The sequence below is a fragment of the Diadema antillarum genome, unplaced genomic scaffold (assembly GCF_040938485.1).
Source record: "Diadema antillarum isolate AM-2024a unplaced genomic scaffold, OU_Dant_1.0 seq00000731_RagTag, whole genome shotgun sequence".
Lineage (NCBI taxonomy): Eukaryota > Metazoa > Echinodermata > Echinoidea > Diadematoida > Diadematidae > Diadema > Diadema antillarum.
The window spans coordinates 572,960-694,855 of record NW_027271632.1 but is presented as its reverse complement, the minus strand read 5'-3'; the positions used below and the strand labels follow the sequence as shown (position 1 = coordinate 694,855).

General features: G+C 38.4%; 4 protein-coding genes across 4 annotated transcripts; 3 read left to right on the top strand and 1 right to left on the bottom strand.

Moving 5' to 3' along the window:
- Positions 1–2,650: 2,650 nt before the first annotated feature.
- On the top strand, positions 2,651–29,563 carry LOC139738245 (tyrosine-protein phosphatase non-receptor type 21-like). Its single transcript, XM_071648899.1, has 16 exons — positions 2,651–2,999; positions 10,814–11,302; positions 14,057–14,226; positions 15,580–15,677; positions 17,796–17,869; positions 19,112–19,270; positions 20,108–20,196; positions 21,517–21,687; positions 22,265–22,425; positions 23,066–25,224; positions 25,821–25,970; positions 26,478–26,675; positions 27,310–27,387; positions 27,949–28,108; positions 28,762–28,919; positions 29,371–29,563. Exons 2-16 carry the CDS (start codon positions 11,129–11,131, stop codon positions 29,497–29,499), a joined length of 4,128 nt encoding a protein of 1,375 aa, XP_071505000.1. The 5' UTR covers positions 2,651–2,999; positions 10,814–11,128; the 3' UTR covers positions 29,500–29,563.
- Positions 29,564–37,478: 7,915 nt separating this feature from the next.
- On the top strand, positions 37,479–40,069 carry LOC139738244 (B9 domain-containing protein 2-like). Its single transcript, XM_071648898.1, has 3 exons — positions 37,479–37,566; positions 38,985–39,110; positions 39,759–40,069. Exons 1-3 carry the CDS (start codon positions 37,479–37,481, stop codon positions 40,067–40,069), a joined length of 525 nt encoding a protein of 174 aa, XP_071504999.1.
- Positions 40,070–48,153: 8,084 nt separating this feature from the next.
- LOC139738222 (uncharacterized) lies at positions 48,154–63,130 on the bottom strand. Its single transcript, XM_071648878.1, has 11 exons — positions 63,004–63,130; positions 60,370–60,552; positions 59,780–59,957; positions 58,632–58,889; positions 56,698–56,757; positions 55,950–55,993; positions 53,503–53,586; positions 51,989–52,049; positions 50,495–50,656; positions 49,151–49,258; positions 48,154–48,378 (listed from the first exon to the last, which is right to left on the bottom strand). Exons 2-11 carry the CDS (start codon positions 60,429–60,431, stop codon positions 48,154–48,156), a joined length of 1,242 nt encoding a protein of 413 aa, XP_071504979.1. The 5' UTR covers positions 60,432–60,552; positions 63,004–63,130.
- Positions 63,131–63,581: 451 nt separating this feature from the next.
- On the top strand, positions 63,582–100,012 carry LOC139738232 (uncharacterized). The gene is made up of 19 exons (XM_071648888.1): positions 63,582–63,748; positions 65,386–65,496; positions 67,845–67,907; positions 72,989–73,082; positions 79,653–79,732; positions 80,346–80,446; positions 81,067–81,223; positions 81,712–81,794; positions 82,218–82,300; positions 83,385–83,579; positions 84,636–84,828; positions 85,161–85,362; positions 86,213–86,781; positions 92,859–92,937; positions 93,899–94,847; positions 95,410–95,469; positions 96,286–97,719; positions 98,320–98,466; positions 99,041–100,012. Exons 1-19 carry the CDS (start codon positions 63,746–63,748, stop codon positions 99,118–99,120), a joined length of 4,683 nt encoding a protein of 1,560 aa, XP_071504989.1. The 5' UTR covers positions 63,582–63,745; the 3' UTR covers positions 99,121–100,012.
- The last annotated feature ends 21,884 nt before the right edge of the window (positions 100,013–121,896 follow it).

The following is a 121,896-nucleotide window of genomic DNA, read 5'->3' as shown; positions in this document are numbered from 1 at the left end:
GTGATATATTATTTGACATCATTAGAAAGCACATCTTCCGCTGAAGACAATGGCACCAAAATCATTAAATTTGGTTCAGAACCGTTTATTCTACGCCAAATTCTGTAAATGCAGTCATTTTCAAATTTCGCTGGATTTTTGCGACGTATGAGCGAAGAATTTGTGTTCGACACGCGTTCCATATACGGTGTATTGTGTAAGCCCGTTGATCCATGTCAACAAAAGATAGAGCTTTCACATTGGGCACGGGCCAGGAAAAAACGGTGTGTGTGTGTGTGTGTGTGTGCGCGCGCCCAACGCACCCAAATCCTTCGCTCATTTGAATTCGAAATTTGAAAATGACTGCATTCACAGAATTGGGTGTAGAATAAAAAGTTCTGCACCAAATCTAATGATATTGGTATCATTGTCTTCTGCGGAAGATGCTCTTTCTAAAAATGTCAAAACATACATCACTTTTAGAACGCATGGTACTGAAAATCCACCGTTCCGCTTTCTTTGGGACACCCGGTATACGTGTGTGTAGACAGAAAATCACATTTGCATTTAATTCTGCTACTGCACTGAACACAAATCACCTCCAAAACTAAATCTTTATGAATCAAGTTAATGTCAATAATTTGACTTTCTCCATCGTTTAATTTTGGTTTCCTCTGTATTTTTCCTCATGGAGCAAAACGTACTATCATGCAGCGCCATCATCGTCAAGTGGCTAGAACAGCTATTGAGTTCATCAACTCAGAGGATATAGTGTGAAATTTCACTCCAACATTAAAATGGCCACAACCTTCTCTTAGCTATTTGTTTCTAAATTCATTGCTCATTTGCTTAGTTTTCTTAGCTTTATATGAAATGATTTTCCTCACAAGTGACTTTTTTCTTTACTGTGGGGTGGAGGGAGATGCTGAGATGTGGGATTTTTCCTAATTAATTTCTTTGTCAATACAAGGCTTTCTGTTTATTTTTCTCCTATTTAGATAGGGGTTGTTGATACCCCCAAAAAAGGGGCCTTTGTTGTATTGCCCCGTATATGTTTTCTGTCAGTTAAGATGAGTACATCCTACCCAAATCAGCAAAGAAAGAAGAAGAAGAAGAAGAAGAAAAAAAAATATATATATATATGTGTGGTTGTGTGTGTGTGTGTGTGTGTGTGTGTGTGTGTGTGTGTGTAATATAAATCAATACATTATGACTATCTTTTTTCTACCAGAGACATATCTTATTGAAATGGATATGTATAAGGTGCCCAAACATCCCAAAATATGACTTCACGGACTCAGCAACAGGACAGTAGAATTAAAACATATTAATTATGATTTATATAATGCTTTTAAGATATCAATAATTCTCTATGTGCTTTATATGCAAGTGATAGAAGTCATATACATGGAGTTAAGGACATAATGAAATGATATTAATTTCTTTAATGATTTTAGATTAAAACAAGAAAAATTTACCAGCATTCTACATTTGTGAAACAGGTAGGTCAATGCAAATGATTATTTTCCTTTAGATGTATAATACATATAATATTATTACCTATATGAGGTAGTTTTGCGGGGCAATTGTAGTTGGTATTTTGATCGGTCGTCAAGGTCAGCAGGCAATATTAGTGGGTATCACCCTTCTTCCGGGTTTCGCCATTCACTTTAAATGTAAACATTCCGGTCATTCACAAAGAGGAGACATTCACAAATCCGGGACACACACGCACCGCGGAAGAATGCCAATAAATCAACTCATACAAGGTCGACCTCTTCCAGCAGCACTACACGTCAAACATTGATGAGTCCATTTGTGCTCAATAACTGCACAGTGACCATCAGTTATTACAACTCTCCAAATTGAAACAGAAGCAAAAACAAAGTGTAAATAGTTTGAGGTTTGAAGTTCGCCTGTTATAACTACATAATATATATCTTGGAAGTTGGAGTTGAATGATGTACATTGATGAACAATTTTGCAACTATTCGACATGTTGGTGATGATCTACAGGTAAATGTGGCTTGATCTATATCATAGTGTATAGCCGTATTCACATATTTTCCTAATTTACCTCGGGGATAGGTAATAATTGTGATATTGACTGGCCTTGAGGGAGAAACCAGAAAATATTGCCCGCACTGGAAGAGTATTGCCTCGTCTTCGACTCGGGCAATATTCTTTCAGTTTGGGCAATATTTTCTGGTAGGCCCTATCTCCCTCAAGGCCAGTCAATACATATAAATAGCGGCCACCTACTGTACACAGCCACTAAAAACAATTCCCTGGAGAGAAAATCCATGTTAACAACCCTGTCTACAGCAGCCACCTCTCTATAACGGCCACCTTTCCATTCCCCTTGAGTGGCCGCTATTGACTGGTTTGACTGTATAGGGTATGGTGAGGTCTTTTCAGCTGCGCAAATATCAAAGTACGATCCTCATTCGATGGCGTTTATTGAGTCTGCGTGAGTAGACTACGTTTTTTTTTATGTGTCACCCATTGGTATGTGAAGCCACACGCCTGAGTGATGCGTAATGATCATCCACCTGGTAGTGTGGTAGTCGTGCGTGGAAAGGGGGCGAGCGATCAGAACCTGTGCGTCGTACATGTACTTCACATTCCACTGACGCTACCACTGTGTCGCCTATTTCCCGTAAACGCACAAACTCACTCGGATATCTGCCGTATTGTTATTTTACGGTGTGTGATACCTCGATACATACATAACGTGCATAAAAATGCAGTACACTACGCCGCGATCGGTCGTCACTCGAACTGCTGTGTGAACCGATGGTTCTGGTCGCGTTGGTTCTGCGATGAGGTGATCAGAAGACAGATAGACGTTGAGGAAATTTACGGAAATACTCGATAGCAGTGATTCCTGAGGATCACCTGCCGCCATTCTGTAAAATAACAACTTAGCAGATCATTCTGTAAAGGAAATCTCCAACCGTTTTGTTTTTCTCAGAGGTGGGTCTACTATCATTGATCAACCAGTGGCAGTGCAGTGGCAGGTGAGTGGAAGAAGAGTGGTGATGGTGGTGAGTGGATACAAACGATCGGATCTGAGAAACAAGTGTGAGTTGATACCAAGCAAGGAAGAAGTTTCTTACTCACCTGTCGGTGCAGTGTGTGGCTGTAACGTGGCTGTACGTATAAACATGAGATTCAATACATGAAAGATATTTCAAAATGTCGTGTTTTTTTTCTACGTAGGGTTACTCGAAACTGTAGTAGGGCAGGGGTTCTACTTGGTCCTAGGAGTAGTACGTCTAACTGTTGTATAAGTGTTACAAGTAGATTGTCCAGAACCATTTTGGCATGTGTTTAATATTCCACTATTTCCAGATCTAATTTTCAGTCGTGTACCTTACTCGGGGTCCTAAAGTAGGTATTTCTGTTCGTACTGACCACTACACTGCTGTAATGCTAGTGCTGAATCAAACTGAAGTGATGAATTTTTAGACACTTTTGTGCCAGCAATTACAATGTAAGTCTGATCACCTACAGTAAATGTTACCCAAATTTTACACTAACATGGAAACGTCAACTGTTGACCGAAAGAACGGTTTGTATCTGGTCATTGGGAATATGTTCTGCGCAGACTGTATCTAGGTCTGGCTTCATGGAATCCCCTCCTATAAGTTACTGTATGGAGGAGAGCTGATAATGACTGATAAATAATCAAAGACTCCTCTGGGCAGACAGATTTCAGAGACTCCAACCCCAAGCACCTTCTGATCTGGAGATTCTCCCGCCCGAAACCCCTTGCAAACGGGAGACTCCAAGTTGATGTGTGCGAAGTTCGTAGGGTCTTAGATGCTCTCTGGTGCTATAAAAACTGCTATCTAAGGCTGATTTTTTCAACATACGATTGCAATAAGTAAGAAATCCTTTCCAACGGGAGACGCAGAGCCAGGGCGGGAGAACGGGAGATTTTGCAAAAATGGGTTTTCGGCGGGAGATCTCCCGTCGAAAACGGGAGAGTTGGAGTCTCTGAGATTTTCTGTCTATGTCAACTGGTACACCGGATAAACTAATAGGGTCTAGAGCTAGGCACTGCTGAAGCTGAAGTTGGTGAAGAAACGCAGATCAGCCCATATAAAATAAAAAAAGAAAAAGAAAAAATTATATCTAGATTTGTTTTGATAAAACTCAAGTTTTGATAAAAACAAATAGATTAGGCCTATAGAATTTTATTTTATTTTATTTTTTTTTTTTAGTAGACATGTGTGTATTTAAAAAAAAATCACAGTGCAAACTTGTGACCATTTATAGAATGTACAATGTATCAGATGTGAAATGGATGAGAAGTGAAGAGGAGGCCTCATGAGCACTACGGCGGGGAGGAAGCCCCGTGAATACCTCAGAGCAGAGATGCTCATCTCATGAGGGGGAGAGTGCCTTGTGAGACAGAGCCCCCCTCATGAGTGGATTTCCTGGACTAACGTGTACTGTTGTAGCCTACAAATGTGTATATCATCCCTTGAAAAAAAAAAAAAAAAACATTGTTGCCCTTCCTTCTCGTATCATATAAACTACTCCTGACAACAGAGCAGGAGTGAACTTTTGACCTCTGTTGACCTTGGGTGACTGGGTCTCTGTCTTTGGTTGTGATCTCCATGACTGACTTTAATCCAAGTCACATGCTTTGATGTGGCATTTTACAGGAGACCGATTTGCATTGTTTTACATTTTTGTATTTATTTCCACCAAGAAATGTAAACGCTACCAGCGTAAAAAAAAAAAAAAAATGACATGTTTGTACTGTAATGTGTGCAGACATGCTTTACCATACCATACGTTGAAAATGTCTTTCTGATTTCATTTTTGCTTTAGATTTTTCTCTTTCTTGTTTCTTTGTTCATGGTTTTAGGACAGTAAACCTTTTATGACATAATCATTGTATGTGCCATTCGTGATCTCAAGAAATTTGTTGTAATTCCATTGATTGACCATTACAAGTATGCATTTTGAATTGTACAAGGTACATAATATATGTACTTTAGGTACTACTCTTACCTAGCAGATTTTGATCAACTTGGGAAAGAAATACGATCATACTGGCTTGCTGAAAAGAAAAGAAAAATCTTTTAAAGAGGAAATCCAGTTAAAAAATAAATAAACTTCAAAAGATAGGGAAAATATTCCCAACAGAATGATACAAAAATGATAACAATGGGATGAGAAATAAGGAAGATATGACATTTTGAAATTTCACATAAAAAGAAACATTTCTTGACCAGTCCTTATGAATGTTCATATGAGTGAGTTGATGATGTCATCACCTTACAATTTTTCATGTCTACATGTTATATAGATTATGAAATTTGAAAAAAAAAAAATTTTTAGCCAAAGAATATAAGTAAAAGCATATTCCCATTACCAAGATGTATCGGAGTTAACATACACTTTTTTATTTTGAGTGGTTTTAAGACCAAGTTTTACAACTGAAATATGAGATTTTTGTCATTTCTGTATAAGAAATGAATAAGAAATTGTGAGAGCATGTCATTGTCAACTTGCTGATTTGAATATTCATAAGGACCGGTCAAGAAATGTTTTTAACAAAATGTGAAATTTAAAAATGTCATATCTTCCTTTCATTTTTTTTTTTGCATTTTTGTATCATTCTGTAGGGAATATTTTTCTCTTTATTTTGAAGTTTATTAATTTTTTTGGTGGATTTTCTCTTTATTGATAAAGTACTTGGTTCTTTGCAATATCGATCCATATGTGAAGCCATGGTTTGGACAGTCCTGAAACCAAAGTGAGCCCCAGAGAAGTGTCCATAATATCATCAGAAGAGATTGTTTCCACATATTCCAGAAGTTTCAATCTCTATTGTTACATTGAAAATGATATCGAAATGTAAATAAAAATGTCAGTTTGCACTTCTGATAAAGTTTGAATAGAATCTATTGAGTGTTTTGTCCATAATACATTTATATGTATGTGTCTTTCAGTGTCTCAGGACAATTACTGTAAAATGAGGAATTTTCGCGTGCATTTTAATTTCGCGAATTTCGCGAGCGCCAAAATTCGCGAAATTAAAATGCACGCGAAAGCTTTTGTCTACACTACATGCATTGAATACCAGTAGCAATTCTCGAAAATTTCATGCCACGAAAAAGGCTGTTGGCTCCAATTCGCGAAAATTTCATGCCGCGAATATATCATGTTTTACAGTACCCCCCCCCCCCCCCCCCAATACTGGTCAGTGATAAGGTTAGAGTAAAGATTAGGGTGAGGGTTAGGTTTAGGGTTAGGATTACGGTTAGGGTCAGGGAAAGGGTCTTGGGTTATCGTTCAGGGCGTAATTGCTCTAGACCCCTCTTTTATGGATGGTTTTGTATGTAGTTCTTTAGCAATGTTATTTCCTAAGTAGATAACCATGTGATATATAGGCCTACTAGTACTTCAGATATTTACAGAATGTATAGATATAAATACCTTATTTCCTTTGAGTAGACTACGCTTTACTGGCAGAACTTTCTTAGGCTCTATAACCCTGCTTCTCAATCAGTGGGCAGCAAAGCTCTTGCAGGTGGACCACGATGTTGCCCAAAAATGAGATTAAAAAAATTGCATTCAATCTTACTGGTCTTTGAAAAAAAAAAATGTAGGAGCCAAAAAGGGTCTGGGGTTGAAAAAGGTTGAAAAGCGCCGCTCTACGAAATCCAGACCCAGAAGTGCAACAATGCCTTCAGAATGAGAAAGGTTTCCTGGTAGCAGATATTATGCATGCCAGTAGAATGTCGTGGGTTGGAGAATTTACTGGAGTCAGCTCTATAGAGGAGTGTTGAAAGAGTGGTATGCTATGTATGTGCATACATGTGGCTAAACCACCATTGGCACACTCTCAGTACAATACCGGTACACAGTCAACACCTGTACATAGCACTTGTAGTATGTTCACGACATTGTGGGACATACCTGCGGTATGACATACTAGTAATGCACTGAGCAAACATAAGTAATCAATGAGGGAACACCCCCTCCAAACAGTAACAGAGCAGTACAAAATACTGCAATACCGGTAGGCCTACGTATTATTTTGTCCATGAACAAGTTGATAGGTGTGTCTGGTGATTCGATGAATCTTCTCTCTTTACTGGGTGGTGTGGTCTAGTGTGAGTCACTGACCTTCTCCCCTGCCCAGTGTAGAATACCAGTGCACCCAGGATTGCCAAGCATTCTGTCCATGCCCCATATAAGCATGTGACATATTCCGCAGAGCAATAAACGCACACACCAAGCTATTGTTATGCAAAGCTTGCCACCACAATGGGTTCCACATTATTTACATTATATTTACGGGGTATAAATATTGAAATACCCATCTTTGCTCTATAGTCATCGGGTGTGAAACAAGTGGTGATGTGGTCTAATTATCCATGGTCATCTCATTATTATGTACAGACTATCAAAGGACACAAATTGATAAGACAGTTTGTTGTTGTTTGCGTATGCCAGGAATAGCCCAAGCAGACACTGTTTGTAAGGGGACTTTTAAGGGTTTTAGTCGGTGCACTGCTGTTTTTGAGGAAACTATAAATAATCTTTTGTGTCCCTTGTGGAAAATCATCTTGACTTGCATTTGTGTTCTAAGCATGATGATAGACATTTCTCACTGAGAAGACAGTGGATTTCAGATATGGACTTATAAACTGTATGTGTACAATTGTACATGTACAACGATAGCATTATGCTGGTATGGTTGTGTTTATGGTACAAATCATATTTTGTTTTTATAATATTTATATATACTCGGTAGGATAGGTGTTTTCCTAACTCCCCGTGATCAAGCTTTTGTGTGCTAGCAACTCCCATCGTTCTGCCGGCAAGTACAAGTGTATTGCAAATCAGAATGTACAAACGTAGTTTGCATGGCTGACATGTGAATATGTGCGATGGTATCCAGCGTTGTATACAAATGTGTGATTCAGGATTTCAGTGGTGTTGTAGTATTGCCAGCTGGGTTGGGATCAATAACACAGCTATTGATTTGTACTTAAGTTGAGGTTTGGAATGCTTTTGTTGGACAAGTGTGAGATGATGCTTCCCACAGTACTCCAGTATATAACTACAATGCTATACTTTTGGCTCGCAGCATACAAATGGGTGTGTACATTGTACATGTATGTGAATGTTGCATAATATGAAATATTTGTGGAGTATATTAGTCTGTTATGTAGTATTCATATCTAAGTAACTCCTCCACTGGCATTTGACAATCTTTTTGTGTATAATATTAGCGGCGTTATCGATGACTCTGAAAGGGTTATTTGTCATACTAAATTTATGTGAGAAATGACCTTTAGCCCTCACTTGTATTGTCCTTTTTTAAGTAAACAATGCAACATTTGTCATGGCTAAGGGCTGAAACAAAAACATATTTGCGCGAAGGCCATTTAAAAAGCTGGATGCCAAAAGGTTCACAGCTGAGCAGTTGACGCATCTTCTCTTGCGGTCGAAGATTCTTACATTGTTCTTACAGCTGTAGTTGTGCCTACTGGCAAACGTAAAAGATCACAGCACTCTTTTGGGCTTGTCCTGACAAACACAAGTGTTCCCAAGGCTTACTCGACATACAATGTAGCAGCAACTAAATGCGTCCTTGCTCAGTTAGATTCTGAATATTGTAGTGCATTGAATGTAACATAGGGATATTTCTGATGGAAAAAAAAACTTGTTTTTTAAAAGCAGCAGAGTATCAGTGAATCATATATAACCCTTAGAAACTTTTGCAAATTACAAAGTTCTGCTCGGGTGATAACAGATACACCAAACTGCCTTTGGTGTATACATATAATAACAATTTTGAGTGCAAGGCTTGGATGGAAGAGAAAGTCCAAATTCTCATTTAAAAAAAAAAAGAAATTTGTTATAAACTACAAAAATGATTGAACAGAAATTTTAAGCAAAGCTGCTGTTGCCTAGAACATGAGAAATGTTGCTGTTCCATCTCAATTTCACTAAATTACATTCGTATAAAAATGCTGTCGATGTCACTAACAGGTTGCTGGTCGTGATCACAGGATCATGGGTCGCGGTTTCACATGTGTCACATTATTCAGTGTAATTGTGTGCATTAAAATCAATGAAGTTTGGGGATTTTTACTGAGAAAATCATCCTCTTCTCATCATTGAATTGGCACCTGAATTTCTCTGCATAATAAAAGCCAGAAAAATTTGCTGCAAATTGGAGCCTATGGCCTTATTTGAAGCATGAAACTTTTCCAAATTGCCACTGGCATTTGATACATTACATGGATTGTATGTTTTAAAAAAATTCTCATGCATGCCAAAGTTTGTGGTTTTACAGTACATGGTACATTTACAATGTATCTTATCATGAAGAAAGATTACATGTAGATGGACCTTGTTGAGTTTCCAAAAAAAGAAAAGAAAAAAAGATCACTAAACTTAGCCAATTTGAGAGGGAAAGGGGTCTTGTGAATGTTCAGTTTTGTGTGTGTTGCCATTTTAGAGGCAGATTTCAATTCAGCATTTTAAAATTGTTGATGCCTAGTGTCATGACATATTTTACTTACTGATGAAATATTGTTTTTGATATTGGAAATGTGTTGGCTGTTGCCCAATAAAATGTGTGACAAAAATTCTGTGAATTTTATCTGAAACAATCACCCATGAATGATGAAGTACGTACTAAAATTGGGAGATAATTTTGTTTTGTTCCTCACACAATACTGGTACAATCAGTGAATAGTAAACGTTGTAATGAAAAGATACAGCAGCAAAACACAAAATTTTAGGGTTTTTGAGACCGGATGGATTTGAAGAACAGTCGCTTCCTTCTTAGTTTAACACAAAAGCGCCATTTCAGGATGGTGTGGATACGTAACTGTGTTCCTTGTGACCTACCAGTGCATGACAATAATTCCTGAGCTGGAAGCCAAAGTTCCTGTCAGGTAGAAACCATGACATGGTGACTGTGGTATTTACAGCTTATAGTGTATAGTCTTAAGCCCAAAGCTCTGTGTTGACATGTACAGTGTACTCTGCCAGTTTTCCTCTCTCCATGCAATGAGAAAAACTGGCGTAGAGTAGACTGACATTTGCACAGACCTTGGTCACGTGCGTCAGCATCATTGTGAATCAAATGTGGTAAATATTAAAAATTTAATTTGTCCAGTGGTATCAGAGTTGTACAGAAATGATTGGAGAAACAGATATTTGTTATAGGTGTCATGAATGAATGAATGAATAAAAGAATGAAAGAATTACGTTATCCAATGTGATAATAATCATTGTATATGTTTACAAATATTCATCATAGAAAAAAGTAAGGATAATAGGAACCAGAAAATAGCATGAACTCTAATCAAGTCTGGCCCCTTGCAATCCAGGCAGGTACAAAATATGTTTCATGGTCAACCGTTTGACTCATTTGTAATAAAAGCATTATACTTTTATTGTTATACCTTTGCAGATACTGTCTGTATGTAGTGTTTTCAGTATGTTTGCACATATGAACTGATTTGCTGTGTCCCACACTCTTTGTGAGTGATAATATACCTTTGCATGCAATTGCATCTTGAAATATGGCACCCAGTGTGAGACAGCCATCCATGCTTGTGATGGAGTCAGAATACAGGTCAAAGTTCACTGGTTGTCTAGCAAAATGGGCAAGGCTGAAAGAGAACATGTACACATTGTATTATGGTTGGCTTGCAACATAGTCACATAGTTTGCTCTTTTTTCTCTCTCTTCCTTTTTTTTTGTTTTTATTTTTGGTCGTTCGTGCTTGTTTTCTATAATACAATGAATATCTTCATATTTTTGTTATTTTCATCCTACACAGATTGCAGCTTTGCAAGCAGTCATCCGAGAAGTTCAATCGGCACTCTGCATACCACAGCAGCACAAAGCTGATATCTAGTGGAACGGAATTCCTTCTCCTCGGATGCCAGGCAGTTTGGGTAAAATGAGAAGAAAGTCTGGCAAAACAAAGATGGCAGGTCACTAACATGGCATGCTGTGTCGCAAAGATCGTCTCACTGTGTAACGAAGGCGGACCAATCTGCACGACGCCGCAGCTCTAGCTCCCGCCAGCGTCGCGCCCGTAGAAGTTTCATCTCGTACACGGATCCGTCGTGTCGCGTTAGATTGAAGCAAGATGCCATTTGGTTTGCGTCTGAAGAAGACGAGGCGGTACAATGTGTCGGGGAAGAACTCTTTTGTGGCCAAAATCCAGCTGTTGGACTGCAATGTCTTGGAGATCACCCTGACACCAGAGAGCCTGGGGCAGGACTGCCTAGACACCATCGCACAGAAACTTCAGCTTGAAGAGGTACAGTAGGGTGTTCCTTTACCAGAAGGAGTGGTGTCTGTGCGTGTGCATAGTTGGTATGGTCAACCACCTGTTCAGTTTTGTAACGCTGTCTTTGTCTTCTGCAGCATATTGCATGATACACTGTACATATGTACATTCCAGCTCCCTTTTCTGCCCCTTGGTCAAAACCCACTGTTCTGACAGCTGTATGAAATATTTTCGTTATGTTTTGTTTTATAGTAAGCTTTTCATATCCCTCTGCCTTCTTTTCTCTCTCTTTGTCTCTCTATCTACAGGGCTGCCAACTCTCACGCATTGAGCATGAGACTCGCGCATTTTGGTCCTTTCTCACTCTAAAACTTTATTTCATTTGCATGTATTTTTATTGATCTCACTCATTTTGACTCCTAAATTATAGCATTGGCCTATGGGAGTCTCACTCTCAACTAGTTTCCAGTGTTGGCAACCCTGTATCTATCTTGCTTTGGCGTCATCTATAAATTTTTGGGGTGTAATGGTTTCTATTCCATGTCATTCATACTTGTTGGTGTGTTTGCATATTTTTTTTACGTGGTATTTGTATTTAGAGACTGCGTAAGTGTTATACAAGTGTTTTCTGTGTAGCTAGAAAGAAAAGATCAAACAAAAAGAGCATCCAAACATCAGAAACCTTTTTTTTTTTTGATTGACAGTTTTTAGTGACTTCAGTAACTTTACTACTTGAGAAAGTTAGGAAGATTGAGAGAAATGCCCCAATAAAACACATGAAACATTGTCATAAACACTTAAATCTGACATCGTGATGTTTATCAGGATCTTGTGTTTTATCCCAGACGATAACAATCAGCCCCAGCAATTGTAAACATTGTTCAGTATCCAGATACATTCATGTTCCCTTTTTCTTCATTCCCGCTGGTTCAATTGTGATTATGAATTGGATATAACACTTTGTCCGTGCACCTTCAAAGAGTGTTATTTCAGCGGCTCACTTTTGCTTTGACATTTTCCACGATTGATTTGATATACTGGAAAATTGCTTATAATACACTGTAAATCTCTTTTATTTTGGGTGTATTCTATCTACTGCTGTTACATGGGTTGCAAATGCTACTTGCCCTGTGGTTCTCTTTTTCCCCCCTCTCATGAATATGCTTTCAATTTCAATAGCTCATTCCAATCCTGACCTTACCGATAACCCTCCACATTCCATCAGGTAAACCTGATGGCTGGGTGATATACATTACACTTATAGCTATATTTTCCCCCCATGTGTGTATGTGTATGTGTGTGTGTGTGTGTGTGTGTGTGTGTGTGTGTGTGTGTGTGTGTGTTCGCAGTTTATGTTAGTCATATTCGTATATTTGTATATAAGTGTATTATATGGAAGTATGCATCAGTGCACTTTATACACTGTCTGCTTCAATCTCAACCTCCAAATGAAAGGAGAGTCATAGTAATTCTCTAAGAAAGGTAATGTGTGTCTTTCAGCGGGTCATGACCCCATTTAGTTGGCAATCACTGTGACAATCTATCTCCCCTGAGTTGCTTGATTTTTTTTTTTTGAACTGCCTGAAGGCTGCCAAGGACGCTAGTGTTGACATGTTTAATACTTGACCTCCTTTCAGTAGTAGTGCCTCTTCCGATTTCAATCAATTTGTAAACAGTAAAGGCTCACAACTCAGAATAAATGACACTACATTTCTGGGAACTCCTGTTTTGGTCCAAATATAACAATTTTTGTAGACTGGATATTCTCATTCTCACAGTTAAAGTGAACAATTTTAGGTGGTTTTTTTTTTCCTATTCCAAGCCCAGTCCCACATCTCAAAGTATGTTAGCAAAAATTGTTAGCAGTTTAAGATTTTTCCATGCGTATATCAGTATGTTTATGATGTATAATGCTTTTTGGTGGTGCAGTAATCATACTTGTGCTTTTTGGTGGTGCAGTAATCATACTTTTCCCCAAAGAATGTAACATCTATATTCAATGATGATTTCTCACAGTGTGTGTTCCTGTTTGGTAAATTTACAATATAATTCTAGACATAGGCCTACTTGTCTGTGAGAACTTAGTGTATGTACAATTGTACATCAAAGAAGTAGATGTTGTGTTAAAGGCATAGGATATAAATTAGTACAGATTGGTAAAGACATAAGAGAAATATGACAAAAGAAGGGGAAGTTGTGATCACTATAGATGTCTGTAAATTGTGGAGCGTGGTACCATTTCATTTTGTTTTGCAATTTCCTTTTATGTCGTATGTACAGTGTATGTCATGATTCTGTTTCTGATAAAATTGTAGCAATAAGCTTTAAAGCATACGCTATCTATTGTGATGTCATCATATTCTTTGTATGTATGAAATAATGTTGGGGCTACTGAACAGTATAGCCTACAGCTGTACTTGGTAAATTATTTATCATTTGGGTGAGATCTGCGTATACACTGTACATAGTCAGTGCTGATTTTACAAGGTAAGAAAGTCTGTGATATTGAATGGTGTATTGTGTCTTGCTAGCAGTGATAATTATATCAGTCTTGGCAATGCTGTAGTTTAAGAATAGTGTTATTAGCCATAAATTTCTCATACGCAAGAAGAAGAAGAAGAAGAAGAAGCCATAAATTCATGGACTTCAAATGTACTGAATGCTAAATTTTGAAGAAAAAGCACTATTGATGGTGAGTCACTACAGATGAAATTTGTGCATCATCAAAACAGTGTGCTTAAATACATTCATCTCATTTGGTCCACGTGTGAATTTCTTTTCCAGAGTATCTACTTTGGCCTGCAGTACAGCAACAAGAACTACAAGCTGCGATGGGTGGACCTCGAGAAGCCGTTGAAGAAGCAACTTGACAAGAATGCTCACGACTCTATGCTTCGCCTTGGTGTCATGCTGTACACAACCAATGTACAGACGCTGCAACATGAAATAACCAGGTACTTCCATGAAATTTGTTCTCATGTCATGAAACTTTTTGTTTTTATAGCAAAACAAAGAAATAGTGAACCACTTTTGTTTGTGGCCTTTGATGGGGTAGTTTTATGATGTTGGTCTTTCTTGGACACCAAGAACACTTTAAATTCAAAACTGTCATTGAAGGCAATTGAAGTTTTGTAGTCAACTCCAAAGTTGAAAATTCATTTAGATCTGTATTGTTGGTTTATCATCAACTTAGATTTTGACTTATCACACTTTATTCTGTGACCAAGATGATGTTTCTGTTTCCGGGGAACGTGTTGAAAAGGAAGGAATGTGGCAGAAATTGACAAAAGATGGAAATGTTATTCTTTTCTGATGAAAAGAATGGTCATACCAATTAGATTAGACTAGCAATTTCTTGAGAATTGACCACAGCAAGAAATTTTTGCTTCATTATTGCTATGAAACAAAAGTTGTTGATTGATGAAGATATGAGCAAAATTGGACAGACTTTTACAAAGTGATGGTTACTTGTATGTCAGTAAAGTCATTAAACATTGAATTCAAGGGGCTGTTAGTACAAGAATGTTGCAAATCATCATGTATTGAAATAAAACTTTTGAAGAGTTTGAACATTTTTTGAAAGTGTCTTTTAAGGGGCAAAGTGACAAAAATGCAGAATGCACTACCAGGTAGTAACCCAGCAATGGCCACCATATTCAACTGATGAGCAGAAGAGCCAGTGTAGTGAACATTCTTCTGTTTTTCAGGTGGTGATTTTATACTGCCGTGTGTGTGTTGCACAGACGTTCTCTGGCACGCTTTCGCCCACAGATATTCAGTTTGACTGATCCATACTCGTTATTGCCCGAGGCAATCACAGAACAATGTGGGATCAATATGCAGACGGTAAATGCTGTGGCCTTTTTACTGTGTCATGCCTATATGCACTGCAGGCATTTCAAGTACAGCCACAATCTGGAATGCTCCTTTAATGTGGAGGAGTTTTATACACACACTGATACCCTTGGGGTGATGTCTTGTGAGTTTATCCGACTTGTTTGATAATCTGAGATTGATGAAATGGTCAGGATGCATTGTGTCAATTAAAAAGAACATGCTGTTTAACGATGATGAGAGGTAGAAATGTGGCCACTAATCTTTCATGGTACCTTAAATACTCTGAAACAGAAGAAAAAAGAAAGCAAGCCCTGCCAAGGTAGATATTCAGTCTTGGTGAACTTTTCAAAATTGAACTGATAAAACCTCACAAGTTACTTTGTAGTCTTATGTCAGTGATGGTTGCTGGTGCAAGTGACTAGGTATCACCCCAACAAAAGCTGAATGCCTTTGCTTTGTTTCCTTTGTAGGTACATGTATTATTTGCAGTTGAAAAGTGACATAATTGAGGGAATTCTGCCCTGCAGCGTTGACCAAGCAGTCAGTCTTGCCAGTTTGGCAGCACAAGGTAAAACATATTGACATCCTTTATAATCTCTTCCTGTTCATCAGATGATTGATCACAGTGCATCATGTTTCCACTTAAATCTACACTTGAGATGGAATGAAATGCATATTACATAGTTCTGTTTTATTCATTCATATTTACTTACGGTATTCACTTTGTGCTGTTACAATGCATCAGCTGCAGTTGAAACAAGCACAACTGTCCTTGTATCTCCTCACTACACATTCTGTACATTTTGCTCTACTTCTGTTGAAATGATTGTTTGCGCTATTTTTCTTTATCACAAAAGCACTTTACAGTAGCCTATAGTTCAACTGTTTCATAGTTTCCAACATGATATGTGGAATCCCACTATTATGACATTATACACCAGTTGCATTAATATAAAAAACCTGTAGATATGTGCTGAAACAGTCCTTTGTCTCAAGATCTCTTTTTACTCATATATTTTAAGTTTGGCAGTGCATATGTATTAGTAATGGTAGTTGTTTGCATTTGTTTTAATATTTTTGTGAATGTTAGGTAATTTCAAAGGTTTAATCCAAGTTAAATCATTCCAGTAGCGATCTACTTATGGGGGTGGGGTGACTGGCGGCAATCTTCAATTTAACTGTCAGGAGCTGGAGTAACTTCGTCTATGATGTGTAGTGCATAGCCTATAGTTTATGTCCCTTTGAAGTTTCACCCCCATAAAAAAAATATGCCATCTATGCATAAGTGAGTTCAAGGATGTCCTTTCATCAATAAATTTGCTTTTTTTTTTTCCTGCTGCTGTTCAAATCATGGCTGGGGGAAGAACCATATGTCAAATGACCTTGCCCTGGAGCTGTAAATTTTCCTGTATTTGAGGCCGCCTGTCTTTTATTGGAGGGGAGAGTGTTTTCACAATTTCCACAGGTTTTTCTTGTTCTCTACCTGAGTAACACACATTTCTCTGGTTCATAGTTATAATCAATAAAGCAACTGTGGATACGTAATATACGTCATGGTACTATTATGTGGAATAGATTTTTTTCCTCCCTCTTTTAGTGTTACTGTGGTAGGCAAAATTCATGAAATGCCCAGGTGCAGGAACACGATTTCAAGTTCATCTCTTCTCCTTTTAATTTCAGATTCATGACATGAGGTTTTTTGAAGTATTGAGAACATAGTTAAAAGGGGGGGGGGGGCAGTGAAACAAGAGGCATATTAGGACATGGACAGAGTGTGAAAGATATCACAAAATGCTGAGTTAGAATGTGAAATGAGCTAACCCTTATACTGTAAAACGAGGAATGTTCGCGTGCATTTTGATTTCACAAATTTTGCGAGCGCCAAGATCCGCGAAATTAAAATGCACGAGAAAGTCCTTGTCTACACTATATGCATTGAATGCCAGTGGCAGGTCGCGAAAATTTCATGCCGCAAAAAAGGCCGTCTGCTCCAAATCGCGAAAAATTGATGCCGCGAATATATCATGTTTTACAGTAATTATTATTCCACAAGCACTGTCATGCTATTATTTCAATAGATTTTCTACCAAAACTGATAATATCAAATATATTGAAATGTGTGGTTCAGTGGTATTGTTGCCATTCCTAAATATGTAAGGAGTATTTTTCCTTTACACTTGCTTTATGATATCACACTAAAAATATGTGAAAAACTTTCATAATAATTATTTTCTTTTTTTGGGGGGGGGGGGGGGCTTGTGGTTGTCATTTCTTGGTTAGCATATCATGGTTATAAATACATTCTGCTCGTGGCATTTATACTGCGCCTGTGGTGTACTTTGAACATTATAAATAGACTGCTTGTGGCATATTTTCATCCATTATAAATACATTCTGCTCATGGCATTTACACTGTGTGTGTTTGTGGTATATTTCATCCACACAGCTTGTGGGCTGTGTTTCAGTACTGATATAAAGCACTATTTGTGGAATTCAGCTTCTTTCTCTCTCTTTCTTTGTAAAATCAAACCACCGAACTGAGGGCATTTCTATTTGATTGGTGACTAATGTTTCACCCATTTGACCTCAAGGTACAATGTAGATATCCCTTTGTGTCAACACTGTTGTGAGTAACCAATGTTCAATTGTCTTACCTTTGCCCATATCCTATGTTTGCTATGTGCAGCTGAATTTGGAGACTATGACCCCACCAAGCATTCTGTGGAATTTCTGCAAAACAACTATGTGCTCTTGCCAAAGGTTTGTGGGGCCAAAGTTCATTTTTGAGCCTTTTTCTATACAATTTTCAAACAGTGTGTGGAGTGCAAAGTTGAGTGTGCTTGTTTTTGTGTTTGTAACTAAAGATTATTACCTGTGTCTCTATGTGATTATAATTTCCATTGTTTTGGAACTTCTGCATTGTTACCTACCCTGAAGGAAAATTTTTGTTAGTGATTAATCAAGTAATCCTTGCATTCTACAAAATCGCTGAAGTGCAAACCAACTGCATTCTTGAAATTCTCCCTTTTTAGCATTCAATGCAGTAAATATACGTCAGATGTTTAGGTGAATAGACACTGAATGTGGAATGCTTGTTTAGCTGTTTGTTTGGCTGTTTGTTGACATTGTACAAATCCACAATTATATGTGACTGTCATATGCGTGTCTTAAAGAGGGTCTGGACAGCTTTTGTCAGTTTGGAAATTTCTTTGAGTCAGGGTGTACTAAGACTCTATTCAGGTGCATTTACACTTGGTCATCGCACACACACACACACACACACACACGCACACACGCACACACGCACACAATAAATGTACATGTGTATGTATGATATTGCTGATCTAGCGTATCGCTATGGGTAAATAAAGAATGAAAGAAAAAAAAAATTTTTCCTTCAGACAGAGTTCAATTCGGCTAATACAGGAGCACTAAGCGTCTGGATTCGTTCCATTGAGGTGTTTGAAGTGACACTTATGCTTTCATCCCTCTTCGTGAGATATCCACTTCATTCTGTAAACATGAAATCCTTTGCCTTTTGCGTCTGAAGATGCAGTCACCAGTCACCTTTTCCATTGAAGCAATTAATCCACTATAGTGTGGCTGTCAAATCTGACACGACATGATCACAGCACTGGCAGTGAAGACCTCTCAGAGATTTTTGGATGTAACATAACAAATTGATGTTCTAAAAGTATTGATATAACTTTGATTATCTTTTTTTTTAAAGAAGTAGTTTGATATTTGTGTGATTGGAAAGAATAGTACAGTTGAAGGAGTCAAACTGTTGTTAATGTTAATCCTCTCAAATTTCCCCCTTGTTTTTACTGATGTGTTTTTCCAAGTGATTGACCACCCTAGTCAAGATTGCTTGCCTCTCTGTCAACTTCATATTGATGCAGTGCATGTAGCTCTCTACCTAGCAAACAAATCCAGTGCCAGTTTTTGCTCTTGTTGTTCCTATATCATGATTATATTTCACATTTTAAATCTTTGCTCTAGAATCTGACCACAGATAATGAAACGCTGTGCAGCATGCTAGTGAAGGTGGTGATTGAGTTTCAGGCCAAGAAGGGCATGTCGCCTGAGGTCAGTGAGCTGGCCTACATCGAGGTCGCCTCCAAGCTGGAAGGCTACGGTCAGGAGAGTTTCCCTGCCAAGGTGAGCGTAGAGGATTTTAGCAACCCTACACCAGTTTTGATGATGGGATTCCAATCTAGGTGGTGTTTGTATGTGTTTTGTCCATGTGTGTGTGTGTGTTTGTTTGTTTGTTTGTTTGTTTGTTTGTCTTTGTGGATGTGCATTCATGCGTGTATTGTCAGTTTGGACCCAGTTTGGCAGTTAAACTATGAAAACTTGTATCTCTCAGCTGATGATAATATTTTTCATATCTCAATGAAGGCAGGGAGGTTGCCTAAGTTTTTTGATGGAATGATTTCCTTGGGGAAAACTTCAAGAATTTGATGTGACGTTATTGAAATGCTATGTCAATCTAGTTGCTCCTGAGGAAGATTTGAACTTTTCTTCCTTCCCTATTTGTCTTGGCATCAGTCAGTTTTGTTTTTTTCGGTGAATCATTCCCTTTAAAATTTGTTATGGCAAAGCATGCATTATACTGATGCAGTGTAACCAGGAGCCATTTGTTATGTTGAAGCCTTAAAACGCTTGCAGACTTTTCAAGGTGTACAATTCTGTTTCTACGGTATCTCAATCATTTTCAAATTTCCACATGCAGAGCTCGACATTGTGTTGGGCCACCAAATTTATCTTTTGATGGCCCGATCGGGCATCTAAGATGGACTGTTACTTTTCTTTTATTGCGAGCCACTACATATCTTTCTCAGACCACCAAACTTTCACATTTAAAGATTTTAATGGCCTGATCAGGCCACCAGACCAAAAAAAAAAAAAAGAGTTAGTGTAGAGCCTGGACATGTGATGAGATTTGTCGTCATCATAATTATGGTTTGTCAATTTACATTACTTCTCGCTCATTAGGATGATTCTGGCAATGAACTTTTCATCGGTGCATCCTTCAGTGGGCTGACTGTCAAGCATCTCAACAGACAAGAGACGGCTTACATCCAGTGAGTGCTATCCCACTGCCATGCTATTGTTTTTTTTTTTTTTTTAAATCTTGTTGATCCATAACTGTTGTATTCTATGGATCTGTGTACAATTGCAACAGATGTGGCACTTTTTTTTTTAAAATCAAGATAGTGCTTGGAAAAGGCATCTAAATGATTAGATGTGATGGTTTTAGGGTAGACATGTAAATATTGTCATAATCAATTTTTGTGAAGAGAGACAGTCTCTGTACATTCAGATGCTAAAGCCTCAGAATATCTTAGAATATATGCTAGGCTGAATAAATGAATGATTAAAATGGCAAACATGACCTAAAGATAACATTTCTGCCAAGCTTACCCACAGAGCTCAATGTGATACTTTTAGCTAACAGGCATGATAGTGGCATGAGGTGATGTAAACAAATCAACAACAGAACTGAGGACTACTGGAATGTAATCAATTTGTACTTATTGAACTTGGTACCTTGAGATGCTAGCCACAATTCTGTGTAAATATGAGACTTCCAACACGTGTTTATTACTAAAAGTGTGTGAAGTTCATTGCCATTGTTTCTTGGTTTGTGTGATGTGGTTTTGTTTTATTATACCCCCGCCAAACGAAGTTTGAAGGGGGTATATAGGAATCAGCGGACGGTCGGGCGGTCGGGCGATCATATTATGGGCAAAAATGGGTACAAATCTTGCGTCGCGAACTCCTCCCACAGTTTTTGATCAATTTTTATGAAATTAGGTACAGATGTTCATCTGAATATGTTAATGTGCAAGACACATATTTCCGCAGTGGCAAAAAGTGCGTTGCCATGGTAACGGCATGTTATTGGTAAAATATAGGGCAAAATGCTTCATGGCAAAACTGCTTCATCAGTGTTCTTCCAATTCTCATGGAATTCATATTGAATGTTTGTCTTAGGATATAGGTCAGCATGACACATTTCTTGACAGTGACAAAAAGTATGTTGCCATGGTAACAACTCACATATTATGAGCCAAAATGATGGAAAATTTTGTGTTGCAAACTACTTCCTCAGTTTTTGCCCAATTTCCATGAAACTTGGTACAGATGTGTGCCTTTGGTTGTAGATGTGCAAGACGCATTTTTCGACAGTACCCGAAAGTACGTTGCCATGGTAACGGCATATTAATGGCAGAAGATCAAGGAAAGATCTTGCGGATTTAACTACTTCCTCAGTTTTTTGACCAAAGCTTATGAAATGTTGTTTTGACCAAAGCTTATGAAATGTTGTTTGGCGGGGGTATAACCAGTCGCTGTAGCGACATTTCTAGTTTTATTCGTTGTTTTGTCTGTCCTCATTACAGGTGGCACGAGGTTCAGAGCATGGGTCACAACCGCCGCGTCTTTGGAGTGGGAACTGCAAAGTCGCAGGATGTCATGCAGTTTCAGATGGAGGATGCCGAGACTGCCAAGTATGTCTGCAGAATATGCCGGTTGCAGCAGCAGTTTCACAAGTACACCGTGGAGACAGTCAAGTTAGTTACAACTCTTTTCACTTGTCATACTTTTTCATGTCAAACAAAAAAAAATATGAAAAAGAGCAATTGTCAAGTTTCTCTTTATGCTGAAATGAGAAATGCATATATGAGAAATGAAAGAGAAGTTGTTTTACATTTAAATTCAGGTTAATTGAAATTCAAACTAAGTGATTCACAAGTCGTAGCAAGGAGTGTAGTAATGTGTCAAAACTGATTTCATCATCTTAATGCCATTTCAATCTCAAAGATATGATCTACCCTTTGAGACATACTAAAGTATAAGACAGTGAATTTACTATTGTGGAGCATTCTCCTTGAGAGCCACATTCCCCCCCCCCCCCCACACACACACACACAAAGTCATACGGTTGATGCTTTTCTTCTTTTTTTTTATAAACTTCAGAAATAGTTCAAGGCTGTAGAGATGAATGTATTCACTCAGTGCTTCTGAATTTCAATTACAAGGAACTTTGAGTTTCTCAACTTATTACCACCAGGCCTTCTTTATTCGCCTGTTTTACATTGTAAAAGCACTTTGCTAAGAATTCTCAATTTTGGTGCTTATTACTCATAGACTTGGAAGTCGGGAGGTATTGGTGGATGGCTTCCCAGAAGACAAGATGATTGGTGGGATGGACCCTGACCGGAGGCTGTCCATGGAGGGCCAACCACTGCCAGGGATGATGGGAAGCAACAAGGACCACCTTATCCCAGGGGAGGGAGCTTCATCTGATGGTAGGTTTGCCCCATGAAAACACTATGGATGGATGTTTACATGCATCTGTTACTGTGGATCAGGTTGCATTTTTTTTTTTACTTCTTTATGCGCCATAGACCTCTGTGTGCCATATTATTCTGAGATTACAACATTGGCTTGTTTTGGGAAAACATTCTGTTTCTCAGATGTATGTATGTATTTTTTTTTAAAGATTTTTCTTATGCTTTCATTGCAGTGTGGCATTTGGCGATTTATCAGTAGGTTTAGGCGGGTTTGTGCATTTGAGCAAAATGTGTGAACTTGGCACACCGTTGCCTGAGTTGGGCGTGCGAACGTGGCACATAAAGTGTACAGTTTAGTGGTGTCATGGAATAGAGTGACATCCATGAATGTTTGTCTTTTCTTTTTCAAAGTCTGTTGATGAAGCAACCAACACTCAGTACATCTTGTTTTGGTTATCAAGTTATCATCATCAAGTAATTTAAGCTGTTTGTTCAAGTTTCTTGTTAGTGCTGAGAAATGTAATAGCTGCAGAGGTTTCTCTTGTATGTGTCATTTTATATTGTGTTTAGCTGAAGTTCCAAAATGTTCCCTTTTCTATTTGAGTAAAACGCATCTACATATTTCATCATTTTCTTCACATGTTTTGCTTTGCAGAGAGTCTACCCTACCACATGCCCGTAGATGGACATCCAGCAAATCAGCGCTTCATCATTACCGCCCAGGGTAACGCCAATTACACCACATCTCAACAGAGCCTGGAAAATCAGCATCCATACGACATTGGACCATTCACTACCTCGGAGTTGAGCCTGGACAGACCATCCATGGACTACAACTACTCCAACGGCAATCTTGTCACGTTGGACCAAAATGGCAGCGTGTACAGCGCTCCAAGTGTGAACTCGCTGAATTATGGACTTCACACGCAGGTGTCTCCAAACTCATCAAATCCTAGTCTGACAAATAATGAGATGTTCCGATCAAAGCTGCATACGGGGCTGCCAGCGTACAGGCCAAGTCCAGACTACGAGTCATTGATTCAAGCGAGGCTGAAACAGAGGTTGCTCACTGTTAGCGAGCAAAGCCAAAGTGTTGGGAACTTGGGGAAGCAAAACAACTTTGGGGCGATGGAAAACGTTATGTATGCACAACCGGAACTACGGCCTCAAAGTCGAAACCACAACAACCACTATCGGCAGCAGTTCAGACTTAGCTATGGAGGCACACCCAATAATTACTACAATTCTAATAATATGGACTACTCTCTGGAGTCACTGCAGCATGGACTGCTCATTAAAACACCTCATGGAAACATTGTACATACCATAAGTGTGCCTGAACTGACCTCGGGAAACATCCAGACAACAGAGGAATACATCACCGCCAAACTCCTGAAGAACAAGTACAAACCGCCACCCCCCTACCCTAGGGGAAGTGCCAGCACGCCGAACCTTGCGAGGCAAGGCATCAACTACCTAATGAGCAGCAGCAGTCCAGACCTAGTTGGCAGGAGGTTGCAGGCCATTGAAGCTGTGCAGGAGGTTAATTACCATGGGAGTGGTAACGTTCATGGTGAGACAGACTTGACCCAGTCTTTGCCCATTGAAGCATTCAACCAGCTGAGGATACAACCCCATCAGGACTACCATCCAACGGTTGGCATGTACAGCAGACATGTACCTGGTGGCTTCCAGCAGCAGCTGAGCCCCCAGCAGCCAGCTGACTTCAAGCCTTCCCTGACTCTGAATCTGGCTGATAAAGCTGCTCCTGCCGACATACCGATGAGTGTGCCTTCTGGGTATGAGGACAACCTCCCCAGCCCACCTGTAGACCATTCCTTGAGTATCAATCCATTCCACGACTACGCCGTGCCTTTAGTGAGTCCACCAAGTGAGTTTGCTGACCAGAGTGACATTGACTCTAATCTGTCCCCAGGCAGCTTGGGTAGCCCGTCACATCACTTCCTCTTGCCTCCCCATGGCCACGGTGACATCTTGTTGTCAAACTCGCAGCCCTCACTCCCAGAACACTCTCTCTCATACATGCATTCAGGTGCAGGAGTGGGACACATGAGTGGCGGTGGCCATCCAGGCTCGCCAACCAGGGTGTATTCCATGCCCCAGCTTCATCCAGAAATGAGGGAAGTCAACCCTGGCCAGTATGCTATGCTTCATGTGGATCATGCAAACTTTGTGAACACGTCGCAGGGGTTCGCGATGTCTGCTCATAATTCGGATGTTGAGACCGTCCTCACGGGAATGGGAAGCCCATCTAGAGGTAGCCCTGGTGGAGTGATGCACAGTGTCCCAATGGCACATTTCAGCCCAGAGGATCACAGCCCAGTCAACAGCGGCGGTTCTTCTTTCGGCTCCCCGCAGCATGAGCATGCAGGACCGACCCTCCAAGAATTGCAAGAGGGAATGTCAGAGGACATGGTATTCAGCAAGGCCAGTGGATCTTTGATTGCCAGCCAAGCAGGTCTGCCTGATCTGGCCAACACTTCCCCATCAAATGACTCTAGCACAGACATCCATCCAGACCTTGATGTGTCGACATCCAGTACCATCAAGCCGGGAAGTAGCTGTGATGGGGATCGCTCTGTGACTCCGTCAGCAGAAGGAATGAGTGAGCCAAACTTGCCAGTATCAACCAAACTTTCTCAGCCTGCTGCTAAGCAGGAAGAACAATTGAAAGAGACAGAGAGGTACATCGGTCCTCTCAAGATGGCTGCTATGAGTGGATTGACCCTCCTGAGGCCAAGGGATCTACCGGATGATCCGGAAGAGGAAGCAAAACACCCAAGAGATGCCAGGGTGAGTCTTTGGGATATTTTATTTCAGAGCAGATCAGTACAGAAACCTCTTATATGTATATATCTTTGATTTCAATTACATGCCATGTGTGTTGTGTTCTTTCCATTACTTTGATGGGAAGGGGGAAAGTATCGTGATACACCATAACAAACAAAACATACAAAAGTATGAAGTGAGTGTAATGTGCAGCTACAAGAACATGCAATGAAAACATTTGAAGTTGAATGTAATGTCAAAGTTGATAGAAGTTGATAATAGAAAATTACATGTCTTTCTTATTATGTGCCCAACTTATTGTCATGATGTGTTGGAGAACAGATTAATGAATTGATCCACAATATGATGCTTATGTGTGATCATGGTGTGGAAGTACAAGGAATCATGTGTAGTAATAGTCTATAAATAGTTGACAGAATAATGTGTATTAAATATTTGTGTGTAGAATAGTTTATTCAGCATCCTGCATAAGTCAATGCTTGCAAAACCTTATTTGCCGTCAATTTTCTACTACTTTTGATTGGAAAAAGCTAGAAACTTTGTAAGATGAAGTTTTCCATATCAGTAATATTTGATGATTCTGTTCTTCAAAAATATAGCGGAAAATACTTGAGAAGCAGCTCAGAGAGGGTCAAGTGTTCACTGAATACGAGCAGATCCCCAAAAAGAAGGCAGGGGCCATCTACTACACCTCCAAGCTACCGGAAAATGCTAAGAGGAACAGATTTAAGGATGTATTGCCATATGAGGTAAGTAAACAGTCCTCTAGGACAAGCCAGGATTTAATTCTGCTGACTATTAATAAGATGAAAGGAGTTCACACGGATGCATTGTGTTATCTAAATAAAAGTCAACCAGTGACATCAAGGAGAATACCCAGTAAATTAAACAAGAGTTTATTTGTCGCTTAAGGGTGCCAGAGGTATCATGTATTTGGGTTGTCTGTACATCAGTCTGCATGCCACAGATCTTGTTCTATTTAATAGTTTACAGATTGGCTGCTTTCTTGCCAGCATTGCAGAATGTGTATCATGTGAATGTCACGTTCTTGTCATAAACTGAATGCTGGTTTTATACTGTAGTTGATGAGATTTCATCTAATTCTGTTGTATTGATTTCATGCTTGTATTTTTTTATGAGTGTGTGTGTGTGTGTGTGTGTTTAGCAGATGATACAGTAGGTACTAATACTACTATTTGATAGAGTATATGAAGACACCTCACTATTAAGTGTGTGTTTAATTTATCTCATCGTAGGACTGCAGAATGGAGCTGTCATCCTCGAAGGAGAACAGTGGTGGCTACATCAACGCCTCCCCAATCAAGGTACCCATAGCTGGGGAGATGCTGCAGTACATCGCAGCCCAGGGCCCACTGGAGTGCACTGTCAACGACTGGTGGAGGATGGTCTGGGAGCAGGGGACACGAGTCATAGCCATGCTCACCAAACTTGAGGTAGGAGCCAGCCGAGTGTAGATGATGTCATGGCATATATCATGATTCATTTTCACAAACTCTGAAAGTGATATGAACATGTAATGCTTAACCTTGGTTTCCATACTGTGTTATAATGGTTGGTAAACCTTGGTTTTACATGTGTTGTAAAGGATGTGATGTTATGCCTTCATGATTGAGCTTGTATATATCATTTATATTATATCATATCAGCAACTTTCTGCAACACTAAATATTGAATTTAGAAAAGTTGTATGATGGGGCACAGTATTTTGTTGGGTTTTTTTTCACCCCATTTCATCGTGTTGATTGAAAAAAAGAAAGAAGGAAAATTAAGAGTTGACCAGAATTTCCATTTTCACAGCGGCCTGTACTAGTAATTAGGGGCATTTTCTCTGTTTTAGATTGTGTTCGAGAATGCAATAAGTGTCAACTTTCTGTGTGCAAGTAAGATGGGCTAATATGTCAACAGCTAGCATATTCATTCTCTGTTTTATGAAACTGAACTTGTGTATGCTATGAGGCTTTTCTTCTAGATTTGTTTGGGAAATTTACAACTTTGACATGTGCAGATTTGCACTTGACACAGAGCACTATTGATAGTATTGATCCATATCTTATTTTGACTGAACAGGAGGGAGGAAAGGAAAAGTGTTTCCGGTACTGGCCTGACTGCAAGACACCTAAGAAAAACACAGCAGAGTTTGGACCAGTAAGTTCAAGACGTTTTAGAATCATCTTTTTTTTTTTTTTGTACCACTTTACGAATGTGATCATTTCAAATAGAAGATGCTGCTTTGTCTTAGTAGCTTTTGATGCTCAGAGCACTTGTTCCGACCACTACCTGAAAGTGATGAATACTCAGAAGTTATCAAATAGGGCCATTGGCCACTAAAAGAAATATGGACAGAAACAAATTACAATTGTTCCCTCACGAGGTCACCACAGCTGAGCTATTGAAATGTTACAGATATCTGTTGCCATTGAGTAGCTGTGAGTACATTTGTTTTAAAATATGTTTGTTAAAGCTACATGATGTTTCACCCAGATCTGTGTTCCTAGTGTGTTTATGTCTTTTTGATGAGCTCTTCAGTTGGCATATAGGATACTAATAAGCAATACTGACTAGTATTCAGTGCAAGATGACTGTTGAAATGTTTCTATATTTTTGGACCACAGTAAAAGAGTGCTTTATAAAAACAGAAATTTCAAGAGAAATAACCAGAGATAGTTCAAGGAAGTAATGTGCAAATTTCCATTTGTCTCTCAACAGTTCCGTGTGATTGGTCAGTTCAGCAATGATTCTGGGTGCTACGTGACGAGCGGTCTGACCCTGCGTCATGTTCCATCCGGCGAGCAGAGGACAGTGTGGCATTTACAGTACAATGACTGGCTAAACCAGGGCTGTCCTGATGATGTCCATGGCTTCCTCTGTAAGTTAATGGTCTACTCTTGGTTCAGATGTTTTGAAGATCCTTTAAAGCAGGTCTCATTCATATTTGGTGTCCATTAATTCTTGTATGTATAATACCAACATGTGTGATAGTGTGTATGTGTGATTTTTTTTAAAGAAATGGTATCGATGAGTGCCAGTGTAGGCCTATATTTAGAAAATGTATGAATGTATTATTCTGATGTGAAGGGAAAGATCTAAGGTAGCATGACTTTGATAAGTAGTGTCTGCGTCTTTGTTCAAAATGTGGAAGTTGTGCATACTACTGGCATACAAGAGGCTCTTGCCTTTCAAGCGTCATACAAGCCCAATGATATTATGAAGGGGAAAGTTGTCTAGAGAGAGTTCATATTTTGTCTTTATTTTCATGTGTAAGATTATTTCAGTCTTTATTTCATTAAGGTAAGATATGAATGATGTTTGCCCATTAGATATGTAACGAAATGACGATTCTTACCTTTGCTCTCACTTTTGGTGGCTAGAAGCACTGTTAAAAATTGAGACTGTGTTACTACTGGAAAAATAAATGGACAAATGTTTTTGTTGAAGATTATATATAAAAAAAAAGTTGAAGTCTGTTTACCTTGTGTGAGTGAAACCAAAGTAACCAATGTCTGCTCTTCTGATCCACAGCCTTCTTGGAGGAGTTCCAGTCTGTGTGTCGCCATGCCAACAGCATGAATGAGAATGAAGTGGGGCCTCCGCCCATCGTGCATTGCAGTGCTGGAGTTGGACGGACAGGTGTGCTCCTCCTTGCTGATGTGATGATCAGCAGCTTGGAGCATAATGAGGTAAGCAGTTGGTGCTGCATTCTTTTATTCACTCTCACAGTCAGTATCTTATTCAGTTATGATTTACATTCTAATAACCAGAAGAAGCGTGATTTTGTAGCTCAGGGACTTAGAATTGACCTGCCTAAATTGAGTTTTTGTTGCCATCTGGTGAACTTGTGTGTAAACAACAAGGTAAAGCATATGAGGCAGCTGTAGTGCTTTCCACTTGTCAAGGATAGATGGGAATACTATTCATCTCATTTCATTTTCATTATTTATAAATCTCTTGATTACTCTTTGCATTTCAAAGTAGGGTTAGTTTGGATGTGATATGATCAGAGTATTATTGATTGACAGAGAATGCTAATGATCATATATTGTGACTACCTGAAGCTGCCTGTCATGCTTACATAATGTAACATATCTCTCTCCAACCCCCCCCCCCCCCCCCTTTCCCCTTTTAATTCAGGAAATCAACATTCCAAAGATGCTGGACATTCTGCGACAGCAGCGCATGCTGATGGTGCAGACGGTTGGGCAGTACACGTTTGTCTACAAGGCACTGGTCCAATTTCTCAAGAACACACGCCTCATATAAGCCAGGGATGCCATGGGGATTATCTTCATGGAAGCTTGCTCATCCTGGAGCTGCTGTCCTTTCGTGAAAGGGGAAGATGAAACATCCACTTTATGTTTCAGTGTTTCATAAATATAATATCCACTTTTTAGAGATAAAATCATTAACTGGGGATTATAGGGCTATTAATAGGTAACATGTTCTTTGGATCAGGTTGCACTAGTACTTAAGAATACAGAAATATTAAACTGAAATGTGTGTGTCTAGTAGAGTTTATTTTGTTCAAAAAGCACTGCGACTTAGATGAAAGGTAGATATGTAATCTGTAAAACTTTTCTTGGAGGCACTAACCACATATTAACAAATCAGGATATTAAACCGAGCAATAAAATATAAGGCTGAGTGCTTAGGATCTGCAATATCATGATGGTGAAAACATAACTTACTGAATGACCGTCAAAAATGTGCACAAGTAGTGGCGCAGGTATATAAACTCATGACACTTGATATTCTGTTCACACTTTGTTTGGCGGTTATTGTATGCTACGACTGCAAGCATTTAGTAGAAATATGTTTCCAAAGGAAAGCGGTATGATAAAATATCTTGATACCTTGATAACCTGATACTTCCAGTGCAGAGCAATAACTTTATGGTTATGTTCAAAGGTGAGCTAGTTGTAGAAACAGCAACATTTTTTCATTATTCTACACTGAAACAAAGAATAAGTGCAGATGTATTCAGAAGTTTTTCAGAGACTCTGAAATTTAGATTATATTAGCACTATAGTAATGCACTGCCGACTGTTTTCCTCCTCTTGCTTTCTTCATACCTTTTTTTCATTGAGGTAGACAGATTTTTGACACCAAGTATAGCAAGTTTTCATAGTTCTTCAGAGCAATTGAGTAGTAATGTGGAAAAGGGAACATATCTCTATCTCCTCAGAAAACTGTCTTGTGTCACTGTCCTAGCACTGTATTTTTCAATGAAGGCAAGCCCATCGCTGTTGTGCTTACAGGTGCTGCGACACACAGCCACCACAGTCTGTGTTGATACTTGCATTTCAGAGCCACATGTGCTATAAAACTTAATGAGTATTGGTGCAAATTTTGAATGAAATTAATAGTCCATTGACCAAAGTAATTTTATCATGGATAAGGTAGAGGTAATTTTCTGTATGAGATGCATGGTGCCCAGATGGTGGAACACCATTCAGGGTAAGCAGTAAAGAAACGTTAGGCATCTGTGTATGCAGGTCATACCTTTGTGTACATGCTCCAGTAAGCTGTCCCTTCATCTGATTCCGTGCGACAAAAAGAAAATAAATTTGCAACACACATACACACACATGTGTATCCTGTTAAATATGTGTAGAAGAATGACAGTTTTTGTTGTTGTTGTTGTTTTGCAAACCACAATGATGATTATTAGACTTCGCCTTACTTTGTAGCCATAACTTCAAAGCTGCCCATATTTGTAATTCATTTGTTTGTCAACATCATTTGAATTGCTCATGCAGTGCACGTATTCACAACATCTGACAAATAAAAAATTCATACTAGTGCTTAGATTCACTTGTTTTTTGTTTTTTTATTCAGTGGGACAATATATCATTTGTTGCTCTCCTATATTCTGGACCAAATGGAGCATCATGTTAGTGTCAAAATATCAAGATTGATTTGTGGTTTGCATTCCTTCATACTGTAATAATGTGGTGAAAGAAATCTGTCAAAGTTTTTCTTGTGATTTATTGTGATTATCTCTCAGTGGCATGAATTCATTGAGCAGCTTCAGTAAACATACTTGATTCATACTGTATGTAATTTTAGTTTGATGTTTCTGATGATTTTGTCTTTTATAGTGCATAAGAATGGAGACAAGAGTAGTTTGAACTTGCCAAACTTTGTAAGAGGTCAGAATCCTCGTAGCTCTGGATGTGAATGGTAGGGCATTTTATTGCCACTGATCAGCTTATTTTGATTTTGCATGTGTTTCTGTAGACTGTATCCTCCTGTGTATTCATGCCATTTATGAAATGTAAATAGCCATCATGATTTGAATTGGTGATTGAAGCCGCTTCTTAACCCATCGACTAACAAGCCTTAGGTACAACAGCAAAAAGAAGAAGAAGAAGAAAAATGAGAGCGAGGGTTGACTGACTTGGGTCGCTGAACTCTTATGGCACCTTCGCTCCCTAGATTGAAATGTACCAAAGGATATGCGCTATCAGTGTGTCAAAAAACAAAACAAAAACATGATGTAATGTTGTGCATTGTAATCAAGTCAAAAGCTTAGAATGAGCATCTCTGATCAGAGAGTCAGACAGGAGATATATTGTGTGCAGGTCAGTCAGCAAATATCCAAGTGCCTATGTGTATTCAATATACATTCTAGCAATGAGTAACCAAAGAAAGTGATGAATTTCTATGTTCCTGTCTATCATAGCATGTGTGAACACATACCTGTGATAGTGTACCTGAGCCAAGTATCTGTGCATAGATTTAGTCCTTGCTACATATGGGGTTATTTCTCCATATCATTTATCAAATCATGCTTTTATCCTGCTATTTCAGTTACAGCCATCACTGATTCCATGGCCACATGTTTAACCCATCAAGTCCTGGGGTAATATTACTGCTGATATTATCATTTTGTCATCCTCAAATTGGCACCTGTGAATTTTGCTGTGTATCCTACATTAGATTTGCACAAAAGCAGAAAAGAAATACGAATAAGCAATATGAGAGAGAAACAGGAAGGTTTATTGTGTTGCCAATTTAAGAATTAAAAAGAAATCTTCAACTGAAACAATCAATTCAATATGAACATCAAAAGATTCAAATTCAAATGATAATAATACTCTACTGTATACGCCAAATATTTGACAAGGTTTTTATTTTTGCGAATTATACAAATTAGGATATTATTCACGAATTTAAAAACATGTTTAAGTATTAACTCTGACCCCAACATGAATGTGACGTTCACGCATGTTTTTTTCCATTCAGTACTGTACTTCTAAATCGCGAATTCAACCTCTTGCAAAAATTTTTGGGAAGTCACGATTCATAAAAAATTAGACTCACTAAATATATGGCGTATAAAGTATGTTTGAAACACATACAATGCATAGTAACAATAATTATTTAAAAAAAACAAATACAGCACCAAATCACAGGAATATGGCATTGTGGGACTTGATGGATGAACAGGCAAATGGCACTTTGAAATCTTGTAACTTTTTCTGATCCATTTCTCTGTGTGAAGCATTCTCTTTTCAATTACCAACCAGTATTAACCAGAGTGGTGTATTTAAACAAAGTAAATTTGATGTACAGACATTGGCAGAGAATAAAGACAGTTTGTAAATACATAGCTCGGAGAATTCTTGGTTAAGTGTACCATTTGTTACCTGGCTAGACTTCAAGCAAGACTGTGTGAAATAAAGATTATGTGCTGTCTCCTGTAATGATGATGTACTTCTTTTTTACAGGCTATTTTTCTAATATTTATTTGCAAGACATTTTATATTTGACCGGAGCGGTATGCTGACACCTGTTGTTGAACTGTGTCAGTGTGTACAGTGTATATCTAAGAAGTACGGACGTCGGCAAAAAAGAAAAGAAAAAGAGAAGACTTTGTATTCCAAAGAATCATATTGTGTGAGAAAAAGAAATTCTCAATCGAGATATTTTATTCTAATTTGGTAACCGTATTAGCATATTATAGCATTTTATGTTTATGAAACTGGACTACCCTGCTATGCTTTATTCTCTATGGCTTTTGATACTATTGCTGATATGTACCTTACGACATTTTTGCAGTCACAAGATTTTATGAGTGTTTGGTTTTATTTATTTCTGGGAAGTACACATTGCATCGTACAATGATCAACTCACTAATGTAGAAAAGAATTGTGATGTACTGGATATCTGTTAAGAGCTATCAAGTTAATAAGAGACTGTAACAGGCAAAAACAGAGCTCAAAGTTCAAGACCTGTGTATTCCATCAACTCTTTGCAATTGACAATATTTTGTATTCATTGTTTATATGTTAAAAAAACAGCCTCCTTGATGAGAGCACTTTTTTTTTTCCAGAGATTGTATTTGTGTGAGCAGACATGTCAGGTCTGATTTTGTGAAAATGATTCTTTTTTTAAATATATATATTGTGTATTGTTGCATACTCTGCATATCAAATAAATGAATGCAATACACTAATCATTGTCTGAATGCTCATCTCATGTGCTTACAGTATACTGTGTATACAACAATCCAGAAAAGTTGCTGCTGAGAATAAATGTGCTCTATGTTACCTGTGTCAACAGCAACAGCAAACAGTCCCAGCTCCCACCAACAATGACTTTAAAAACTGCAATATGAGTGTGGCAGACATTATCACTCGAAAACAGATCTCCATAGCCACCATCGCACCCACCAGCATTCGATTCATAACTTTCTGATAGTGAGGAGTCTTTGTCAATACATTATATCCAGAGAAAAAGAGAGAGAGAGAGAGAGAGAGAGAGAGAGAGAGGGAGGGAGAGAGAGAGAGATGGAGAGAGTTGCAACAATGATAATTATTATCTATATAAGACATGTTAGTGGCACATTAAAAATGCATATTTTTGTCCACTTGATTTACATGTGCAATATCAGAGCATATTCAATACAATGCCAAATTCCCTGGAAGCGACTACATAGTACCTCATAGGCTACTATTGTAGTAAAGTGACCATGCAATAATACACCATATTTTGTCAGGTATGTTTGCTGAGTGTCCGAACGCTTTTGTGTGAATTAACTCTTGCTACAAGTGCCAGTCATAACTTAGTGCAGTCTTTTTAAAATTCTGATAATTGCTCTTTACAGTTTGTGCCTTCTTTCTAGATTATATATACAAATATAATGGTAATTATATTGGATAGCCTTATTTCATGGAATACCAGGGAAAATTGATGAGGGCCAATATTCCCTGGTGTCTCATTTAAATTACCATCCAATATGATATAAATTTTTGTAGAAATTCCAGTGATAATCATATCAGAAAAAAGACAAAGCATAAAGAAAACATATGGAAGGATTATCGTCAGTATGAAGAAACATGCTATCAGAGCCATTATTCTGCTGGGAATCACAAAAACCAGTATTTTCCTAGTATTTAAGCTGTGTTATAATCACATCATTAGTTATTGTAGTTATCATCATTGATTATGAATCAAATAGCTAAGACCATCTCTATAGGCCTATTATAGGTAAACCTTGTAAAGTAGCCCATCTCAATGTTCCATCTATTTTGTTTTTCTTGTAGACTGTCGTTATCTTACTCTTACTCATTTCATCATGTGCCTTTCTCCAAATGTTATAATAAAGTTAATACATGTATAACCTGTGTAGTACAGACTGAGTATAATGACATTCAAATACCAAAACTCCTCTAAGTTGAGGCAGACACAGTGTTACAACAGTCTAGTAATTGTTCGGATTGATGTTATGTATATTTCGGAAGAATTTTCATTTTTCCTTCAAAAGAAAAATAGTACAGATTTACCTTGATATAAGAATGACGGTTAGAAGTCTTAATGGACAAGTTCACCTTCATAGACATGTGGGTTGAGTGAATGCAGCAACATTAGTAGAACACATCAGTGAGAGTTTGAGCAAAATCGGACAATCTGTTAAAAAGTTATGAATTTTTGAAGATTCTGCTCAGTCACAGCTGGATGAAAAGACTACTATAGCTTGTCATGTCACATGAGTACAACGATATAAAGAAAGAATAAAGAAAATTCAACATATTTTCACTTTTCTCGCATAACAAAGGAACACTTGACTTCTCTCTTCCAGAAGGCAGGGGGAATAATATCACCCTGAACATATATCAGTAACAAGTCGAAGAAATGTGCACTTTATTCAAAAAGTAAAGTTTTGTGAAATTTTCTTTTTATTTTCTTTGTATGGTTATACGCATATGACATCATACACTGTAGTAGTCTTCTCATCCAGCAGTGACTACGCAGATACTTTAAAAATTCATAACTTTTGAACGGATTGTCCAATTTTCCCCAAACTTTCACTGATGTGTTCTACTAATATTGCTGCATTCTCTCAATCCTTATGTATATGAAGGTGGACTTGTCCTTTAACTAGGATCCTGTCAGTTTCTGACACTTTAGTTATATTGTCATGGGATGAAATGTATGAAAAAAACAAACAAACACACACACACACAAAATATATAACAATATGATTATAACAGCAACAACACCAACAAGCAGTTTGTGTAGTGACCCTTATGGTTGGGGTTTCATAGAAGATGACTGTGTTTTACCAGTATTTGTGTGTGTAGAGATGTGTGCGGTGATGGCGCTCAAAAACCAAATTGAACCGCCGTGGATGACTGATGCATTCCACCACTAGGTAGTGATGCATTCCCGTCAAGTCCAGTCGTAGTCAGCCTCATCTTGTGTACCTCACACACACACACATGGTACGTGCACACCATGGTGCACACACGAACACAACACAAAAGCTACATCTTCCTCGAACCCTCGCGCGCGAAGATTCATTGTGTATATGTCCTATTTTTATTGTGGTATTTTGGGATCGGAAAACACGGTAGAACCGAGCTAATGAAGTGGGCGGCGGAAAATAAAACGGATGAATTGTCGATGTTTTTTCCGAATCTGACAGAGAAGTGATAATCAGCCTGGAACACTGCTAAGCTTTGTGGCATCAAAGGTGAGGTAATATCAGGATATAATGGTATTGTGGTGTTATATGAGTCAATTTGCCGTTTCGTCGTAGGTGTTCTACAGTAGGCCCACGGTAGAATGTACGGGATTTCATTTGCATTCCACGGGGCAGTGTAAGTAGCGTCCCACCGTTGCCGTTGGTAATGGACATTCGCACGTACAGATTTGTAGATTCTAGTTACGTGTGTGAGTCATCATGAGACTACACAGTGCTACAGTGACGTGCAGTACTACCATCTATTGATTGCACAGCTGTAATAAAACTGAAAAGGAGTCAAAAGTAAAAAGGGGCCTGAGCTTTCACTCGAGCTATTAAGTCATCAACAAAGTTTGTTCTCTCTCCAGTCCCATATCTGAAGTTCTGCCTGTTTGTCATTTTGCCTCTGACGAAGATTCGTGCTACTGTTAGGTAGGATCGAAAGCTCACGCCCCCTTTGACTCCATTTTACTCCATTGACTTGCGCACCGGGCGCGTGCCCCCCGCCCCTAGTTTAATTTTCCTGAAAACAAAAAGAAAAAGGAAAGAAAATGAATGGGGGTGCTTGCGCCCCCTTTTATTTTCGATTGTAATGGCACCAGAAAATTGCGATAACCTGGAAGTGGTACGAGAGCCGGCACAGGAGCCCTTTTTCTTTTTTTTTTTCTTTTCTTTTTTTTTTTTTTGGGGGGGGGGGGCTTGTCAGCTGATTAAACCCGGAAGTGACGGCAAATTTATTTTTGCCCCCCTCCCCTTACGGAATTCCTGGATCCGCCCCTGATGATCTCATTGCCATAAAAAAAGACACCCATCTGAAACCAATGTGACTGATACCCTACTACGATATTCAAATTGTGGAATTACCATCCTTCCAAGTACTAACCACCTCCCTGCTCTGACAACTAACTCCACTAAATAATGCATCTGTCACTCCTTCATGCCAACACTGTTACAGCAGTAAGGGCAGGCTATGGAATGCACCCCCTGCAGATCGATGCTATCGCTGCCACATTGGGCGTCTGGATTTCAGGACTTCCATTTCTGCATGCTAGCTCCATATTGGAGTTTTTTTTTTTTTTCTTGCACATTTGCACCATGTTAATATTTGCATAATTTCATCCTTTGTAGCATCATATCCAGATTTGGACTAGCCTGAGTACCGATGTAGATGTCTACTACTAGTACTACATGAAATGAAACTTGCCTTACAAATGTCTATATATTTCTCTTCAGCAAACAAGTTTCACATGGAAATCTAGCACATTACATCATGGCTGAGGTGCATGTGATTGGGCAGATACTTGGAGCAAGTGGTTTCAACAGTCAGAATTTATTCTGCAAATGGAAAATTCATACAGGTAAGCCAGTCATGTTGATTGCTGCATGAAATATTGATTGTCTTACTTTGCCAGATGCAACATGAAAGTATGGCAGTAGAATATATTTAGCCCTTTGCTTCTGTATATTCTATAAATTTAGTGCATTTTTTTAAGCTCAATTGTTGTGCAGCACTCCATAGTCGACATCAGTTTACTATATATATTTTTAAGATTCTATTTCTGTGTAGAAATCTAATTTGATGCATTTTCTGTGTTTTGCATGTCATCAAAATATTCCACCCTTTATTTCCCCCCCCCCCTTAAACAGTGCTAAAATTTTCTCATTTCCTCAATAGTCAGTGTGGTTATTGATCTTGCAAAATTGTCACAAATCCCCAAAATTGTCTTTAAAGGGAACACAAACCCATTAGAGCAATGTGGATTGAGTGAAAGCAGCAACATTAGTAGAACATATCAGTGAAAGTTTGAGGAAAATTGGACAATCGATGCAATAGTTACGAATTTTTAGAATTTTGGTGTTGGAACTGCTGGATGAGGAGACTACTAGAGGTTACGACATATGAGTGGACAATAACATAAAGAAAACATGAAAATTCCACAAAAATTCATTTTTCATGAAAATTACAAATTCCACCAACTTGATACTGACATATGTTAAGGGTAGCAATTATTCCCCCTGCTTTCTGAAAGCGGTTAGTCAAGTGCTCTTTCATAATGCTAGAAAAGTGAATTTTTGTTGAATTTTCTTTATATTTTCTTTGTATTGTTGTCCGCTCATACGTCATAACCTCTAGTAGTCTCCTCATCCAATGGTTCCAACACCAACATTTTAATAATTCATAACTTTTGCATCGATTGTCCGATTTTCCTCAAACTTTCGTTGATGTGTTCTACTAATGTTGCTGCTTTCACTCAATCCACATTGCTCTTTGGGTTTGCTTTCCCTTTAACAATCCTAAATTCTCAAGATATTGAATTTCAGGTCCTTGTTACATACACCTGTATATTAGAACTACAAGTTGTACATTTTAATGGCATAAGGTTTATACATTATCTCTCAGCTGGTGGACTGCTGTTGATGTAATTTGAGTGTATCCTTCCATCAAAAGACATGGCATGAATACACATGCACTCTAGATGCCTGACCCCCCCCCCCCCCCCAAAAAAAAAAAAAAAGAAAAAAAGAAAATGAATCTTTAACTTTTCTTTTTGTCCATAAACTGCCTGTAGGTGTGTGTAGCTGCCCCTCTTGGCAAACTGAGCCACATGTGGTTGTCCTCTGTATGTGTGTGTTGGGGGATGAAGTATAATGTGATGTGTAAAAACACGTTTGAATACCTAAATGCATATTATCCCTATCTTACTGAAGTCTGCATAAACACAATCAGTTTTTCTATATTGATGATAATTTGTGTCCCTTTGGTATCTACGTTCAGGTGGTGCCTGGAAGGTCATTGCTGGAACTCGCGAGGGCCAGACACAGGTAGACTTACCACAGAACGAAAACTTTGCCGTGTGGAGTCATCCCATTGATGTGCACTTTGCTACCAAAGGCTTGCAAGGTAATGACGGGAAGCAGCGGCTTACCTTCCTTCATCGAATTCTCAATTCTGGAATTGACTGAGCAGAGTTCTCATTAACAGTCCCTATTGGAGGAAAACAGCAAAAGCAAAATTTATCATTCTGTTTCTAGAGTATGTATGTGGAGCATTACTACTCTTGAGCAGATTTCAAGTACCTGGTAACCTTTGCTCACAGTGATATGTTACTCCTTCCTGGAGTTATTGCCATTATCACCTGTGGACATGGGTAGTGATCAAAATGACTAGCTGTCCATTAACTTCACCTTTAAAAGGCATGACCCTGCCATACATAGTTTACCTGAGTTAATTCGGTGTAATATTACACCCTTATTTTAGTAACATGTCATGGTCATGAATGTTTGCCCGCGAGAGATTCTCTAACTTTGAACAGAAGTTGCTACCTCTTGCTCAAAAGATATTCAGCACACAGTATTATAATTTTCTTCATCAAGACAAAGTGGCATTTGTTGATAGAAATCATGCACACATATCATCAGGCATTACTACAATTTAAATACCCAATGTAACGATGAAATAGCATGCCGACTAATGTACTTTCTATTCTTATGTTCATTTGCTATTTTTTGGTGATACTGTATGAGCATTCATCAAACTCCACTTTCCTAGGATGGCCAAAATTGAAGTTTGAGGTCTACCACCAGGATGACTTTGGACGAAACGAGCTCTTCGGGTACGGTTTCTGCCACCTGCCCACTTCACCAGGAACTCATGACATCAAGTGCCCGACGTGGCGACCAGCGGGAACCTTCCGCGAGCAAGTCTCCCAGTTCTTCATTGGGGGCGCCCCACAGCTGAGAAACCCGGAGATGGTGCAGAGTGCCGAGCGATACACGCTCCAGACAGTGGCGATGGGCCAGGTACACTGTCAGCTTGGGGTGATCTTGAGGAACTTTGACAAATATGGGGTGGAATGCTAGCATGGCATCGCGCCAAGTGACAAGGACACTGTCGTCGGGCATTGCAGGACAATGCAATTTGTGTGAATTGTGTGATATATTCTCAGACACCATGTATATCAAAGGGAGTATACAAGTGAGAACTTGTCGGCAGTAGTACTATCAGTGCGGTGTGTTTAGAAAACACATACTGTATGTCTGTTTATTGAGACTGGAAGGACATTTTGCCAAATCCCGGTATTCAAATTGATAAGCAAAGCTGAAACTTCCAGAATATGAAAGAATGGATGAGTGAGAACAAATTGTTTGTGCAGTTGTTTTTTGTTAAGAAACATTTGTAAAACTACCAGAGTCAATCTTATCCAGTTTGTAGCGTTACCAGCATTCACATTGATCAATACACTGCATAGTTCTTGATATGAATTGGCCATGGCTCTGAATAATGATGCATAATATCCTATGATAAATTGTAACTGTTTTATATTTTTCAACAATGCTGCCTCAGAGGCAGACAATTATTCTGTAATAGAGTAAATCAAACAATCAGAAAATTAAAATGTTTCAAAATGATTAGATTAAGAGATGGAGACTATGGAATTTGTAAGTATCGTATGGCTTTGTGAGAAAAAGATTTCAGTGATAGGTAGATGATATGTAAATTAATAATGAAGTCATGGTCTTACATATGTGTATCTCCTTTGATTTGCACAAAAATCTTCACTCGTCGTGGATTCAACAAGAAATTTATTGTGTTCGATAAATTCCTCCAGGAGTATAACAAGTTGGTTTTGATGGATTTGTAGTTACTGATTTACTTGACAGAAAGAAGATTTTTATTGTTTTATCTTCATATGACAATAGACAACCCACGAGATTAGTGTTACAATGACATCCTTGTCGTGACTTATTAGTAGAACGACACCGATATCAATGTGTGGCTAATATACCAGGTATATTAAACGTATACATTTTTTAGATTCCCACTTTTGTTCAATTTAATGAAACTCACAGTTCTTTTAATTTCATCATGAATGCAAAGTGAAGTTGCTTTTTAATCCCAAGGTCTTGCCACAAATTCAATCCTTGACCACAAGTTTCCAGTGAAACTGTATACAGTATATACAGTGTAAGCATGCAAACCCAGTCACTACATTTTGTAACGACCTGTCTAATTACACTATCACATTGGATTCTTTGCCACAAACAGCCCTCCTTCAGCTCTAGCTGACCACAGGGATGTATGATCCATGGTCAAATCTTAGCCAACAGGTTCTTAACTGCCCTTTATCACCAAAGAATTTTTAGTCAAAACTGAATACAGCTGTAGTGCCTCAGCATTTTGTTGTCGTTGTTGATGTAAATACGTGTATGACAAACACGCCTGAGGGAATATTTATTGCATTCATGTCACTTGACCACAAGAATATTTTACTTACAAGTAAAAGTAATCACTTTTCGTCTCCAATGTGGCTCATTTGAACTCATTTGAAGAATTTGTCCTGTATGTACAAATGAAAGCTAGTTTTAAATGAAAGCAGTGAATAAAATCAATTGTCAAAATGAAGATTTTGCATGCAATGTTTGACTTCCCAAGTGCCAGTGAGTTCTTCTGAATGTCATCCTACAGATGCAAAAACATAATACATGTACAGTACAGTGTATCATAGATACTTGATGTGCAGTCACTACAAACAAAATGTGAAATACAGTACATGTCCAACAACGAATGATACATCTGTATGAGGTTAGCCCACTGCCATTAGTGAAGTGTCTGATATTGTACCATATGTGTTCATATTCACAAGCATTAATCCCTTAGTACTTGTGATTTATAGTGTAACACCAATGCCTTGCCTCCTTTGTGTAATGATGTCGGATGTGATGAGAAGCCAATCCGTAGTTTTTTACAGTTTTGTTTAATCCATGTGCTGTCATTACTGGATAAGAAGACTAAAATAATTTATGATGTCGCATAAAGGACAATGGTATAAAGAAAATAGAGAGAATTCCACGAAAATTTCATGTTTATGAAAAGTACTCAATACTTTGACTTGTTACTGACATATGTTAGGGGTAATATCATTTCCCCTGTGCTGGAAAATGAAAATGTTGAATTTTCTTCATATTTTCTTCACATCATTGTCCTACTCTGACATTACAAATTGCTGGTCCTGTGGTTGTTTGCTTGTCTACATTCAATGTTTCCTTAGCAGGCGCATAAAACAAACAAATATGAAGTCAAATTTTGCATCATTCATTGGGTACTGTAAAAGTGGAAATTTTCTCGCCAGCAGTTTGTCACGCTCGACCAAATGCGATGAAATTTATGTGTTTTTAATTCCACAGAATCAAAACATTAATTAGTGGTATGTACGTTTGCTTTAATTTTCACGCTAGTCTCTGGTTGCACAAAATGTGTGAAAATTTCAAATTTTGCAGTATTACCATGCAACTGTCATCACAAGTTTAGTCGGAGATTTCTGATACCAAGGACTAGATACAGAAAAGGATAGGAATTTCAGCTGACCATAACAGGTCAGCATTATCCATGCTTCTCTTGGGATACCTATATAGTCTCCATTAGGAAGGTTCAAGGACAAGTTCACCCAAATGTGTAGATTGATTGAATGCAGCAGTATTTGTAGAACACTGTAACACATCGTTGAAATTGTGAGGAAAATCGGACAATTCATTCAAAATAATGAATTTTTAAAGTTCAGTTCCACCATTGCTGGATGAGAGACTACAAGTTTGTGATAATTACAACAGTTTGTGACATTTCTGCAGGACAATGCAAAGAAAATATTAAGAGAATTCCACAAAATGTATTTTTTTTTATTGAAAAGTACACATTCCCTTGACTTCTTACAGATGTACTGACACATGATCAGGTGATATCATTCCCCCTGCTTTCTTGAAGAGGTAAGTTGAGTGTTCTTTCATTTTGCTAGAAATATGAAAATACATGTACAAGTGTAGGTTGAATTCTGTTGATATTTTCTTCATATTGTTGTCCTGCAGTAATATCACAAACTGTTGTAGTCTTCTCATCCAGTGACGGCGGCACTGAAACTTTAAAAAAGTCATAACTTTTGAACGGATCATCTGATTTTCCTCAAACTTTCACTGGTGTATTCTAATATTGCTACATTCACTCAATCCACACATATATTTGGGTAAACTTGTCCTTTGATGATATGGATTGCTTCTTCATCCAAAGTGTTTCATGAAATATTTTTTCTTTCTGGAAATTTGATTTAGGATGCCACATGCGAGCCACTTCCCCTTTATTAACCAAGATATGATCTAGCCTTCAAAATGCGTGTTCATCCCGATGGAATCCCAGTTTCTTTGCTCATTTTTCCAATAATGAATTATTTTCAAATACATACTTGTAATCTGTCATGGTTGACAGCTCTGCTTATACTGTATTTTTTAGTGGAAATGATATGAACACATGCAGCCGAAAACACATACACACTGTACAATGTACTACACTATACTGGTATGTACTCCATAACGACGTAAGCTTGTATGAACATTATTTGGGATAACCCAGTGTACTGTGTTTGATTGTACATACTACATACATTGTATGTGTATTTTACATGATAAATGCCATTTAAGGTTTTATGACATACAAATGCATGTTGAATTTGTGTTGATTCATGTTACCCTCAACATCACTTTTGCGGTGAAATGAATATCTAGAAACATTCCATATCGTCGCTGGGGCGACAAGACCTCGTATCTACAAAATGTAAAATGTTCAGGAGAGCCAAAAAACATGGCGGCTAAAGCACTGTGGCGAATGGGATAACCTTTCCTTTGACATGCCAAGGTGGTTTCATTTTTGGAGTAAGACAGTTGGGATTTGGACAGGACATTACTTAACTCATTATTTGACCATTAATCAAAAAAAGTCATTTTCACCAAAATTGCATATACAAGGTCTTGTCACCCCAGCGACGATATATTTTTTAATAATTTTTCTTCTATTTTTCATCAGATTACTTGGATTTATGCCCACACAAAAAACCTTCCAAACCAAGATTCTGGTTGTGACCTCATCTGTCAATCATTGCTTAACCCTAATCCCACCGGGTTTTTTGAGGGACTTGAAACCACCCGGGGGGGGGGGGGGGGGGGGGGGGCCTTTTTGCCCCCCCCCCCCCCTTTCAGATCTCGGTCGTGGATCACGTGATCCTCGCAAAAATTTGCACTGAGGTAGAGGCTAATGTAATCTACAAGACTGTATAGTTAGATTTTTCAAATTTTAATTTATGTATTTTATATTAATTAATTTATGCTAATTTATGCAAAATATATATTTTTTGCCTATAAATAAAAAAAATAAAGCTCCAAGACTTCTAATTTTCGGTGAACATATTCTTTTCAATATCCTCAACAATAATATTGGAGCAAAAATTCGGCTTCATAATTATTTCTTATGTATTTCTTTGTTTTTTTACTTTTTGTTTTTGTTGGTTTTTTCATCAATATTTGTCGCATAACTTTTTTAAAGCATAATCAGGCTAAAATAAATCATTATCAGCCATTGAAAGTAAAAATATTTGTTTTTATATGAATTAATTGCAAAAACACAATTTACATTAATGTACATTGGATTTGTACACAAAATCACGTTTTTGAGCAATTTTTGGGTCGACAAATTTTTTTCAAAGGGGCGTGGCTTCAAAACGGTATGCCCGGGAGCAACAAATATGGTCTCAAAAGTTGCGCGATACTTGAAAGAAAAAAGTCATAAAATGTCGCGGCGAGAGCATCACGCGTTGCGGAATAATCACGCGAAACGTCAAGGGGGGGGGGGCCCAAAATGCCCCCCCCCCCCCCCCCCCCCCCCCCGGTGGGAATAGGGTTAAGTACTACACTGTAACATGATTAACAAAAGACATTGGAATGCACCCTCCCCGAAACCGAGTGTAACTTGCATGTTCCCTCGCCATGTCTTTTGATGGTGACATTAATATCACAGAAACATGCAAGTTATTATCATATTAGTACTTTAGCAATGACAGATACGTCAGAACCAGAATCTTGGTTTGGAAGGTTTTTTTGTGGGCGTATCAAAGTAACCTGAAGAAAAATCGAAGAAAAATTATTAAAAAATATATGGAATGTTTCTAGATATTCATTTTACCACAAAAGTGCAGTTGAGGGTATCACGAATCAACACAAATCAACATGCAGTAGTATGTCATAAAACCCTTCAAAAAATTATGCGAGTATGCACACAATCCACTGAAAACACTGACTCGTCAGAAATGGTGTTAAATGTAGCAAATGTGCTACATACCGTACATATATATTTTGCACTTCATCTGCTATGAAAATAGGCTTGTTAAAATCATTAAAATGTCACATAATTATGTACACAACTATGCATATTTACACATCTGTGTAAACACTAAAAAATGTACCGGTACATACATTGTTCATTACAAAAATCTAAGTACTGAGGTGGTAGCCTGATAGGTCTTTTCACCAGTCCATTGAGCATGAACTACATGTACTGGCAACTGTAATGGATGTTTCATTTTTGTTGACATTTCCTCATTAATCTTACTCAAGATTTAACAACAATGCTCCATATTCAATTTCATGTCTGTTCAGTCACCTGTTCACGGCTCCAAGTAAACTGAGTTAGCAGTTTATTTTCAAGCTAGTGAAGTCATAAATCTGTCCCTTCCATTCTTTGAGTGGGTGGGGATGTTTCCTTACATGATGTATATGAGAAACTAAGATCAATATCTGTTCAAGTTGACCACTGTATTTACTTTTGTTCATTAAAAATATTAAAAATCAAGGCATATTCCGGAACATGAATACTTCTTATAGTGTGGGGGCATAGAAATCACAACATGAGTGGCAACAATGACCGGGGGTTAACAGTACATTGTATTTCTCCAAAACATTAGAATCATATTTGTGCTTTCCCTTAGAATTTGGCAAGCATTTAATATCTATTACCCTAGAGTCAAGCCCACATTTTAATATACTCAAGTACAGGGAAACCTTCTGGCAATTTTATTAGCTCACCTGAGCTAATGCGATCACTGGAGACATCGTCCCGCATCCATTGTGCGGGAACTTTTTACATTTTCATCATGAAAACCCCACGATAGATTTTCACCAAACTTGGCAGGTAGCATCCTAAAGTGGACAAGATCTCAATTTGTTCAAATGGGCACCATGCCCCCTGGTGGCCACAAGGGGGCCCAAACCCCTAAAATTAAGGAATCTTCCAAAATCGTCTGTACAGAACCTGAAGTAATAGAGCTAAGTTAATACTATGAGTAAGTACATGATGACTGTAGTTACAGTTTGTTCATGGCGGATCCTGGGGTGCCTCTCTCAGAGGCCCTGTGCAGGGTCCAAATTGGGCCTAATTATACACTCAAGGTCAAATTTAGGGTTTGAATATATATACATGTATTTGCACAAATGGGCACCATTGCCCACCTGGGGGGGTCCCAGGACCAAAATGACCTGGATATGGAGCAAGGGGGGGGGGGGGGGGGGGGGTGGGGAGAGGGGAAGGGGAAGAACCAAAAGAGATAAGCTAATTTAGTACTATGAATAAGTAGATTGGTGACTATAGCTTCCAGTTGGTTCATGGCAGATTTAGAGGTGGAGTTCAAGTTGGGGCTCAATTTTCACATTTTCGTCTTCTTAAAAAACACATGGTCAAATTGTCCCTACACTTGACAGGTGTTATCGCTACAGTGTAGAAAATATATTTGTACACACGGGCATAATTTTTTACTAGGGGGCCCCCAGGGGCACAATAGCCCTGTTGTGGTGGGGGTGGGGAGAAGGAGACAAAGCCCCCAAATTAGGGAATCTCATAGATCTTTTTAGAACCAAAAGTGATGTGTATGCTAACTTATTAATGTGAGTATTAAAGAAGCTTAGTGACTACAGCTTTACATCTGTTCATGGCAATTCCAGCCACATATTCTTATTCTTTTTGAAACACATGGTCAGACTTGGGTCGGGCGGGGATCGATTTGGAGGCAAGTTTTTACATTCTTATTTTATCATTTCTTGAAAACTGCATAGTCAAATTTTCTAAATAAAGTGTACTTGGCAGGTATTTTCACCAGTGTGAAGAAATATGCAAATGGACACCATGCCCTAATGGATGCCCCCAAAGCTGCCCCCCCCCCCCCAGTTTGCAATGTTCTCAGGTAAAAGTCTGCACAAATGCATGAAAGGTGAACTTGCGATACTCGAATGAGTGTCTCTTGTTCTACATTGTTATTTCCAGTACCTCATAGACATAATGAAAAGAGACAAGATTAATACAGTACATGCAATGAAAAATCAAGACCACCAAATTCACCTAGGATTTCCCTTAACAATGTCATTAGCCATAAGACTTTAAGTGGAGAGGTTTTATCTCAATTTCAGCTATTTAACTTTTGGTCTTTTGGTAGGTTACTAACTTTGTTCTGACAAGCTCAGATGATAATCTTGTACATATGATTATAAATAAGAGATGTTATGCACTTCTCCTGGTGATTCCTTATAAAGTACAAGTTACTGGTTTTATCTATTTTTTTTTTTAATCATTTTTCTTTTGCACATAAGAACTTTCAGAGGAAAAACTGAATGGTTTCCAAACAAATTTGTGGATCATGATCTTCATTTCTGGAGCAGTATCAATGTCTACAATAGAAGAACTCACATGGTGAGTACCGTGTGGTTGGCTATTAATTGTATATCCTATGCCCAAAGGTGACCAGCATGCCTAAAATCAATCCACACATTGTACAAAAGCTATATTGATAGCATCCTGAGAGCCACCATCACTGCCTTGGTCATCTTCCAGGAACATGCCATGCGCTCACACTGCAACCCGTCTCACAAGACCAGATATGTCTCAGTCCATGATACATCCAGGCCTGGTAACATTTGACCATTGAAGGCGGGGAGGCTTCATAGAGCAATGAGGAAGATACTCCTGTGTGTTACAAGCATCTCAATGCATGTTTGTAATGCCAAATCAAGGAGCCTTTCATGTTCTCAAAGACATGAATAGGTTTGAAAGTCATCAGGAAGCCACTGCAGAATCGAGGAGACTAGGCAGCTCTGTACATCCCACTCTGGTCGTAAAATTGTCTCTTATATTGGCATCTCTTGAGGAGAGTACACACACAGATATTATCAGCTCTTTCTGCCTTTTGCCTTCCCTTGCCCATTGGTGGTTTTCTTCTACCACGGGTTCCCTGAAATCCTCTTCCCTTAGCTCTTGGACCTTGGCTGTTCCTCCTTTGTGCAGACTGCCCTCTGTGGCCATCTACTCTGTACAGACAGGAATTAAGGCAAAATGTTGTAACACAGTGACAGCCTTGATGGTCCTTTTCAAAGGATCAGCAGAGCTTTCTTTTGATTTCCTTGTCAAACTGGATTATGACCAGGTAGGTGGATTTAGCACCTTTTCAAAATATCTATTACTATACATATTTCATCACTTTTCCCTGGAAGACTGTATGATGGCTAGGTGGATTTATCACCTTTTCAAAATGTCTACATATACCAGTACAGGGTATATATTTCAATTTTCATTATACGTAGGCTGACTGGCAGAGTGTCACTTGCCATGACCACCCCCAACGAGCCCCAATTCTACTGGTTAGAAAGAGATGGATGCTAACCAAATAGTTTTCTATGCCTGCTTTCAATGTCTGTCTTCAACTGAAGCTATGTACTAGAAGCAACAATGTTTTTACACAAACTCTCTCCTCTGATCGTCCAATAATTTCATTGTTTACATGGTCAAGATGTACATCAAATTTGACTTCAACAATTGTAATTACTTTGTAGCACAATATTCAAGGAGAACAATACAGGGACTACATACTGTCCAACAAAGGTCTAATTCTGCCGCAAATCATGTCTGGCTGCTTCTGACATCCAAACACGTAAGAACATAAGTACAGTGATGCACAAGAATATTTATGCTAACACATTTATTAGAATGAAGATCCCTTCAATTTTGTTCATGGAAGTTAAATTAATGAAGACTGTCTACATTTCATTTGACATTCCACTAGGATGGTGCCAGCAAAAGGATATTTGTTGGTCTTTCTGCTTCTCCTTTTTGACAGCTCTTTTGACTCTCAGTCCTCTTCCCTTTAATTTGGTTCCATTCATTTTCAGAGCAAACTGCACAGAAGAGGGGTCCTGCAAAAAACAATAATTACAAAACAATGATTATTCTATTGAATAAATCATTTCCTGTTTGACAACATAACCTATTCCATAATATTCCCCTCTTAAGTCTGCCAGACAAAATAAACAGAAAGAGACTTGTTTTTATCATGAAGGATTAATAAATTCTTTTTTTTTTTTTTTTTTTTTCACAGACCACCCACAAGATACTCAAACACTGGCCAAAATTGACACAGATATGCATACTGTTCTGTAGGGTATCGCACAGAGGTGGTTATAAATGTGTGTTTGAGAGAACCTATTAATATGAAATCTGTAGAGATTAACCACAGCCAAAAGAGAGATCCCAGTAATGGTACCAGTAATCTCCTGCTTTACTATGGACTTTGCTATATCCAGTTTCCAAACTGGTTGTGTTTCTTAGCATGAAACATGTGACAGTTTTTGAGTCTTGGTGGATTTATATTCTTCCATTCACACATTTTCAAAATACTCAATAAAATCTCTATGGTGCTAGGAATGACAGGTACCTTTCTTTTTCCCTCTGTAGATTTTTAACAAGTGCTACAAATACATATAAGCAATACACCCAAAGAAAGAGGTTCAAGAACTGAAATAAATTGTATCTATCCATATCTATACATCCATTTTTTGTGTCTTTCTTGATCTTTCTACTAGTCATCTGCCTATATCTGTCTTTATCTGTCTGTCGATCTATCTAGAGTGCACTCCTGTTATAACGAACACAGTTATAACAAAATTCTCGTTACAATAAAGTAAAAAATTCAGACCATTATCTGCTCTTTTTAAAATCATTTGTTCGGTAATAGCAAAATTTTGATATAACAAAAGAAGACTGCTGGTCCCGAGGACTTCGTTATAACATGAGTCCGCTGTATCCATCTTTTTATTTTTCTGATCTATCTATCAATCTATCTATCTATCTATCCATCTATCTATCTGCACATCTACCTACTGAACTTCCGACTTACTACAGTGGACTCCCATCATAATAAAGTCATCGGGACTGGCAGTTTTCTTTTGTTTTAATATCAAAATTTCATTATAACCGAAGAAATAAGCAACAAATAACATAGAGCAGATAATGTTGCATCCTGAATCTTTATTTCGTTGTCACCAGAATTTCATTATAGCCATATTTGTTATTACAGAAGTGCACTGTATTTATCTATATCTTCATCTTCTGATCTTGCCAGGAGCAATCTTCGAAAGAGTTCTTGGACTCACCTCAAAGAGGATGTACCCAAATCCTTTGCCGACACCAGATTCCTTGTCACGGATGAGCCTCACTCCCTCGATAGCACCACAGCTGTGGAAGTGATCGTGCAGCTCTTCTTCCTCGACTTTGAAAGGAACGTTGCCCACAAACACTGATCTCCGGAGATCATGCTGTTTGGGAAATAAAGAAAACAGTGCTGCATTTTCTTGTGAGCAACAACAATACTGTATACGCCATATATTTTGCGAGCCTAAATTTTCGCCAATCAGGAATTCCCAACGATTTCACAAGAGGTTAAATTCGCGATCGTGGAGTCTTGTACTGAATGGAGATATGTACATGCGTATGTCACACTCACATCGGGATCAGAGTCAATACTTTTGTGTGTCTTTAATTTCACGAATAGCACCTGACTCGCGAAATTCACGAAAATAAAAACCTCACGAAATATTCAGCGTATACAGCATTCCATAGATTGGTAGATTGGTAGATTGGCAAGGCCTAAACATTTCAACATCAATTCAAAATGTCAGACAAAATATGTTGCACTTCAACTCATAGGAACCACATCATCTATGGAAGATCCCACCTTCTTAACCAACATAACTACTGTGAAGAGGCTACATGCTATGACTTGTCCATTAACCAATGTATTAACATCCCTTCAGATGGTGCCCAAACTTTTGAGTTCCCCACCCTCCCAGTTAGGTACTTGCAGGTAAAATAAAAAACAGAAGACATATGGAAATGCTACTGGATAGACCTATTCTTTGGTTTGTGTATTCTGCTATATGACTGTACATGTACATATGGGCTAGTCATCTGCCAGTCAGTGATTGGATAAACATGATCATGTGACAGTGAACCATTTGTGAAGTTTTCTGCATGTGCACAGCATTCTGGGAAGTTCTTCCATGCAAGAACATTTCATGTAGACAAATCGAAAATTATTGCAAATGACAGCAAAGATACAAGATATTTTAGCACAATATGTAAGATGAAACATTTGCATTCTAAAAAACTGATAATTACCAATTGACATAATAAAAGGAAGCAGTGCTCAATAAAATTGGGTACATATATTGGGATATGCACTGTTGGAATGAGGCACAAAAGCTGTCCTATCTATGCTGTGGTCTTGGTAATAATACTTTCAAAATGGTTAACATAAAAAATTCGAGATGAAGGTATGCATGCATTTCAAAGTACACGTACTGTGACTAACCCATGTAATATAAGAGATCATGACTTTGTCTTTAAAAACTTTTAAAAGATGTTCTGACCACAAGAACTGACATGCCATTTCAAAGGGGGGGGGGGGGGGGGAGGGGGCAGTGGAGGTTGTAAGCCCCCAGACGAAGTTGTGCACCCCCCCCCCCCCCCCCCCCCCCCCCGACCCCATCATTATTTTCACTTTCCATTTAATGAGAGGCAAAATGTATTCTGACACCAAAGTCTTGATAGCACATATTTACATGGATACATGTCAAGTGCTGTAGTACCTTCTTGCTGTTGCCTGCAATATCAACTCTAAGATGGTGCTTGTGGAGAGTCCATCCATTACTACAAATAACAAAGCAAGTACAATACAAAGAGGGTTTCAATCAGAATCAATACATGACTTTAAAGGGATTGTACAGTTTCGGTTGAGACCTAACTTCAGATTTCTAACATTTTTTGGTGAGATAATGAAAAACCTCTTATGAAATATGAAAGAGCATGTAATTTTATGAGGAATTCAACGTTTATTTGATGAAAATTGGTTTTGAAATAGCTGAGATATCCAAAAAGAGCAATTCTAATAAAGTGTGGGACCCACACTTTCACACAATCGCTTTGTTTTACCTTGTTTTTGGATATTTCCGTCATTCCAAACCCGATTTCCATCAAGTAAACTTCGAATTCCTCTTAAAATGGTATGCTCTGTACTATTTCATAAGTGTTTTCTTGGTATCTCGCAAAAAGTTAAAAGCCCAATTCTCACCTCCACCAAAACTGTACTATCCCTTTAAGAATTTTTTTCACTAGTGTCTCTATTGAAACTGTCAAGAGCTGTCCTTTATGTAATAGTTCTTTCTAGCTGTTTCACATCAGCATGGGCAAGTTTGGTCACTTGAAAAAGTGCTTTTAACTCCAAAGTATCTACACAGCATTAATGCTCTTTTACTGCTCAGCTGACTGAAACAAGCCCCAGTACCAACAGGCATTTCCGCACCTATCTGATCAACGATGATGAGTCAATTTTTAAGAAAATCACTTCCGGCATGGCTGTATGTTGTATTTGATAGAATCATAGTTGCAACTTGATCTGTACAACAAGCAATAAGCAAGTAAGGAAATGATTCACAAGTGCAACTATCAGACATATCATATACCATATATCATGTGTTGTGAAATGTACAAAATAATCACTGTTTCTGTATAACTTGGGGCTCCAAGTGTCAGAGTATGTGCTCAACCTAAAAGCATATCCACAAAATTTCTTCTCTGCAATGTTACTAAATAATTTTGATTCAAGACCCCCAGATGCAGTTTCCAATACAGTAAACAAAACAACCCCCCCCAAAAAAAAAAAAAAAATGCATGTAGCTGAATGCACTTTAAAATTTTTGTGTGTTCTCACTGAGAACACCAATTAGAATAGGTGGACTTAAGCCTTGCACATAGCCACATACACACACACACACACTCATTCACATGACACAAATAAACACATAAAACACATATAAACATAACACTACAGTGCAGTAACTAATCATCAAAGTCATGGAATACAGATGTGCTAATATAGTGCAAGGTCATGGATTCGGACACAGTTATTCAGTCTAGACAAAGAAAAAACATGAATATTAAGAGGCATTCATCATAGACTACATATGGCACTTATACCACAAAATGACTTCCTTTGCTCACCACATTTCCTGTTTTCCTATCAAACTCTAGTCTGAGGTTGTCACAGAATAGTCTGACACACAAGACAAAAACCATCGAAACTATCACAAATTAGCTCACTAACCTCTTCAGTGCTGCTTGAGCACATTGGTCATCCTTAAACACTATGTAGGCATTGAAAGAACTTCTGTTGGGAGTTAGCTCCTTCCTGAAGGATTTAAAAAAAATGAATGAAGACAAGAGAGAGGGCATGAAAACAACACTGAGCATTACTTGTAAACTAAAGTGTGCAAACAATGGTGGTAAACATGAGATAAACAAGATTTTCGAACCTTAACTTTGACCACATCCACACATGTATACAATACATATCAATAAGATTTCCAACACCAACATATTTGTTTCTGTAACATTTTCACTCAACATTTGTGAGTGCTTCTTTGAGGTATTTTCACAACTCAAGTGAGAATTATCCACATCACTTTAGGATGATCCATGCAAAAATTAAACTTCACATAGATTGAATAACTCCAACTTTCCATTTGAACCTCCAAACAATTGTAATTCTGGCTGCTTTTCATTCAAACAGCCACCCTCCTTGGCTTCTCCTGAAACCGGCAATGACTTGCCAAACTGGTATGGCTTATTTGTGACTATCAACATGGAGTTAAGTGACTGATCTGAATATGAAAACGTGCTTTTGTCTGTGAAGCAGAATGTTCTATGAGTGCATAAACAGTTGCACTACATCACAGATTATCCCAGGGAATATATAGGTGCAATATTTTCTGATGACAGACCTGGCATTGAGTAGCAAATAATCTAACTAGAAATGTCGCTATGGCGACTGGTATGCCTCCGCCATAATGCATGGTTCTCCTAATAGGTCTACAGCACAATGTCTTGACAATGTGCGATGACAGTTTAAATAACATAATTGGCAAATATTAAAATGATAGGTTTGTCACAAATGTGTTGAATGTTCACTTTCCATGAGCTAGGTTTAATTGGATGAATGGCTATACTGTCTAAGAGTGCAGGCATTTGTGGATTTGAGGATTTGTACCTGACTTTTGACCCTTTTATAAGTTTAAGGAAGAAGTGAAATTTACCACTTTCACTTGACCTTCGAACTTTTGACAAGAAACTTCCACGATAATCTCTATTGGGGAATACATGCATACGTACACTAACGTTTCAACAAAAATCCTGCAGGCATTGCATAGATAAGAGGGAAATAGTGACATTTTGATGAGTTGACATTGACCCCTGACCTTTGACCCATGACCCCTAAATTTCCTAGATGATCACTGCCAGTTAGTACATGCATATGTACTAAGTTCCATGAAGATACCTTAGTTAAGATTTGCAAGATATGGAGAAAAAAGCGAAATTTTAGCATTTTCACTTCACCTTTGAACTCTGATTTCATGACCCAAAACTCTCTCAGGTGAATCTTTATTTGGTAGTTCATGTATACGCCAAGTTTCAATAAAATACCTTTAGGCATTGCATAGATATGGGGGAAATAGTAAGATTTTGACCTTTGACCTCCAGCATGTGCACCCAAAAGTTGATAGGCACAACTTCGCTCACTCATACATACACATGCCAAGTTTCATTAGGATACCTCAAAGCGTTTCTTAGTTACGCTGTCCACAAAAATTAATTACAGATGGAAGGACGGACGGACAACCCGAAAACATAATGCCTCCGGCAACACTTCGTGGCGGAGGCACAAAAATCACAGACTGTGATGCTTACTACAATGTTTGTTGGTATTTTGTTCTCTCCAGAAATCACTGACAACGAAGAAAATTCAGAAGCATCAAATACCGGTAATTCTATATTGTGCATCATAAAACCTCATTTGATGAATATTCAATTCTTACTGGTTGAAATTGGCCACGAAAATTCAACAATTGCCCATGGTACAGCTTCATAGCACCCAAACTGCCCTCTTTTTGATATGTATGTGGCATGTACATGGATGTGTGCACATGCACTGTAAACCCTTAACTTTAGTGACCCTTGGACATTTTAAGTATGATATGGCCTGTCCATTGCAAACAATTTGTTCAGTCTTCTAATACAAGTAGTGTATGAGTTCTAGTATAACAACAGTATGTTATGCATAGCAACCACTGAAATCATTGATTTGCAACATGACATTATGCAATTGTTAAGTACAACTTCATTCAATTCTATTTGGTGTATGAAACCAATAAGGACTAAATGTTCGTGTGGCATCCGTGCATGAGAGGTGACCATTGCATTGTCCCATGAGATTGCTATGCAAATGTCCATGGCAGAGCCTGATGCGTGAAATGGTTAGCGCAATCGCGATCAACCAAGTAAAATTTCATTTCTGTTCAGTATACAAAACAGATCCAGACTGCTTTTACTTGGGACAGTGTTGATTATTATAAGCCCCTCAAGATGTCAACTCCATGTTATGACCCTCAGAGCAAGCACCTCAAGTCACAGCATAGAGTTGAAATCCCTCAGGACAATGATATCAACAATGCCTCGAAAAGCAATCCATATCTGCATACTACATGACACACTTACTTGATAGCTGCAACCTTCTTTGACACATTTGGGTCAGCCACCCCCTGCAGGAAGGACATGTAACACACCAATCATAAACATGTCTAACGGACAGGTATCACCACAAATTCATATCCAACAGTCTATCAAGTCAATGTTCCTGGAAACAGGAAGTCTATGCAGCTGCACATGCTTCCAAAACCTGTCAAGTGATAAGTGATTATTGCATTTAATGGGATCATACAGTTTTGGTTGAGACCTAATTTCGGGTTTCTAACATTTTTTGGTGAAATAATGAGAAACCTCTTAAGAAATATGAAAGAGCATGTAATTCTATGAGGAATTCAACACTTATTCAATGAAAATTGTTTTTGAAATGGCTGAGATATCCAAAAAAGAGCGATTCTAATAAAGTGTGGGACCCACACTTTAAAGTAACCGTCTGAAACTGCAGGTTTTTCTTGCATCACCTGTCAGTACAACAAAAAAATAATAATAGTACTGATATCAAAAATGTCATCATCCTTGTCATCACACTTCAACAACAAATTCATGGATTTATATGGTAGACATACATACGTGTGTGTGTGTGTGTGTGTGAGTGTGTGTATATTTCATTCACTTATTGAAATACTCACTTCTTAATTTTGCTCATCTAACAAGTGACTGTATGAGAAGTTTAAGGATCTCGCTACTAACACTATTTCACAGATTTCCTATCAAAACTCACTTATTATACAATAATTATAAAAATCACAGCTGTGCTTACCATAGACCTGAATCTAATGCTCTCAATGTGGCCGTACACCTTGAACAATCCCTTCAGTTCCTGTTGAAAGTTGAAACAGACATACACCACTGAAAGAATTATCGATATGGACTACTCTTGTTAAAATTTCATAGGGAATACATTCTCTCATCGTAAATATGTAATGCCAAATAATATTGCAAAAGTCCAAAACATTTTTTTTAACTATTGACATAAAACATTTAGCAGAAAATATCTACAAAACAAGAGACCCGCGGGTCTAGCGCTCACCTGAGTATCGCAAGTTCACCTTTCACGCAGTCACTAATCTAAATTATTCACAGCTCTACCAAAATTTGACCAGGCATTCTCAAGTAGAAGATGAAAATGTACAATAAGGGCCCAAATTTTTTAAGATTCCTTAATTTGGGGGGATTGGGGCCCCCTGGGGCCCTCTGGGTGGGGCATGGTGCCCATTTTCATAAATTGAGATCCTGACCCCTTAGGGATAGTACCTGCCAAGTTTGACGAAAATACATCATGAGGTTTGCAGGAAGAAGATGAAAATGTACAATTCAGGCCCCCATTTGGACCTTCCCAACCAACCCCCTCCCCCTGCCCCCAAGAGGGGCACCCCTGGATCTCCTATGAACAAACTTGAAAATACAGTCATTAATGTACTCACTCACAGTATTATCTTAGCTCTATAACTTCTGATTCTAGAGAAGATTTTTAAAGATTCCTTCATTTTGGGGGTTTGGGCCCCCCTGGGGGCCCCCTGGGTGGGGCATGGTGCCCATTTTTAACAAATTGAGATCCTCTAAACCCCTAGGGATGCTACCTGCCAAGTTTGGTGAAAATGGGTCATGGGGTTCTCAAGAAGAAGACAAAAATGTACAACTTAGGCCCCATTAGGACCCCTCCTCACCCCCCTCCCCTGGGTCCCAAGGGGGGCACCCCCGATTCTGCCATGAACAAACTTGAGACTACAGTCATCAATGTACAAACTCATAGTATTAACTTAGCTCTATCACTTCTGGTTCTAGAGAAGAAGATTTTTACAGATTCCTTAATTTTGGGGCGTTTGGGCCCCCTGAGGGCCCCCTGGGGGCCCCCTGGGTGGGGCATGGTGCCCATTTTAACAAATTGAGTTCCTTACCCCCTAGGGATGCTATCTGCCAAGTTTGGTGAAAATGGGTCATGGGGTTCTCAAGAAGAATGAAAATGTACAATTTAGGCCCCATTAGAACCCCTTCCCACCCCCCTCCCCTGGGTCCCAAGGGGGGCACCCCTGATTCTGCCATGAACAAACTTGAAACTACAGTCATCAATGTACTCACTCATAGTATTAACTTAGCTCTATTACTTCTGGTTCTAGAGAAGAAGATTTTTACAGATTCCTTAATTTTGGGGGGTTTGGGCCCCCCTGGGGGGCCCCCTGGATGGGGCATGGTGCCCATTTTATCAAATTGAGTTCCTAACCCCCTAGGGATGCTACCTGCCAAGTTTGATGAAAATCGGTCTTGGGGTTTTCAAGAAGAAGATGAAAATGTAAAAAGTTTACGCACGACGCACGACGGACGACGGACGACGCACGACAGACGCCGGACGAAGGGCGATCGCAATAGCTCACTTGAGCCTTTGGCTCAGGTGAGCTAATAATCATCTTACAGCCAAAACTGAACATCTTACAATGCTGTTCTACGGTCTGCCAAAATGTGGCTCATTTGGTATTACTGGTAATCTACCGACATACCACACATACTTCTCAAAACAGATATAGCATTTGCTCTCATTAGTTTTGTAAGTAGAGCAACATCTTGTTGTGATGTAAATTCATATTATATTGCTACCAGCAAACTCTTTAAATGCAATAGAAGTTTGGCAAATTGTGAACAGAAAAATAATATCCATACAGAAAGGTCTACATAATCATCAAGCACAAAAAATTTCACCTTTTTCTTGACAGTGAGCGGCAAATTTCCCACAAAGACGGTCCTTGCCAGAACAGCAGGGTCATCCGTAATCTGATCAGCAATCTTCTTCCTTTTTGGTTCTGGTTCTCCCTCGTCATCTGTACCTTGATGCAAGGCAGACTGCGGGTGACTTCTTTTAGCGTTCGCTGTCAGGTGGGTGGGCGACAATGCACCCACAGATTCACAGCCATCTTGACCCAAACTAACCGATGAGCCATACTCATTTGTGTTGGTCCTCTGAAAGATTGCATGATGTTTTAAACAACAAAGAGAGTTGCTCACTCTTTCTGCTTGTCAAGTTTCCTGTCGTATGAATAAGCCAGTTCAGAGTTAGCTCATGGGCACATTGGTACGAATGACCTTTCTTTTTTTCTCATTCAGTTCGGGGCACTTCACTAGTTTTCAAAGCGACATAATGCAGAAGCTTTACGTAACCATTTATGGGATTTATTGATCCTATTCAAGCAAAGAATAAACTTGTGTAGACCAGATGACCAGTATGATCAATCAATTAACACTTTGGAAAGCATCCATTTCATTATTTTGCATTGAATTGCATTAACGATCTCTTTCTATTGACATTGCCAACTACCACTTTCGCTGTCAGATGGACGTGCTGGTAAGCAGCATTTATAAGGATTACATGAATTATCATTGCATTACAGATGATTTAGCCTTGTGAATTTAAAAACGAACATACCTGTAGGCACAAATGACCTTTTTTTTTTCCAGCTCATGCGCAAAGTGGAACTCTGAACTGCCTTATTGTAAGCTACTTTACACAACTCCTGGCAAAGTCAGTATTACTGTAGAAGTGCATACTTTCATGCGAGTAATTTTTCGCGCTCAGCCAGGTAAGACGAATTTTGCATTCAGCTTTGGAATCAAGACCTCAACTACTGGAACATATGGAGAGAACAAATTTTGTCAAAAGATGTTGGAGATTCGAAAGTAAAAAGTTGTGTAGTCTCAGGGTGACAGCATTTTGAGATGAGCCATATCACATCGGATTGTTTGTTGTCTTGGGGGGAGGGCCGGGAGTGCCACCACCCCCCCCCCCCCTCCCACCCGCCTAGTTAGGGGTAAGAAGCCTTGCCACAGCGGGTCTTGCCATTTGGTTCACATACCTTCTCAAAACTTGGAGCACCTGGCAGAGCTGTGGTCTTCTTCTGAACAGAGGGTTTGAAGAATGATGTCAAGGCCTCGCCTCCCCCAGACGACTCTCCCTGGGCAGGTTGGGAGGAAGAGGTGCTGAGAAAGCTGGCAATACTCCCTGGAACATATGAGCCACGCAACTGACTTGACCTGCAGTGGATGATACAGCCAAAGATATTGGGCATAAAGAAAGCATGGTGATCACTCTGCCCAAATCTTATCACCCTGATAAACTCTTTACCCATAACCGGGCTATCGCTGTAGTGAAAACTACTACCCTGGTATTTCACTTTTTCAAGCTCTCACATGCATCATCTCAATGCACATTATAACAACAAATATGAATATCTAAAATAACCTTCATAGAGCTCTATTTGCTGCATCTCAGCTAGTTACATAGAATCTTGTTGATGTTATCTAATCCTAACACTTGGTAATTCAAAGGAAAGATGCATGTATCTTTCCTTTTGTATTCCACATATAGATCCTGCAACTTGAAGACAAACAGCAATGCAGATTATTTTTTCTCTTTTTCTTACTATTTTTCCCCTTTTTTACTCACCCTGCCTTTTCCTCTTGGCTGCCTTCAGCTCCGATGCTTTGTTTTTGCTTCTTTTTCTTCATTTTCTGTGACTCCAGAAGAGTGATATGGTCAGCACAACAAAGCACACTACTCTCTGATGAATCACATACAATCCAGTTCCAGTTGCAGTCTTGCTTCAGTGGACACTCTATGTATTAATATCTGTGAATCAAGTGAAAGTACCATTCTTATGCATTCAATATATCAAGTCAGTATTAACTGACAAATATTGACAAAATGAAGTTGAATCATGAATATTCAATTTGTTGACAGATTGAATGTCACAAGTGCAGCATGGCATTAGCTAGTGCATATGCTCCAAATATAGGGCACATGAATTGTTTGCACAAGATAACATGGACATTTTTATAATTTTAAGTACCTAGGCTAATTACAAGTCAGCTCAAGTCTGTGTACAGGTAGCAGCATAAAATGAGACTATCTAGTTAAAGGGATGGTATAGTATAGTTTTGGTTGCGACAGGATTCAGATTTTAACTTTTGTGAAATAGTTAGAAACCACTTATGAAATATTAAAGAGCATACAATTCTAAGAGAAACTCAAAGTTTATTTGATGAAATCAGTTTTGAGATTGCTGATATCATCACATAAAACAAGGTAAATTTAAAACAAATGGTCCTAAAGCCAAAACATAGTACTGGTACGCCTGCAAAAGTTGTCAAATTTCACTCCCAAATGTGCACTTATGCCTAAGAAATGTGTGTAATAACGCTGTAAAAACAAGACATTCGATAAATAATGATGAAAATGCGCAATAATAACCAAAAAGTCGCAGTCTCAGAACTTAATACCCAATCGAGGTCAGGCTAAACTCGGATTCGGGGACAACTCGGCCTCGCTTTGACAGCGGGACGAGTTGTCCTTCTGGATTGTACAGTGTTGTACTATGGGAGCGGCCTGTACAGCGCTTGGCGTTCTTGCTAGTCACAGTTATGGTCCGAGTTGATGCCAAAGACGCTTAACTAAAAAGACAGGAAAGTGTGCGCTAATCCTGTACAATGTACAAAACAAATGGACAGCGCGCGGTCCTCAAGCGTACTAGCATATTGCGCACATCACCTGAGACGCGCTGTCTTCGAAGTTGTTGTTGTTTATCAAGCATATTTGATTGTCTTTTCAGTATGGCGATCAAGAACTGTGTGTAAATTGTCTGCAATAGGGTAACTGCGACCAGCCCCAACACGCAGTGTTGGGGCTGCGCATTGTAGCAGACATGATCATGACAGGCGAAGTATAGCGCCTAAAAATCAATATGAAATCGCAAAAATTCTGCAATATGAACACTTACAGGTGAAGATGTAATGTTGAAGACTGACTGCGTTCAACTTTTGGTTCTGGCAATAGTCCCTTTCTGCTCGGTTTGATGAGTTAAATGCGACTCGGTCAAGAGGAACTCGGGAGAACTACATCTTATACAGTCAATGGATTTGAGATTTGTGCGCATGCGCTGCCCGTCAAGTCGTGTAGCTTTGTGGCAAGGCCTTATCATACTGTTGGCAAACCCTCTCGCTGTATATTGCGTTGCTTTCTGGGTGGGTGCGCGCGCGCAGGCCTTGTCAGAAGGCTAAACGCATTGCGACTCCGCCAGCACATGAATATTTACGTGCGCAGTGTACTGCATACTGATTTCGAAAATGGTAAATGGGATGGGGAGCTAGGACTACGGACCCGTATATGGCCGTGAAAAAAACGTTTTTTCAAGATCATTGGACCAGTGTGAACAAGAACAAGGTGAACGAAGGGTATTAATTAGATAAGAATCTTATGTATACTGTAAAAGTACGTTTTTTCCTCGTGATATTCGAAACTTACGGAGGTGCGAAAATCTGTGACAGACTGTGTATGTTTTTCAAGCTTACCGATATAGCACTCTATTGACTCAGGACGCTCCCACAGTGTGTAACTGTGTATACGGAGCGTCCCGGGGTTAGCAATAGGGCAGAGTTTTCCCTGAGAGACCGAGTTAGTCTGGATCCTTCTGGAATAGATTAAAAGTCGGGATACCGACTCTTATTTTTGATCTCGAAATACTCCAAAATAACTCCTCATCCCAGCAAATCGCGTCAGCCAGGTAAGTTTTTTGGTAGACTCTTTCGATATATTGCAAGCAAATATGAAATGGTGCTGCAATAGACAGGTTCTCAAACCCTTACCAAAAAGCAAAACTATGTTTTCACTTTAATAAAGGTGGATATTACGATAGTGTTATTACTATTAGCCCTTTCAAAACCAAATTTCACAAATAAACTTCGAATTCCTCTTAGAACTGCATGTTCTTTCATATCCTATAAGAGGTTCCTCATTATCTCACAAAAAGTTGGAAACTTGAAGCCCAGTCTCATTGCCATTGGTTATGTTACATTGGTTATACGCAGCATCGCGCATGCATGCCGGGCGTTCACACGTGCACCACACGATTACTCCTTGCACCACTGACTCAACAGCTGTAGTTGTTCCTTTCTGTAATACACGTTTCGGGGCCAGTTGTTGCTTTCAGTAGAATTTGCATAATTTACCATCGACCGTGACGTCAACATAAGGCTGGGGTCTTTTCCAAAGGACATTTCACACAGCGATAATTTCATGACTTACCTTAATTGTGTCGATTGGAGAGCAAAGAAAACGATTCAGAGCTTTTGGTCAGGTGTACGCAAAACCACATCACAGGAGGAAAGCAATGCAAGCATAAAACAGGGCGCAAAATTGCCCTCCCAACACAGAGCTCCCGTCGCATTCGTGCTCCATGTGTAGAGTTGTCAAAAGGGGTTCCTCGGTGAACCTGGGCTACGACACTATTGCTATGGGTAAATGGATAACTTATTTGTTTGCAAAATGAGATCACTGCCAATAGGTATGCTAAATTGATTTTTAATTTTGATTATTGATTATTTTTTCACAAAAGTTTAGATTGATTGGTATAAAAAGATATCCTTAATTCTACATATCAAATTCCATAAAAAGTTGTTGTACCCCAAGTAGAAAATGTACTCGCTATGTACCACGTGACTTTGAGCCAATGAGATTTGGGAAGAGCTGTTGTTTCGATCAAGATACACCTTGGGATGAATAATGCGCTAAACTGTCTATGCGAAGAATGAAGGGACGGGTTACAACAACCGTGCTCAAATAACTACTGTGCGTATACACAGCATAAGTATGAGCCACCGATTTCTAACGACAACTCTCCGCTGTTGATTTCAACGAGACTCGACCCATGGTTGATTGTAATGTAACATTTCCATCGTTTGGCATGGAGGATTGTTGATTTACAGACGCACCTAAGAAGGATACATCTTGAAGGAATCAGCTGATCTACTTAGCAAGAAAACTTACAATGGTAAAGTGCTGCATTTTGATGAAATAAGTTGCAACGTTTATGATTCTCGTCTGTGTAACAGCCTGCGGCTCCGGCCTCGTAATGCAGGCAGCCACGTACGGTCTGACAGGAATGTTGTTTACTCCAAATAGCCAAAGAACTTGTTGTGATGGCGATCTTTCTGCTTCATTATTTCGTGTGATTTTGGTTTCATAGTAAAATATATGCTTGAGCTATGTACAATGTCTTTGTAGAAAGTGATTTGCATGTATTTAGCTGCATGGCGTGTCGGACAATTCGATTTTTGTGGGTGGTAGACATCCTCTCCGACTGCGAATCGAATCTGATCCGACAATTGATGCTGAACAGTTTCGTGTGAGCTCAGTGTGTTGTGTAGTGTGAAGATGTCATCAGAAGACTACCGCGCTCAGCTCAAGGAAGCAAGCGGGTTGAAGAGGACACTGTCAAGACTCAAGGGCAATAAAATTCTGTGTGATGTGACTATCAAAGATAGTAGATTGTCATGATTGTAGTATGCTAATATTAGTATGAAAAGATTAGAAGGTAGATGCCATTGTAGATCTAGAGTGAAACCCCCAGTTTTCAGATGTCGTCCTTTTGAATTGATGTCATCGCTCTGAAAACTCTCCGCGATCGTGGCATACGCTGCTCGCATAATCTGAGTGAAACTGAAGTTAGCTGTTTTAATATTTACGTGATGTGTCTTTCAAATTTGCTGTAGTAACCGGAAGCTAAAAATCAATGGGTGTGTGAATTTTGGCGAATCGAAGAAAGTCAGTTGAAATGTGTGTGTACATGCATGTGCCTCTTTCTGTTTGTGTACATGTCAATGTGTTCTTGGGCATTTCCCATTCAGCTTTATTCAACTTGGCATAATCATAAAGTGCATTGATTTTTAGCTTCTGGCTTCCATTTACTGTATTTCATTCGACAATATTTGATGGCTAACATTATTGCTTTCAGATTGTGCAGGCAGCATCAATACGTCGCAATCGCGAATTGGAAGCTTGCGAAGAGCGAGCGTAGAAATCAACATTGATATCGATGCTTCCCCATGACTGATTTAGCTCAAATTTATGTGAGTGACTGGAAATAAACTAGTATTGAGTATTTTGTGGTGATTTTGGTGCAATTTGGATGCAGAGACTCCAACTTTCCCGCTTTCGATGGGAGATCTCCCGCTGAAAGCCCATTTTTGCAAAATCTCCCGTTATCCCACTTGAGATTTAATTTCTCCCGCCCTGGCTTTGTGTCTCCCGTAGGAAAGGATTTCTTATTTATTGCCATCGCATGTTGAAAAATAAGCCTTAGATAGCACGAGAGAGCATTTAGAACCCTATGGCTTGGACCCCGGCCGTAAGGAACTTCCCGCACATCAACTTGGAGTCTCCCGTTTGCTAGGAGTTTCAGGCGGGAGAATCTCCAGATCAGAAGATGCTTGGGGTTGGAGTCTCTGTGGATGTGGTGATTATGACATATCAACATGGATATGAAGGTACATGTACATTAGCGCCTACTTCTCTGTTGCTGTGGCAGAATCTACATTATGTATGAAGTAATTATTTTGCCCAAACAAAAATTCAGGCATTTTGATTATGTCAACGGATAAGTGTTTTTGTTCTCTTCACATTTTGTAGGCTGGAGAAGGTCCACCATTTCTGACTGTTGGCACTGCTGTTAGTGCTAAGTACCGAGGAGCATTCTGTGAGGCTAAGGTCAAAGTCGTTAAGAAGTTGGTCAAATGCAAGGTATGTGAACCTTTTGTGTGGCTCTTTCATCTCATTTTTAAAAGCCTTTTAGTTATGGAGACTCCATTTAGCACTGGAGTTGACTATCAATTCCCTCTTTGATATGAGTCCAAAGGAAGTGACCCTTAAATGGCATTCTTAATAAGCAGCAAGGTATAGCAATCATCAGAAATTTGGGTTTGTGGCCCTTAATTGGCAAACACACTGTCACATCCTACGATGAAGATATTGATACATGATCAGAGTAATATTGAGTAATCTTACACATTACCCCATACAATAGTATGAAGCTTCAAGAGCATTGATCAATAACAACAATCTGTACAGAGGCAAGGGGAATGAAAATAAAAGAGAAAATAGATGATTTGTTAGATACATCACTTTCACACAAGGAGAAAGTGGTCCATCAGTCTTTATTGATAGATAACAGCGTACAACACGAGATGACATCATTCTTGACCACTTATGGAAGCAATGTAGCTCATCACTATGTTTTCCCCTTGCAACATACATTGTACTTCCCCCATTGCCAGCATTTGTTATCAAATTAGCATGTAAAGGTGGTGCTTGTTGATTTAGCCTCCCTGTTGGGCAAGAGAATGATATGTTTTGTGAATTTCTTTCATGTTTGTGTGAGAATTCTTTGAGGGTTTGAAGACTTCTTCTACAAGGCAGGCATTTTGTGTGGTCTTCAACAAGAACAATGAGCCTATTTTAGTGTAGAAATTATTTCTTTCAAGGGCATTTTGGTAATGGTTGAAGGTTAAAGGACAAGTTCACCTTCATAGACCTGTGGATTGAGTGAAGGGAGTAATATTAATAGAAGACATCAGCAAGAGTTTGAGGAAAATGGGACAATCCGTTTAAAAGTTATGAATTTTCGAAGTTTCTGCTTAGTCACTGCTGGATGAGAAGACTACTATGGCTTGTGATGTCACATGAGTACAACGATATAAAGAAAGTGTAAGGAAAATTCAAAATATTTTCACTTTTCTCGTATGATAAAAGTGACTTCCCTCATTCAGAAAGCAAGGGGGAATTACATTGCCCTTAACATACGTCAGTGATGAGTCGAGGAAATATGCACCTTTTTCAAAGAGTAAAATTTTGTGAAATTCTCTATATATTTTCCTTATATCCTTGTATGCATGTGACATCATACACTCTACTAGTCTTCTCATCCAGCAGTGACTGTGCAGATGCTTTATAAAATTCCTAACTTTTGAACTGATTGTCCGACTTTCCCCAAACTTTCACTGATGTGTTCCAGAAATATTGCTTCATTCACTCAATCCACATGTATATGAAGGTGGACTTGTCCTTTAACTCTCTAAGACAAGAGTTGAGGTTAATTCTTTAATGCTCTGGGCAAAGGTAGATGTCTGCACTATTGACAGAAAAATCATGTTATTCAAGAGTCTGTGGCATAAATGACAGTCAGTGAAACAAAAGCAAGAGTTGTCTGAAGAGGCAAAAGCATCAAATAACACAGAGTCTTATGCGTAGCTTAAAGCAGCTGCCGTACTCACCCACCAGTGATGTTCCTAGGGTTCTCTTTTGCCTTGTACATCAAATGTCACATATTAGAATTATCCCAAGTGAAAAAGAAGAAGGGAAAGATAACAAAAACAGTTATCTGTTCAGGTGATAGCTAGGACATGTTTGTACATGCCACCTTACAGAGGAAGTTAATTCCTCTGTGAATGCAGTGTGAATAAAGTTGCGCCAAATTGAAAACACAGCAAGTGAGGAATACTACGCATTGTGTGTACTGTAGTCACATGGCAGTGATAACTTTGAATTATAGTAATAATAATATTTTTGGTTGATATCATACCACAAGCTAATGATTTTCTATGCCCTTTATGTAATATCTTTTGAGACAGTCCTTGCCTTAGGATGACATGTTATTGTTAAGTTGTGCTTCATGCACAATATAGTTGGAACTCTCATATAATTTTGTTCGTAGTTGTGATGATTTTTATTTAAGATAGCTTGTCTTGCATTAATCCTAATTAGGTGGATATAAAGGGGGAATCCAAGAAAGCCTTCAAATAAGTTAATTTTCACAGCATAATATGCAGTAATATTTGCCCTTGTTTTTGTTTGAAAAAAGGGTGAAATATTAGTTTCTGTAAAAATTAAGTATCCAGTAGTTGTATGTGTGGATTAGGTAACAAGTGTCTTCCATCCAAGTAAAGTTGAATCATATCTCTGATTTTGTAGGTGATTTGAAGTTTGCTTCATGCATGTGCAGTTTACTCAAGTGACATGTACCATGAACAATGAGAGCTGATATTTTACATCCAGAGTCATTAATATACAGTACTCATACTCTTTTCTTGCAGATCAACTTCAAGAGTGGAACAAATAGTGTTGTGAATGATGAGTTTATAAAAGGGACACTCAAGGTAAGAATTTACCCACAGCTGTCTGCTATGTTTTGTTTTGTTTGTTTGTTTGTTTGTTTTTTGCTTTTGCTTTTGTGTGTGTTTGTGTTTTTCTTTTCTTTTGTGTGGGAGGGGGTGGTTTGTCAAGTTTAGATAATCTTTATGGAAATCATTTTTGTTTCAATGCTGTGGATATGGTGAAAGCTATGATTAGTATTTGATCACCATTCAAGTTTATATATGCTTAATGTTCAGTATATTAAAAAGAGTATGTCAAAAGGGTTCGATCATTAATCTTGACAGCAGAATACATTGAAGTCAAAGAGGGTCATGTACATATGGAGAGGTGATTCGTTTGCACTTTTTACAGGCACAGTGTAGCATTGTATGTATTCTACGATGACAGGGCTTGACATTAGTGGTGGCCTGGACCACTAGAATGGCTGTGGGGCCACCAGATTTCCAAAAGATTATCCTTTGGTGGCCCAATCAGGCAATGAAAATTAAAAGTGGTTTGTTATGGTTCCTTTTATTGCAGGCCTTTGCATTTCTTTTTTCAGACCACCAAAATTTAAGTTTCAAAGATTTTGCTGACTCAAATGGGCCACCAGAGAAAATAGTTAGTGTTGAACAATAGATGTACATTTTCATGCTGTGGACCAACCATGAAGCCGTGCAATTGTGAAACATGACATATTTTTTTCTTCTTTCTTCCCATACAAAAGTGTAGTGCAGAATGGGAGAAAACTTTGTTTTACCTTGGAAGTGCAAATACACTAGATATCCCAATTTACCATCAAATGTGATTTGCTGTCTGATAGAGTACATACAAATGTGTAATAGGCCTACATATTTGTATTTTCCTGAATACACGCCTACATTGTGTTACAACTTTTGTTATAAATGTATCACTATGTCCATGGCTGCATTTAGAGGTTATTTAAGTTCTGTCGTGTATCTTCTTTGCGTAGAAAGTAGGAAAATTTTGTTGTTGTTTTTTAAGTCTTCCATTGTAGGTCTCAAAGCACACTTTCATAGAGTTTAGTGCATCCTTTTGTGCCTCACAGGCCAGAGATATCGCATTACCCCAAATTCACATATTTTATCATATCTTAGAGGGCAGACATTTTGCACGTGTGATGTGATTAGTTTTGCAGATTTGTTTGGGAGCACAGCAAACATTGATTATACCATGCAACAGGTGTCATTTTTCACTGAGTGTAAGATGTAGATAAGAGGCATCGCATAAGTCGCGAAAGAAGCAATTAAATGACTTGCATATGGAAAGTGAAACTGGCAGTTTTCCAGCCATAGTAATGGGAGTTTGTCCAACTAAAATGTGCACATGGGTTTTGGTCTCCTTCAGTGTTTTTTTTTTTAATCTTCATTTCTTGATGATAGAAATTATCAGTGTTCTTTGTAGCTGTAGTGAAGTAATTGTAATACTTTGTAGTAATACTAATAGTCATAGTACGTAGTAGTAGGAGGAGCAGTAGTAGTGGTAGTAGTACTAGTAGTAGTGGTAAAAACAGAAGTAGTGGGAGAACTGTTATGATTCATTTGGCATACAAAAAGACATGCAAATAGCAATATGAGTAGAAAGAAAAAGAGAAAAAAAAATGTTGGACTGGGATCTGAAAAGCCTGTTGTCTGAAGTTTCTGTGTTGCAACACAATATGACACCCCATACATGTACAATAGTAAACAATTACAACTTTGCATCATACATCAAGTATGCCTGTGGATCAATTGTTATAATAATTATTTGATAGAATCAAAACATCGGAGCATAGATTATAAATCTTACCTCCATTATGGCAAGGTAGAATGCACTATTGATTTAAAGAACCATTATGAAATGGACTAAGACTTTCTTTTCACTAGAAAACAGATGCTCTTAAACCATGGTTCATAAATAGCACTGTTCTGTGTCTACATCAGAATATTGCAATTAACTGCTGTCTTCAGAATGTATGAAAATGTGTTTGAATACTATAGAATGAGAAGAGGAATTTCCCTTTGAAAGAATCAATAGACAAACTGATTTCATTTCTCTGTTATTTGACTAAAACCACTCCCCCAAATTTTAGTGCCAACAAAATTTGTACTTAATTGCTATACCATGCTATGCTTAAACAACTCTCCTTCCCCAGAATCACTGAAAGGACATGTTCATTTAAATCACTGAAAGGACATGTTCATTTAATATGCATCAATATCAGTAGAATACATCAGTGAAAGTTTGAAGAAAATTTGACAATCTATTCAAAAGACATGACTATTTAAAGTTTCTGCGCAGTCACTGCTGGATGAGAAGATTACTACAGTGCCTGATGTCATATGCGTAGAACAATATAATGAAAATTAAAGAGAATTCCACAAAATGTCATTGATTGAAAAAAAAAGTACACATTACCTCGACTTGTTACTGATGTACATACAATGTATATGTTAATATTATTCCTCTTGCCTTCTGAAAAAGGCAATTGCACATTACCTCGACTTGTTACTGATGTACATGTATGTTAATATTATTCCTCTTGCCTTCTGAAAAAGGCAAGTCAAGTGCAAGTGCTCTATTCTCATGCACGAAAAGTGAAAATATTATGTTGAATTTTGTTTATATTTTCTTTGTATCATTCTGCGCATGTGACATCACAAGCTGAATTTCTCTTCTTATCCAGCATTGCCGGCACTGAAACTTCAAAAATTAATAACTTTGGAATGGATTGCCTGATTTTCCTTAAACTTTCACTGATGTGTTCTACTAATATTGCTGCATTCTCTCAATCCACATTCATATAATTATATTTAAGGTGAAGTTGTTCTTTAAGAAATTGGAGTCACCTACGCAAATGTAACTATGACATGCTCTTGATTAGGGATGCAAAGATAAATCTGTTTTATCGGAGTCACAGCAAATTTCTAACCTGTTAAAATGGCGAGCCTCTATTTGACAGGTACAAATGGGACATGAATAGATATATGTCCTATTGTTATTGCAGTCTGTTGCATATTTGTTGTCCCAAGTGGGCAAGCCAAATACCGCATAAAAGTTAATATTCAGGTTTGCTTCTTGGGGCAAGGAGTAGCAACTAATTTGGATTCATTCAAGGAAATATCCAAAGCTATCCAATTTCAACCAAACCGCATTAGAAATTAATAGCTAGGGACAGTAGTGCCAGGGTGCTACAAACCTATATGCCTGCTTGCCCAGGGCAAGTAAATCTTACTGTTTACCAAGTAAAATGAATAGGTTTAATGCACAGAGCACTTCCTCAAATAAACATTCGGGCTAGTGAGAACAAAAAACAAACAAACAAACAAAAAATCCATGCCCCGAGGGCATGGAAACTGTTTCTCCTCCTTTTTCTTTTTCTTTTTCTTTTGATAATGAGATGTGGACAACAGTTCAAGTTATTTTACATTTTTAGTACTGGTGGGTGGTGAAGATCTCTGTTGGCCCCAATTGATGAAAAATGTCATATTTCTGTACTTCTTGATGCAGGAATTAAATGTCACGAGGTAATCGTAACATGATTCATTTCTGCTAGATAATGAGCTAATCTTCTCAAGCCACCCACCCTTTCCCAAATGCTACTAAATGGAAAGCATTGCCATTCAGACAACACTCTTGGCTCACTTAATTGAATATAAACTGAGTTTGCAGCAACTGGCTAATAAACCTCAACTATTTAGTTTTATTCCAAACCATTTGTATACTTCGAGAAACTTGTCATTAAGAAATGAGCGGAACTGATTTGATATTTATTACTCGCCAAGTGCTGTAAATTGGTTCTAAATTGTAAATTTGATTTGTTTCCCTTTAAGCTGTATGAAAAAAATGGGAACATTCAACATTTTAGTGTAACATGGTTGCCAAATAGCCCTGTCTGGCCAAAGAGGGGGAAAAAATGTGCATTAAAAGTGCATAACCAAAGAAATTTGTCCTATATACCGTACCTGAAACTTTGAGAAAGGGCATTTGGGCAAGGGCACATGCATCTAACAGGCAAGTGCCCATTTACTTTACTTGCTCAAACAGGAGTTTGGGTTGCCTTGAGCAGTCATGCAAGTACAGGTTTGTACAGTTGTAGCATCCTGAATAGTAGTTCATTTCTTATGGGAAAAAATGGGTCTAAACTTGAAGTCACACATTCATTTTAGAATTTCATGTTGACTTTTACAGGCCTGAGTGACCATGACTATCATGGGGCTTGGTGTAATCAACCATAAAGACTAACTCTCAACTTGGGTCCTCCCCTCAAATAACAATGGATGCATTACATAAACTGTAATATTGCACCTTTCAAAAGCCTGAAGACTACTGTGATGTTAGATCCTCTAAATCTCAAGCCCTATTCACATTTAACCTTGACTGTCACATCCAACATGCATCAACCTGTCTTTGAACTTTCTGCTAATTGTATTTCTTTGGCATAATGTCTCTTTCACGTTAACAGGTCTTTTAGATAAGATGAGAGCTTTGTAGACTTTCACCTTCATTCTCAGTGCACACTGCAGGCACATGCCTCAGTTTGTGTGAAAGTGCAATGTTCTAGCAATTGGAGACAAAGTCAAGACAAATGATGTATTTTCTAGGGAGATGGGTTACTCAAAGGACACGTGGTAGTGAAACGTGAATGATACTGCTGTAGATATCTGTTCACTGCAGCTGTTGCCATCAATCTGCCCTGTTTTGTGCTGGGTCGTCTTTGATTCTCATTAACAACTGGAAAACATACGAACATGGAGTAAGATACATCGAGTGGTGTAATGTCTGTGTGTTTGTGCATTGCAAATGCTTGGCAGATAATTTTTGGAGTGTATAGACTTCTGCGAATTTGTACTATAAAAGTAGAGAAAGTTCTGTAAAAAGTGTGATTTAACTTGCACTTTGTTTAGCGAAATATTGTATAAAGTACCACAAATATACAAACAGTCGCTTCTGTGGATGCAGCCAAAATGCACTTGTCATGTGCTGTGACTCAAGAAGGAACATCACCTGTAGTTAATGACACATCATTTGTCATTCCTTTTCATGTTTTGAGAAGATTTTTTTTTTTCCTGTAACATCTCTTGACATTGTTTTCCCCCTGTAGGTGGGCTCTGTGGTAGAGGCTAAACAGACAGAAAATGGCTTGTATGAAGAAGGAACTATCATGAAGCTCACAGATGCTAGCTTGTACACTGTTGGTAAGTCATGATGCAAGATGACATTTCCTTCCCAAGCAGAGTGCAGGGTGTGATGTTTGGTGCGAAAGCGTATGCACTGTATTGCGTGTGCAAGTACCCACAGGTTTAAAGGCAAAGCATATTGAGGGGACTGGCAATGGATTGGACTCCTTTTCCCCCACTAAGTAAATTTTTGGCTGTTTTCTTGTCTACGGTAGGCCATACTTTTCATTGGTTTGCCTTGTTATCCTTGTTATCAAAATTGTAAGGAATTGATATTATGTATGCAAACATGTATACCAGTGTAAAGTATAGAACTATTGCGTTTCTTCCTTACTGAAGGTCTTCAATTATTGTGATATCTGTGCAAAAATTGAAATTTAGTGCAATGATGGTACTGTAGATCCATGGTATTGAAGTTTCTTTCACAAATTTCAATTCAATGCCAATGCAATAAAGTACATTCCAAGTTTACACTGAATACAGAATACATCAAAACAGACCCTCAACCATGAGTATCAGCTCTGTGAAATGCTTGAAGACCGTGATGAAATATTTTGGAACATTTTGTAAAGTCAGGGTCCTGTTGCATAAAAGTTGAGATCAAATTTATGTCTGAAAATCAAACGTAATTCTGTGAATACTCAATTCTGATTGGCTGATACCGGACTTATGTTTGGTTTTCTGACTTAGTTTGATTGCATCTTTTTATGCAACAGGGCCCGAATCATTACCCACAAGATTAATGTCATTGTTTATCAGTGAATGCTACCTCCAATATGAATTATGCATTGCCTACATTGTACACTTAAAAAGGACCTCAAGTAGCGGTAGTTCTTTACTGCTCATTGTTATACCCCCGCCAAACGAAGTTTGAAGGGGGTATATAGGAATCAGCGGACGGTCGGGCGGTCGGTCGGGCGGTCGGGCGGTCGGTCGGGCGGTCGGGCGGTCGGTCGGGCGGTCGGGCAGTCGGTCCGTTGCAAATCTTGCGTCGCGAACTACTTCCTCAGTTTTCAACCGATTCCCATAAAACTTGGCACAGATGTGTGCCTTGGGTTGTAGATGTGCAAGACATATTTGTTGACAGTACCCAAAAGTACGTTGCCATGGTAACGGCATATTATGGGCAAAAATGGGTACAAATCTTGCGTCGCGAACTCCTCCCACAGTTTTTGATCAATTTTTATGAAATTAGGTACAGATGCAGGGATCTCGCCAGCGTATATCACCCTTGTCGGTGCCGACAAGCGTGCGGTTTGAAGAAACAATTGCCGACAAGGGTAAAACTTGCCGACAAGGGTAACACCACGCGTGAACTTGCCGACAAGGGTGACTTGCTTGACGAGCTAAGTTCGGACCAATTTCTCGCCTTTTTCAGTCTTTATTATCTGGCTAGAAAAGAAGCTAGATGTTGAAAGGAGCAGCAGTTTACAAATACAAGCGCAAAAAGTTATCCACGCAATCACCGCACCGATCACAACAACGCGGCTCAACCACATGGGCTCAACAGAGCGACGTGCTAGCTGATACACACCACATCACACACTTGCTCACTTACATGCGCTCTGATTTGGGATCCACACACACATGCACAAAGGAGGTTCACCTCCCTAGTTGCACCCAGCCGGCCAGACAGCCGCCTGCATGTACAACGGTACAGTGTATTGTGAGAGGGAGAGAGAGGACGGAAAGAGAGGGTCGGAGGCCGAAGGAGGCCGAGGAAGGCTGACACGTGCTCGCTTGTTGTCACGCTTGTTGTCGGGTTACGCAAAAACAAACGATATCAAATGCATGCCCCCCTCCGCCAAAGGTTGTATTTTTTTTTGGCTACTTTGGTATGTTTGTAAGTTTGTCTGCCTGTCTGTCTCTCTATTCGCAAAATAAATCAAAATTTGGGAACTGATTAGGATGAAATTTTCAGGAACAGTTGGTTGGTAAAATGGCGCAAGGAACAGATGATTAAATTTTGATAGTGAGCAGGATTTATAATACCAACGGAATTCACCGCCAGGATCCTGGATTTTTAGACTTTGTTTCGTATATTTGAAAGGATTCGTATCAATTCTTTAGGAAGCTGGCCATCGGCAATGACGCAAAATTAGATGCGTTCAAAGCATTGCCGCAGAGAGAAAATTAACTCGATCTTTCGTTTAAAAAAAAGAAAAAAGAAAAAAGAACGTATGATGGAGTAAGCAAATGCAAATTGTTATTTTGGTTTTGGTAGTTTCAGTGTTTCTTCTTTTTTTTTTAATCTAAAAAGCCATGCGTTCTATTTTATTCTTTTCAATTTCCATGGATTTGTAAACATCATTCGTGAATATTCCATTTTCCTTTTCCGGGCCGAAATTTATATACAGTGTAGTAATTCTGTCATGATGGTCTTTCAAGTTCAACGTACGTAATGCTCCACGTGCTTCTGGCTTGGTTTGTTAAAAGGTGGGTTAGGGGGCCTTCATGGGCAGAAAATAAATGATGATCATTCATCAATGTTCCCAGTTGGTTTACATGCTATGTACACGCTGTTTACGACCACTGAAGCAAGGTGGCAGTACGCGCGGCATTCCTCTATCTGACACCTGGCTTTCGTGGAAATTTCATGGAAATTTCCACAAGCCATGATATCAAGTTTCCCCACTGCTTGTGGTCGTGCTTTTTTTTTTTCATTCTTCATTACGAACATCAATTTGTTAAACTTGAAAAGTGTAGACAATTTGCGTCGAGGATGTGTTTCTTTTTTTTTTTTTTTTATTGCAGCATCGGTAACATTTTGTTTTGTTCATCGTCCGTGCATGGCAGGGGTTCATGGGAGAACGATAGGAATGACTGGGGAGAAAATAAACTGAAAGAAGGAAGCATCTTTCGGGCGAGCTGTCTTTGTTTTTCTCTACACCAGCATCAGTTATCACCACCAAGGTTCATTTTTTTTCGTTACTCCGACAGATTAATGATAAAATGATGCTAGATTCTTTATTCTGAAGGTTCGTTAATCCAAAAATGATTAAGAAAAAATGTCCGTTCATTTCACAACGAAATCAGTTTTGTTATTTCGAACGTTTCTGTCAGTGAAATTTCGGAATAAAACGACGGCACAAAAAAGCGTGTTTTCGTACTCTAAGGGTCTGTTATTCCAACAAAAGTAGTAATGATAAAATAATAAATTGTAGATTCTTTATTCTGAAGGTTCGTTAACCGAAGATTGAATAAAGAAATATGTCCGTAAATTTCAAAACGAAATCAGTCCGTCATTTCGAACGTTTTGCCAGTGAAATTTGGAATAAAACAATTACTGCCCAAAAACGGTTGCAGTTTTCTTACTCTGAGGGTTCGTCACTCCGACAGATTAATGATAAAATAATGCTAGATTCCTTATTCTGAAGGTTCGTTAATCCAAAAATGATTAAAAAAAATGTCCGTTCATTTCACAACGAAATCAGTTTTATCATTTCGAACGTTTATGTCAGTGAAATTCCAGAAAAAAACGACGGCCCCAAAACGGTTACAGTTTTCTTTTACTCTGAAGGTTCGTTACTGCGAAAGAATAACGATAAAATACTTAAGATTCTTTATTCTGAACGATCGTTAATCGGAAAACGATAAAGAAGAAATGAAAACGGTTACAGTTTTCTTACCCTGAGGGTTCGTTACTCCGAAAGAATAATGGCAAAATAATACTCTACATTTTGAATGATCGTTAATAGAAAAATGATAAAGGAGAAAATATTCGTTTATATCCAAACGAAATCAATTTTGTTATTTCGAATGTTCTGCCAGTATTATTTCGGAATACAACGGCCCCAAAACGGTGTTTTCTTATTCTGAAGGTTTGTTATTCCGAAACAGTAACGATGATAGATGATAGATTCCTTTCTGAAGGTTCGTTGATCGGAAAATTATAAAGAAAAAATGCTTGTTAATCTTCGAACGAAATCAGTTTTATTTTGAACATTCATCTGTAGTACCGACCTTTGGTGGTGTTGTTGTTTTCGATTACAAACCTTTGAAGTACTCAGTAATGAATCGTTTCATTTTATGATTCAACAAACCTTCGGAATAATGACCATCATTACATTTTTGTATGATATCTCTTTGATGTCACGGCCAAACTACCGCAGTATACCCAGAAATGAAAGTGCAAACGATGTCCCGAAAGTTCTCGATCGCTTCTCGCGCATCTGCATGCGGTAAGCCTACCACGTGGTCGAGCAGACGGCGAGAAAGCAACACGGCGCGCGTTGTTGCGATGCAGAGACGGCTAATTATTGCAACAGTGAAACAGGAAAGGCCTAAAAGAAATCGGAACCTTCACCATCGGCACCTACTTCTCTTTCATTTATTATTTAGGAACTGCCGCTAACAAAAGGTATGGAGTTTCTGCATTGTTTCTGTGAGAATATGCCCCTCACAACGTTCATTACATCTCCGTGAAAATGTCGCATTTAGTGGCATTTTAGCGGCGATTTATCTGTGTTGTATTGAGCATTAGCGAAGGCTTTCGCGCTTCGCGCGGGAGGGGGAACCCCCCTCCCGTACCCACCCCCAGAACAGCGCGCATAAATGCCGACAAGCGTGAAGAAATTCCTGGCGAGAACCCTGATGTTCATCTGAATATGTTAATGTGCAAGACACATATTTCCGCAGTGGCAAAAAGTGCGTTGCCATGGTAACGGCATGTTATTGGTAAAATATAGGGCAAAATGCTTCATGGCAAAACTGCTTCATCAGTGTTCTTCCAATTCTCATGGAATTCATATTGAATGTTTGTCTTAGGATATAGGTCAGCATGACACATTTCTTGACAGTGACAAAAAGTATGTTGCCATGGTAACAGCTCACATATTATGAGCCAAAATGATGGAAAATTTTGTGTTGCAAACTACTTCCTCAGTTTTTGCCCAATTTCCATGAAACTTGGTACAGATGTGTGCCTTTGGTTGTAGATGTGCAAGACGCATTTTTTGACAGTACCCGAAAGTACGTTGCCATGGTAACGGCATATTAATGGCAGAAGATCAAGGAAAGATCTTGCGGATTTAACTACTTCCTCAGTTTTTTGACCAAAGCTTATGAAATGTGGCACACACCTTGATCTTGGTGGGAAGATGTGGAAGACATATTTTTCGGACGTGTCGGAAGCTGCGTTGCCATGGTAACGGCATATAAATGGCAGAAGATCAAGGAAAGATCTTGCAGATTGAACTACTTCCTCTGTATTCGACTGAAGCTCATGAAATGTGGCACACACATTGGTCTTGGTGGGAAGATGTGCAAGACATATTTTTCGGACGTGTCGGAAGCTGCGTTGCCATGGTAACGGCATTTAAATGGCAGAAGATCAAGGAAAGATCATTCCTTGGGTAAGACTGTCGTCACGGGGCGGGGGTATTAATCACCTTCAGTGATATTTCTAGTATTTTCCTTGTCTTGTACTTGTACAAGTAGTGCTTGGAAGAAAATATGATATTTTAAATATTATAAATCAAAAGTGGCAAATGCAATTCAGAGCTACCACCTGCTGGAGGTGCCATATATCTAGGGAACGTATTATTTATTAGTGGAAAAATGAGCGAAGAAAAGGAGATTTCATAGATCTGGACTTAACAGTCAGTTTCATGTATGGCAGGTTGTAGATACCACAAATACAGTCAGCTTATGAAGGATCCAAATTAGGGGCTGCTTTACACATTTTCATTTTCTCCTTGAAACTGCATGGTCAAATTTTCATCATGCTCAGCAGGTATCATCCCCAAATTAGAGAATCGTTAAAAAAATCTGGTAAATGCGATATCCTCTGAGAAAATTGATTTTTTAGTTACTTTCAAGTTTGTGGGAGGTTGGGGGCCAGTTTTTACATTTCAGTTTTTTTTTTTTTTTTTTTTTAAACACTTGGTGACATTTTATGCAAACCTGGTAGGTATCATGTCCAGTTTGATCGCACAAATTGGCACCATGTCCCCCTGGTGGCTCTCCAAAGGCCCCCCCCCCCCCCCAAGTTTTTTTTTTTTTTTTTTAAGTAATAGTCTGTCAGAAGGCATGGAAGATAAACTTGCAATATTCATTTTAGTGTTTGACCCTCCTGGTCTCTTGTTTTTCTTTTGCCAAAGTAAGAAAATATGGTTTTTAAGTGAAAGTTATTTCTCTCCTCTAGAATGTAATTTACATAGCATATTTGATATGCAAAATTTGAGCAATTTTCTCACTTTAAACTTAAATATGAATTTGCATAATTTTCTATTAAAAGGGGAGTGTGTTTTTCTTCCCCCATTTTATTCTTAATTATTACAACCCTTGGACGTGATTGTATCCTTGTTATATGAATACTGTAAAACCAGAAATTTTTATGTTCATGAAACTTTTGCCAGGAGCCAAGATTCACGAAAGTAAAATGCATGCCAAAGTTCAACAAATCCCTGTATTACTAGTGGTAGTACATGTAGTATTTCACTCATAATATTTCATCCGTCAGCAATTCACAAAGGGTTTTGGTTTTACATTAGGTGTGATTGTGTAAATTTATGTTAGTGTTCATGTTATCATGCAGAATGTAGTGAATGCAATATTTTTTCTCATTTCTGTGCCTTTACTTCACAGTTTTTGACGATGGAGACGAAAAGACACTCAGAAGAACCCTACTGTGTTTGCAAGGAGAGAAGCACTTCCATGAAAGTGAAGTAAGAACAAAGAGATCATTTTGTGTAGCACTTATCTTCAGAGCTTTTTTTTTTAACATGCCATTTGCTTTTTTGTGAAGGTGGTAAGCATTTTTCATTGTTTTCTATTTTGCATATTGCATAAGAAAGGAGTTAACAAAAGCAACCATTTTGAATCGTATGATAACTGCAACAATGCTCTTGATATGCCAAATAGCATACTTCTCTTGTCATTTTATAGCATCAGATTTTCTTGATCATTCTGATCACAATCATCTATTTCAGAGAATTTATATCAGAAAATTACTTATTTTCCCATTACAGAAAATGTAGTTCCCAACAGCAAACATTCTTTTGCAAACTGACATGGTGGATTATGCTCACAGATTTGCAAAATTCACAGAGTAGATCTGAATATGTACAGCAAAATAGACACTATATAGTGCTTAGTAGGTGTTGGAAAATTAGGTCACAAAAAAAAGGAACTTTATGATATTTGTCTCTTTCTCCAGTACACTAGTATATTGCCCAGTGTATTATGTTCATACATGTATTTGAAGATATGTTTGTGTATTTCCTTTTGTATGCTCTCTCTCTTCTATATTTTCACTCACAAACTGTTCTTACCATGTAGACACTGGATCACTTGCCGTTGACCGACCCTGAAAATTTTGGCACACCTGTTGTGAACACCAAGAAGATGAGGAGGAAACGGCGAACAAGTAATCGCTCCCAGTAAGTCTTTCTTATGCTTATAGTCTTCATGATGTTAGAATATGTGAGTAATCTGCTTCAAAATTTACTGATAGTGAATGCTGTAAAGAAGAGTGGTGTATCAACAAAGATATGTGCTAACAGAAAATCGATAAGAAGTGAAAAATGTACTCAAGTAGGAACATATTTAGAGTAATTGTTTGATGGTGTTCAGCTTGAAAAATCTGAGCAACATTTAGAGCTATGAAAAATAAGCACTAAATGCTTAAGCAAAAAATAAAAGTGAAAGGAATCACCATAAAAAGTGTCATCCTTAATAAACAGTAGTGACAGAATATATCATTCAGTGAACAATTTATTGGCGTAGTACAATGTGTTCACTAATCTCTTGATAATGACAGCAAAATTCCCAAAAACATTTTGGTATGCTGGAGTTGTTTGTTTGTTTGGTGGTTGTTGTTTTTTTTTTACATGCATTTGAATGTAACCTCCCACCTCGGTCAGCAAAGTTCAACCATTCTTTAAGACAAAACAAACTGCTAATAAAACAGATCAATAAGCAGGCATATATTTTGTAGGCAAATGAGGTGTGTGTGTTTTTTTTTAATGTATGATGTGTATACATGTTCACTTTCCAGCAGAAGCGAAGAAGATGAAGAGGAGGAGGAGGAGGAGGAAGACAGTGACAGTGACTCTTCACCAAAGAAACAGCCCAAGGATGAACCAGAAGATGCAGTGGGCAAGGTGGTCATTGTTGAAATGAATGAAAAACGCAAGAATTCCTCCTTTCCTGCCCTGGTAAGCATCAAATCCACATTGATAGTCTCTCCAAGGTTTACTTGAGTTCCTCTAGATAAGCCAATCAGTATGTTGTTGGAGACAGACTTCCTCTGCTCAGCTCTATCTAACTAGACTCATATTTCAATTGTAATATGCTGTAGAACATTCATATTCTTAAAGTAACCAGTCAGCTTTCATGATTTTGGCTTGTGGCCATAGCAATTGTACAGGGAGGATCTCTTGTTCTCTGAGGCTTAAAGATATAATGATTATGTAACATTACCAGCAAGAAAGGTGAAACTGTAGTTATGGTGTTTTGGGAATTGGTATTTTATTGTATATGACATTTTGCATGTCCATTTTCCATTCCTTGTACACAATTCTAACAAACATAAATTAACCTGTACATTGGATGACTTTGTAAGCTGAATGAATAAAAATCTTTTCACTGAAATGTGGGACACTGGCTAAGCCTTATGCATGTGTTTGCTTTCTGTCTTTCCAAGGTGGTGGATCCCAGCTGCACTAAGGATGTCCAGACTCGAGGGAAGGACCAAATTGTTGTCCGCTCATTCAAGGACAATAAATTGTAAGTAGAATATTTTTACTAAAAAGGGTTGCATCTGGAAATGAAAGATCCAGTGGGGAACAAATTATTTCGGGCATTTGAAACATGGAAATTGCATGAAGAATGACTGGTGTGGAAAATATGAGTTGTTGGAAATGTATGACTTCAAATTATGAAATGTGTTAAAACAAACTTTCAAAATATTTGCCTTTGTTTCAACTTTTCTGTCAGTTTGATTATAGATGATAGACACAAAAAGCTTGAAAGTATGAAAGTTCATCATCTCTCACATTTGGTATATATGTCATATGTCATATAGTGTGACTATGTATTTATTCTTTCTTTCTTTCTTTTATTACAATAAAATGTATTGTGTGTTGTATTGTATTGTATATGAAGTGTTGTATGATCTATTTCTGTTTTTCTGACTTCCAACAATTCCAGCTACACTGTCTCAAAGTCCAGCAGAAAACCGTTTCTATCCAAGGACCATGTGTACAAGGGAGATGTCACCTCTCTGAAAACCGGTAAGCATGTCACCTTAAGTGGATGCAAAGAGGAAACAGTAGCATGTCTTCTTAGAAGTTGTGTATATTTAGATTGTGGTTGCGACCTCTTATCTGTGCTATGGGTTAAATTCACACTTCCTGTGCTAATATAGAGAAAGGCTTGGCCAGTAGCTCAAATTTAGGAAGTGGTTTTGTATGGGGGGAGGGGGGGGGGTAGCTGTAGAGACTTTGATTAGTCATTCTTCGAAAGTTTAACAATTTGTGAGAAATAATGAGCCTCATTATAGTTTGTGTGTATGTGTGTGGATAATTAGCTCATATGCTTTTAAATGTGCAGGAATCCAACCTTTTATTGGGACTTGTTTCTTTGAAGGCCTTTTTTTCTCCATTTTTGTTTTCCTGTTTGTATTTATCTACAGTGTGAAGTGATAAACAGGGTAGTGCATCCATATATTGAGAGCCAACCAGAGTGTTGAATCAGTAATGCTACCTAGTTTGTTGAGAGAAATTAAAAATTCCTTTCTTCCGTTAAAATATTTGTATGTGGTATGAAAGAGTCTTTGTGGCTCTCCTTACAGCAAGATCTGGAGGCATTATTATCATTATCAATTTTTCAATGGTCATTAAAAGAGACTGTGTGATGCATCTAGTATACAGCCATCATTATTTGCAGCCACTCTAGGCCTCCTTATGGATGGGGGCTGTTAGAAAATGGCAAGGCACAAACCCTCATTTGGAAACTACTGAGAAACATTTCACAAAAAATCATTGAATGTAGCCTTACATGATGCCTTGTTTGATTAACATCGCAACAATCAGGTTAATGGCTATAATGGCTTATTGACAGTCAATGGTTTTCTTTGGGCTACTGGAAGGTGCTTATAAGCATGTCAAGGAAAATGAAAGTGGCAAGCAACTCAAGAAATGGCAGGATAGTTACCTAGATGTTTGGACTGTTTTCTCAGAATGCAGTGCCACTATTGCCATTCCAGCATTGCCAATATCCCACCCGTTCACCTGGGTTAAGGGAAATGCTCTCTAATATTGAAATTATTATAGAAAAATGCACAGCCCTGTACCACCTCTGTTGCTCTTATTTCAGCCACAGAGAAAGCAGTGACCTTCATCGACACCGGTCAGCTGCCGTCCAACTGGGACATGGACATGCTGCGGAAGAAGGGCAAGCAGGGGAGCACGGAAGCGACAGAGGACACCAGCGAGGACTCCTCAGATGACGAGTACGACATGGAGAAGGATGCCTGGCTGGCATCCCTACACAAGTTCATGGAGGAGAGAGGTGAGCAAAAGTGTGGGATGGCTTCCTGAAGGCCGTATTTCATCAGGAATGATTGCTGCCGTGAATTAGGCTGATCATTGTCAACCAGACAAAAGTTGGTTCAAACAAGACCACACCAAAAACTTTAACTTCAAGCAACGTACAAGCCAGTTAAGATTCAAAATGCAGTCGAGACGTCATAGAATTTGTATTATAGCTGACAATTTGACAAATGGAATAAAAGGGAAGAGCCATTTCAAGTGGCATTTAACATTGCCATTTCCAGCAGCTGTAGCATATATAAAGCACAAATTACTGTAAAAGTGGAAAATTTTGCGTTGTAGAAATTTTTCGTGCATTTCCCGCTACCAGAAACTAGCATGAGAAATAGAGCACACAAATTATTTCTGCTTGTTATATGTATCAGTATGTAATGTCTTGATTCCCCGGTATTAAAAACACATGAAATTCATCTTACTCACCAGAATGCGAAAAATTGCTCACACGAAGATATCCACTTTTGCAGTAATTCCATGTTTCAGTGAACAATCTGTGTGGCTCTTCATTGCAGCAATTAACATTTGATGAGTGAGGTGGGCCCAGTTGTCCTTCAGTTTTCAAAAGATTTATGTCTAGAGTAGAAATCTGTCTTGATGCATAGCTAGCCCATGAGTTACTGTAAAACACGATATCTTCGCTGCTTGAAATTTTCGCGAATTGGAGCCGATGGCCTTTTTCGCAGCATGAAACTTTCGCAAGTTGCTTCTAGCATGAAACTTTCGCAAGTTGCTTCTAACATTCAATGCGAATAGTGTAGACAAAAACTTTCATGTGCATTTTAATTTTGTGAATGTTGTTTCGCGCAAAATTCGCGAAATTAAAATGCACGCGAACATTCCTTGTTTTACAGTACATATATTGAGGAAGCATAGAGTACTAGTTTTGAAAGTCTTCTTTATACACTCTGAGCGCAAGTGTGAGATCATACACAGATAAACTGCACAAAATCAGTACAGAATTCTGCCCTTTGGCTTGAAAGTATCTGCTGTCAAAGCTGTGTACCCTTTCCCAATCTAGGCACTCCTATCAACAAGCCGCCAGTTCTCGGATTCCGAGATCTCAACCTCTACAAGCTCTTCAAGCTTGTCCAGGACCAAGGTGGATGTCGCAAGGTCACCGACCGGCAGGTCTGGGCCCACATAATGACCAAGATGGGCATCCCAGTATCACCCAGCCCACAGCCGTACAACATCCACACTGCTTACAACAAGTGAGATTCTTTTCTTGTGTGACTGTTTGTTTTGTTCTGTTTTGCCATTTTTTTCATTTCATTGTGTGAAAATATTTAGATGATAGTCCACAAATACAGACTGAATTTGTTAATGATAATGAAGAAAACGTCATACTCCTTTCTTGACCATGGTACCCTCTTACAGTAATGTCACGGTGATTCATGTCATACACAACTCGTAATTAGCAGTAATTGAAAAACTGACTGTTGAACAATTTGTAATTCCAGTTGGCTGACAGCAAAGTTCTACTTGGCGAAGGCTCTAAATCAGTTTGCAACAATGAAACATGATACTCCCCTTGCATTTGCAGGTACCTGTTTGCTTTCGAGGAATTCAACAGAAAAATGGGTCCCGCACCGCGAATCTTTACACGCACACGGAGGAGGTCATTTGACAGGGGTTGGATAACACCGCCAACCTTCAAGCAAAGGTCACCTGCAAAACAGGACGCAAAAGATGAGGCAAGCGATGCGGAAGAGGAGGAAGAAGATGTGTCTCCTTCGAAGAAAAGGGTGAGTTGAACAAAAAAAAAAAAAAGAAGTCCTAAATTCCTCAATTCCTGTCACTGTGTTAAAGGGTTCCATGACATGTGCTCCTGCGGAAATAGCTACCATGAAATTTCTGCATGCTAAGCTGAGCATACATTCTACCCACAAACGTAACCGTAATCCTAATCCTCACATCAAACTAATCCTAAAATTTCTGGATTGCATGTCATCTGTTCCACCAATCCACCCTCCTCCTCCCCTCTCCCAGTCCAACTACCCCCCCCCCCCCCGATAAAAAAACCCAAAAAACAAACATAAACTGAAAAATGAATAAATATGAAATATGAATAGAAATAAAGAACAAAATTACAAACCAGTTATTATTAGAAAAAGATAATCGTTGGAGGTGAAAATCCAATGAAAGTGCAAAATTGCACTCATTGCTTTGATTAAAAAAGAATGCCATTTTGAATGTCATTGATATCAGCATGAAATTTGAGATGCATTGAGAACCTCAAATAATTATTTTGAGCTATGAATATTTTACTACAACCTCCTCATGATAACGTCTAAGCACAATATCCAAGCAAGGCTCATTACTAAGCAAGGCTCATTACTAACAACTTCAATTGAGAAATTGTTGAAGTGATGTAAATGGATTTTGTAAACTGAGCATGCAACCCTCTCTTCGTGTATTTAATTTTTTTTTTTTTTTTTTTCTTGGTAACATGCCTTCATGTCTATCAGTTAAAATGAATGATTTGTGATTTGCAAAAGTCAATTCAAAACGAAGGCAAATAAACTTAAGCGCCTGAGTATGAGTCACCACGATGGTGTCGTAGTGACAAATTCATTTTGACTTTTATTTTTCCAGGTGACGAGGAAAAAGGGGGAAGACTCGAGCAAGCAGGCAGAGCCGGAAGAGAGCAAGCGGGAGACCAGGGAGGCCAAGGCACGGGCCAAGGAACAGGAGAAGGAAGAGAAAGACACCTCAGACCGGGAGGACAAGAAGGGCACCAGGAAGTCTGCCAAGGATCCTAAAAGCAAGGATAAGCCAAAGGAAGATAGTGCTGCCAAGGAGAAAGTGACCGACGAAAAGGAGAGCGAGGGGAAAGACAAACCAAAGACAGACGCGAAAGGTAAAGACAGATCAAAGGAGGAGAAAGGCAAGGAAAAGGTCAAGGAAGAGAAGACAAGGGAGAAAGCAAAAGAGGAGAAGTCGAAGGAGAAACCCAAGGAGGATAAGACCAAAGAGAAGGTGAAGGAAGAGAAGGGCAAGGAGAAGCCAAAAGAGGAGAAAGGAAAAGACAAACCAAAGGACGACAAGGGCAAGTCTACTGACACGCCGGGCAAAGAAAAGGGAGGTGGTGCCAAAGGAAAGGACAAAAAGGGAAAGTCCAAAGCGAGTTCCAAGGATGATGACAAAGATGATGCTCCAGAAATGTAAGTTCCTGCAGTTTTTTATTCATTCTGCAACAGTCTTTTCAAGAATTAATAAAAAGCAATTTCATGTTTTTTGAATACTTAGGAGAAACCACTTGAATGTGTGTCTTCTTGATATACAGCTGGTAACATTTTCTGTTGTAGTAGCATTAACTTGTTTGTTTGATCACATCAGCTTTACCTGTATTCATTATAATGGGCTATTAACCCTATCTTTCAGGTGGGTTGGGGGTCAAATTGACCCCCACCCCCTCGACATTTCGTACCACAATTGTGTAACGCGTGAAGATTTTGCCACACAATTTCCTAACTTTTTTGAGACCAAATTTGCGACGTCTGGGTACACCATTTTGAAGTTACGTAATGTTTTGCAAATGCATGTCAACCCCAAAACAGCTCCAATTTGTGATACTGTGTGCAAATCCAATGATAATTGTGTGTGTGTGGTTTTTTTTTAATTGATATAAATTAGATTATTTCAACTTTTAATCATTGGAATTAATCAATTCTAGTATAGATAAGCTTGAAAAAGTGTCTGCAACAAATTTTGGCTAAATAGCAATAGAAAACAAAAGGTCAAAAAACAATAGAATACATAAGAAATTCACAAAACAATAAAAAACAAAAGAAATTAAATATGATTATGCTATTTTTTTTTGCAAGAAAATTATTTGACGTGTCTCGAGGAATTCTGACACAAAAATCTACCAATTCTTTAATCTTTTTAACAGAGTTATAGGCGAAAATTTTCATGTATAGATTTGCACAATAAATTTACCAAAAATAGAAAATCAATTTTTGTTGTTGTTGTATGACCATATAATCTTGAAGTTGACATCCAGCTCTATGTTCAGGCAAAATTTTGCAGAGTTTGTGCCATCGGCGGCCAAGATCTGAAAGGGGGGGTCAAATTGACCCCCCCCCCATAACTTGGTCTCAAATAGCCCAGTTAGAATACTGTTAATTTATTGGATGAGGCAGCGAAAATTGAAACAATAAAATCGCTTGCACTGTCGTCATGTATCAGTTTATATATATATATATATATATATATATGTTTTTTTTTGGTTTTTTTATGCCTCCGCAACGAAGTGGCCGGAGGCATTATGTTTTCGGGTCGTCCGTCCGTCCGTCCGTCCGTCCGTACGTCCGTCCGTCCCGTTTTGTTTTTGTCGATATCTCAAGAACAGTGTGGTGGTTTTACATCAAACTTGGTATGAAGGTATATCCTTGGGGGATAATACTTTGTGTGGATTTTAGGGTCACAGGGTCAAAGGTCAAAGGTCACAGGTTATTTTGTGAAGAAAAAAAAAATTGAAATTTCATGTTTTTCTCCATATCTCGCAAATGGTTCAAGGTATCTTCATGGAACTTAGTATATATGCTTGTACCGATGGGCAGTGATTATCTAGGGAAGTTGGGGGTCATGGGTCAAAGGTCAGGGGTCAAAGGTCAAGGTCAACTCCTCAAAATATCACTACTTTCCTTATATTTATGCGATGAATGAAGGTTTTTTTCTTTTTTAACTTGATGTATACATGTATTACCCAATATATATTCTGTGGGAAGTTTCTTGCCCAAAGGTCAAAAGGTCAAAGGTCAAGTGAAAGTGCTGAATTGCACTTTTTCCTCCATATCTCAAAAGTAACTCAAGGTATCATCATGAAACTTACATATTTATGCATGTTCAACCTAACAGTGATTCTCTTTGGAACTGTGAGGTCAAAGGTCAAAGGCCAGGTTTAGATAATGCTATTTTCCCATTTGATACTGAAATTGTACTTTTTCTCAATACCTTGAAAAATTACTCAATGCATAAACTTATAAAAGGATCAAAAGTCAAGTAAAAATCATCAGTTCCCCAAATACCTGCACTCTGACATTTTAATCATTCATCCAATTGAACCTAGTTCTAGGAAAGTGAACATTCAGCACATTTGTGTCAAACCTGTCATTTTAATATTTTGCCAATTGTTTGAAACTGTCATCACACATTGTCAAGACATTGTACTATAGACCTATTAGGAGAACCATGCATTATGGCGGAGGCATATCAGTCGCCGTAGCGATATATCTAGTTTGTTTTTATTTTCTAGAATATCAAAGATATGCTGTGCAGAATTATAAATGAAGTCCAAGTGCTAATATCTCACTAGACAACCAGAAAGATGGCAAAGATAACTTCAGAATGAGGAGCAATGATTGTGTGAGACAGATTGTACCTCTGCAAATTTTGGCGAATGAAACATCGTCATGTCATCTTTTGGCAGTAGCGTTCCGCAGAATTTCTGGATAGTCACATCTCTAATTAATTTGATAATTAATTTAATAATTAATATTCTAAAAGTGTAATAAAACAGTTGCGAAAAATGTCGCATGACTATTTCAAAGGCTAAAGACTTAGCATTTCATGCTAGCGAAGTGCTAATTAAACAGTAACAATTCTTTTATCTCTCAGTATTTCAAAACGTTCGTTTTTATGTCACTGTTAGCTTTTATTGCCTGAAAAGTGGCTGCACCTAATCATCACAAAATAGTGGTGTGAGCATTTAGATTGCACTGGCAACTTTTAGGATATTCAGCAAAAATGTTAAGTGCTGGGTTTTTCTTTAAACTACTGCATCCATGAATTTAAAGAGGAAAAAGAACATTTCTTATTAATTGATCTTGAGAAGTATTGAGTAAGAGTGATCTATGAAAATGACAGAATGCCTGTGTCTTAAGCACATCATGGATCGTTCAACCACTTCGGAAAGGACTTATCGTTTAGCATGTTTCTGGCCATCGTACAGAGATCGTTCTGGTCAGCCCCCAGGGCAGATGCTAGCCATTGTTTGCTTCAGCTGTGCTGAAGTCCATGGATTGTTTTGATAGGAATCATTTATCGCTTAAGTTTACCATAAATCATATCTCTACCTTGAACTTAAACAATGAACAATTTCAATGAAAAATGCCATCACCAGCCAGTCTGCATAGAGCAGTACCTTTTTAGCTCGTGGCAAAGCTTATTAACTTACAGCACAAAGCCCTCACTCAAGCTGTGAAACCAAAATGAACAAGCCCCCCCCCCCCCCAAAAAAAAAAAAAAAAAAAAGAGAAAGAAATAAATATCTCTGAAAAGTTAGAATATTTTACACCCTCGTAGTAAACAATATTTGAGCTAATTATAGACAAAACTGTAGAGATTTCAATTGGCTAAAAATTCAGATTTTGAATTTTTCTGGTTACCTTGATGAAAACCTGATTTTTCTCAGTTATGGTGCCATTGACTTAAAGGACAAGTTCACCTTTATAAACATAAGGATTGAGAGAATGTAGCAATATTAGTAGAACACATCATTGAAAGTTTGAGGAAAATCAGACAATACGTTCAAAAGTTATGAATTTTTAAAATTTTTGTGCAGCAGCCGCTGGATGAGAAGACTACTGCAGTGTATGAATAACTTGCGTACAACAATATAAGGAAAATATAAAGAGAATTTCACAAAATTCCATCTTTTGAAAAAAGTACACATTCCCCTGACTCGTTACCGACAAATGTTATGGGCAATATTATTCCCCCTGCCATTAGAAAGAGGCAAGTCAAGAGCTTTTTTATTACGCGAAAAAAGTGAAAATATGTTGAATTTTCTTTTACATTTTCTTTATACTGTTGTACGCATATGACTCACAAGCTGTAGTAGTCTCCTCATCCAGCGGTTCCAACACAAAAATTTTAAAAATTCATAACTTTTGCATCAATTGTCCAATTTTCCTCAAACTTTCACTGATGTGTTCTACTAATATTGTTGCATTCTCTCAATCCTTATGTTTATGAAGGTGAACTTGTCCTTTAAGTGCCTATTGACGCAACAGGTCACATACTATATATCCTATGTATTATAGCTCAGTGTATTTGTCATCATGTCATACGATGTTACACTATAAAGTTATGCTAAATATTACGTAATGTACTCGTTTATATGCAAAATTAACAAAACAATATTCAAAGACAGTGCCATGAATTACCACTTAGTGATCTAAGTGACCTTTTGAATCTTCAACTTTGGCCTCAGTTACGTATTCATTATGTGTATACAATTCAAGCAGCATACAGAGATAATATGGAGATCAGCATGTGCATGTGTTGTCATCAAGGGTTTGTACGCTCTCTTCTGATGACCTTTGTACACTGCTATCTGAGACTGAAATACCCACCAGTATTTACTGGTGGATTTATGAGAGATAAACTGTGCAATAGGGAAATGTCTGGTCAAGATTTGCAAAGGCTTTTATTAGCTCACCTGAGCCAAAGGCTCAAGTGAGCTATTGCGATCGCCCTTCGTCCGGCGTCCGTCGTGCGTCGTGCGTCGTGCGTCGTCCGTCGTCCGTCGTCCGTCGTGCGTCGTCCGTCGTGCGTCGTGCGTAAACTTTTTACATTTTCATCTTCTTCTTGAAAACCCCATGACCGATTTTCATCAAACTTGGCAGGTAGCATCCCTAGGGGGTTAGGAACTCAATTTGTTAAAATGGGCACCATGCCCCACCCAGGGGGCCCCCAGGGGGGCCCAAACCCCCCAAAATTAAGGAATCTGTAAAAATCTTCTTCTCTAGAACCAGAAGTGATAGAGCGAAGTTAATACTATGAGTTAGTACATTGATGACTGTAGTTTCAAGTTTGTTCATGGCAGAATCAGGGGTGCCCCCCTTGGGACCCAGGGGAGGGGGGTGGGGAAGGGTTCTAATGGGGCCTAAATTGTACATTTTCATCTTCTTCTTGAGAACTCCATGACCCATTTTCACCAAACTTGGCAGGTAGCATCCCTAGGGGGTTAGGAACTCCATTTGTTAAAATGGGCACCATGACCCACCCAGGGGGCCCCCAGGGGGCCCAAACCCCCCAAAATTAAGGAATCCGCAAAAACCTTCTTCTCTAGAACCAGAAGTGATAGAGCTAGGTTAATACTATGAGTTAGCACATTGATGACTGTAGTTTCAAGTTTGTTCATGGCAGAATCAGGGGTGCCCCCCTTGGGACCCAGGGGGGGGGGGGGTGAGGAGGGGTCCTAATGGGGCCTAAATTGTACATTTTTATCTTCTTCTTGAGAACCCCATGACCCATTTTCACCAAACTTGGCAGGTAGCATTCCTAGGGGGTTAGGATCTCAATTTGTTAAAATGGGCACCATGCCCCGCCCAGGGGGCCCCCAGGGGGCCCAAACCCCCCAAATGAAGGAATCTTTAAAAATCTTCTCTAGAATCAGAAGTTATAGAGCTGAGATAATACTATGAGTGAGTACATTAATGACTGTAGTTTCAAGTTTGTTCATAGGAGATCCAGGGGTGCCCCTCTTGGGGGTAGGGGGAGGGGGGTGGTTGGAAGGGTCCAAATGGGGGCCTGAATTGTACATTTTCATCTTCTTCCTGAAAACCTCATGATGGATTTTTGTCAAACTTGGCAGGTAGCATCCCTAGGTGGTCAGGATCTCAATTTATCAAACTGGGCACCATGCCCCACCCAGAGGGCCCCAGGGGGCCCCAATTCCCCCAAATTAAGGAATCTTGAAAAAATTGGGCCCTTATTGTACATTTTCATCTTCCACTTGAGAATGCCTCGTCAAATTTTGGTAGAGCTGTGAATAATTTAGATTAGTGACTGCGTGAAAGGTGAACTTGCGATACTCAGGTGAGCGCTAGACCCGCGGGTCTCTTGTTCCAAAATCAGTGACAGCCATAGATACAGAAACACCAAAGTAAATGCCAACTGAAGTGATCTGTCCTTGATTGTGACCCAAGGGAGTGAACTGATATGACTAGGACCAGCTCTATTCAGCATATGATACAAGTTCATATGCATACAGGTGATTGGTATGATATTTTCATGCATTCCCAGGATTAGACTTCAACTAGTCATTTAAATTGGTGATTGCTGTGCTGTTAACATTGAACAACATTTGCAAGATGTCATGTCAGCATTACAGTTATTCAACGTTGAAATTAAAGTTTTTCTTGCAAACTTCAAGATGTCTCAGAGTATTAGGAAGGATGATTTTGTGTGTTGCTGACAGTGTTCATATCTTTCCTCTCCCAATGTGCAGTGATGCTGGATTTGACGTTGGTGAAAGGGTCCTTGTGCAGTATGGAAGAGGACGAACAGAGAAAATTTATGAAGCAAAGGTAAGAATCCGAATATTTAACAAAATAAAGGTGGTTGCTGATATTTGCAGACATGATAATGCATATATACATAAAGCAAGAATTGTTGGTAGATTTATCCAGATTTGTATGTTTGCTGTTTTTATGAAGTTATTTGGGGGCTGATTGAAAGAGTACTTACAAACAAGGTGCATGAAACTTTGTGATATTGAAATATGATGTGTTAGCATCATTTTCATTTGAATTTCGTAATTATTGTTTCAAATAGGCAGATTGTGGATCTCAAGCAACTTTTACATCATAACTAAAGCAAACTGTTACAGAAAAATGATAAATGAATCAAGCTTATTTTCAGAAGTAACTTAATTGCTTTGTAAATGCCAAAATCAAGTCTCCAAAATTATTTGTTAATGCGCAAAATGAGAGTTTAGACACTAACTGGTATAATCTTGACTTAAGATAATGCACAGTACAGTCAGCTCCATGTAAGGCAATCTTGACAGGACTGACTTAGGCAATATATGATTTGACATGTACAGAGGAGTAGTACACATTAATTGGGACCTTTTATTTTTATCGACTTTGCGAAATATTCAACACATGTGCAGTCGCCTTACACGGAGTTGACTGTACGTGTTTTGTAAGTAGAGTAAGTTTGTCGATGCGGGAGCCTGAGCACAGTATAGGAATATGGTCTATGGTTGCTTTCATCATTAGTATTAACAGAAGTTTGAAACGTGTCATGTTATGTATGGCGAAGTCATTGGTGTAGCGTCCTTCTCTCAGAGATCAACACATCAGTAGAGAAATATTGATACTCACTTCACATTAATTATTTGAAAATATGAGAAAAAAAGAGATTGCCATGTGTGGTGATGTCACATTAACTTAATTTTGCTTCTTTTTTTTATCCCCCAGTATAGAGGGGAAGCTTGCATGGTACTACTAATCTTGTGTTCTGTTTGTTTTGAATCCATACTAGGTTGTGGACATTGAACTGAAGGGGAAAGATCATGTGTTCACTGTTCACTATACTGGCTGGAACAATAGATATGATGAAGCTGTCAAGAAGAACCGAATTGTAGGGTCTGCTGAAAAGAAGAAGAAGAAAGTTACTCCGAAGGGCAAAAGCGATAAAGATAAATCAAAGAAGGAATTGGAAAGGAGAGAAAAGGAGGAGCAGGAGCGGAAAGAAAAGGAAGAAGCTGAGAGAAAAGAAAGGGAAGAAAAAGAAAAACAAGCACGGCTACAAAAAGAGTTGAAGGAGAAGCAGGAGAAAGAACGTCTGCAGAAAGAAAAGGCTGAAAAGGAAAGACAGGAAAAGGAAAGGCTTGAGAGAGAAATGAAAGAAAAGGAAAGAAAGGAAAGGCTGGAGAAAGAGCGATTAGAAAAGGAGCGCAAAGAAAAGCAAGAAAGAGACAAGAAGGAGAAGCAAGAAAAGGAAAGGAAAGAAAAACTAGAAAGGGAGAGGAGAGAAAAGCTTGAAAAAGACCTCAAGGACAAGCAGGAGAGGGAAAAGGAAGAAAAGCTTGAGAAGGAACGATTAGAGAGGGAAAGGAAAGAGAAGTTGGAGAAGGAAAAGAAGGAAAAACAAGAGAAGGACAAGCGAGACAAACTGGAGTTGGAGAAGAAGGAGAAAGAGCGGCAAGAGCAGGAGAAACGAGAGAAGGAGCTGGCTGAGAAGGCCAAAGAGGCAGAGAAGGAGAAGGAGAAAACTGGAAAGGAAACCAAGAGGACGCCCAACTCCAAGAGGGGACGACCTTCTGTTGGCAGCAAGGGGTCTCCCATCCAGCAGCAAGCTTCTCCCAAGGTATCATCATCGTCGTCAGGGAGGGGCAAGACGACGTCTCCTGCACCCATCTTCTCTCAGAGGTCTATGAGGTCAGATCGGAAAAGTTTGACGGAGTCTCCATTCGCTGGTGGTCTAAATGGTAAGTGACCAATTTGGTCGCTACTCGTCTCGTTAGATTGATCAGTTTGATGTTGAGTTTTTGTATATGTAAAAATATTTTTTTTTACATTTAGTAAGCTTTGAATCACACTTCAAAATAAATTTCTTGGTTCTAGACTGCAGAACATTTAGCGAGCTTTGAACCATGTGACAATAAATGCAAATGCTGTGCTTTTCACTACAGGTTTTGAAAAAAAACAAAAACAAGCACAAGCACACAACATCGATAAATGAATCAATAGTGAATTACATTTTTCCAAGAAATAAAATAACACAGCCCAAGTATTGGCCATCTTTGTTCTTTTTTTAGTATTAAAACTAAGGGAAAACTTGATTACTAATCAATATATTTGAAAATGCATGTCATGCTTTGCCTCTACACAGCGGTCACCATTGTTCATTGTGCTTCCCCTTTGTTCTGTGCCATTATTCTTTGAAGACTTATTTTTGAATTGCAGTGTAGTTCTTATAATTGTTACTTGCTGTCCAATATTAGAGATTTTAATTGACATTATCCCCCCCCCCCCCCCCCCCCCTTTCAGTTCAATCTCGGCCGAAAAGGTTATCCAGAGGGAGTGAGTACAGGCGAGAAACACAAGATGGTGAGTTGTTCTATGTTCTATTGCTCTCTCCAATTAGTCAAATGTATCAAAGCTACAATATAGTAGGAGAGCAAAACAAAGCACAAAATTACAAGTACAGGGTCCTGTTTTATCAAAAGATGTAATCAATTGTAAATTCCCTTACCACACAGGCTGCCATAGACTTCTGATAGAAACCAACTATATAATCAATTATAAATCTTCATAAAACATAAAGTGTACTTCTCTCACTTGACATTCTGAAGTGACATATGTGCAATGCAATTATAATCTTGCATGTGAATATGTGTGTGTGTATCTTAATATTATACATACACACATAATACAATACATATAGTTGCGCATTCATGCAACTTCATTGTTTTTCTGCCCAGAGCATGTTTTATCATTCATGGTCAACAACAGTTATTCAGTGATTGTTCATTGAGCGATCAAATATCAGAAATTGTGTGTAACATTATATTATTACAAACTCAGTGATTTGAAAGTGCGTGTTATTCGTTTTCTTTGAATCCTGGAGTTTAGTCAGATGGCTTTGGTGATTTCAAGCAGCTATTCAAATAAGCTGAATATGTTACTGACACCAGTATTGTGTAATACTTTCTTTATCATCTGTCCTCAAATTAAGTTTGGTTTTCATTGTTTGTTGTTTGCTTTTATTTATCGACAATCATTTTCAAGTGTTGTAAGAATGTTGGCTCATTTGTTTTAATCTCATGTGATGTCCATACACTGTATCCTTTTTAACTCCAATTGTCGTCTTCTTTCTTTCCATGTGAATCAACACTTTTGATTTTTCTTAACCCACCATTTTAGAATCCGAAAGCGAGGTTGATGAAGGTGATGCACAATCAGAGAGCCAACAGTCTACTCAGGAAAGTGAAGATTTGTCGGTGAAGGACTCAGCCCTGCAAGAGGAGGAAGTCAATGAGGACAGTGACACATCCAAGAACGAAGAACATGCATCCGCCCTGACCAAAATCAAGGATGAGAAGCCAAACTTCGACGAGGATGTTGACGACGGCCCCCCAACACTTACAGCCCAGGTGGGACCGGAGGCGTCGGAGGATGTGGTCGGCGATGAAAATTCAGAAGCGCCCAAGGTGGAAGAGGTTGGAAAGGTATCAGAAGAGAAGGACGCTGGTAAATCGAAAGGTAAGAAGGAATCCAAGATCCGGCTGAGAAAGTCTTTGGAAAGGTCGAGGGATGGGAGTAAAGATTCTCGGCGTGATTCTAGTACATTGGAGGTATTCACGGAAGACAGGGTTGTCGGCAAAGATGAGCCAGAGGATGACAGTGACAAGCAGGAGGAGAAAGAGAAGATGGATGACACACCTGTTTTAGAGAGGCAGGTCCCAGTGGAAACAGAGGTGAAAGAAAAGTTGGAGGAGCTCAAGCAGGAGAGCAAAGACTCTGCTTCTGATGTTGATAAGCCAAACGAAAAGAAAAAGGGGCGAAAGAAAGGAAGGCGGAGCATTGACAGCAGGAAGAGAAGCAAAGCTGACACTGATACAGAGGCTCAGGTGAAACAAGAAGACCCAGACTTATCTGAACCCAAGAAGAAATATGCAAAAGTGGAGAGGAGGAAAAGTGAAAAAGAGGGCAAAAAGATTACTGACCAAGATGCTAAAGCTGAAAATGCAGACAGTGATTTTGGTAGCAGCTCTGTGGAAGACAAGTCCCTCCCAGGAACCAGTAAATCGTTTATGACAACGCCACCCACCACCCCGGAGAGTTCTCCCAAAATGCCGTCATCACCATCTCAAGAAGAAGACATCCATATCAAGATGGAAGAGCAGAGCAGTACCAAGAGTGACAGTGATGCCCTCATTGAGGTAGCCAGTGTCGACGAAAGAGAGCCACCGAAGGCAGAAAGTGTCCCTACACCAGCAATGAACTCTAGCTTTCCTAACAATGTCCAAAAGAAAGAGTGCACAAAGTCAGAGTCACACCACACATCTCCAAAGAAAAGGCGGAGGGGCTTATCCGAGTCTGACCAAGGAAAGAAGCGCAGGAAACACAGCAGGAGGCGGCGTTCCTCCGTCTCTGAAAGGCGCCATTCTACCAAGGAGCATGGCAACAACAACAGCAGTGACACTGACGAGAGCCGCTCAGAGAGCCGACTGACCGCTAGCCTGTCCAAACATCAGCTGTCCATGAGGAATCATGCGGGAAACTTACCTCCAGGCAGGGTGGCTGATGGCACTACACCTCAGGGACAGAGGCAGCCTCGATGGAACTTCCTTGTCGGTAAGTGCCCATAGTCTGAAAGTCCATTTCCCAAAGATGAAATGAGAATTTGTGCTACCATGTGAAATAATTTTGGTCACATGTCAGTGTTTGCTCTTGTGAAACAATTCAGTGAGATAAAGACATTCCATCGTATACAAGTCTTAGATAATTTACCAACATGTCTGCCAGCTGTCAACAAAGTCAACAAACAAAGTGTGCTATTCTGGGTAAATTCTTAGCTGTGCTCGCATTATATATCAGTTTATGACTGCTTTGTGTCGTTAAAAAAGACCCAGCATAAAATCAATATGACTCATACTTCAACCTGGAATATATTCACACATCTTCAGTTACTTGAAAATTGCGCTTTTAAAACTTTATGTTGCATGATGACATGTTGTAGCAGTAATGATTTAGCATGTTTAGCATTTATCCTCCAAAATGTCAGGAATGTGTTTCCTTGTTTCGTGTTCAGGGAAGGGTGATATGTGTAGGATGAATATCATGCATTGTAATTAGATTGAATAATGCTTTACTTTTAGGGCACACAAGTGATGATTGAAGTTCTATCAAGTGATTAACTAGGCCACATGTGTGACACGTTCCATCTGTTGTTAGATCTGTCCAACGTGAAAGACCCAGAAGAACGTATCGCCATCATTCAACGGCAGCTGACTGAACTTCGCAATGTGTACCTGCAACTCAAGCAGGAAGTGGCCAGCATTGACCGGAGGAGGAAAAAATTCCGCAAGAAGGAGAGAGAAGGTATTTCACCTTGTAATGTCCTTTAAGTTTGTAATTGACAAAAAAATTCTAGAGCTTATAAATGTGACAGACTCTGAAGATGAGGAGCAACAATAATTTCATGTAAATGAGTTGTTTCTCTTGTATTTTCCTTGTACTTCTAATGATGTGGACGGAAAAGTTGCAGTATGTCAGAAATTCAAGCGATGAAACTGCATCATGCACATCGCACACACTGCCTTACTGATCACAAGTTAGCCACATGAGTTTGAAGGGCTATGGCTCTACTCACGATGCAGGTCTTACTAGATATATTTGAAATTGTTGTGTATGAGATTTTCCCATACCGATGATTGCATTTATTATTCAGATGGTGCCTCTTAGGGTAAGAGTGAGAGAGGAAACAGATTTGAAGTAAGGAAAAAACTTTAAACGACAGCTGCATTTTCAATTATTCATCTTCAAGTTGAGAAAACGAATGTTTGTTTGTCATGCCCTTCACAGTTACAAACCTTTTGTGCACCTTGATTGAAAATGAGTTATAAATGTGTAATAATCTTTGTGTTGTTTTTTTCTTTTCTTCTCTGACATTAAGCTGCTCAAACAATGGCTGGTGTCGCCCTGGGTCACTGCATCTCGCACACTTCAGAAAAAGTGGACACCGGGGGCTCATAGCACTTGGCCAGTCATCATCCAGCCATGCCAGTCACTTGTGTCGAATGGTTAATATATGCAGGGTTGTCAAATAATTTACCGTCAGTATTAAGTGAGGTCATTTTCACCAACAAAGTCACATCAATCTTATGAAGGAGTTGGTGTGATGTTAACTGCTGGAAGATGACAGTGAGCTGACCAATGTACTGAAAAACTGTGGAGGGGATAAGGATATCTGGGTTGTTTTTTTAACCCCATGGTAAGCTGAGTAAATATCAGTATATGCCTTGCCAGCACTCACCTAAAAGACAGTTCTTATGTTGTTGTGTCCAATGTGTCCCAAAATTTCACTAGTTCTCAAATATCGATGAGTGGATATTGTGCAGTAGGTCAGAACATTTTCTACTAGGTGACCAAAAAGTTTATGATTTGCTTGGGAGCTTAGGACATGCTTGCCTTTATGTATTTGTAAAGCAGAGCTTTCCATATCAGTGTAGAATGAAGGTTTGGCCTTTTTGCAGGCTTGAAAATCTCAACAGCAAAAGAAAAAAATATATCTGTGAAGACCTTTACTCTTCCAGCAAAGGAAAAACAAGTGCATATTATATGTTTGTTGAGTGTCACGTTATGAAAATCTACAGATTTGATCTACTGTTGAGCTGTATGCATGTATTTACATGGGAGGCCATGCAAACCTTTGGAAGACAATTACAAAATCACGGAAGGAAAGTTGCGCATTTATGTCATAATTGTGTGACAAGAAATAGCAGGCAACGTCTGTGAATATGATATTTAAAAAAAAGAAAGAAGATAAACGTTCAGAATTGAAAGGTTATTTTGAACAAAGGAGAATTCATTATTTTTTTTGTTATGTCTTCAACACATCTTGTTGGTCTAGATATCCTTGTAATTAGTGATGAGCTTAAATCCTCTTGAATGATCAATCAGTGTCAAAATCATTTTGAAAAGAGATTTGCTGAAAAATTATCTGTTCAACCATGGCAGTAGCAATTCCTAATACTGTAAATCCAAGATATTTTCGTAGCATGAAATTTTCTCAAATTGTCGCTGCCATTCAATGCATATGGTGTAGACAGGAACTTTCATGTGCATTTTAATTTCGTGAATCTTGGCTCTTCTGAAATTTGCAAAATTATGATTATATTTCTGGTTTTACAGTAGCTGTATTTTCATTCTGTAGCATCCCATGTTTTCATAGTGTCTGGAGACTGGGGTAGATTTCTACAAATGTATGTATTCCATCATGCTGCTGAATGTTTAACCAGATAATTGTTTTTCAATTGGCTCTTTTTGAATTCCCCCCCCCCCCCTTCCCCTGGAGATTGGTGCTATTAATTCGGCAGTGGGATAACACACTGCTTTTTCCCCGTTGGATTGAGTACATGGCAACCACATGCAAGTATGAAATCTCATACACGGTCCTTTAGAGCCACTGGTCAACTGATTTTAGTCACATGGAGAACAATACCAGACATGCAGTATGTTGACGTACCGGATCATTTTTAGCAAGTACTCATTTCTTGCTACTTTCATGCCAATGAATAATCAATGGAATCCGAATTCGGATGGATTATAGAAGTCTTTAGATTTCAAGATTTTTACTTCTCAAATATTTGGCATGATGAAAACACTGAGAAAAAAAAAAGGAAAATTACATGATTCAAGTGAAATGAATTTTCTTTGTAATCCCAAATTTCACCTTTGATGAGTTGAATCGAGTGCATACGAATGTGTGTATATTTACTCTAAAACCTGAAATATTCACGGCATGAAATTTTCACAATTTGAAGCCAACAGCCTATTTCACAGCATAAAATTTTGAGAATTGCCACTGGCATCAAGTCATGCAGGTAGACACGAACTTTCACATGTATTTATATGTTGTGAATCCTCGCTCTCGCAAAATTAAAATGCATGCAAACATTTCTGGTTTTACATTATGCAAAACCGCATAAGGTGGTTGACAGAATATAACATGCTGATAATTTGTGATTTTTTTTTTTGAATTAGTTTGTGAAGCTCACAAGCCAAAATAATTGTATTTAACAGACTTGTGTGATCCAGCAGCCCAAGATGCAGTTAAATGCCATTGGCATTATGTCCCTTGCTCAGTATCATGCTAATTGAAGCATTAATGTGTGTATAGACAGTATGCGCTTAGTCCCTTGTACTTCATTTTGATGAGTAATGGGAGTTGGCTTGCCAGTGAAGTGAAAATGAGAGGGAGGCAACAGTGCCTATCTTTCATGCAACATTTTGTCTGATGTACATCTTCCCTCGTCAGCTTGCTGTTATGCCACCCATGGGGTTGTAGCCCTATTCCTTGCATTTGTGAGGAGAGAGTATGTGAGTGCTTCCATTATTTCAGCTGAAAGTTTCCACTCAGTGGCATTGAGAGAAAACAGAGGGTTTTGTTGACAGCTATTTTTTTTTCTTCTTCATGCTGTGTGTTTGTGTTCCTCTAGATGTAAAAGGAAAGGGAGAGAATAAAATAAATGATGTACCAAGTACAACCACATGTGATATTAGCCAAGTGCCTCAAACTTGTGCCAAAAAAATAAAAAGATAAAATGAAATATGCACACTTGGTGTATTCTCAGCACCTAAAATTGTGGAAGGCACTATTGATGTGTGTTTTGCTACTGATGTTACAGCACCGTGAATCAGGGATGCACCTTTGTTGGTGATTCCATGGTCATGTGTTGTGATGAGGAGTTATGGACTTACGAGTGCGTCTAGGGGAGACATGAATCCCTGCCACCCAGTGTGCTGCAGGCCTGTGTTTGTGTTGTTGTCTGGATTTATAACATTTGTTAACTATTTAGGTATGGTCTTTATATGCTTTATCACCTGGTGTGCAACAATGAATCCTTGGATCGTCTTGCATTCTCTTCATAAAGATTAAAATGTACAAGCTTTGTCCTTTTAAAAAAACAAAAAGATCTAGTTAACAGATTAAATGTGGTACTATCAAGGCAATATACGTTGTTGGTTTTTTTTTTTTTTTTCTATCACTAAATCAAGCATCAAATATTTTTACCAGAAAGATATTTTGGTGCTACAAGGAGAATAGTCTGCATTTCTTTATCCCAAAGTGACATGATCATTTTTCTTCAAGTGATCACTAATTTGTATTCTCTATTCAGCATGTAAAGTATCTCAGTGGAAATCCTAATAATCTTAGAGTAATCATGAAACAATTTTTGTCTGACTCGTGAAGAACACTTTTATGCACAAAAGGGTTTTTTCTGCCTTCAGCCTTCTAGAGTGTGCTCTTATTGGGGTTTTTTTTTCCGCATTGTCGTATAAGAGCCCATGTATGTTCACAAGGGTCCAATCAAGTGTAATTAAATTGCTTTTACTTGTTGATAGAATGTTTTCGATAGCTTGAAGATGCATGAAAGTATATACCTGGGCAAAGGGGGTAAACTTGACAAATTTGGACATGTAGACTGGAAGTATAAAAAAAGTTATACTTTATAAACTTGGACAGCTAGCTGTTCCACCTTAAATCAGGATTTGGCTCACTCTAAAATAAGGAGATGCTTGAATGGAAGGATGTGCTTCAGGGAACTTACCAACAAAAGTGTGTGATGATCAAGAGTACGCTAGACATAAATGGGGAAACTCAATAGTGGACTAGCCACCTACTCAATAGTGGAGTAGCCACCTTCGCAATAGAGGAGTAATTGAGATTGTCTCAGTACAATTTGAAAAAAAAAAAAAATGTGAATGTGGATTGGCCATTTGGTGTCAGTCCCACATCAATATGGTTAGATATATCTTTAGTGGAGAATATAGTGCATTGACATACAGGAGAATATTTGTACATACCACATGCAAACTAACGTATCCCATGTCTAGATGTATATGTGTCTTGCTCTGTTCTGACATACAAGAGAGCTGTACATCATATTTTGCCTCTGGTTTTTGTTCTGTGAAGTTTCATTTTTGGTTGGATCTTTCTTTTCTTTCATTTCCTGTCATATTTCATGTCCAGTGCAGGCTATTGTGTTCATGACAAATATAGACTGCACTCTCGAAAGTTGGTGCCATTTAGGTTCTTGCTGCATGATCCTCATTCGCAAAATGAGCAGTTTCGATCACAAAACCCATCGTGGAAATCTATGTGGCTGTGTGTTATCACAGAGATTGCACTTGTGTGTAGAAAAGTTGACAATTGGTTAATTTAAGTCAAAGTTCACAATTGCAGGTTTGAAGCAGAGATAGAGGTAGCGTAAGATGGGTTTTTTATGCAGGTTGCTGATGCTGGCGTGTTTTTTAGCATGTGCTGATATATGAATTTGAATTACTGTAATTTATATATGAATATTATTTGTGTATATTTCCCTCACTGTGCTTTCTGCATGTAAACTTTTGGAATTTCCCGAATTTTCTAGATTGGAAAATGCTGGCGAGCTGCTGGCAAGTCTACTATATAGGCAATGTTTTGTTCAGTGTAGATAATGCCTTTAAATGCGTTGTAAAGCTGTACAAATAGAATCATATACTCAAGTGTACATGTGTGTTTATGATGTATGTGAACATAATATATTCCATACTATGTACAGAGAAGAATTTATTCCTCTGAAGAGTATTCATCAATGTCAAATAATGGAATGACTGATCATAAAGAAGTATCTTTCAGTGGAAGGCATATTTTTTGTACCAAAACCAATTGAAATATTAGAAGGGAAAAAAATGAACTTTTTAAGTTTTGAAATTTGATAACATTGCAAATATTCTTAAATCATTCCTTGTAAGAGAGCATTATCAATATTGTTTGATATGATTGGCAGATTAAGTTGAAATATGGTAGACTAGATAGTAAATTAGACATTGGTGTGATGGAAGTGTCTAGAGGTATGAGACAACCAGCCATGTCTTGTGTGTAGATACATGTAGATTGTATGTGTGGGGTTTTATTAAGACGATATGAATAGGGAATCATAGTCACATAGTTACTTTCATTCCTGTACTATTCTCATCTCTGTTGTGTGGATGTTACACACTTGGATGTTCACAGTCCAATAAAATCTTGCCTTTTAGATTTTGAAGAAAACAACACAGCGAGTATGGACATGTGTTTTATAATGATGGTGTGTTATTGCGTAAGTGTCCGTCTCTGCTTACTATCCTGATATATTATTAGCTTGTGAGTCATGAAGTATGTGTGTATGTATGTATTAATGAGTATGTATGTAGGTATTGCTGTGTGTAGTTGTATAGTGTCTCTATGTGTGCTGAAGTTCTGAGGTGCATTTAGTGTCTGTCTGTGTCTAGAGGTGAGTTTTATGTGAATGATATGTCATCATGATGAGTTGTCTCCTCCATTAAAGTTGCCCTATTCCAGGGTCGTGTCATGTAAGTACAGTGAACTTACAATATTTTGCAGTGTGGAAATTTTCCCAAATTTGTCATGCAAATGATTGCTAAAATTACATCATTTCCATAAATGCTGTGCATCTGATTTGAAGTTCCTCGGAAAAAATATTTTCCTTCTCTTTGGCTGTGCAAAATTTGACAATACTGAGTATCCCCTTATCAGGTACATATCTCTGTGTGTACAGATAGTGATTATTTGTTAATCGTATGAAGCTTGCTGTCTGGCATTGTTGAGATGTTTTGTAGATTTGTTAGGATGATAGTACGAGATGACAGAGGAGTGTCGGTCACCATAGTGATACTTCTACTTTATTTGTAAAATAATTCACTTGGTGTATATGCTCAATTTGAAATTATATATATTGATTTGTGGTTGTGTGTGTGTGTATGTATGCATTTTAGTTATTTCAAGTTCAGTCGGAAAGGCCCAAAGGCCATATTGATTTTGATTGCTTTTTTCCAGCCCAGCAATTTAGGAAACGTATCAAGGAAAGCCTGACTTTTTGTACCCTTGTATTATGATTTTTTTGTTTGTTTGTCTGTTGTTTGAACATTCACTTTTATTGTCTTGCAAATGTCCAATGAATGATAATGATAATGATAATAACAACAGCAACGGCGATGATGACAAAAAAACCAAAAAACAAACAAACAGTAATGATGATGATGATAACAAGACAAATGTTTCACTTACATGGTAGCCGAAAGATTGGGCAGGAATACGTGACTCAATGAGGTCGCTGCCCATAGAGCAAGACCATGTAGGCTAACTTGAGGTATCCACAAATTGCGATATCATTACACTGATTAACTGATATTCCAACAGTCACATTTATATCATACATTTAGTATGTACAATGTATTTGTAACAATTTGTTGCTCTTTGTTGATTGCCTTGATTCGAAATACATGTATTTACTTCACTTCGGGTTTAATTCTGTGCAGTAAAGGCAAATTTTAGGGTAAGTTACCTCCATATACAGTTTTGACTGATGCTTGAATATCATGAATGTAAGGTGATTTTTGTTTGTTTGTTTTTCATAAAAACAGGCATTTATTATAATTAGGCCTATGTTTACGGCAGTCAGTCTAAATCATTTATAAAAACAAAAGAAAAATTGAACCTACAGAAAAATGCAGTCAACTAAAAGCTGGGTCTTTTGAAACCATTTATCACTCCTCACCACGTACATCTTCAGGTGACAACTGATGTGATAAACCCTGAAAATATGTTGATGAGCAAATAACAAAAAAATATAAATTTTGCAAAAGATACCGGGTGAGAAAAAGGAATAATGATATCTTTGCCCTTGATTCAAGACTAGTTTCATCAGCTGTCAGAGCGAGCGTCCATCGGTCGGTGCCGCGCGGTGCAGTGCGCGTTCTGTTTACGTTGCTTTAATGGACAACACAGCGAAACACTGGTTTGAGATGCCTCGGAATGGGGAGAAAGCGTGACAAGACGTTTAGACAGAGAGCTGAGAGGTATGTAAAGCTTGTACATGCAACTTCCCTTTGTGTGAGTTATAATAATATAATCATAAAGAAGACAGATGTTTGAATCTTTGTCTTTGAGAGACCGTGCTTTTTGCTTTTGCCGAAGTGTTGACGTTCAGCGCAGCGGTGCACCAGCGTGCTGGCGCACGGTGTGTGGTGGTGGAGCTTCATTCAGTGGCTTGTCTAGTGCGAGTGCAGTGATACTGTGGTACCTTTTGCTTGCAGACGACAGGCTTTTACAGCTATACAGTGTCACGTTAGTACCTGCGGCTTCGGTATCTATGCATGCCATGCCCGTAGACCTACACTACGAAGCCCGTGAATTCTAAATTGTTTGTATTTTTAGAATTCTGAATTTATAGTATTAGTAACGTTAGAACGGTCTTTTCTTGTTGCCTTGTACAAAAAGTAAAATTACTAAATAACATCACCTAGGTCTAGATCAGATGATCATGAGATGGAAAGTCAATGGCAATGTTTGCTCTTTAACACGTCATTAACCCTTTCAGTTTCAGAATTGTGTCCTTATAACGTTAGATCTAATGTTTATTCTAATTTACGGTACAGAATGTAGCAGAAGAAATGCCTCAATTTGAAATGCTGGCTGAGCTACATGTAGTGGCAAAATCTGTGGAGAAATATGAGTCCTGTGAGTGTGACAGCTATTTTAGAGGTAAGTATGACATACAACAAGGTAGACCCTACTGAACTAATGTCAATGAAGTCTAACGTTTGTAAAAGGATGCTGGCTTTAAAATTAACAAGTTTATAGACCTTGCGGCCTCCACCCGGCCTTCTGATAAAGTGAATGATGATAGGTCATTTTTCTGATCTGATTAAATCAGAGAAGACAACACACCACGTTCGTGTGGATGTGTCTGCTCCTGGAGGACACTTTGCTGATGAACCATTCAGATTCAGATTCAGAAGCAATGTGCCATCTTTAATTGAAGAATTTTTTTGTTTTTTCAAAAGGTGAGGATGCATGAGGTTTTAGGCCATTGAACTAAAAATAAGTGTCTTGCAACAAAGCCCGTTCTATCATGTAGTCTAAAAAAATGTTATAATGCAACATAGATGCCCAATCTTTCTCTCTTTCTCTTTTTCCAGTTTTGACATTTTAGTGAAACAAGCAAATTCACTGACGATGGTAGAATACATTTTGAATTTCAGTGGACAAGTTTTAACAGCAAATACTTGTTGCAGTAATCCCATTGGCTGTTCTTTGGAAGCTATTCTCATGGTTGGTCATTCGGGTATTTAGCATGTTGGTTGGAGTGAAAACAAACATGCGATTGGCATATTTTTAAGATGAAATTGTCAACATTTCTTCCATTATTGGCTTTTAAATTTTGAGATTCCATGGAACTGTCAGATATGGTCTGTCTTTGCATTTCTGCTAACCACAAGAAATATGTTATTTATCAATTACAGAAGAGAATGGTAGATTGAGAACTCTGAATGCTGAAGTTACATATATGTACGTCGTGTGGTCTGGTTAACAAATGATGTTATATGCTATGGGAAAAAAAGGTTCAAATTTATACCTAATTTGAGTTATTGGCCAACAGGAATGATAATGACATTGGTACATGTCACCCAGCAAAGAAACTATGTGCCAAACATATTGACTGTTGAGTTTCTTGAATAGGCCTACAACTTGTATGATGTAATTGAAGCTTCACTCTGAATGTAATTTTCTTTTGTTTGTTTTTGAGAATTGTTTTCATCTTTGTGATAATCATGGGATATCTTTCCTGATCTAGGTTGTAGAGTTCATCCTGCCTACTAAGACAGCAGGGAGATGGGGTAGCCAGCATTCCATTGATGAGGTGGATGTTTGCATCAATAGACTACAGGATTCAGATGGAGAAGCGGCTGGCACGTGTGAGCTCCGAAGTAAGTTTCCTACCTGGGCTGCTGATACAGTAGCAGAAACTGGAGAATGGCTGAGCAAAAATGTCACAAAAGAACTGAAATATTGTGATGTATCATGATTGTAAGAAGTTTGGAAGATAAAATTTTTGTACAGCTTCACATTTGATTGTTAGTTAATGACATCCAATAATTTGTATGCAAACTATACCTGTACATTGTGCATATGGTGCTAATTTCCTTGTTTATTATTATGCTCTCTGGTGTATACATGGTATTCAGCCTTTTTGTTAATAATCCTATTATAACTTGTATCATTCACATCAGAGGTGAAAAAAAAAATAATTTGAATTACCTTCATTATCCATTCGGACCAAATTTAGCCTAATCCAAAAATGACCAAAACTGCACAAGTGCACAGAAGGAGACGATGCATTGGATGCAGTGAGAGTAGGAATGGCATTTAATTTGGAAACGCTTGCTTTATGTGCATGATATAACCCCCGGGCAAATTATGTGATTTAGTTTGCTCTCTGCCTACCTCTTGATCTCCTACAATCTATGTTTTATTTTGCAGTCTCTGCATACGGACCAGGGGTGGTGTCTTTGCGAAGTGAAGACCTCATTGGTGAGTTGTAATGAATAGTAGTTATATTTCATTTAGTATTGTAACTTCCAATTTAGTCCTGTTGAAGCATCCCACCACTGAAGGAAGCTTCTGTCGATCTTTTATTTTGATACCTGATCTGATACACTACTCGAGAGTGGCAGTCAGTGATAAATTCTTTATGATTTGAACTGGATCGTGTATAATGACAATGGATAGGTATCAAAGAAGAATTTCACCAAAGTCATCATGGCTTATATGCTGAGTATGCTTCAACAATACTGTCAGATATATTCTAATTTTTAAAACAGAGCTTTCCCTCTCAAAAAAAGAGAGAAATTGAATGAAAAAAATATAAATACATTATTTATATACCCTTGATCTCCTGACATTTGACAAGTATGAAATGCTGACTTTTTATTCAGCACAAATAATGTGTTTTATTCATAACCGTTGTACATGACATGTCATGGCATAGTCATTTTAATGCAGCCATTCTCCTTTGCATTGTGCAGAATATGGAATGATGGGTGTCAAATTTGGAGAAAATGCAATATATGTTCTATGCATTCACTTTCAAATGACTCCAAGTCCATCCTCAGACTGTGTAAATCTGATTCATGTAATTGTGAGTGTAATCGAAAAAGTACCTGCCCTATGCAAGCTGTTGTAACAGTGTCTGTTGGCTGTGTTATACAAGGATTACATAACTGGCTGTTGCAGAGGCTCACCAAGCTATCTTCTCTAGATATGAAATTCATTGTTTCATATCCAGCCTTCAGTATGTGTAAAACCAATGACATTATATTTATGTGATAATTATTTTTTTTTTTTAAAGGAACAAATATTTGTACTTTGTAGCGAAGCCTTTCTAGCTGTGACACAATTCCATCTGTAAAAGGTAAATGTCTTTTTAGTCATGTATGATCTATGTTGAAAGTGGACCAAAAATTTTCTTTACTGATGTCTTATCTCCTTCATTCTGTATCATTTTTTTTTTCAAATCCAGAGTGCTGTCCAGGTTTACTGTCACTGAGGTGTGAAGGGAAATGTCCAGGTTCAGAAGTTGCTGCCAGCTCTCCCATCAGTTGTGTCTTGAGAACCCAATCTTACTGCCTGTCCTCAATTATCGAGACAAAAGGAGGAATCCCCGAGGTCACTGTAAAATCCACCCCTTCCAGCACAGAGACTGTACGTCCAGAAATCACAGTGTCATTGCAGGTAACTGTCACTGAGATAACTGCCTTTGACTGATACACTACAACAATTTTAGCGCACCTGAGCGAAAGGCTCAAGTAAGCATTGTTTTCATTCATCATCTTGCATCTGGCGTATGTTGTGCATAAACTTTTTACATTTTGAGCTTTTCTTGAAATCCCCATGACAGATTTTCACCAAAATTGGCATGTAGCATTCCTAGAGTGATGATTTTAATTTGCTCAAATGGGCACCATGCCTAACCCCTTATGGGTCCCCAAATAGAGGAGTCTTAAAAAAATCTTCTTCTCTAGAACCAGAAGTGATAAAGCGAAGCTGGTGCAATGAGTTAGTACATGAAGAACAATGGAGCAAATTGGGGCCCAGTTTTCACATTATCATCTTCTTGAAGATGCATGGTCAGATTTTCACCAAACTTGGCAGTCATTATCACAATGATGATAGGGTTTGTATGTATCTGTACAAATTGGCACCATTGCCCACTTGAGGGCCCCAGGGGCGCAATGCCCTGTGATGGGGGGGGGGGGGGGGGGGGGGGAAATTATGGAATCTGTACAAATCTTCTCGAGAACCAGAAGTAATAAGCTAGTATATTACTATCAGTAAGTAAATTGGTGACCATTGTTAACAGCTTGTGTATGGTAGATCCAAGGAACCAGACGTATACTGAGTAAATACATTGGTGAGTGTAATTCCAAGTTTGTTTATGGCATATACAAGGGTAGCCCCATTGGGGTCTGGGCCAACTACAGGAGAGTAAAATCTTCAAAAGTATTAGCAAGTTACAAACATAGTTCTCTGCAAAACAAATTTGTTAGGTCCTCGTGAGTATTTAGTAGTATGAGAAGAAAATATGTGAGTGCTCCTGATCTTCAAAATTAAAAGAAATAACAGTATTTTTCGATCATGACTGATAAAACCCCTTTAATTGTAATTCACCTGAGTACCAGTAGATATTTCTCCCCACCTCATTGCCCCACTCATAAAGTCTTGAGGCCTAATGTAAATCATGTTTTTGTCTTTATCATTTTGTCTTTTTCATCGATATTTCATATCAGAGAAGTGCATTTTGACATAGTGTTCAAAGCACTGATAAATGCCCCCATTTCGACTTGTTCAGCATTTAAGACAATTCTATTTATATATTCAGTTGGGTATTGCTTTCTGGGTAGTTCACCCTGTGCTTCAAATATTGTGTTGAAACACTTGTACAGAGATGACTATAGCATGAAGCCTTAGCTGGTATGCTGCCCTCATGAGATTGAATCTCTGGAAGTTTTAAGATTATTGGGTGAATACTGCAGTGTCTTAAAGTGTCTGTCAATTTGGCATGATGCCTTCTTTCTTCTCATACTTCAAGACGACACATGCAAAGGAAGAGAATGATAATGCAGTCATCTTTGTTTAAGTTAGACTAAAATGAATATCACAAGGCACATTAATTTCACTCTTTGAATGGGAAGAGAAATTGAATAATGATGCATTTCTTGTCAGATATTCATAAAAATGTTAACTGTGTATTAAGTTTGTCTTACTGGAGAAAGAGAATTTTTAAAGTGTAGTATTAAATGCAGAAATGGGTAGTAAAAAATGATAAAATTATGTGTCAAGGAATGTGTCAAGGAATATGGAACCAGAGCTGAGGATTTAATGCTGGACAGTGCATCATGTACTCCACTAGCACAGTGAGCCTATCTTAGCCCCAACTTTGGCTGGCCACAAAATTGCATACACTCTGATGTTCCAAAAAAAAAAAAAAAAGTGGCTGTATTAGAGAGCAACTGGCAGATTGATGATCCATCCAAATTTTAGGATCCAATATTAACACAAGAAACTTACAAAATGAATAATTCATCCATGAATTTGCTTGATGTACAGATTGAAGGCAATGTGTATGGTATAATAATAAAGTTGTCACGTACTGTATATGCCGAATATTTTGCGAGGTTTTTATTTTCGCGAATTTCGCGAGTCAGGTGCTATTCGAAAAATTAAAGACACACAAAATTTACTGATCCCAATGTGGATGTGGCGTATGCATACATTTCACCGTTCAGTACAGGACTCCACGATCGCGAATTTAACTACTCACGAAATCTTTGGGAATTCCCGATTCCCAAAAATTTAGACTCGCGAAATATATGGCGTTTACAGTAATAAATAGCTTAAAGTCTTATTCCTTTGTTGTTTCACTTTAGTGATTGCGACTGTAATTTAGAGTCCATAACATCTGTCTTTCTCATAGAATTTGCATTTACATCAATCATTTCTCAATTGAAAAAGGAATTTGGCAGTGATGTAATATTACTTGATAAAATAATGCCATCAACAAGTCTTTATCATTGTATGTATGAACTATACTCTACCTAGTATATATTCATAAACATGGTAATACCAATTTGTTTTATCGTTGATGTTCTTTTCTGTGTAGTGCCATGGTCCAGCATCCAAGCTCAGGATGATTATGGAGCAACTTCAACCTCTTGTATACAAGTACAAAATAGTCCACCCCATGGTAGGTCTGTCTTAAAGCCATTTCATTGTTTTTTGTTGAAAATATGCAACTAAATGTGCAACTTCAATTTGGAAGTCATGAAGATTGATTAAGTAGCGTACTGTGGAGTCTACAAGTACAAAGTAGTCCATAGCATGGTTATATGTATCTCACAGGGATATTGTTGAAAGCACTATTACTGACAGTAAATGCCTCATTTTAATGTATTGGCAAGTTTGAATGGGCTATGTTTGCCGGGGTTTTTTTTCAGGACTTCTGTATGAGTCATTGATATTAGACTGAATATGATGTGCCACAAAAGTATCCAGGTCTTGTTGCATTCCATCATTAACAATGAAAGTACAATACAAAGATATATTACCTGCAGTTTTTCACTATGATGTGATGACATTTCCATAGTTACAATGTACAAAGGTATTTAAGTGAATAGACTTTCTTCAACCTTGTATTTTGTATTTCTGTCTTTTCCAAGGTTGCGTTCCAGCTTTTGTCATGTTTCGAAGACAGTGCCAAGCAATTTGAGCTCAGGTGAGAGCAAATATTTAGTTTCATGTGATTCCCATCCCCCCACATGATTTTTTAGTTTGTTTGAGAAATATTGAAGCCATAAAATATTGAGGTCTTTTCCAACCAAACATGGAGAACCCACTCTTCATGGACAGACACTGCCAGTGTTTAGAAGAGCTTGAGATACGAGGCTGAATAGAGTTCATTTCTAGTAATGCTGTAATTATTTTCCAAGTGTAAAAAAGTGGATCATGGGAGATTATTTGTTCAGAAATTACTGCCATGAAGTGTGTGTACACAATCATGCAGTGATGAAATGTAGGGTGATACTGTGTTCTGCAGCATTCGCCAGCTCAGATATTGGTGCTGGTGGGGGATGGAGATTGATGGACAGAGTAAACATACAGAGAAACAGAGAATATGACACAAAACGATTACAGATAAACAGGCTATCTGTTATGTAATATGTCTGCGTTTATCGTGTTCAGTATCTCCCCTCCTTAGAGGAGCCCTTTTGCTAGCTGCCACCACACCATGCTTTAACAACTTCATATCCTGTGAGAGCCCAGTCTAGCCCTGCATAGCAGGTCTCATGATGGTAAGGTGTTATGCCTTAGAGACACAGTGGTGTCGTGTCAGCTGGAACTGAAACCCACAATCTCATGATCCCTAGTCAAGCATTTACCTGTAGACCATGACACCATGACACCTCTCGAGGCAGCAAGGGTTTAACAGTAGTTGTAAAAGCAATGCAGGCATCTTTATTAGTAAAAATACTGATACAACAAACTGTACTAGAGATTGTAGCAGTAGTGAAAGGAGAAATTGAGGTACTGGTAATAGCAGGAGTAGATGAAGTAATTGTGGTTCTTGCTGTAGAAGGACTAGTAGTAATCTGAATTTCAGCAGCTCAAGTGTTTGTACCCAATTGTAGATCACAGTGTGCTGCAGCAGTAATCATAAGAGATGTCAGTGAAGTAGTCATGGAAGTTGTAGAAGTGGCAATAGCTGTGTTGATGATGTTTATGACAGCAGCAGGGGCAGCTTTAGGATGCCTATAGGTGTGGTTAGCCATGTACCTGTTGTACTGTTCCCACCCAAGTCACTTCCACCTTAGTCACCCCCACTCATCTTGTGTAGTGCAGCCGCGCCTGAGCCGAGCAACCACTGAAACCACAACGAAACTTAGGAAGTCTTTTCAAAATCTCACACGTACGCCTGCACCTTGGCCAAGTGGATAGCATCATGTGTGACACATCAAGGTGGTAAACACGGCAAACACTGACATCAGTGAAATGAAATTTTCATCTAGGGAAAGGTAACATCATGCCTATTTTGTCAGGCCATCTGGGTCAAAAATAAAAGCATCCCAGGGTCCTGTCTATGGGAAGACTGCCAATGTAGACTTAAAGACATCTTTGAACTGTCAGGCAATTCTTGCTATCGCATACACCAATAACTGTAAAAACTCAAAACGGCGGCGGCGCTATTTAATTTCCGTAACAATGAGTCGACAACACTGTGCTGGTGCACAGTATGAGCTTTTTGTTCTACACGAAAACCTCAAAGCACTATCTCTATCTTGAAACTACAATAGTTTTTTGTAGATTTTCGTAGCAACTATCACGTGTTGGGAAAAGAATTATCAACTGCAAGCTCTGAAAATGCATATTTATGGTGAAGTGACAATGTTTTAGTCATGATATTAAGGGGAGAATTAGATGTGATTACCACCTATATGCTCTCTCTTGTGCCTGCTGCACAGTACTTTCATTAAAAAACAAACAAACAAACAAACAAACGAGGATATTCAGTTGATTACTTGCTTTCAGAATTGGTCAGTATTGGTCCACAATACCATCCCATCTTATGTATATTTGAAATTGTAATCAGATTCCATATTTTGTGGAAAAATTTAAACTTTAAAGCTTCCATAAATATTGTATTTATATGCAGTTTTAGGAATGAACAGTATTAGTTATAATCAATTTCACATGGAGTGGCATACTTCACTCTTACCTAATACAGTCTATCCTGTCTATAGCAGCCACCCAAGGGAGATGAAAAAAGTGGCTGCTGTAGACAGGTGGCCGCTATAGACAGGGTCGTTGACATGACTTTTCTCTTGGGGGCATTGTATCTAGTGGTCGCACACGGCAGGTGACTGCTAAAGACAGTAGTCACTATAGACAGGTTTGACTGTACTAAAGTATTGTATATAGGGGATCACACAGAACTAATGATTTAAATGTTCTTGAAGCCCTGTAAATGTCAAGTGTAGAAAAACCATAAAAATGATTACAGCAGTGAGGGTGTTTAGCAAGGACGTGATGCAATGTCATTAGATTATGGATACAGGGTTATTTTTGTTCAATGCTGGTGTGTTCATCCTGATAGCAATGTCAGATGCCTAATTTGTTTTTTTTGTGTGTGTGTGTGTGTGTGTGATATGATGCCCTCTATGAGAAAGTATTTAATATATTCGGCAGAGTCAAAATTTCATGCATGAAGACAGTTCTCACAGTGTAGGAATTCTTCTACTCTATGCATGAATTATTGAAAAGAACTTCCATACTTGTGAGCTCATCAGAATAGTTCTTCATCTCAAAGCCAAACCATGTAATCCATTAGTCACTGAAATGCCCATCTATACATGTAGTTTTATGCTTTACCATTTTTTGTTTTCAAATAGAATATATGATTATGAAATTTGGAAGAGGTCAAAGGTTAACAAAAGTATGTCAGAATTCTGTGACACACCATTCTCTTGGTAAAGTCTGAATAGGTTTTCAAATAAACATAACTTAAAGTAGAGAAAATGAACATGGAGTGAGCTATTTTACATCATTTAGAAAGTTTAGAAAGTCGAAATGAGAGCAATAGTGCTGTGCCTTCCAGAAAACTATAGGCCATTATGTACAGAATCTTCAGTTGCTAAAGGGTTAAGTCATATCTTCAGATGTGTGTCTGTAAGGCATTTTAGAAGTCGTCGGGCCCATCTCACTTGATATTGACACAATACATTTTTTTTTTCATTCATTTCTAAAATTCATTTCCATGACAGACTTAAAAGGAAATGATACCTTATTGTTTTCCCTCATTTCTATGTGATTATGAATGTCAGCTTCTTTAGTGAGTAAGTTAGAAATAAGTCCAGGGGACCGTTTCATGAAAGTTGTCAGCCCTTACAAGTTGTCAGTCACTGACAATTACCATGGTAACAGTCAGTGACAAGAGCTTTTTAGCCAATCAAAACCAAGGATTTTGCTGAAATTGTCAGCGCTGACTAAATTGATGAAACACCCCCAGTATGAACTTTAGTTTGACATGATCGATTCTTGTTTTCATTTTATTCTTGAATTCATCCCCTTGACAGACTTGAAAGGAAGCCATACATTACTGTTTCCTCTCATATTAACGTGAGCGTGGATGTCAGCTTCTTTCTTGAGTGAGTAAGAAATCAGTTCACCATGAGCTTTGGTTTCCTGTTTGTCTCATTGTATTTGTATTTGGTATCTTTTCCTCTCTTTTTCATCCCTTTCGTTTGTCTTACCAAACCAGACTGTGGTTTTCAGGTCAGGTAAAGCTCATATGAGTCAACTGTAGTTGGGTGGATTACAGATGATGGAGGCTTGTTGCATCGTTGCAAAGCAGTTTAAGTTAGATTTTACTCTTTTTTCAGGTTACCTTTAATAAATGGGATAAAATTGAATAAACACTGAAAGCTTTCTGGACTGAAAAAAAAAGAAGTTGTGATTTTGAAACATTAATATATTGACACAAAACAAATAATTGTTAAGTCACAAACACATTTGCAAATTAAAAGAGGTGATGATGTCATCTTCCATGACCTGCACACATATCTTCACCAAAGTTTCTGTTATATTAAGATGTGAAATTGAGAAGCAGGATTTATGTCCTTTGTGCAAAATAATTCAAGAGTTGTAATTGTACAGTGAAATTACTTGCTGCACTGTTGACAAAGAGTCATGATCTTTTTTGATATTTGTCATGTACCAAATTTCTTTTGTACTGTCTAATTTAAAACAAAAACAAAACCATGGTAATGAAGGAGATTTGATATAACATAGAATTGTTTGGATGTTGCATCACAGTGGCAGAGGGGGCTAAAAAAATGACATGTTTATTACCTTTCATTGTAAATTTCTTGTTTTAAAACCACAGTATATTATTGATTGCAAAATTATGTATTTCAGAAGATATGGGCTGAAGTTGTGTTCATATTTTTGTTTGTTTATTACCATGTTATATTCTTTATGATGTCTACTTTTATAGTTTGATAGGGAAAAGGGTGGTTTAAAGGAATTTGTTCAGTGATGTTGCTGAACTGTTGAAATTAAGATTCTTTCGGTTATGGTATTCGCATGAATAAGTATAATTTATGTGAGAAATGTTAAATTCATTTTTTTTTCACTGTTTGCTGGGTTGTTTTGTTTTTGTTTCTTTTGTTTCTTTTTGTATTTTGTAGAGTAACTGTGGAACATGGAGTAAGTAGCCAGAACGATTGTGTTACATAACAACACTGGATAGGAAATATGTTTATGGGAAACAAAATCTGCACATTTGTGAAGGCCAGGGCTTCACACTAACTTTTATTTTTGGTGGCCCAAAGGCAAACATCCGACCTTTTTTGGTGGCCTGATCAGGCCACCAAATGATTCATATCTGAAATTTTGGTGGCCCGACGTGCGTTTTTGCCGGCCCCGGGCCACCGGGCCACCGTTAGTGTCGAGCCCTGGTGTAGGGAAATTCGGAGGAAATGCACTCATTTGTCAAATGCAATGTTGAAAAGACCAGTAAAGTGCAATTTTCAGACTGCCTGATGTGTGGAACATGTAATAGGTTTTGAGATAGAATTTACATACTTTTATCACTTCCAAATCATTTGCGATGAATTTTGGAACAATGCAACTCCTCTATAATATATCTACCCCTTCCAATTGGAAAAAAAAAAAATAGTGGAGATACTAAATCTGCACAATGTCACGTTAGTACCCGACACTGTTGCAATCCTGAAAGTTTTCATAGTGCCATGTGCTTGCTAATTGTTATGTTTGATTAGTAATCTGCAATTCAAATAAAACATGATAACGCATTGTCACACGTAGTTTTGACAGTATATTTTTCTTTGTGATATTTTCCGTTATGCTATTTTATAATAACTATTTTCTGATGGCACCTTAACTGAGTCAGATGTGTTTCCTTCGCATCTGTGAATAGTTTCTAGCACTCTTTCCTTGATCCTAAATAGCCAGTCGCTCCAGCAAGAGCTATGTCATGTAATTGGTGTTACAGACTCTGCTAGCAATATCAGTACTCTTTCACACTTGGACAGGTCACAAATTTTGTTGTAGATGCTGTAAAGCATTTTCTGTTATTTACCTTTATTCTTGACACTTTTTCAGATTTGAATGTTACTAATCCTTGTTATTCAATCATTGGTTTTATTGAGTTACAGTTGTCCTGAACTCTTGACCCCTGCATGGTATTATCAAACACAAACTTGCGAGGCCTGATCCATCTAACATCCTCGGTAAGAAAACATAGTGGCATGCTGCCCTCTTTGGCAATATTTTGGAAGGGATTTCTCTGTCACAAGAGATGCAAGTAGACCAAGATTATCAGTGTTTATTAGGGTAGGAATGCAGATCAGTTCCAGGCAAGGATGAACCTGTTTGTTGGATTTGTATTTTTGAACGTGCTTTACTGAATATAACAAGTTGTCATTATCATTAGTCCTATAGATGCAATGTTGAAAGCTGTTGAACTGAAAGTGTCATTGGGATTGGTGATTTTGATATGAACACAAGAACTAGACTTCTTTCCCTGCAAAGGACTGAAAAATAACATTAAAGTTGATGTTCAATAATTATGCATTTGGAATATTTTTGGCTACTAATGACAACCTCTTAGTTACAGCTCATTACAGTCAGCAGGCTTATGTTTTATATGGCCACTCTTGAAGTCAGGATGGGCAGAGTGTGCATTGCTGACTTTATGAGATGAAAAAATTGCTAATAAAAGAAATGTTAGAAGGTGCTGGCCTTAGCTAAGGTTATTGCGTAGCAAAAGTCTTGTTTATTTGATAAATGTTTGTTTACTTTCTTTGTATTTTATTTGTTTGTTTGCCTGTGTGCCTAAATTTATATTTACCAGTTTATTACTTGCTAGATTGGTAGTAATATCTGGATGGCAAAAAAAAATGTAGAAAAATATAGATACAGCACAACACCACAGCATCATGGTGTTTGGGACTTGATGGGGTTAACTTGTGGCTGTAGGGTCTTGCCTCCTCCCCAATGCTTTTTACAAAGCATCATTATACAACCGTGGACTTTACCTGGAAAAGCGAGCTATGTTTTTGATTTTTGCCAGTCTGCATTATTTTTCTCTTTGCTCCACACAAGCACCTCCCCCAAGGCTGCAGCTCTGCAAATTGTCGACATGCATACACACACATTCACAGAAGTACACAGGGAACAGCAATTGTGAAGTAGAACATAAGTAGTACGCTGGAATTTTGCACGGTCAAATCAGTGCCAGAAGTTGTGGTAGGTGGTCACATATCATTCAGTGCTCTGTCAGTACTCTTTGAAGCATGTTGTGTTCAGACCTTTCAGTATAAGACCACTTGCCATATGTCAATGTTACATAATTATGCACCATCTGTATCCCCCCCCCCCCCCAAAAAAAAAGAAAAAAAAGAAGAAGGTATATTTGTAGTAAAATGTTGCACGGTGTGCAAGAATTTGCATGTTGAATGCTTCAAGATATACATGTACCATACAACGTTGTATATGGATATATCAAATCCAGACTAATTTTCTTTTTCAACCTTATAGAAATGATTTGCGATCAAAACCATGAATAATGAATATGTTTTAATACAATGCTATTTCCCCACCACATTTGACCATGTGATTTTGTTTCTAATGGCAATTAACTGTAATGTTCCAAATGTTTGATCATTTGTAAATGCATAGATACAGTAGCTGCTTCTTGCTGCTTGGCAAAATGCTACCTTGCAATTTTATTTTCTTTTGTTTGTTTGTTAGTTAGTTAGTTAGTTAGTTGGTTAGTTAGTTTGTTTGTTTGTTTGTTTGTTTGTTTGTTTGTTTGTTTGTTTGTTTGTTTGTTTGTTTGTTTGCTTGTTTGATTGTTTGTTTGTTTAAATAACTGACATGATATCTTCTTTTCAAATACCACATTTAAAAGCGTAAGCTTATTCCAAGTTCATGCATGGAGGTTCTTCATCTTACAATGTATACGACTATATGATTTTTATGTCGTACATGATCTACACAAGAAATATTCAATGTTTTACTTGCAAGATATAGGAAAATCCATATCATTGGGAGTTGGTCGATTACACTGCTTTCTGTGGCAGGTGGTGGAGTTTCATGTTAGTCAATTATTTCAGATATATTTACATTGTAACACCAGCACCAGCATAGCATATAAGTTTGACAGGAAAATAACATTTCTTAGTACATGTTTACTCTGAAACTGTGGTTCATTCAAATGGTATTACCAGACATTATTCATCCTATTCTGAAACGTACTTGGAACATTGTCCTTGTTTTTTCATTGAGGGCTTAGTGTCGGACAGAGTAGCTAGAAATGTTTCTTTTTTGTGTGAAAGTCATTTGTTCTGTCCATGTGTTTGTGTTGTGTGCAACTTGATAGAGGAACACTGGCAAATTTGACAACTGCGTTTCTGAAATATAAGCATGAAATATCATTGTAACATGATAGGCAATCAAGCTGCAAAAAGCAAGGTCATGCTGAAAAATGGGACAGAGTAATTGCATCTGTCATCAGTGTTCATTCAGCTCTTCTGTGTGATTTTGACTTCAATATCAAGTTCTGACCACTGGCTCAGTGCATTGTCAAACTGTCCAGATCATATATGAAGACATGCTTCATTTAGCAGTATTATGAATATTATAGCTTTATGCACCCTGCTCATGTACATACTACTTTTTGTCATTGGGCCATGCAGTATACTTTTTTTCTTTGTTGAACATATTAACATTTGACTGGTGCAAATCTGGATAAAAGAATTTTGGAAGAAAATTTGTCAATGGTCCATTATGTGCAATTTGTGTCTTTGGCATATAATACTGTAGTTGAAATAATCTACAACGGTGCATTAATAATACAACATGGATCAAAGCAGTAATCTGACCCAAATTGAGCTAGAAAATAGATTTTAAATGTAAATCTGACATGATAAAAGGATGGTCTGAAAAAACAACCTTCAAGCTCCTCAAAATCTTTAAAAAAAAACCGCCTTCAAGCTCCTCAAAATTTGATATGTGTGGCAACTCACTAATTGACTAGACTGTAACACGCATTCCACATCATCTTCATTTACTCCGTTTGAGCGAGCATGCTTCTGTTTTGAGTGAGAGCATTTTATGATCCTCTTGAAGAAAGAAATCACTCCAGAGAAAGGGAAATACTCTAACAAAATTATGCAGAGCCCTGTTTACCCTGTGCAAGATTTTTGTTTCTCCAAAGTAACGAAAGACAAGAATGACTCTAAATTAGAGCATTTCCTATGGGAATGCTCACTTGCAGGTGCAGCCAAACTTAGAATCCAGTGTTTACACACCCGTCAAGTGGGGGGATGAATGGTGTTTGTTCCTTTTTTTTTTCAAACATTTAGTACAGCATCCTGTTGCACTAATTTGTCATTTGTGTATCTTGTGGGAGCTGTAGGAGTCATGTCCCTTGAGAATACTACAGGAGATATGTAGCGTGAGTAATGCTGCCAAGCAGGAGCCATCGATCCGCTCCTAATGAGGACTATTTTCAGGCACGCCGGAGAGGGGCCGAGATATTCGAACAAAAACAGTGAATCACGGGGGCTTGCTTCTTGGACTGGAATGCTTCCTCTTGCCAAGTCCAAGGCCATGCCATCTATTCTTACAAAGGATGGCCTTGGCTAATAAGCGTCCCCCTCGGCCCGGCCCAAATGGGAGTCACTTATTATGGAGACGGAAGTTAATGATTGGTGCAATGAAAGATGATAAGGGATCTCATTCGAGGATGAGGCTTTTTTTTTTTTTTTTGGTTTACTGTCAAATGATCAAAGAAGAATGCAAGAAGAAGAAGAGGATTGCAAAATTATCCTTTTTGCTGGTAA

Coding starts and splice junctions, on each gene's coding strand:
- LOC139738245 (XM_071648899.1), top strand. CDS start 11,129: ATGCCATTTGGTTTGCGTCTGAAGAAGACGAGGCGGTACAATGTGTCG. Junction 21,688..22,264: donor TACACCGTGGAGACAGTCAA/GTTAGTTACAAC, acceptor TATTACTCATAG/ACTTGGAAGTCGGGAGGTAT. Junction 25,225..25,820: donor AACACCCAAGAGATGCCAGG/GTGAGTCTTTGG, acceptor TCAAAAATATAG/CGGAAAATACTTGAGAAGCA.
- LOC139738244 (XM_071648898.1), top strand. CDS start 37,479: ATGGCTGAGGTGCATGTGATTGGGCAGATACTTGGAGCAAGTGGTTTC. Junction 37,567..38,984: donor CAAATGGAAAATTCATACAG/GTAAGCCAGTCA, acceptor ATCTACGTTCAG/GTGGTGCCTGGAAGGTCATT. Junction 39,111..39,758: donor TGCTACCAAAGGCTTGCAAG/GTAATGACGGGA, acceptor CCACTTTCCTAG/GATGGCCAAAATTGAAGTTT.
- LOC139738222 (XM_071648878.1), bottom strand. CDS start 60,431: ATGAAGAAAAAGAAGCAAAAACAAAGCATCGGAGCTGAAGGCAGCCAA. Junction 49,259..50,494: donor TTGGGTACATCCTCTTTGAG/GTGAGTCCAAGA, acceptor TGTTTTTTGCAG/GACCCCTCTTCTGTGCAGTT. Junction 48,379..49,150: donor AGAAGCAGAAAGACCAACAA/ATATCCTTTTGC, acceptor TCCTGTCTGTAC/AGAGTAGATGGCCACAGAGG.
- LOC139738232 (XM_071648888.1), top strand. Junction 82,301..83,384: donor TGTCACCTCTCTGAAAACCG/GTAAGCATGTCA, acceptor CTCTTATTTCAG/CCACAGAGAAAGCAGTGACC. Junction 86,782..92,858: donor AAAGATGATGCTCCAGAAAT/GTAAGTTCCTGC, acceptor CCCAATGTGCAG/TGATGCTGGATTTGACGTTG.